The 144,179-nt window shown below is 37.4% G+C and overlaps 1 protein-coding gene and 2 long non-coding RNA genes across 10 annotated transcripts; 1 reads left to right on the top strand and 2 right to left on the bottom strand.

The window, feature by feature from the left end:
- Positions 1–60,133: 60,133 nt before the first annotated feature.
- On the bottom strand, positions 60,134–74,529 carry LOC134470492 (uncharacterized). The gene is made up of 3 exons (XR_010039421.1): positions 73,935–74,529; positions 71,492–71,624; positions 60,134–68,945 (listed from the first exon to the last, which is right to left on the bottom strand). It is a non-coding gene; the product is annotated as an uncharacterized LOC134470492 (long non-coding RNA).
- Positions 74,530–74,780: 251 nt separating this feature from the next.
- Positions 74,781–119,253, bottom strand: Cd200 (CD200 molecule). Of its 8 annotated transcripts, none has more exons than XM_013151775.3 (7): positions 119,141–119,253; positions 112,125–112,203; positions 108,768–109,088; positions 106,973–107,245; positions 104,858–104,965; positions 104,355–104,474; positions 95,544–96,800 (listed from the first exon to the last, which is right to left on the bottom strand). In XM_013151775.3, exons 1-6 carry the CDS (start codon positions 119,141–119,143, stop codon positions 104,398–104,400), a joined length of 861 nt encoding a protein of 286 aa, XP_013007229.1. In that variant the 5' UTR covers positions 119,144–119,253; the 3' UTR covers positions 95,544–96,800; positions 104,355–104,397. The 8 variants fall into 8 exon arrangements, with proteins under 8 accessions (XP_063081018.1, XP_013007229.1, XP_023420646.1 ...); XM_023564878.2 differs by lacking the exon at positions 119,141–119,253 and adding an exon at positions 118,828–119,082; XM_063224946.1 differs by lacking the exon at positions 119,141–119,253 and adding an exon at positions 114,971–118,782.
- On the top strand, positions 108,027–109,552 carry LOC134470491 (uncharacterized). The gene is made up of 2 exons (XR_010039420.1): positions 108,027–108,181; positions 108,733–109,552. It is a non-coding gene; the product is annotated as an uncharacterized LOC134470491 (long non-coding RNA).
- Positions 119,254–144,179: the final 24,926 nt, after the last annotated feature.

Genomic DNA, 144,179 nt, shown 5'->3' with positions numbered 1-144,179 from the left:
AGAGAGGATGACTGAAGATATTAAATAGGACTATGCCTTTCAGTGGCAGAGAAGTAATGTATATACTTGGATTCACCTATGGAAAAAGTTTTAAAAAGAAGTCATTTAACTAGAAAATAATTAAGACATTATTAGTTAAAAACTAAGATTATATAATCCTACCAATAGACAGGCTATGATAAATCTTAATAGCCATGCTTTTAAAGACAGAAAATACTTACTCTGCACTCTCAGTACTCTAAAAGTCTGAAGCAAGAGAATAAAAAATAGCAAGCATGAGTCTGGGCAATATAGTCATTTAGTGAGACACTGTCTCAAAATTTCTTAAAACCAATGGCAGGGGTGTAGCCCAGTGAAAAGTCTCCAAGTTCAATTCACAGTACTAAAAAAAGAAAAATATTAAGAAGTAGAAAGCCATTAAATGGCTTGGAGACCATGTAGTATGACCCTGAGTGAAGCAGTGCATGAAACTGAGTGTGAATCCAAAGGTACAGTGGAGACCCCGGAAGTTCAGAGAGATGGGACGTGAGGATCACCTGAAGAAAACTGCAAGGATGGAGCTGAACCAGCCCAAAAGAGAAGCCTGTGGGGGTTAACTTTGGGGTTAGCATCCTGCCACAGCTTTCCTCAGATGCTGAACATGGAACTGTAGGATTTAATGTGTGCCCTTTTGGATTTTGAACTTGCTTTGTTCTCATTCCTTACTTTGCACATTTTGGGATGGAAATTTTTATCTTGTGTCATTGTATGTTGGAAGTGTTTAACTTTCTTTTCATTTGTACAGAGGCTCACAGCTAGGAGTTTGCTGTAAATCTCAGAGAAGAGTTTCAACTTGGACTTTTCAGCAATGCTCAAGCTGTGAGGACTTTGGGAAGTCTTAGAGGTGTACTATATGCCTTTTGGACAAAAAAAAGTGCATGAGTGTGTAAGGATGTGGGGAAAGGATGTTATGGGTTATATCTAGATGTTCTCCTAAAGTCTCATGCAGTCATAGGTGGGGTTTTGGGGAAGTGGTCAGATCTAGTGGGGTATGTGATGCTGGGATCAAGAGTGATGCTAGGATTAAGGGTGTGGGTAAGATGCAAAGTCTGGGTAAATTGAAAGAGACGAAGGGTTGTTTCTTCTTTCTTGTCACTTGCTGCCCTTGATGCCTCTGCCTACCCTGCTTTTGTCATGTACTGTTTTCTTTTTTTAATTTCTTTTAAAAAGGGTAAGATTAAACAGAACAAAATAGAACAAAACAGATCATAAGGAAACAATATTAAAAATGCAGATTTCAAAGGAAGTCCACTGAGATCTTCACTGTCTATCTTATTGTCTCTAGTTTTCTTCCAAATAGCTATACCCATCTTCATACACATTGAATATATATTGAACATTATAGAACTAATCAAATCATTAGGCTTTTTAGGTCTCCAAGGCCTGACTTTGGGGAAGTCAATAATGACTACCATAATGTCTCTCATTCTCTTCATAATAGCTGTCCTTATCTTTACGTATGCTGAAATTGAACATAAGAGATTAAACTAATATCACTCTGAACAGTGAATAATAGTATTGATAGATTTTATATCATAATGCTACAGAATTAGCACTGGGTTTCTTAGTGTCTCTTCTTCAGAGTATCTGTTCATTACATCATGCATTATATAATCTGTTTCCATAAGCAGTTTAGAAATTCTCCCCATGTGTGAATCTCTACATGTACATCTATCCTTTCCATATTATAGGAAAAAAAAACAGATCATAACAAGACAACAAAACAAATTCCTAGAAAAACATGAAATGAAAAAGACATATAAAACCACAGTATTAGGTGATCTACAGTAGTTATTATGCTTTCTCTTGTTATTTTCAATAGAGTTCTCCATATCACCAGGCATAATATAATTGAACATAACATTACATAGCTATTTAATAAAAACACAACTTTGGAGACATTGTAGGACTTTGAAAGCATTAATAATCAAACTGGAATGGGTATCTTATTACATCTTGTCATCTTCAGAGTAGTTGCCTCTGCTCTTAGACTTGATACTATCAAGTATGCCAAGTTCAAATAAAATCAGTCAAGGCAAAACAGCAGTCTAACAAACCAGCTTCAAATAAGATCAGTCATAGTAAGACAATGTAAGTAATAGAGGGCTTCAGTTTAAGTTAACAGGAAATTAAGGATAGTTACCATGGTATAGCCTTCTATTTTGGGGATAGGTGTTTGTGCCCTCAAATCTAGTATGAGTAGACTGGAACAAAATAAAATCAAACTAAACAGAGCGATTAAACTACTGTGGATTTTAAATCCTAATACACCATTAACAATGTCTTCTGCCTTTCTTTTTTAGGCAATTCCTCACCTTTTCCCTGCTCAGGTTGCTTGTATATTTTGGGTCCCATTAGCTCTTTTAGTTTTTAGCTTAGGGGTCAACCCGTTATCTATCTGAGTGTTGCTGAAGTTTTTTACCCCTGAGCTTAATCTTGAGCTATACTCCTTTACTTACTAAAGCCACAAGGTTTTCCTTCCTTACAGCTGTGTAGTTCTACATTGCACAAAAGTATCATAACTTTCCAACCTGTCTGCGGCTGCTGGATGAGTTGTCCCTATTTCTGTCTGGTTCCCTATTACATAGAGCATCGTTTTCTCATCTTTGACTTTCAGTTTATTAACCTTCTTTCAGGTTGAGTATATTTCCTATTCAGAACATCTCCATGGATCCTGCCTCCTAATCTACTCTGCCTGTGTTTCTTTTAATTAGAGTATCAAGGCTATCTATACTAAAGATTATAGCCTACCTTCTCTGCCTCATCTCTGCTATTCTATTTTTGTGCTATTATTCGTCTACTTTTCTCCTTCATTCCACTGTCTGCCCCATTCACTGAGGCCTCTCTGCCACTGTTGCTGGAATCCTGGTTTTTTTTCCTCTCTCTCTCTCTCTAGAATGTCCTTCAGTATTTTTTGTAGGGTTGGATTGGTGGCCATGAACTCCCACAGTTCTTCCTTGTCTTGGAAACATCCTATTTCACCATTAATTTTGAGAGAGAGTTTTGCAGGACATCAATCTGGGTTGGAGATTATTTTCTTTCAGGGCTTGGACTATTCCCCCCACCCCCCCAGGCTCTTCTCGATTTGATAGTTTGTGTTGATAAGTCTGTCGTTATTTTGATGATTTTTCCTTTGTAGGTGATCTGCTTCTTTTCTCTGGCTGCTTTTAATATTCTGTTCTTGTGGTGAACTTCTGGGATCTTGATTATTATATGTCTGGGTGTAGATCTGTTTTGGTTGTAGTTGGTTGGAGTTCTGTATGCCTCATTTATCTGGATATCATTTCTTTTTCCTATGCTTGCAAATTATTATTTGGGAATAATAATTATTATTAATTATTTCTGTGAATAGTCTTTGTAATTCATTTATGGCTACTCCTGCTTCTTCATTCACATTTTTTATTCTTAAGTTATAGGTCCTCTTGTCGTCTTCTAGCCTTTGAATTATTTCTTCCTGGTTCCATGTTATTTTTAAGAGATCTTTTCTTTCATGATCACACACTACAAATCTCTCTTCAAGTTTTGAAAGGCTAACTTTAGTTTCTGTCAAGACATTTTGCCAGCTTTCAATGGAGTTTTTAGTTTTCTGGTAATCTTTTTGGATCTGTTTCATGTATTCTAGATTTTGTTTATATTCTTCACCAAAGGTTTCTCTTCCTTTTCTGGGTTCCTCCATTCTTCCATCTGTGTTTTCTTGGAAGGGGCTTAGCATTTTTTTAATTAATCTTTTTATATTTTACCTCACTTGGATTAGAATTTCAGATTTAAGTTCATCTATGAGGTCACGAAGGTATTTCTTTATGTCTGCTGATGTTGTGGCTAATATTGCATGATTGCTGCACTGGTTCTCTTCTGTATTTACCTCTCATGGGCTTATTTTCCCAGTGTCAGCAGCTGGAGGTTTTTTCTTATTTCTATCTCTTGTCATGTTTCTGCTTTCTTTCAGACAGGTGTGTAGTGGAGTCTCTGGCCCTCTCCTTATTGCCTACGGTGTTTCCAAAGTGTGCTGACTGGGGTTTTGCTGTCCTCTGCAATTTGCTGCTATCTGAGGTGCACACAGGGATGATGTGGGCTAGCCCCTCGCCTCTGAGCCAGTCAATCGTCAAGTGCCTTCAGCAAGTTAGGCTGTGCTGTGACAGACAGGGTTGGGAAAGTTTCATCCCTGGCTATTGGGTCCCAACCAGGGGTGTGCCACAGCCCAAGCAGGTCCCATCAGTCCTCTCTGAGCTGGGGGCGGCTGACTGATGCCACCATGGCACCGGGCTCTGCCCCACTCCAAGATGTCTTCCAGCCAGCAACACCCATGACAGGACTCAATTTCCAGCACTCACTGCAAACTATTACAGTTCTCCACCTTGGCTCCACTCCACATTGTACCGTGTCCTCCTGCCAAGGCCCAGGACTCACCAACTCCTGTTATTGGTGGCCATGGCTTCAGTGTGACCTTGAATCACCCGACTCCTTGGCGCTCCCAGCACAGCGTGAACTGGTCTCAGTGAGCGCGTTGGGCTCCAGACCTCTACTTGCATTTTTCCTTCCTCTTCCTATTTTTCTTTTTCCTTCAGTTCCCTCCTGGACTCCTGAGAGTCCCTCTCCACTCATCCGGCCAGCTCCATGTCATCAAATTCCAGCATCTGAGCTGTTTTTCCCAGAGAGGCTCTCCACATAGCTACCTATCAAGCCGCCATTTTCTCTAATCTCCACCATATACTGTTTTCCTCTGCAGTGTCTTTGTGTCTTAGAATCAGCTAATTATACTGAAGCCTCTACAAATTGTGATTAAATAATCCTTTTCTCCTTTAACTTTGGTTGTTGAGTATTTTGTGTCAGCAATAATAAAAGTAACTAAGACATCTGTCAGAATGTTCTGCCAGATGTGGTAAATGAAGGTGGCTTCATGTAATTAAAGTGTCATACATCTGCACCACAGTGTTCCTTTTATGATATAGTGAGCTAGCCTAAGTCTTATGGTTATATATGTCAGAGAGAGGTAGCATCAAGGTTTTTGATTCTAGGCAAATGTAATACCTAAATTTAAAGTAAGATTATTCTCAGAAGTTAATCTTGACCTCACCTGGTAAAAAATAATTGGAGTTACTTCATACTGCATGTCTGGGGGGTAAGCACTGCTGCTCTGTAATCCAAGCAGCCCATTGGGATCATAAACTAACCCACTAAAAAATTAGAGAGACAAATTTTAACAAAAGAAGACACTTTATTTGTGAAGAGGAAAAGGAAGGGAAAGGAGAAGATAGATAACTACCTTCATGAAAAAGAATAAGGGTTAGAGACTCCAGAAAGATGGAGGACTCATGAGCCTTTGTTCTCAGCTGTTTTTATAGGAGTGTGTGTGAACCCCTTTTCCTTTGGAACCTGCTATAACTGGACTGGCTTCTGGGTACCTGGGTACATTTGCAGCCATCATTTCTTCTGGTAGTCTAGGTGCAGCTTGTTTCTGCCTGTTTGCTTGCCTTTGACCTACTTGTGTGTCCTACTTGTAATCTTTGGAATGAGCAAGTTGGCGAGGGTACAACATATTCATTGTTGCCTTAGAGTAAATAAGTGGGTGTGTGGGTATCTAATATACTGCCTGGTGACTCTAGAGTGAATAATATACTCTACAGTGAATAATGCAGTAACTCTAGAATGAATATACATATACATATATATGCATATATTAGTGGATACCTATCAATACATACCACCTTAAGTTAGTTAGGCCCATGCCCTTTTCTTCCCCTATATTTTATTGGAGATGGGAGCAGCTTATAATTTGTCTACTTGGCTTTCTCTCTGTATCTTGCCTGTCAGCTTTTTCTGGTCTCTCAGTGAAAGTTCTAAGGCCACTTGGTGCCTTTATTTATCTGAGTTTTTCTCTCCTTTTCTGCCCCTGTCCTTGACCTGCTTCCCAGGAGAATCTTTCTAGCAAAGTTTATTTTTAACTCCTAGTCAAGATTAACTAGAAGATACAAGGAGGCCCCTATTCTATTTTCTCATATATGGACCCACGTCCCCGCAGTAATAGTTGTTCGTATATGGTGATGAACACCAGATTAGCTTGTCTTCAAGATACTTAGTTTCCAGGAGGGTCTTAAATCTTTTCCTGATTAGCATCTCCAAGAATAACAAAGAACATTCTTAACCTGGTAGATATCTCATTTAGAATGGATAGAACCATCCACATTTATATCCCACTGCACAGTTCTTTGGAGACAGTATACAAAAAAATTTCATCAGGGAAAATTATAGATTGTCTCAGGATTAATATAATGATTTCTGAGTTATTTACAACCACATTAAAAGTATTTAGTGTTCTTTAATGGATTTTTGTTTCTTTGCTTCACTGTATCTGCCTATTCCTGGATATTGTATGTTAGTTTCCTATTGGCTGAGACACAATGCCCAACATCCACAGCTGAAAGGAGACAAGACTTAATTTGGCTCACAGTCACAAAGGATTCACAACATGGTCAGCTGGCCCCATGGCAGAAATATTATGGCTGAAGGGCCTGGTGGAGCAATGATGCTTAGTTCATGGTGTTTGGGAAGCATAGCAAGTACTAGAACCAGAGAAGAAGTGGCTAGAGACTAGTATGGTTTGTTTAAATGTCCCCCCAAAGCCTCATGCTGTCATGGTGATTGCTGAATCTAGCATTTGTGATTGGTTTGTTGTCTAATGCTGGGATGGGCAGTGTGAGTGCTCCCCCTGCCCAGGGGTGGGGAGCCAGCATACAATATAAGGGAGGGAAGCTTTTCCCCTTTTTGCCCTTTTCACTCTTGTCCCTTGTGGCCACCATGAGTGCTTTCCCTTCAGCCAGGCCAACCTGCTTTGGAGCCAGCTGAGTATGGACTGACAACTCCAAAAATGACAAGCTAACTAACGTAACTGAAGATATGGACAAATGTATGTTTAAGTGTATAGGATTGATAACCATATTTCTAAGCTTTTGTTGAATAGTTGAACAGAACTGGTTGCAGTCTCACTGTTTGAATCCCCACTTTATAAGCTCCACTTCAGTATCTTGAATAACTATTTGTAAGAGGACAATCTGTAATCATCAACTAGTGATTTCTTACTGTTTATTTTTTTCTTTGAAAGTATGTATTATTTCCACTCGTTTTCTGTTTTGTTTAGTCTTTCTCTAAATTAATTTTTTTAAAAAAGGCACTACAGTACCCAGTGCTGATCCCAGAGTGTCATGATATGAAATACAGCAATACTATTATTCTTTGTTCAGAATGATTTTAGCCTGCTTTATTTTGTTTAATCCCAACATAAATGAAGATATGGATAACTGCATGTATGTTTAAGTGTATAGGATTGACAATCATATTACTAAGTTTTTGTTGGACAGTTGAACAAAACTCTTTGCAGTCTTGCTGTCTGAATTCCCTCTTTACATGCTCCACTTTTGTATCTTGAACAACTATTTGTAAAAGGACAGTATGTAAACATCAACTAGTGATTTCTTACTGTTTATTTTTTCTCTGAACGTAAGTATTATTTCTACCATTTTCTGTTTTGTTTAGTCTTTCTTTAAATAAAATTTTTTAAAAAATTATAAGCTAAGTAAACCTTTCCTTTCTTCATCTTGGGCATTTTGGCTCAATGATGAGAGAAAAGTAACAAAGACAGAAGCCTATATAGTACCATGCATAGTATGTGAAATCACACTTTCCTCACACACCCAGACTTTTGCTTTACTAATCCTCTGAGTTAACCCAGTCAAGATGACACAACAAGATTAATGGACATTAATACTGATTTAATTTTATTTCTCAAGCAGCTAGAAAACTTCTTTAAGCATTAATTTTTCTGGTAAGGTAAGTGAGTCATACATTTTTTAAAACCCTCCCAATATCTGAGAATACATTTTTTTCCTTTCTAGGTAGGCAGTAACTTGTCTGAATACAAAAGTTTTGACTAAGTTTTTCTCTTCCCTTTATAAAATGATGTAGATAATTATATTGGTTCTTAAGTGTAAGAAACATTAGAAACTAACTCTGGTATAAATTATTTTTGCATTCTAGATATTTTTTACTTTTCTGTTTATTTTTTTCCTAATTAGATACTCGTAAAATATTTCTTTTCTATGGAATATGGAATGTAAACAGTAGATATCCAAATATGTGTCTCTCTTGACAAGACTGTACATCTAGACTCTCAATTAAAAACATTATTTTGCTTTGTGCCGGGTGTTTAGCTCAGTGGCTTAAGTGCCTGCCTGACAAGTGCAAAGTCACAAGTTTGACCCCTGGTACCAAAACAAACAAACAAAAATGAAAAACAAAACACATTATTTTGCCTTTTGAATTTCTCTTCCATTGTCTTTTTCTTTTGTCTGGCAATATTCAGTTAATTACCTTTTTTATTTGAGTTAACAATAGATAGCTCTACATGTGTAAACTCATCAATTTGGAAATCTCTGGGATCTTGAAATCTACCATATGGCTTTACAAAAGAGAGTAAGTAGATTACATCTATATTTCCTACTTGTCATGGTTTATGTCAGTGGCCCCCATGCCTCAGGCAATTATGCATTTGTGATTGATTCATTACCTAGCACCTGGATTGGTGGTGTGTGTTTCACCCATCCGGGGTGGAACCAGGATATGATGTAAGCTGGGAAGAAGCTGTGTCTCTCTTGCTGATTTCCGCTTTGCTATTGGCAGCTGCCATGAACTGTGGCCCTGCCATGCCATGCTGTCTTGAAGCCAATTGAGTATGCACTGAAACCTCCAAGAATTGTAAGAAACAAACCTTTCCCTCCCTAACTTTGGGCATCAGGTATTTTGTATCAGCAGTGAATAAAAAGTAAGATACCTACCATGTCTCTTTGATTCTATTCATTTACATTTTGAGTTTCTCATAGAAGAGGAATTGTGCAATATAAACAATATAAACCCTGAAACATATAAATATTTTAGAAGCTTGGATAATAGGTGCTAATATGCTGATTCCAAATAATATTTTCACTGTTGAGTTTAGAGAAAATAAATTTCCCCATACAAATTCAGTTGCCCTATATAGATATTTAATATCATTTACATTTTTGTACATTTGTATAGAGATTTTTTTCTTTTCAAATCCATTGTTTTTGAAAGAAAAAAACTAAAACTAAATTTCAAATTGTATCAATCAGGGGTCTACAGTGGTACATAATTGCACACTGTCATCCCCATATAATTCACCCAGAGCACAAGACATCTGTTTACAATTGTTCAAACAATACCAGCACAAATCTTTCTCTTCACTGAACTCAGAAAAATAACTAGTATAACTATATTAACTATCTATATATATATATACATATATATAAACACACACACATGTACATATGTTGTTACTTTCAGTTTCTCACACTACTGTGACAATATAGTGTTTACATATGTATCTTATTTATTTCCCTGATGACTATGATCTCTAGTTGCATCCATTTAGCTATAAAAGTCTTCAGTTTATCCTTCTTTATGACTGAGTAGTATTCCACTGTATAAAAGTACCACATCTTTTTTTTAATCCATTCCTCAGTTGATGGACACTGAGGTTGTTTCCTAGATCTAACTATTACAAACTCTGCTGCTATAAACATGGGTGCACCTATACTGCTGTGATATGATGTTTTTAATTCTTTTGAGAAGATACCTAGAAGAGGTGGGTTCCATGGTACTTCTAGTCCTAGTTATTTGAAGACTCTCCACACAGATTTCCACAGTGGAGAAATGTTCCCCCACATCCCTGCCATCACTTGCTATTGTGGTTGATTTCTTGATGATAGTCACTGTTTCTGAGGTGAGATGGAATCTCAGTGTTTTTTTTTAATTTGTATTTCTCAAATGACCAATGATGTTGAACATTTTTATATAGTCATTTGCCATTTATATTTCTTCATCTGAGAAGTGTATATTCATCTCAGATACTCATTTTTGTATTGGAACTTTGAATTAGGGGGCCTGATTTTATTCAATTCTTTATGTTTTAGATAGAAGTTCTTTGAGGAACAGTTAGCTATAATGTTTTCCACTCTGTGGGTTGTCTTTTCACTCTGTTGGTGATTTTTTTCTTCAGTGAAAAGTTTTCAATAAGATGAAGTCCCAGGCATTCTTTCAGAACTTCCCGTGCAGTTTGGATTTTGTTCATGAACTCTCTGCTTAGCCTTACGTCTTCAAGATTTCTACCTTCTTCCTCTTCAAGTAGATTTAGTGTTTCCATCTTAGTATTTAGATCTTTGATCCACTTAACATTAGTTTAGTTCATGGTGCGAGACATTGCTCTGTTTTTAGTTTTTGACATGTTGGAAAGTCAGTTTTTCTGGCACCAGTAATTAAACAGGCTATTTTTCTTCCAGTGAAAATGTTTTGTCCTTTTGTCAAAGATAAGGTGGTTGAGTGTGTTTGTAGTTGTGTCTATATCTTTTAATTTGTTCCATTTATATTCAGGACTGAGGGGTTTTTTGCCCATACCATGCTGATTTTATCACAGTGACTTTGTAGTATAATTTTGAGTCAGGTGTTATTATGCCTCCTGCCTTTGCTTTGGTGCCGAGGATTGCATTTATTATTCTAGGTCTTTTCTATTTCCAAATGAATTTTAGGAGCATTTTCTATAGATCTGTGAGGGATGCTAGTGATATTTCCATCAAGATTGCATTAAATCTGTGTAACAGTTTTGGTAGTATGGCCATTTTCACAATGTTGGTTCTTCATATTCATCAACAAGCGATATCTTCCCATTTTCTAATATCCTCTTTAATCTCTTTATTCAGAGTACTGTAATTTTCAATGTATAGATTTTTTCTTTGTGAAATTTGTTCCTAAGTGTTTCATTTTTTTGAATTCTATCATGAAACATTTGGTTTCATTAATTTCTCTGAGTAAATTTGTTGTTCCTGTACAGGATCACTGTTGATTTTCCTGTGTTGACTTTGTATCCAGCTATGCTACTGAATTTGGTTATTAATTCTGGAAGTCTTTTGGTGGAGTTTTGGGGTCATCTGTGAATAATGATAGTTTAACTTCTTCCTTTTATATACTTATTTCTTTTATTTCTCTCTCTTCTCTAATTGCTTTAATGTTGCCAGGACAATATTGAGTTGGAGTGATAGTGAATATCTTTGAATTTTTCCTGATTTTAGAGTGAAAATTCTCAGATTTTGTGCATTTAGTATGATGATGGCTCTTGATTTGTCATAGCAGGTTTTTATCAGATTAAGGTAAAAACCATTTATTCTGACTTTCTATAGTTGTTTTAAACAGGAATGAATGTTGGATTTTTATCAGAAGCTTTTATGCATCTACTGAAATGATCATGTGGTTTTTGTCTTTGATTTTGTTGATATGGTATATTGCTTTTATTGATTTGTGTATATTGAACTGCAATCCTGTGATGAATCCCACTGGTCATTGTGTGTAATCTTCTTGATAGTTTGCTGCTTTCTGTTTGCTACAATTATATTGAGGACTTTTGCATCTATGTTAATTAGGGAGATTGACCTGTAGTTCCCTTTCTTGGTTGAGTCTTTCTCTGATTTTAGTATCAGTATAATATTTGCCTCCAGGAATGAGTTAGGGAAAATTGTTTGCCTTTCAATTTCATTAAGGAGTGTGAGAAGCATTGGTGTTAAACCTTCTTTAATTTTCTCATAGAACTCAGCAATGAATCCATTAGGCTATTATTTGTTGATAAGTTCTTAATTATATTTTCAGTTTCATTAACTGATACTTGATTATTCAGAATTCTTATACCTTCTTCATTCAGCTTTGGTAATTCATTCATAAGTAGAAATCTGTCAGTTTCTTCTGTGTTTTTCATCTTATGCAAGTAAAGATTTTCAAGATAGACATGGATGACCTTCTGAATTTCCACAGGATCTGTAGTGATTTCAAACTTTTCATTCCTTATTGAATGAATTTGAATTGTTTCTTTCCTTTTTAAAATAATATTAGTTAAATGTTTATCAATTTTATTAATTCTTTCAAATAATCAACTCTTTGATTCATAATGTATTATTTTTGTAATCTGATTTTTAATTTCTGCCCTAATCTGTATAATTTCCTCCCTTGTGGGACTTTGAGCTTGACTTACTCTTTTTTTTCTAGAAGCTTGGGATGCAGTATTAGATTATTTGGATTCATTCTGTTTTCCTGATATGAGAATTTACCACTGTAAATTTCCACATTAGGAATGTTTTCATTACACTCCACAGATTCTGGTAAGTGGTGTTTACATTTCTGTTTGGTTGTAGATGTTGCTTAATTGTTTAATTTTGTTTATGGCCCATTTGTTGTTAAGGAAGATGTTTAATTTCCATCTGTTTATGGAGCTTTTGCAGTTTCTACTGCCATTAATTTCCAATTTTATTGCATTATGACTAGATAATGTGCATTGGATAATTTTAATTCTTTTTGTATTTACTTAAGCATGTTCTATGGGCTAGTATATGTTCTATTTTAGTCATGCTCAGCTGAGAAGAATGTGTATTCTAATGGTGTTGTGTGGAAACCTCTGTGAATGTCTAAGTCCATTTGTTCACAAATTTTGTTCAGTTATTTTTTGTTGATTTTTTCTCTGGTTATTCTATCGCTTTGTGACAATGGGGTATTAAAGTCCCCTGTTACAATTATGTTATTATTGGATATCTCTTCTAATCTGTTTTAGGCATTCTATTTCTTTCCTATGTTGTTAATTCAAGGTTTTAATAATTTTCCTATGTTTCTATTTAAAAAAAACCCAATCTGTGTCATTTCTAAATATGCTGAGCAATTTCTTCATTAGGTTGTCATTTTTTTTTACCTGCAAAATTACTTATGATCTGATTTCCTCTATAGCCTCATAAATTTGTTTCTTTATTTTAGTTGCTGTCATTTCAGTCATTTCAAGGGTGTTTATTCCAACTTACTTTATGTTTATGTCTCCTGGAGTTGGTCTGGGTAGGCTGGAGGTCTGAGATTGCATTTTACTTCCATACCTTGTAATTTTTTATTTCAAAAAATGTTATTCTGTCTTCTGTGTTGATTCTTGTGAGTTTTTGTTGTAGGTAGCTATATCACTAATATGAAGGACTCTCTAGGAAAAGTCTGTTCTTTGGGGATGTTTTCATGCCACCTTGCCCTGCCTCAATCACTGCTTCCTGTTGCAAAGATTTGGGAAGTCATTTTCCCTCTGAACAAAAATCAGTGAACTCAAATAGCCTGATCACGTGGAACAACCATCCTATATCATCCTTCAAAGCTTTCTTCCTAGCACACCTCAGTCCTAAAGCATTTGTAGCTTTTTGTTGTAGAAATCACGTTGGATCCTCTTCTCTATTGCAATAGTTATTAAATGAAAGTCTATCTTTACCCCTTTAGTACCCAGCCTTTTTATGTTTCACGTAGCATCTTAATGGGATGAATTTTATGTAGATTCTCAGTTGATAAAGCTAGTTTTATATAACTCTTTGTTTACTTTTTTCTCTGTTTTTTAGTTTAGTGCTTTGACAGAAGGGATAGAATTTGACAGGTGGGAGTCCAGGCAAAGCGAGAGAATGAACCAAAGCTGTAAAGCAAGGGAGTTCTGAGTATTCTTATAATTGGTTATTTTTCTGCTTTGGGTGGACTGTTTGTTGGAATAGATGCACACCTTCTGAAATAATTTATTATCTTCATATTATTTCTTGAAGAATCCTCCAAACCTTTAATCTGATACAATCCATTCCAATCAAACTTCTGAGAGTTTAATTACTTTCTAAGGGGTTGTGCGATTTGCTATCTTGCTTAGTGATGTGTAGTTACCAGTTGTGTGCTGACATTGTCTTGTGAATCATATATGTGTAATTTCAGATGAGCTGATGACTGCTCATTCATTATTGTCTTTCATTACTAATATCCTAACCTCAAGATTCTTCAGTGGAAATGTGAAAAACCACTATGAAAACTGGGGGGTGAGATAAAAGTACACAATATTTACTTTTCAACTAATTCAGGGAACTATGTGATTAACATATAAAATTTACTAAAGCAACCAGGCAAATTTAAGAATATAATAAATTAAATAGGAAACTAATAAATAAAAATGCACAAGACTTAGAACAGGAGAAAATAGATTGTGAAATATGGAAGACAAAAAAGACAGAATATTTGGTAAATTTGCCAAAGATGGCAGCAATGTGATGGTTAGTTTAATGTGTCAGCTTTGCAGATACACAGAATCCAGATATTCAGTTAAATATTACCCCAGAATTTGTGTGATGCCATTTTTAAAAGTAAGATTAACATTTAAACCAGTAGGTTTTGAGTAAAGCACATTATTCTTTGTATAAGCTTCATTGAATGAGCTGAGGGTGTTAATTTTTTTTTAAGTGACCTTCCACAAGAAAGACAGAATTTGGCAGCAGACAACTTGTGGATTTGAACTGAGTTCTTTGAATTTATGGCCTGTAATCTGGCTTATAGATTTTGGACTTTCCAGCATTCTCAATCACATGAACATAGTCTTTAAAATAATCTTTTGCTTTTCCATCTTTTATCAGTTGTTTCTCTAAAGAATCTTGTCTTACAGAGGAAAATTATGAAAAAGCTGGCAAAACCACTCACCATTATAATAAATTTTCTACTTTATCTGAGAAAAATGTAGTTTGCTGTTACAAAGAAATATTCAACTCGACAGGCTCGGCAGGTCTTGGGCTTGCCTGCACCAACCTCCTGGCTTCCTGCCATGCTCAGCCAACTCTGGGGATCTTGGGCCTGCCTGCGCTCTCAGTTCTGGAGATTTGGATGCCAGAGGTGAGTGTCCCCACACCATTTTGAGCCCCGGGAGTTTGGGATCACTGCCTCCTCTTGTCAGGGAATTTCCCGACTTCCTGCCATACTCAGCCAGGCTCTGCAGGTCTTGAGCCTGCCTGCACCAATTTCCCAGCTTCCTGCCATGCTTGGCTGGCTCCAAGGATCTTGAGCCTGCCTGTGTCCTCAATTCTGGAATCTGGGCAGCTGGAGGTGGGTGTCCCCACACTGTCCAGAGCCCCGGGAGTTTAAGATCATTGCTCCCACTGGCCAAGGAATTTCACAGCTTCCTGTCACCTGACTGCAGGTCTTGGGCCTGCCTGCCCCACCCACAGTGACCCTCTTAGGGGAACTGGGTGGCCAGAGTCACAGGAGCTGAGGGCATAGAAAAGGATTTCCAACAGGCCCAGGGGAAGCCTTGGAATAACACTTGAAACACAGAAATATAGGAAAATGAAAAACGAAAGACCAAAATACAATCTCAAATCTTCAGCCCATCCCTAGAAACCTTAGGAGCTACGTACATGGAAGAAAATATATGCCATACACCTGAAATACCTGAAATAATAGCAATTGAAACAAAGAAGCAACTCTGGGAAGCTTTAAAGGAATTCAAACTAGAAATAATCTCCCAGGTAAAAGAAGAAATGATAAAAGTAATGAAAGAGATGAACATATCTAAAGAAGACATAGTTAAAAATTAGAGGAAAAAACCAAAAAGATAGAATCCGTACATGAACAATATAAGAAACAAACAGAATACATGCAATAGATTCAAAGAGATATACAGGAAATCAAAAATTCCATTGAAAGTTGTCAAAACTGCCTCAATGAAAGTGAAGATAGAATTTCAGACCTCGAACAAGATTGCAGCTAGTGAACAGGAAAGGAAAGATCTTTTAAAAGTAACAAGGAATCAGGAAATAACAATTCAACAGCTGCAATATGATGCAAAGAAAAATAACATACAATTGATATGATAAATGAAAAAGAAGGGGACAACATAAAGGATGTCTAGAGGATATTTAGAGAAGTAATAGCTGAAAATTTCCCAAACATGAGATCAGAAATTGATATCAGGATCAGTGAAACATATAGAACTCCAAATATTCATAACCAAAATAAAACTACACTCAGACATATAATAATCACCATCCTCAAAACCCAACAAAAGAATAGAATATTAAAAGCTGTCACAGAGAAAAGACAGATCATTTAAAAAGGAAAACCTATCAGAATCACAGCAAACTTCTCAGCACAAACAGTAAAGTGAAGAAGAGCATGGAGTGAAGTATTTTTAGATCATAAAGGAAAATGATTTCCAACCTAGACTGATGTACCCTGCAAAACTGTCCTTCAAAACCAATGGAAAAATAAGATACTTCTATGACAAAGAACAGCTGAAGAACTTCATGATCACCAATCCAACCCTGCAAAGAATATGGAAGCACAGTTTAGATACACTTAGGAAAAACCACTAAGCAAAGCAGACAATTAAACAGAATGGAAAGATAAAAATGCAACAGCAGACAGATAACATGTCAACAAAATACCAATATATAACAGTTATAACCATTAATGTAAATGGTCTCAGTGCACCAATTAAAAGAAACAGTCTGGCAGAATGGATCAAGAAACAACATCCAATGATATGCTGTCTACAAGAAACCCATCTAACCCAAAAGGAAATGCACAGACTGAAAGTCAAAGGATGGAAAACAATACATCATTCAACAGGAAACAAAACAAAAAAAAAGTGGGGGTAGCTATTCTGTTTGCAAACAATGTGAACTTCAAACCAAGAATGATCAGAAAAAATAAAGAAGGTCATTACATACTAGTTAGGGGAAAACTTCAAGAGGAAGAGATAACAATCTTAAATATATATGCACCAAATTTCAGAGCACCCAATTATATAAAACAAGTATTAATAGAAATGAAAAACCAAATTAACACTAACACAATTATAACAGGAGATGTTAACACATCATTAACACCAAGGGACAGATCAACCAGACAGAAAATCAGCAAAGAAATAACAGAACTGAATCATACCTGTGAACAAATGGACTTGATAGACGTATACAGAGTGGTCCACCCAACAACATCAGAATATACATTCTTCTCAGCAGTACATGGAACATGCTCTAAAATAGACCATATACTAGACAACATATTTAAATAAATTCAAAAGAGTTGAAATTATCCCATGAATGTTATCAGACCATAGCACCACGAAACTAGAAATAAATGATAAAATAAACTGCAAAAAACCCACAAACACGTGGAAATTGAATAATACACTCTTGAGCAATCAGTGGGTCACAGGGGAAATTAAAGAAGAAATTAAACAATACCTACAAGCAAATGAAAATACAAATACAACTTACCAGAATCTGTAGGATGCAATGAAAGCCATCCTCAGAGGAAATTTTATTGCACTGAGTTCCCACATCAGGACAACAGAATGAATACAGATAAATAACCTGATGCTACACCTCAAAAATGTAGAAAAAGAAGAGCAAGTCAAGCCCAAAGCCAAAAGAAGGGAGGAAATTATAAAAATCAGAGCAGAAATTAATGCAATAGATACTAAGAAAACAATCCAAAGAATCAATGAATCAAAGAGTTGTTTCTCTGAAAGAATAAATAAAATTGATAAGCCCCTAGCCAACTTTATTAACAAAAGGGAAGAAAAAGCTCAAATTATGCAGTAAGGAATGAAAAAGATGAAATCACTACACACTGTGAACATACAGAAGATCATCCACACTTATTTCAAAAACCTCTGCTCCCATAGGTTTGATAACACAAAAGAAATAGATTCCTAGAAACATGTGAAGTACCAAAGCTGGGTCAAGAAAATGTAAAACTGCTGAATAACCCAATTCCTATTAATGAAATAAAAAATATAATTAAGTCCTTACCTACAAAGCAGAGCCCAGGCCCAGATGAATTCACTGCAGAATTCTACAAGAAAAACAAAGAAGACTTAATGCTGACACTCCTCAAATCTTCAATGAAATTGAAAGGGAAGCAATCCTTCCTAAGTCATTCCTGGAAGCAAATATTGCTCTAGTACAAAATTGGAGAAAGACCCAACTAAAAAACAGAACTACAGGCCAATCTTCCTAATGAACATTGATGCAAAAATCCTCAATAAAATATTGGCAAATAGGATGCAGCAAATCATCAAGAAGATTATACACCATGACCAAATGGGATTCATCCCAGGTATGCAGGGATGGTACAACATATATAAAATCAAAAAATGTAACCTACCATATCAATAAAGCCAAAAGTAAGAATCACATGATCATTTCTATAGAGGCATAAAAACCTTTTGTTAAGGTCCAACATTCATTCATGATTAGAACTTTACAGAAAATTGGAATAGATGGTCTTTCCAGAATATGATAAAGGCCATCTAGAACAAACCAACAGCCATTATCGTACTAAATGGCCAAAAACTGAAGGCCTTTACCTTAAAATCAGGCACAAGACAAGGATGTCCCTTATCACCGCCCCTATTTAATATAGTAATGGAAATATTAGCCAGAGCAATTAGACAAGAGAGAGAATTAAAGATAAAGATAGGAAAGGTAAAGATAGGAAAAGAAGTTAAATTATCATTATTTGTGGATGACATGATACTCTACGTAGAAGACCCCCAAAACTCCATTGAAAGACTCCTAGATATAATAAATAAATTTAACAGTGTAACTGTATACAAAATCAATACTCAAAAACAGTAGTATTCCTATATACTAACAACAAAATCACAGAGAGAGAAATAAGAGAAGCCACACCCTTTACATTAGCAACCAAAAAAAATGAAATATTTAGGAATAATTCTCACAAGAGACGTGAAAGATCTATATGAGAAAATTATAATACACTGAAAAAAGAAATTGAAGAGGATCTCAGAAAATGGAAAGACATCCCTTGCTCATCGGAAGGAAGAATAAATATTGTGAAAATGGACATTTTTCCAAAACTGTTTTATACAGATTCATTGCAATCCCAATTAAAAAAATACCATCAACATGCCTCATAGATCTAGAGAAATCACTCCATAAATTCATCTGGAACCAGAAGAGACCTAGAATAGCAAAGACAGTTCTAAGTAGCAAAGGCAAGGCAGGAGACATCACAACCCCTGACCTGAAGTTATACTACAAAGCAACCATAGTAAAATCAACATGGTACTGGAATGAAAACAGAGACAAAGATCAATGGAATAGATTAGAAGATACAACCACAACTACAAACACTCAACCACCTTATCTTTGATAAAGGGGCCAAACATGTTCACTGGGAGAACAGTGGTCTCTTTTATAAATGGTGTTGGAAAAACTGGCTCTCCACATGCCAAAAACTAAAGCTAGACCCAAGCCTATCACCATGTACTAAATTATAATCTAACTGCACCAAAGATCTGAATATTAAAACAGAAACACTAAATCTATTGGAAGACAAATTGGGTAAAAACCGTAAAGACATAGGGGTAAGTAGAGAATTCATGGACAGGAATCAAACCGCATGGGAAATACTTCCCAGAATAAATAACTGGGATCACGTCTTATTAAGAAGTTTCTGCATGTCAAAAGAAACTTCCCGCAGAGTGAAAAGAAAACTCACAAACTGGGAAAAAAATCTTAGTGAACTGCCCCTCAGACAAAGGACTTCTGTCTAAAACATATAAAGAATTAAAAAAAAATCAGACCCCCAAAATTCAAAGATCTAATCCAAAAATGGGCATCTGAGATGTATACACAATTCTCAGATGCAGAAGTACAAATGACAAATAAATACATGAAAAAATGTTCATCATCATTACTCATTAGAAAAATGCAAATTAAAATCACACTGATATTCCATCTCACTCCTGAAAGAATGGTCAGGATCAAGAAAACTTCCAACAACAAATTTTGGAAAGGCTGTGAGGAAAAAGGAACTTTCCTGCACTGTTGGTGGGAGTGTAGACCGGTGCAACCATTGTAGAGGTCAGTCTGGAGATTTCTCATAAAGCTGGGATTGGAAGTCCCATTTGTTGTAGCTATTCCACTTCTAGGCATATTCCCAGAAGAACTGAAAACATCATACCACAGTGATATAGGTGCACCCATGTTTATAGCAGCACAATTTGCAATAGCCAGATCTTGGAAACAACTTAAGTGTCCATCAACTGAGGAATGGATTAAAAAGATGTGGTGTTTTTATACAATGGAGTACTACTCAGCTATAAAGAATGATCACATTGAGATATCTATAAATAAATAGGTGCAGCTTGAGACCATACTCTGTAGGGAGCGGCTCAGAATGGCAGCTGCTGCCCTGCCCCTCCCACCTGAGGGCATTTTGTGTGTCAGCCTACATTTCCCATGATCCTCCCCTTGCCTACAATGTGCATGACGTAAGCAACTTCCCACTTCAGCCTACATTTCCCATGATCCTCATCTCTGCCTACATTACCCATAATCCTCTCCTGCTTACGTCATATATCCGGATGTGACGATGACCTATCAGATAACACTCCGTGCCCTCTTCCTGCCCCATTGGCCCGCCTCCACCCTATATAAGTTGTAGCCATTTTAAAAACAAACGAGGCTTGAATGGAATCCCGCCAAGCCTCCCTCTCTCTTTTCTCTTGCCCAGCCCCCATCTCCGTCCCCTCTCCAGGTGAAGGCCCATGGACTGATCCGTGGGACAGATCAATACTCATAAGCAAAATAAATCAAACTCACATGTATAAATACTGTACAGTCTCCCTAGTGTAAGAAATGGTAAGAATACATAAAAGTATGTGGCAATCATGATTCCCCATTATATTGCTTTGAAGCCTTATAATGTTTTCATTCACTAGTTGGAATGGTTTTATTCTGGGTTGTTCGATTTTATTGTCTGTGATGGTGTGAACAGCTATTTTGAAGAAAACAAGACATTATAATAGCTAGTGCTGATTTAATATCATCTGATTGAAGTCCCACCAAGCTTTTGTTCTTCTGTCTCCACTGGTTTTATCATGTTGCATCTTATTGGATTTTATTATAGGTGATAGTATAAACAAAATAGACAATGGGATAATATAGTAACCATTGTTCATTTTCTGTTAGTTAATTCTGAATACCGTCTAATACTTTTATTCTCTTGAGTGATTTTACACTGTCTTGTTATGTTTGATATTAAGGAGTGTGAAGGTATACTCATATATTTCAAGGAAAGAGACACTATGCTAGCTACTGTTATGTCAGGTTGTCTTGTGGTGAAACATTATGTTGCTTAAATTGTTCTGTTCTGACCTGTTTTGTTATGTCCTCTTTTATTTTAATCTTTTTTTAAAATAAAAAAATACCCAATAGTATTATTTAATTACTGAAACTGATGAATTAGAATTCTTGATTTTTATATCCCATCCACCTATAATTAAATGTCAATAAATCTAAAAAATATTCTGTCATAATTACATAAATAGACTTGTTTTCATTTCCTAGTGCTTCCATCCCAAAAAGAAAGTGAGATTTGTTTTCCAAGGAATTTATTTCTGTCTGGGTTGAAAATTCTGTCTGGCGTTGTATTTCTCTTCGCATTTGAGAATCAAGTCAAAATTATAACTCATCCTTGCCCCAGTAAACCCAAAAGAAGTGAAAATGGGATGAGTCAAACAAACTTGAAACTTGAAACACCAAGAATTGTGAAGGATACTTACTGGAGAGAGAGGGACTCATTCCCTGAGAATCCTAAGACTATGATTCTTTTCCTGCAATGATGATGACTTCTCCACGTGAAACTGTGGATCCTTAGAATATTTCCTCAGGACTCTGTTCATTTCTTTTTTATGCAAAAAGTATATTGAGCTTCTGATGGAAATAAAATGGACACACTCTCTACCTTCAAAGAAGTTAAAGAGCAAAAGAAAAGAGACACAGCATAGGGACAAATTTATACAAGAGCATTTTAGGTGATGTAAATATATATAAAAGAAAGTTATATATTACAAATTAGTTTTCTCATCTTATATAGAAATAAACAAGTGTTAGACTCAGCTCTTATACTCTTATACATAATACTATTTCTGATCAGGACTGATTTTTCAGAAAAGGTGAATGGGGGAAAGTTCAAATTGTTTGCGTGCCTTGCAGTGATTTTTCTGAAACAAGAATTTGTAAATTCTTCTGTAACTGGTGAGCACCTAAGGTTATTAGTATGGTTAATCTTACTAAATCTGTGTGTGTCCACCTGTCTGGGGAGACCTAAACATAGGCAATTTTGCTTTCCAAAGAATAGCATCAAACCCCTGGTACACTTGTTGCTTTATCAACAAAATTTCTAAACTATTTTGTTTTCTCTTCCAGATAGTTTTGGGTTCTTAAGCCAATTCTGCATGTGATAGATAGGTAAACTATGACATATATGTCAGATGATGGTGCCAAACTGCTTTTACCAGCAGCCTGAACCCCAAGCTGTCGTCAGTGTTGCAGCTAATGATCACAGCTGTTTATTTACCCTTTGCCCTGGTATATTGCTGCTCTCACATGATGGTAGTTACCCCTTAGGGTGATTACCAACTCCTCCGCTACAGCCTACAGCCTATGACTGACTGACTGACATTAGAGCGTGATAAATCAACACCATACTTCAAAGGTCGAGGATCTTTGTGGTACAGTTGATGCTCTGCTACACTTGAGGTCATTCCATGTGCACTTGAGATCATATCCTGTTTATTTCCCCTTCACTTCTCCTCTGAGCAATATGTCCTGATGAGTGGGCATCTGCTCAATAAATCTTGTGCAGACATATCACTTTCTTAGGGTCCATTCCTAGACAATCTAACCTATCACAAGTGATAGTTGTGTGCTGTTTTTCAGATGAAAAACAGAGTGAGAGGGAGGACCAACATGTAATTATTAGAAGCATGAGAAAGAAATGGCTAAGAAGCAGACTGCAATCAGTTCGCTATTTTTACTGGTGTGACTCCAAGAATAAAAGAAGTAGGTTAAACAAATTTCCAATATGCAGGGTGAAAGAGTACACTAACAGGCCTGAACACAAAATGGGGAGGGCACAAAGATGCCTGGGGGAAGGGATCAAAGGTGATAGAAACTGCACATTGGAAATTGCAACAGGAGAGATTATTTGATTGGGCTTCACTTTAACCTAAGAGTACAGCTCATCCTTTGTTAGTTTTAGTTGCCTACACTGTAGAGAACATTTGAAATTACCTTACCTGTCCTTTCCAGTTGACATTAAGCAATTTAGGATTCTGGGAAGACATCAAGAGATAACTTCTCTGATAAAGAAGCTGACTGTTGTGGGAATTTTCATTCCTATCAGCTTATTTAAAAATCTTATCTGAGCACTGTACATAAGTACACAGACCCTAGTAAATACATAGTATATTGGAACATAGTCCTAGAGGTAATAGTAGATTATGGAGAACTAAAAATTTAGTTCCTCTCATATCTTTAGCTATACACTATAATAAAATTGATGTCAAAATGGTAAGAAGGACTAGTGTTCAGTTGTAAGCCTTTTAACATTCTTTTCACACTCAATTTAGAGTACAGAAAGCAGTTTTCATATTTATAGAATGAAACCCAATATACATTTACTATGTTACTGCAAAAACATTTGAATATGCTCATGTATTATCATAATTTAATGAAATTAGCCTTGATAAATATTAGGAACAAGTTGGCATATTATAATCCTGACATGAGAAATAGAAATTCCCAGAGGCTCTAGGGGCAATGGTCACCTTTATGATAAATAAAGAGAAACTGATAGTGTTAACAGCAACTTTATCTCAAATTCTATGACATAAATTATTTCTTAGAGACTGTGCCAAGTTAAGAGACTCAGAGTTGAGCAGGGCTGACTACTTAACTTTTTTCAAAGTAATAAAATAGCACCAATAAAAATGTTTTCCTCCCTGAAATATTCTGTTGGACCTAGTTCACATATCATCAGTAAGAATTCTGATTTATAACAGAACTTCAAGCATAAAGGGACAGTAAAAAAAAACTTGGTAAGATCAGTGTCACAGACAGTTACACAGAGGAATTTCTAACCACAATATATATAGATTGAAATGTCTAGAAGCAATCAAATATATTAGCTAAAGGATACTGCTCAAGTTTTAGAGTATAAAACATATAAAAGCAAAAACAATGGATAGATTTTAACTTAGCTTTGGTCAAAATTACCTTCACCATAAAAAGATACCAACTAGTATGAAGTCAATAAAATTGGCTACTCCTTGGGTAATATCAGCGAGTTAGTAAATGAGGAAAGAAGAAGCAACCCCATACTTGCATTTTTAAAGCAAAAGTAATATATTGGATTCAAGAGTCCACTAAGCACGGAACCTGAGGGTGTCCAGCAAATATAGCAGCATTTTGTGTTACTTCCTGTATGGACAGTGACGGAGGTCTCTGAGCCCTCCTTTGTCTCTAGGCAATAAGGCAAGGTCTGGTTCACTTCCTCGCTCATTGTTCACTGATTAGAGTTCCTGGACTGCAATTCTGGGTAGAATAAACAATACACTGAAAAGGATAAGCCTTAAATAAAGAAGTCAACATAAATCTGTGCAAAGAGCACTGGACTTCACATTAGAGGGGGAGTAGGCTTCCTATCCTTAGATAGTCGTATATTTACAGAGTGTTGGGCTTCAGCTAATGAACTTGCTGTATGTCAGATGGATGAGAGCTGGATGAGTGGACCTTAAAAAATCACGCTATGAAACACTAAATTTTAGAACTCTCTGCTGAAATTTAGAGAAAGCAGTTCATGTAAATGCCAGCTGCTGGCTCAGAAGGGTGCTGGCAGTCAGATCCTTAGTTAGCAGTTACCCAAGTTCCTGAAATAAATAGGCATTAAAAATTCCAGTCATACAAGGACAGTTTTAGAAATGACGTTACTACGTTTGCACTTGAAAACTAACATGGTGGGAAACTGCACCACTGCCTACAAGAAGAAAATCTCTACAAGAGGCTTGGGTAGGATTGCTTGAGGGCAAAGGCCAGAGCAGGCTACAATCTGGTTTTAACTGGGATCAAGACTAGATTATCTAGAAGAGCATTTCAGAGCAAACGGATAATATTCTTAGATTCCTCAGAACTAGCACTGATTGCGGTTGGGAAAATGTACAGATCCCTAGATTTAAAATGTAAAACTTTCCAAGCAGACAGTGTATGGAAATGCTTACAGCCCCTGAGCCCAAATAAGCAGCAAGGAAGTTAAAGGGATACAGCAGCATTCTTTAGCTGGGAGATTTGAAGAAAGACCAAGGGGGTTTAGGGGGTGGGAGTTTTTTTTTAAATTTTATTTATTTATTTATTTTTGATGGAGGTGGTTTTATCCCATCAACAGCATCTTCCCCTGGAGAGACAGAGACAGAGACAGACAGAGACAGAGAGAGAGAGAGAGAGAGAGAAAGAGAGAGAGAGATGTGGGCATGAAATTTACACTTTTGAAAGGTCCTTTTATTAAGAGGAACAATAAAAATCCAGAATTAGAGATAAGAAATCAGCAGACTTTCGCGTGAGGAGACGGAATGCAGGAGGAAGCACTGAAGAAGAAGTAATACATGTCGATGATATTGTGGAGATGTGCTCACCAGAACTTGGTCACTAGGTAGGGGAGACTAGGAAGAATATGAAATGTAGAGTGACTGTCAAGGTTCTAACCAAGTTTTGAGTTGATGCTAATGAAAAAGAAGGTTGAAAACAGGTTTGACTCATTTGATTTTTATGCCTAATTCCACTTATCTTTGATCTCTACCTTTGAATGCCCTTTTATTACTGTTTAACTAATTATCCTTATCTAAAATACAATGGGTCTAATGTAGATTTTAGAATTTACAAAAGTTGTAGTTACTTCTAGAATTCCTATTTTGAGTCCCCAACTTGCTACATCCCATTCATTTGGTGAGAACCAAATGAAATCATTAAGAGAAAAATTAAATGATGTAATAAAACTAATCACTAAGTTTGTAATGGAAAATTGAACTTTTGGAAAAGCAATCCACTCACATCCCTGACAAGCAGTTGTGGGTTGATCTGAAAGGGTTTTGGCCCAGACAGGACACTGTAGCTGGTGAAGCTTTTAGAGGCAGAACCAAGGAGCTCCTATCTCCTCCACCCCTAGGAATTTACCTGTGACTCCATCTTCCCCGCCCCTTGGAATTTGCCTATGGCGCCAAACCAAGACCAATGGGCTACCTGTGCATCCCTGATGGCCCTTTAGGTTCCAACCCAAACTGAGGCTACTTATATACCCCCCACGCCACATGTCGGCCAGAGAAAAAGCTGGACTCCAGCAGTAGGGGATTTTGGCTTTCTCTCTCCGTGTTCTCAGAATAAAGGCCTCTTTTATTTTATACTTCTCATCTTTTGGATATAATCTTATCATTTGGTGCCGTGACTCAATCAGCAGGCGATTGACTCCTGGGCCACACAGGTTGAGTCTCCAGCCGATTCATGAACTGGATTACATCCTGGATTAATTCTCCACTTTCCCTCTCCTGGGACCTGCTTGACTTGTCGCCAACCGCTCACACACAACATCAGCCCGATTAATCTCAGGTGAGCACACTCCGGAGAATTCTTGGTGCTGGGCTCGGCCCTAGGAGAGTTTTCTCCCCCTTCACGTGGGTTTGTGATGCTCTCATGTCCTTAACACAGCCCAGGGCAGGGTCTTTCTGGGAAACCTGCACCCACACTTGAAAATCTCTCACGTCCTTTGGGTTCAGGTAGCCCAAGGCAGAGTTTTCTGGACCACCCACCCTGTAAGACCCTCATGTCCCTCAGAGCTTCATGCTCTCACAGGCAGAACTGTTACTGACCCCATGTGGACTCCACTCATAAATCTCTCAGTGACAACTAGAATATATGAGTTTTTGGACCCTAACCACCTTTTGGTGCCATCAGACAAGTGACGGCTCACCCTCTGGACCATGGCTCATTTCTTGCCTGAATTAGTCATGGGAAACGTTTTTTCTAATTTCCAAAAGATGCCTCTACAATGCCTAATTTTCAATCTACGTACTCTTAAGATTAAAAGCCGCATAAAAACTAAACGATTAGCTTTTTACTGGCAGGAGGTTTGGCCAACCTACCCACTTATCGGCAGCCCTTGGCCCATAAAGGGGACGTTTGATCCCTGTATTCTCAAAAACCTCTATGATTTCTGTCAGTCTGGCAACCAGTTAACAGAGATTCCTTATGTACAGGCTTTCCTTGTTCTGAGAACATGCCCATCTCTCATTAAATCTTGTACCCTGCCCAGGTACTTTTCACTAACTCTGCTGTGTCAAAAACTCTCCCCTCCTGCCCTCATGATCTGCTTGATGAAGTAGCCTTGGTTTTTTACCAGCTGCCACCTGCCTACCCCCAAAATCGTTCTTCATCATTACCTCCCACCGTGTGATCATTTTTCCCTCCCTCTCCCGGATCCCATAACTCTCCCAGCAGCTCCAATCCCTCTGTTAGTGCTTCCTCACAGTCTCCAACCTCTTATTCTCTTGAGAATTCTCTATCCCCTTCAGCATTCTCACCTCCAGCCCACCATACTAGATCTCGGTTGCTGTTTCCTTCCAGCAAGCATGTGACTGTTCCAGCTTGTGCCAGGAACAGTTGCCATGTTGTGGCCCTCTGCCACATGAAAGGGCGCTGCCATCTTGGGATGGATCTCACGGTCAATGGCCGCCCCCTTCTGGCTCTTCTTGTGATCAGCAACAACCACCCTGTTGCAGACCACATGACGGTTCCCTGTGTTGCGGACAGCAATTTCATCACTGCAAGGCACACAGTCAGACGCCATTTGCCAGTGTTTCCTCATCCCAGGGTAACTGGCAGCCGCTTGATGACTGATCTACAGAAAATTGCTCACAGACGCCTACCAGGTGGATTGCTGCCCAATGGCCATCTACTCCGCAATCTTCTCCTCAATCTCCACTACCACTTTGGGAGCAAGCTGGCCCCGAGGGACTTGTTAATACACATGTGCCTTTCTTCCTTTCTGACTTATCTCAGAGTACCCATAAATTAGGTAGCTTCTCTGTTGACCCACAGAATTATATCAGGCAATTTGAATTTATAACCTAATGGTTATGATTTACATTTTAAGGATGTTTATGTGATTCTAAATATCTCTCTCAGCTCACAAGAGTGAAATCAGCTGTGGCAAGCAGCTTGAGAAGAAACTAATTACAGACATAAGGCAAACACCATTGATAATGACCCTGGGCCTGCAGCTGTGCCAGAACAAGATCCTAACTGGAACTATCAAAATGGTGAAGGTTCAAAAAATTACATAAAATGATTGAGTGTCTAATCATGGACCTTAATAAGATTGCTCACAAACATACTAACTGTAACAAACTTTTAGAACAGGTCCAGGAGGCTAATGAAAACCCAGCTGTGTTCCTAAATCAGCTTTGGGAAACCTTAATTAAGTTTACTAATGTGAACCCAGACTCTCATGAAGGGATAATTGTTGTTAACTCTTATTTTATTTCCCAGGCTGCTCCTGATATTCATGCAAAATTACAAAATGTTGAAAATGGCCCTCAAGCTCTGCAAGGGGATCTACTTAAATTAGCTTTCCACATCTTCAACAACAGAGAAAAAAATTCAAAAAGAAGAAAAACAAGCTCAAAAAATAAAGTTTGCTAAATATCAGTCTGATCTCTGAGCAGTGGCACTCGGGGCTCCCAGGATAAGAAATCCGAAACAAGATGTGGCTGCCCAAGTCCCGCCGAGACTGTGCTTCAAGTGCAGCAAACAAGGATACTGGGTAAAAGATTGCCCCAACCCTGGCATCCCATGTCCATACTGCAACCCTAAGGGTCATTGGAAGAGTGACTGTCCTAGCCACCAGCAAGTGGGTAAGCCATCCTCTAATCCCTCACCCTCACAGGAGACTCTGTCAATGCCAGATTTGTCCCTGACTGACCTGCTTGGACTTGCTGCAGAAGATTGATGGGGTTTGGGGCTCATAGCTCCCACTCCGGTAACCTTATCAGAGCCCCGAGTCTCACTGGAGGTCTCAGGTAAGATAATATCTCTGCTTGTAGATATGAGGGCAACTTATACTGTACTTCCTGAATTTTCAGGACCTTGTAGTAAGTCCTTGATTTCTGTTGAGGGCATTGATGGCTAACTTACCCAGCCTTTGCAAATTGGGCCTATCCCATGTCGATTTCAGACTCTTTCTTTACCCATAGCTTCCTAGTAATCCCAACATGTCCCACAACCTTTTTACGTAGAGACCTTTTTCAAAAGCTTAATTTTTCCTTTACTTTCTCTCTCCCCACAACCCTAATCCTCCAAACAGCTTCACAATGCATCACAAAGCCATTCCCTCCCCTTCCTCCTTCTCTGGTCCACCCCATAGTTTGGGACACATCCAATTCCACTCTGGCTACACATGCCATACCTGTTTTAATCTGTCTCAGAGATTCCTCAATTTTTCCATGGGTTCCCCAATACCCCATAGCTCCCCAACATTTAAGGGGACTTAAACCCATAATTAAGCACCTTTTGGACAATGGTTTTCTTACACCTACCCATTCATCCCACAGTACTCCCATTTTCCCAGTACTCAAGCCTGATGGGTCCTATTGCCTGGTACAGGACCTTGGGGTAATTAACAGTGCTGTTACCCCAACTCACCCAGTGGTGCCAAATCTATTAATTATCATTTTAAAGCAGGACTCTTGACAATCTTCCCTAAAGACTCCCACATTATGCGTAAGATAATCTTCATAATGTTCTATACGATGACTATGCAGTTCTTTCTACCCTCAGCTGTCTAGTTAAACGTGACATCCCTGAAAGCCTAAGCCCTTACCTTCCCTATACTGGTACAGCCACTGCCTTCCCTGCTCCCCCTATTTTTTCCAGTTCAACTCCTGGACCAGAGACAAGTTTTATACACCTGCCCTCCTAACTTTTATGCTTCCAGATGGGGGAGTAATCACCTCTCATAACTTCACTTCTCCTAACCCCACATTTAATTTTTCAGAATTCTACCTCACCGTGACAATGATCCTACCTCAAGGTTGTCCTCATATAATGACATGTCTAAATCAAAGGCATCTTTCCTTCTACCTCACCTGGGTCCTTAAATATGACAGTGCCATGTCTCCTCATAACATCTTGTCTCTTTGTTTTTCCAGTCTAACATACGTGCATTCACCAGTGAAGTTGTCCTGGCTAAAACACCTGGCACCAGTGTCTACCTGGGCATCAACCATCATCCAGTCAACTCCCCTAGACTCCAGTACAGTGCCCTCTGTCAGCAGGAAGCAGTTAAAGAGAGAAATCTTCACCCCTTTTAATAATAATAATCATAAGATGGGATATGAAAAGTTTTTTTGGCCCTGACAGGACACTGTAGCTGGTGAAGCCTTAGAGGTGGAACCAAGGAGCTCCTATCTCCCCCACCCCTAAGAATTTACCTGTGACTCCATCTTCCCTGCCCCCTAGGAATTTACCTATGGCTTGAAACCAAGACCAATGGGCTACCCATGCATTCCTGATGCCCCTTTAGGTTTCACCTCAAACCGAGGCTACTTACATATCCCCATGCCACGTGTCGGCTAGAGAGAAATCTGGACTCCAGGGTCAGGGGTTTTGGTTTTCTCTCTCCGTGTTCTCAGAATAAAGGCCTCTTTTGTTTTATACTTCTCATCTTTTGGATATAATCTTATCATGATCAAGCAGTGGTCACCCCAGGGAGGGAAGCAGTCCGCATCTCCCAAGATCCATGCCATGTTATAACTTAGGGTACTGTGAAACAAAGCAACCTTCCTGGTATTACCAGTAAGGTAATAGAGTTACCTTCCTGGTAAGCAGCTGTCAACCTACTGGGGTTCAGGCTGAGAATCAAACATCCCATCTCCATTCCCCATCCTCCCCCCACTTCCTTAGCAAATGAAAGCCAGAGGTCTGAACCTCTCTTGGGAGGTTGACCATATGCAATATAGCAAATATCTGGGGATTTACTTCTACCATGTCTTTGAAGGCAAATATTGCCATCACCATTTTGCTTTGTTCTGATTAATTATATTGCTCTATTCAATATTCTGTTTTGATAAGTTCTACAATATTCTGTATTTGGTGTGATTTAGCGATACCTGATTGAAAACACAACTATTGTGAAGATAATGAGATATACTATATCTATTACTGTTATGCCGGTAACCTGATGTGACATTCTGTACCAATTTCACTGCATTGACTCAATTGGCTTTGTTCTATCTTGTTCTGTTGTATTTTACTATCTTCAAAATAATAAAAAAATTTTTTTAATTTAAAGTTAAATTTTAAAAAAATTGAACTTTTGTTTTTGTTGTTATTGTACTTGCCTGGCAGCAGATAGGCCCTTCTGATCTGTTCTTCTGTGCCTTGGTAGTGGACAACTCTTGACCTGCTGTGTGTGCATGTGTATATGTGCATATATGTGAGTGCATGTGTATGCATGCATGTGTGTGAGTGCATGTGTATGCATGCATGCGTGTGTGTGTGTGTGTGTGTGTGTGTGTGTGTGTGTGTTTGTGTGTGTGTTTGACAGTTTTTATTTTCATGTTTCTGGGACAAAATGCATGACATTTATTTTTTCACAGTTTCAAATGCTTTAGTCCATGGTTGGCTGACTCCAAGGCGTAAATATCGTAGCAGACAGATGAGGAGGAGCACAGCTGCCTGTTTTATGGCAGTGGCAGGGTAGGAAGCAGAGCATAGGGGAGGAAAGAGGTCAGGAACCAAATAGAGTTCCCAAGGTCATGCTTTCCTGACTCATCCACACACAAAATGTATACTTTACCACTCTAGCTGTCTCTCAAGCAAAAAAACTTGACCGCCAATATTAACTCTCACAGGTGATTTTATTCTACTCTGCAAGTGTTAATCTTGTTTCACTATGTATTTAAATGTGTATTCTTCCTAATAGTACTTAACTTTAATTAGTAACGGTGTCCCCTGATTGAACTAGAACATGGGCATCTAAAACCCACTTTGTGACTTGTCAATCAGCCTGGGAAGTATCTGGAACACAGCAACAAACCCTGCTGGAGGAATCCAGGGCTCAGCAACTGACTCTGCTGGAGGAACCTAGATGATTGGCCCCTGCCTCTACATCAGTAACTGGGGGGGGGGTCACGGACACCAATCACGTAGTAGGACTCAAACTAGTGCACACACGATAGGCAGGCAAGACTAGCAGGATTGGAAAGTCTGAAATACCAGACAAGAAGTGGTAAGTTACTTGAACCAGCACTGTGCTTAGGGACAGAGACAAATGGAATAGAAGCGGGTGGGGTGGGGCCACCCCTTTTCTTACCTAAATTTAACTTAAATTAACTTTATTTCATATCTTTTTTATTATACTTTCCTTTTTTCTTTGAACTTTTCTTTCTATTTTTTTTTTTCTTTTTGTCTCTTTCTAAAATGGCTGGGGAGAACTCAGTGTGGACATCCATTATTCTTCCACATCCCAGTCACAGGTATCTGTCCGTTCTTCTTTCTCTCTAATCCACTTGCCCACTCTTATTTATTTTCACTGTAAGTAATCACTCTCATCATGTGACTAGTCAGTAGGGCAAGGGTTCATTAGCTTTCCTGCTAATCAGTTGTCTTGCTAATCAATCATAGTCTTTGCATTTTCTACTCATCATTTCCCAGGTATAGAGTGCTGATACTAAATTTTACATTTCAAATAGTTCAATCTCAAAAAGATTTTGGATTGTAGCATTTTATAAAATCAATTAGTCTCTATCATTTTTATCTTGTGAGAATTCCTTCTACTTCTAGGGTAAGAGGGAGGAGAGCAAATACATTTTTGCATGATTTTAGGTGCAGGTGTAGTTTTATTTACAAATATGTGTATGCATGCACACACACATGCCCATTTCTTTTAGGAAAGAAGTATATAACTTCTTTATCTTAGTATTGCTAGATTCTTCCAGAGAAGATCTTCAAAAGTTGCACGCAGATTTAGAATTGAGTATAACTTAGTGGGCCAATTAGTCTCTGTTATAGGAAATCAGAACATGAAAATGTTTGAATGGCAGCTTCCAAGTGGAATCTAAATGACTTTTTCTCTGCATGTGTCTACCTTTTGTCTTCCTGGTGACAACTAGGTTAATAATACAGGGATACTAAAAATCTTTGTCTGACTTAATAGTTGCGTTCCGATGCACATTTTCCTATTTGGTCTTTATAACAATCACTGGAAGCAGAAATCATTGACCACCATCTTGTAGTGGAGTTCAGTGAGTCTCAGAATAAAATGCTATAAAAACATATTCTTGAAAGCATCAGGTGGACTCAGGTCTAAGATGATATGCTCAACCATGTCATCTCCTACAAAAAAGTGTATACATGCCTCCCTGGTCATTTAGGCCACTGGTCTACAGCAGATAGTTAGCAAAAGTTTATTTACAACTTAAAAGCCAGGTTTTTTTTTTCAGTTTCATAGTAAACATCAGAGAAAGGAGAGGAAAGTGACAAAATGGAAATGAGCAAAATAAAGTACATGACATACAGAATTTCAGATTTTGGGGTTATTTTTATTGCAAATGTGGATTATATACTTCATGATTAAATCTCTCCAAACCGTTTGCTTTGCTATTGGATGGAAATTTGTTAATTTTAAATTTCCTGTGGAACATGGTTTGATTTTGTTGGTGTAGTAACCAATTATATCCTTGACTACCACTCTGTGATGTCAAAGGAAACTATTATGAAAAGGAATAAAAATTCTTTTCAATTAGTTGTGTTTCCATATTCCTCCCACATGTATCACAGAGTATTTTCGCTCTCAGAAAAAGTATAACAAACACATTGGAACCACTCCTAATCCGAATGCTTTATCAGAAGTCAGAACTCGAGAGACTTGTAAAAACTTTGAATTAAGCAGAGTGATTCTCCTACGCTTACAAACGCAAAATCATGTGTGGTCATTTTGTAATATCTTTAGTGTGGCTCAGTTGAATGATTCTTTTTGCTATAAACTATTAGATTACAAATAGTATTTTTGCTAACAACACCTATTTTATGCTTGTTTAATCTGTATTTTTATTAGTTAATTCTGCAAAAAATTGACTATCCAGTATGCCAAGATAACATGAACAAAACAGACACGTCTTAATTAAGGATTTTTTGTGTCTGTTGGAAAAGGAGATATTTCATGTATAGGAACAAATTTGCTATGATGAATGTTATCGTTATTTTATATCTAAAATGTACCAATAAAAATAAACTTTAAAAATATAGGAACAATCTAAATTTATTTGAAAACTCATTTGCAGATTTATATTTTCTCAATTTTTATTAGTATATGTTTGTAACAGATAATGAGTGTATTTATTGTAAGAGAATTGGTAAATATAAGTATCACAATCCTCTTTGTTTCTCCTTCCATTTGTGCTCTACCACCTGCTCCATCCCTAAATCTTTTCGATACACTTTCATGGAACCAATTCTTTGTTTCATTGATTGTTTGCAACTTTTTAAAATTTAAATTTATAATTTATTTCTTTATAATTTCCTTCGTTTAGTTTCAGATTTGGATTGTTTTTATCTTCATATGACCTTGAAATACATCATTAATTATTTACTTGGGATTGTGCTAGTCTTTTAATTATACATCTATGGCTATAAATTTCCCTCTTAAAAATACTTTAATTGGGTTCCATAGGTTATGGCATGCTGTGCTGTTATTGTCCTTTGATTCTAGTAATACTTTTGAATTTCTTCTCTGATTTCTTCTGTGATCTATTAATTATTCAGTAATGTATTATTTAATCTCTATATGTTTACATAGTACCTGTGACATCTTTCCATGTTGATTTCTAGCTACAATTACTATGATCCAACAGTATGCAGGGGGCTGGTCTTTTTTATTTATGAATGCATGTCTAATGGACTAAAATATAATATAGTTTGGAAAAAGTTTGATGTGCTATTAAGAAATGTGTATTCTGTTGTTGCTGAATAAAACACACTGTTGATATCTGATAAGTCCATTTATTCAATGGTGTGATTTAATGTTGCATTGTTGACTTTTTGTCTGGCTGCATTGTTGATTTTTGGTCTGATTGACTTGTCTAATTGTGAGAATGGAGTACTGACACCCCCACTGTGATTGTATTGTTGCCGTCACTTTAAGTTCAATAGTTTTTGTCTTTATGAATACCACCATGTGGTGCCCAGCTATTTACAACTCTTCTCTCTTTGTATTGAATTGTTTTCTTTACCAGTATGAAAGGGCCATCTATGGCTTGTCTGATCAATTTTGGTTTGAAATATTCTCTGAAAATAAACTAGTTTCTTCTTGATTTCATGCTCCGGTTAAGTGGAGTATTGTTTTCGATCCTTTTACTTCCAGAAACATTTTTGGCACTATGTTTTTAATTCTTTGGGGAAGATACCAAGAAGAGCAATACCTGGAACCTCTAGACCTAGTTTTTTGAGGAATCCCCACAATGATTTCTGCAGTGGTCATATCAGTCTATATTCTCACCAATACTTAAGCAAGTTCCTTTTTCCCCACAGCCCTATCAACATTTGTTATTGATTGATTTTTTGATAATAGCCATTCTTTCTGGTCTAAGCTGAAGTTTCAGTATTGTTTTAATTTGTACCTCCCAAATGACCAGTGATGTTGAACATTTTTTAATATATTAATTTGCCATTTCTACTTTCTACTTCTTTACTTGAGAATGTGTGTTCATCTCAGATGCCCATTTTTAAACTGAGTCTTTAAATTTGGGGGGGGGATCTTTTTTTAAAATCTTCGTATGTTCTAGATAATAGTTTTTTGCCCAAGGAACAGCTGGCAAATTTTTCCCCCACATTCTGGATTATATCTTCACTCTGTTTGTGGTTTCTCTTGCTGTGAAAAAGCTTTTTGATAAGGTAAGATCACAACTGTTGAATCCTTGTGATAATTCTCATATGATTGGAATTTTGTTCATATAGTCTTCTTGGTACATGTCTTAAAGACATACACCAATGTCCTCAAGAGTCCTACCTTCCAGTATTCTATCTTCCAGTAGATTTAGTGTTTCTGTTTTAAAATTTAGACCTTTAATCCATTTCTGCTTTAGTTTAGTACATAGTTACAGATATGGATCTAATTTAAATCTTTGAAATGTGGAAAGCCAGGTTTTCTAGCATCATATATTAAAAGAGCATGTCCTTCTTTCAGTGAAAGTGTTTGAATTCTTTGTCAAAGATCAAGTGTTTTTGTATGTTATAATCTGTTCCATTTTTGATCCTCAGGTCTGTTTTGTATTACTTTTTTTTTTGTTTTTTACCAGTGCTATGCTGTTTTCCTCACAGTAGCCTTGAGTATATTTCAAGTTAGGTGCTGTAATGTCTCCTGCTTTGCCTTTCTTGCCCAGAATTACGTTTGCTATTCTAGGTACTTTCTGGCTCCAAGTGAACTTTAGGATTGTTTTTCTCTAATTGTGTGAGATACATTTTTGGAATTTTGATTCAAGTTGCATTAAATCTGTATAAAAATTTTTAAAGTATGGCCATTTTCACTGTATTCATGTTTCCTATACAAGGACAAGGAATATCCTTTCATTTTCTGTCTGTTATCCTCTTTGATCTCTTTTTTCAAACAACTATAGCTTTCAGTATAGTGGTATTTTGCACTAGATTAATTCCTACGTATTTTCTTCTCTGGATGCTTTTGTGAAAGGTGTTATTTTCCTAATTTTTCTCTCATTAAGTTTATTACTTGTGTGCAGAAAGGCTATCAATTTTTGAGTGTTGATTTTGTATTCACCCATGCAACTGAATATGGTTATTAAATACACAAATCTTTTGTGGCCTTTTTTTGGGTCTTCTGTGTAGCGTATCATGTCATCTTAAAACAATGAAATTTACCTTCCTCCTTTCCATCTGTAATCTTTTCATTTCTTTCTTTTGTCTAATTGCTTTGGCTAATATTTCCAGAACTATATTGAATAAGACTGGTGAGAGTGGACATTCAGGCCTTGTTTCTAATTTTATAGTGAAAGCTTTCCATATTTGTCTTTTAGTATGAAGTTGGCTGGCTGTCATAGATAGCTTTTATCAGGTTGAGATAAAGATAATCTATTCCAGTTTTCTGTGGGGTTTTCCTTATGAATGGATGTTGCACTTTATCAAAAGTATTTTCTGCATTTATTGAGATGATCATATAATTTTTGTTCTTGGCTCTGTTAATATGATGTATTACATTTATTGATTTGAATGTGTTGAACCATCTTTGAGAGGAATCCTCCTGAGAGGAATCCTAGTTGGGCCTAGTGTATAATTTTTTTTGGTGATTTGGTACATTGTTTACTAGTATCTTATTGAGAATGTTTGCATCTATATTCATTTAGAGGACTGGCTTCTAGTTCTTGTTTTTGGCTGGATCCCTGGTTTTGATATCAGGGTCTTGCTTGCTTCCAGGAATGACTTTGGGAATATTGTTTCCCTTTCAATTTTATTAAAGAGCTTGAGAAGTAGCAGCATTAGTCTCCTCTAAAGTTCTAGTAGAATTGAGCAGTGAATCTATTAGAACTTGGGCTTTTCTTTGTTGGGAGGTTTTTAATTACATACTCAATTTCATTTACTGATACTGGTATATTTACATATTTTATGTGGTCTTGATTCAACTTTGGTAATTCCTATCTATAGACTTTTCCTGTATTGTCTATCTTCTTATAATATAGTTTCTCATAGTAGGTATATTAATCAGTGTTTTACTAGAGAAAAACATGTAACACAAAATATACAAATATATAAGAAAGTTCAAGATAGGCTTATGCTGGTCATCCACAGAGTTCAATAAGGAAGAATGCACATTGGAGGTTGAAGAATTCAGTGCAAGCTCTGGAGCTCTGCACCTCTGGTGTAATCTATATCAGGAGGATGATGGTTCCATGCTAGAAAACAGAAGAGCCTATGGCAGAAGCCTGAAGGATCTGTGCTGGAAGCTCAGGAGTCTGTGCTTGAAGCCAGGAGACGATGTCTAAACTAAAGGTGAAGACTGAAGCTCTTTCAAAGAATAGAGGTAAGAGCACCATTTCCCATTTTCCTTTTATACCATGCGGGTGATGAACTACCGTGGAGTGGGTCTTTTACTCCCTAAGTGTAGAATAGCTGAGCAGATTTCATTGATGTTCTCGTAACTAAACTTCTTAAGTAGACACAATCAGTCAATCATTACAGTACTTATTGTTGATCTTATGGTTTTTGCAGAATCTGTTTTGATTTTACCTTTATTTCAAATTGCATGGATTTGAGTCTTTTCTTTTTGATCAGGTTGGTTAAAGCTTTGTTAATTTCACTTAATATTTCAAAAAACCAACTCTTCCATTCACTGATGCTCTGTGTTTTTCTTAGTCTCAATTGCATTAATTTATCCTCTGATCTTTATGTCTTGCCTCATAACAACTTTGAACTCTTTGAACTTTGAACTCTACGTGCTCTTCTTTTACTAGAATTTGGGGTTCAACATAAGGTTATTCGTTTGAGCTTATTCTATTTTCCTGATTTGGATATTCACTGGTAAATTTCCCTTGTCAGATTGTTTTCATTGTGTCCCAATGTGTTGTGTTGACATTATCACTTAATTGCAGAAAATGTCCACTTTAAGGTATGTCTCTGCTGTCGCTGGTAGACAATGTGGACAGACAGAGTCTAGATATGAATCGATTAATCTCAGCAAGCCAGCAATAGCTTTAAAACAGTGCCGTGGATAACTCCAGCTACCTGCATCTTTAGTTTCACTGAAGTTCAGGATGGTTTCTGGTTCTGAGACTAGAACCAGATTTGTTCAGCCTGTAGCAGTTTATGTGCTTCCTGCTGGTTTGAACTTGGATCCCTGACAGCTTGAACTCAGCTCCCTGAATACTTGAAATCAGCAGCCTGACCCTGTGACTGGGAGCCACTTTCTTCTTTCTCATAATGCTGTATTCTGTTCTCTGGATTCCAAATATCACAGAGGCTCTTTCTCTGCTGCTTACCACTGTGCCATCTTCCAGGAAGTCCTGAGTCATCTATTTCTTTAGGACTTCTTTGTCATCAAGAGTATTTAATTCTCCAGCATTTAAAGGCTAATTTTGCAGGACATAAGTCTAAGTTAACATGTTATTGTTATGGTGTTTTTTGTCTGTTTTTTGTTTTGCTCAAAAAACTGTTCTCCTAATCTTTAAAACTTGTGCTGAGAAATCCAGTTATTCTTATGGGCTTGCATTCATAATTTTTTTGTTGTTGTTGTTTTTCTCTTTTAGTATTCTCTTCTGTAGCTGAATTTCTGGAATTTTGAATATGATGTGTCATGGCTAAATTCTTTCCTGGTGTGACAATTCGGAATTCTATGTTTCTCTTGTAGTTGAATATTAAATTATTTTCATAGACTTAGAAAATTTCTGTGAAAAAATATTTTAAGCGTTTTGTTTTGTCTTCTAATTTTTTGTTCATTCATATAATTGTTACATTAGTGGATTTTTTTGAGTTCTCTAGAAGCTGTTGGATGCAGCTTCTGTGGTGGCTTATCATTTCTAGGGTGTCGTTGAATTTATGATCTTCAATAAATACTTTTTTTCCTCTGTCCTCAAATTGGTCAAGTCTGCTACAAAAGATTTTCATTAATTTTTCATATTATGTGTTTTTGTTTGCTTTGTTTTTATACTTTGTAATTTATACATTCATTTATATCTTCTGGTCATTTATATCTTCTGTTGTTTTGCTTAATCCAATCAGTTGATTGCTTGTTATCTTTTTAAGGTTTCCAACATTTTATTTGTGAAATCCATTACCTGTTCTATTAAACCTTCTTTATGCTTGCTAAATATCTACTAAAACTAACAATTATATCACTATTAATGATAGCAAAGAATTCAGCCGTAGTGTCAGAGTTAACAAAATAATTAAAATTCAATAAAGCTTGCAAGGCTTGTATTGTTTTTGAAAAACAATATAATGAAGCCAGAGTTAACATTCCAGACTGCCTTCCCCCCTAATTTTCCTATAGGGTCTGTCTTGATTCCTGGAGCTCTATTTCATTTTAAAATTTTCACTAACATGATTTCAGGTCCTGGAGAAGCTGTTCAGAATCTAAAAGTTTTCCAGAGGGTCAGAAATCCCGGATCTTGACCTTTTAGAAATTGTGTGTAGAGAAATAGTGTTAAAATTGGAAGACCAATTGGGATAAGCTAGTCCTTGTCACTCATGCTAGAGACTTTATATTTTGAAACATTTGCCTATTTTAATTACTAAACAGATGATTGATATAAACATGTTTTAGCTTACTGTGTGTGACTCTTCCAATTATATAACCAAAATTAAAAAATAATTCTCCTCCTCTCCTCTGTTCATCTGTTCATGTTCACAAATTTATCTTTTTTATGGTTTTGGAAGTTGAACACAAGTCTTGTGCATGCAAGGCAATTTCTCTCCCACTGAACTAAGTCCCCAGGCAGTTCATTTACATTTGAAGATGGCTGGGAATAGTTGAATCTAGGTTGGAGAGTAGGTTTAGGATGGCAAATTGACTAAACAGTAAGTGGATTTAAGAGCCCACATAACCGGGAGTCCAGAAGGCATAATTTGTGGAGTAAATTGATGGGAAGCTTACGTATTCTTATTGTCGAGTTCTGATTTTTTTCCTCTGTTTTCTGGTTTTACTCACCACTATTTTGAACCCAGTGTTAGTTATGTTCTATCCTCATAGTTATATTATCTGGATCTGAAGCAGATCCAGAACATATATCTTTGAAACTTAAAGTTCAGGAGAAAATAGAAAGCACTGAAATTGTTATAGATGGCTAAATAAGATAGAAATTAATAATCAGAGACAAATTGGACATTTATAGAAGTCAGGACAAAAGATGAGATGCGCCAAGATTGTGACTGGATGTAATCTGAAGAGAGCCAGGCCTCTAATAGAGATGCAATAGCCAGGCCTGCAAGCCTCCTTAGAGATAAACATGAACTTGAGATTATAAATTATTAACAGTGCCATCTGTTCCTGCGAGCCCAGGAAGGCATCAGATGCATAGACGTGAGACCAGAACATTGGACCCATACTCTCATTCCTTTTTAGGAATACCTCAGTTCTTTCTATATATCCTTGTTTCATACCTTGTTTCCCTTATTGTATTGTTTCCTTTATTTGTTTTGTTTTGATTTGATTTTTTTGGTCTGGGGATTGAGTTCATAATCTCGTGCTTGCCAAGCAGGCACTTATGCCACTGAGCTAAATACTCCTACTGTATCAATATTAACTAAGCAACTGTACTTGTAATCTTATAGGTTTATTATAGTTTGACGGTGTTGTACCCAGGCTCTGATTTTGCTGTATAAAACACTCTTAATAAAGAGCCTCAGTGGCTGCCCACTTGGGACCCCTCCTAGAAACTTGAGGGCTTTTCTTATTTTCAATAAAACTCCTAACCTTTTTCTTTGGTTTGCAACTTCATTTCTCCATGTTGTGTGACCATGAATGTCACACATCTGACATCTAACAGGTTGGGAGTTATTTTCTTCATCACAATATTATGATTTAGACAAAGAAAGATCCCCAAAACTCTCATGTGCTCAGTGGAGAAGCTTTTGGAAGGTGGGCGGATCATCAGGGCTCTATTAGCAGAAACTTATGTTAGGAGGTGGTATCTGGTCAGAGACGGTGCATCACTAGGCGGTGACTGGAAAAGGTACGTCTCTCTCCTTGGCTCTTGCTTTCTCTGTCTGCTTCCTGACCACCATGATGTATGCAGGATTCCTCCTGGGCCCTTCTACTTTATGGTTTTTGAGTTGGAGCCTGCTAAACAGGGACTGCAAATTCTGAAATTGTGAATCAAAGTAAACATCTCTTCTTTTAAACTGTGGATGTCAAATATTGTGTCTCATTGTTGACAAAAGTGACTAAGCTACCTGGTCTCAGAAACTTAAAAGAGAAATCAAAACTTTCATTGATCTTGACTTCAAAAGCTTGATTTTGTGTCTACTCTTGAATCAAAATGTGACCAGACTAAATTGTGATGCATCAAATGTGTTGTTTTCATTGAAATTTGGCAACATATATACTTCTAGAATGAGCAGTGAAGTTAACTTTCTACTACACATATGGAGCGAAGAGTAGACAGTCATTCTCCAAAACAAAGTCAAGGTCCTGTAACCACCAGATGGAGTCCTAATTCCAGGTGGCAAAGTCAAAACTGTCCATTACTGATGTCTTGTTCTACTTTATAGCCTCTGTAGGGCTCATGAAATTCACTCTGGGGCTTTACCGAAAGAGGCAGTCATCCTCAAGCAGCAAGGAAAGTTTGGAAAGGTAACTGATTAAGAAAAAATCACTCACATTAATAGGCCGTTAACAGATATGAAAAAACCTAGCTTTCCATCTCAGTGAAAAAAAAATAATAAAGGCGGGTTTCTCAATCAGCAAGCATTGATCTATAACTGAACTGCTTCTGAAAAGAGTTGTCTTCTGGCTGAGAAAAATGAAACTTTTAATTTAATTTGAAAGTTGCTAATGTAATTCATAAAATTGTATTACATACTTGAAATTTGCCACGTGAGCAGGTCACCACATACAACAAAAGTAACTATGTGAGGTGAAGGAAGTTCTAACTTAACTGTGGAATTATTTCACAAAAGGTCATGCTGTATACCATTTACAGCTTTATTTTTTAGTATACATAAAGCTGGAAATACGTTGAAAAAGCCTCCAGCATTCTGAAAGCTTTCTGTGTTGTTCCAAGAATTCTATCAGGTTCTTGGTTATAAGAAAGAATACAATATTCTCTTTTTTGAGCATCCAGTGTAATAAGGAAGATTTTGAGACATTAAATAACCAATTATGATTTTAAGCATTACACAGAAGAAAATGTGCAAGATGCAATGAGACCTAGCTAACATGGGGGTTTAGTTTCATCTACAGGGTAGGGGAAATTTGAAGAAAATAATTGATACCAGCAATATAACCCAGTATGAGAAGTGGACAGATAGTATGAAGCTAATAAGAACACAGAAACTATATACAGTAATTTTTTTCATTTTTCCCCTTTTTAATTAAGATTATTGGCATTTTTTAGGTATTATAATGATAACATTCCTTATAGAGAATTTGATATAACTTGGTTCTGTCTTTTTACCATTTGTTTCCTCCCCACATGGAAAGGTAATCCAAAAGGTACTTTAGGGTTGGCACAGCATGCTAAGAAAGGATTGTCTTGAAAGTAAGGTTCAGAACTCACAGAAGGAAGTAGTTGAGACAGGATTTGTCATTCTAGAAGATGGAGAAGTTGTCTGGGCTGATTAGGGCAGAACAGGCAGAACAGGCCCCAGTTTCTGAGCAGTTAGGAGCAAGCTTTGGGGGAAGAGCTGAGCTTTGATTTGTAGGCAGCCAGCTGTGCAGTTGGGACATAGCTACACTCTCTTCAGCATCTTAGTGCCCTCCCACAGGTGACTCAGGGTAAGGCAGTTCTGGACCAACATTTTGTACATGTGGGGTTGAAGAGAGGTTATAAGATTAGAGACTTTATCTAGGTAATAGGCCCGCATGGTCTGCTGCCCTGGCTAAGAACTGAAGAAAATATGTAAGGCCCAAATGCTGGAGAAAGCTGTTCAGTGTGGGAACCTCTCCTTGGTGCAAAACTACAGGCCAAGCACAGAAATAAGTCAAGCTCTCCAGATGCCTGGGAAGTAGACTACCCAAACCAGGCAGAAGGCCATGTGTCTCAGCTGGGTGCCCTCACCTGACAAAAATTAGCATCTTGTCAGTTGCAGAGGAAAAATATTTAAAGGGCCCAGATCCAGTTTCATACATGAGGAATCGAAAGGTAAATATAGTGCTTAGAGGAAACAAGTTAATTGATACAGGCTGAAGAATGTCTCAAGCTGAAGGAGCAGTTCATAGGAAGTTCTTTGATAAGGAGATGCTTGCTGTGTTCAAGGAGTTGAGAGGTGCCCAGGGTGGTCTGGAATGTCTCACGCAGAGTGGCAGAAGGTTAAAGAGGTAGGAAGAAATACAAAAAAGGTATTCAAATGGCTTACAAGAGAAAACAAATTTATTGGCTTCATTCCAGTGGAAGAGTGAGCTTAGGCCAAGGTTTTATCCAGCAGCTCAAATACAAGTCAAAGAAATTATCACACTCTTCAGTTGCTTTCTGTAGATGCTTTACACTCTCTTCAAGGAAACTGAGGTTTCCTTTTTCTACATGAGAGCAACTAGGGGATTCCAGACTGTCTGTACTTCCTCATCACCTCCAGTAAAAGACCAAAAGGCAGAAAAATGAACAAATAACCTTTTGGAAGTGTAGAATGCTGATTTATCCTAAGAATATATAGGCATTTCCTCTAGTTTCTCTTCTCACTTGGTTACAATCCCTGAACTAGACCATGTGCTGATTGGCTGAAACCAGTCAGGACCCACCAATTGGGGCTATTTAGAAAAAGAAGGGGAATCTGCTTCTTCACAAACATAAGAGAGGTGATGTGTGAGGAAGGGAGAGAAAGTTAAAGTTTGATAAGCCAATAAACTGATTATTGTCTCATGTATGGATTCTAATGATCTAAAAGCTATAAAAGGCACAACAAATCATTAGTTCATGAATAGTTGATGAGTTGGGGATAGAGAGATATAAGTTAGGGAAAGAGAGATGCTTTTGAATTCATTCAAGTAGGAAAAGAGCCAACCACAGGAAGGAAGAGAAATAGATGGATTTAAAAATATTTGAAAGATAGAAAATTTGATTCTTGTTAACCAATTGATTATGGGGACTGAGTTCTCACTGCCCAGGATTTGAATGCCTAATGAGGCAGGGGCTGTTCCTTGTCCTGAAACTTCTGATGGAGAGGAAGGAGTTAAAGGATAACTATTATTTTGGTGATATTTTTAGACATGTCAAAACAGGTGAGCACAGTACTACCAGAACATCACAATGCCAATACTGAGAGACTTTTTTCCTAGCATTTTTAAGGTCCAGAGTTTTATTTTAAAATCTGATCAGAATTCAAACATTCAAATATATACATGTGTATATATATATATATATATATATATATATATATATATGACACATTTTGGGTGCTAAAATGTATACATGTATTACAAAACATCAAATGAAATGTAAACCTGTAAGTATTACAGAGTCACTAATGTGAATACTTGCAAATGGTTGCTTTCTGCAGCATCAATCCTTTGGCCCCGAAACATTCTCTGAACTTTGCCTCTGATGGAAGTGGTCTCTGGGCATCCATGTTATCATACTTTGCTTAACTCCCAGCGCTCTTTTGCCCTTAGCCTGTAATACAGGAATTTTTACCAGTTTATCAGTCTTCTTTTGAGCTTCATGGTGGCCCGAGTCTTCCCTTTCTTGGTGGAGAGAACTTTCCGCTTCAGATGGGTTTTCCTCAAGGTCCTTTCTGGGTGTTCTCACCTTAGTGGAGATGAGGTGGGGAGAACAGAAAGGAGGAGGATGCTTGGAGACTCTAATGCTGTCAAGAGGGCATGGTAGGATTTACAACAAGTTTGGGAGGGATGGCCAAGAAGTAGAGAGCAGAGGATTTGTCTCTAGAGAATCTGTCCCCCTTTTTTTGAAGACTTTGTTAGTCTTCACTATGTGATTTATATAATTTTGCGTTTTTGAATCAGTTTCTAAGTCAAAGTTTCTTTTTTTAATTCCTATTGAAAATGGAATCTAATGGCAGACAATGTGCTTCTTTCAGGAAATGAATAAAAAATATGTTTCTGGAAATTTCTCTTAAAATGTAACCCTGAGAGTTAAATTTTAACAGGAAATTATCTTTTATTCCTATCAAAGGCATCATTATTAACTTTGTTTTCAATGTGTTTTGTAATATTTTTTCCAGAAGAGGAATTCAATGAATTAAAGTAAGGAAATGCATGATCAAAATGATTATGCAAAGATGGCACAATACGTATTTCATATAAAAATCAGACTGTTGTACAAGATCCAAAGGGAAATTTAAGAGCATTGCCCTGAAAATACAATTTAGTGAGGCACAAAGCAAGAGTCAGAAGGAGTAGCAGAGAGAGTGAGAGGATGTGATCTTAGACTAAGCATGTGTGTTTCCTAGACATTTGAATCTAAAGACAGTCCTTGGTGTGAGAAGAACCTGTGTTCTAAATGTCCACTTTTTACTTTAACTCTTAGAATAGTAGTAGTTGGGGTGGTAATGTCATCATCCACAAGTATTAATCTATTTAACATGCAATATTCCTAAAATTTTGAAATAGCAAGTAAATCTGCAACAGCAGTACATCGTCAGCTGATGTAATTATGGTAGTGAATTAAAATGCAGTCATTGTGTTGGATTTCAAGAGTAAATCTCTGAGTCAGGACAGGGAGTTATGTCCAGGGAGGTCATGGAACTGGTATTAGAGGGTAAGCACAAGACCACAACATTGGTCATAGGGGAAGGCACGTGCGCTGGTGAAGCCACCAGGGAGTTAGAACATGGGGGCAGCTGTGCTCAGAAGTACAAAGGCCTGAGTTAGGGTGTGGCCTAGCTCTCCGTGGCAGCTGACCTAGTCCCTGGAGCATAAACACATTCGTATTGTAATATCCCACACGTCTGAGACATAGCAGGTGTAGGCAGCCATAAAGTCCAATTCTAGGATGTGGGTACTGCTGCGGTAGTCCTGATTCAGGGGTCAGGGCACATGTGGGCCTGAGTAATGTGGGGGCTCAGTGTGAAGCAACTCAATAGCAGCTGCTTTGGGCGTGGGGAGGTGTTTAGCCACACTTCACTCTCTGCAATTCCAGGGGAAGATGCTGTTGTTTATCTTACAGGGTCTTCTGTGAAGAGCCCACCGTGAGCCCCAGAGGTTCCCACCACGTGGTGACAATGTTAGCTTATACTTCCCTTTGTTGTTAGCTGTGTTTTGACATTTTAGATGTAATAATCTCATTGGTAACTTTTTTTTTTTTTTACCATTTTCATTTTTATCGGTACCGGGGATCGAACTCACAACCTCCTGCTTGCAAGTCAGGTGCTTATGCCGCTGAGCTAAATCCCCAGCCCTCTCATTGGTAACTTTTACTGTGGGGAATTCTCTACTTATTGTGCTGCTGCAAATTCTTTAAATGATCCTCAAACTCTATCAGGGCTATTTTGATTTATAAATAGCTGCTTCTTCCCATTCATAGATAGGTAGATAGATATAGATCTATTATTTCATTATGTTATTATATCTGAAAGCATTTAAAACCTAAAAGAACCAAGTGAGAATAGCTACTTGATTTTCTGTGGTGTTCAGTAAGCAGTGCCTCATTCTTACTAAGCTTCCTGTCACTCTTATGTAATAACAGTACAATGAAGAAAGAAAAAAGACAGGGAAATTCTCTGAAGGTGTGACATCATGTTACAGATGCTGTGCTTGTTACAAAGTGATGAGTGATATGCAAATGAAAATTTACATATCAGTGACTTTCTCGAGTGGTTAAGTTGTATTTCTCATTTATGTAACATTCATAGTAATAAGACTAATCAGAATGTCACACCAACAGCCTGAGATTATGCTCTAATGTGATACAGGAAAATAAAAAGATTAGTCCAAGGACCAGTTGCTATGATTTGAACATGTTTGGCCCCTACAAAACCCATTATGAAATTTGACTTATCATTGTGGCAATGTTGGGAAGTGGAATCTTTAAGAAATACTAAAATATATTAAAACTTTTGTCCTGCAACTGGAGTATGATTATTTGTTGCTATAAGTAGCTATAAAGCAAAGCTACATATCCTTTAGTTTTGCTTTAGCTATACTGCTAGACTGTCTGGCCTCCAGCACTGTGAGATGAAACAAACTTTCCATATAAACTCCCCAATCTCAGGTATTTTGCTATAACATCAGAAAATTAAGGCATTCACTTGTGAGTTATTGCAGACCTCTATATTTGTTGTCAAGTCAACAATAATGAAATAGTAAAAATTTGACATAAGACGTTGAAAAATGTGGACTGACTTAGTATTGTGCAGTTCCTCCAAAAGTATACAAAATGCAGTACCCAAAATGTGATTGCTAGAGCAGACAAGTTGATGTCATTTAGGGATTGTCAGTCACAGACCCCACAGAAGATTCAAATGAATTCTCATCTGTAAAACTTGTATTTTAATAAATCTCCAGATGATTAATATACACAGCAGAGTTTGAAAAACATTTTTTAGAAAAATTAAAGGACAGTGCTTTTCTGAGTAATTTCCTTTCTGTCTTTGTTTTTGAGTATATACAATAGAAATGTTTTTATGTGCTCCATTATCAAGAACACTTAGGAATACAAAGGAACTAAACTATCCCGCATGAACAAAGTCATTCAGAAAGAACAGAAAAATCATAGCATGGCAGGAGATAGTGGAATAGATTCTTCACAACTCCATTTGAAGGCAATCATTCTGTTATTTTTAATGTTTTTAGGACACAGAACCTCACATCTAATAATTTAGTCCTTGTGGATGGATTTAAAACACGAAAACATTTTCTGAAGAACTTTGAAGGCACAAAGAGCAATCAGACATTCACATTTAGTTTATTACTACAACTAACTCCAGTCACAAATGTGTAATTTTCTTTTGGAAAGTCTTTTTTTTAAAAAAATGTACCACAAAAATCTTTCAGTCACATATGTTGAGTCCTCTAAATCTAAGCAAGTATGCTATTAATCTCATTATATATTGTTACTTTTTTTTAAAAAGAACTAAACCTAGTAGGGAACTTTGTTGTTTGATTTCCTTGGAAGTCAAAAGCATTGTGGTTTGAAAAAAATAGTTTCCTAATCAAGTTTCCATGCCGCCAAAGTTATATAATCTTTTGTTGCCAACAATGTAGTTGTTAGTAGAAAAAAAGGCCATGTCTTTGTGATAAATGATCCTTTTTATTACCACCTCTTGGCTTCTCACAATGATTACATCGTTCAATCACTCGTTTATTTGTCAAACATTTGTTAAGCACCTAGTGTGCATCAGTTTATGTGTTAAGTGTTAGGAATTCAATGAATGAAGAACAGCTGTGTCCATACTTGAAGGGGTAATTTCTCAGATGTAAACCACACAAAAATGAGGTAAGTGACTTCTCCACTTACTACTTTTCAAATGTCACATCAATTTACAGACAAATTAAAAACATTCAGTAGATTTAGCAAGAGACCTGAAATTTAATGTGATTTTTAATGTTATTAATATTTTTACTAATATTATTCCTTTTCTAATGGTTTCTTAATTTTTCATAACATTTGAAATGAATGACTTATAAGTAACTAAGAATAAAGCCACAGAAAGGGGCTTACAATGACAGATTTCTCTGTCAGCCCGTTTATCTCCTATTAAAGTCCTTCTGTCTTCTAATCATTCAATCAACAACTTAGTACCTCTTTGATACTAAATTGAAGAAAAACGTAAAATGATGTTTTCATATGTGTGCTGTTCTTTTAAGTAGTTAGATACACTGGAGGGGGGGCACTGTACTAATCAGTGAGAGAATGGGGTAGGGTCCTGGGTAAGCCAGGAATGAACTGCACAATACTAAGTCAGTCCAGCCACATCTCTGACCTCGGCTTCCTAATATGTAAAATGGGATAAATGTAATAGAATTCATTAAAGTGACTTGACACAAAGATAATTAGGCATAGAAGAAAGAACAATTTTCTTCCTCAATCTTGCTTAATTTCAGAAATAATACTCATTCAAAGTTCTTACTCTGAAATGAGAAAGTGAGCTGCAGAGAATGACATTCTAAATAATAGAGCAGTTGCCCATAAACCACATTCCTGAGTTGGTTTTCAGTGACCTTTTGAAGACCTAGATTTATTTTTGTCCAATCCTAAGTGGAATTTCCAATAGCCTTTTCTCAATCTTTTGAAAATATTTATTCATTTGAATTTATCAGTTGACCTTAACAGATGTCCGTCATTTTAAGCCCAATTGAAATTTGTGAAAAAGAAAGAGTTCATTTCTTTTAATCCTTATTGGGTGCTTTTTGTGACAGTTTTCTATGTTAGTCCTCCTTAACCCATAGGAGATATATTCTGTGCTCTACAAGAGATGTCTAAACTGGTGGCTGTCACCAAGCCCTATATACGCATACTATATTGCATTTTTTTCTTATATAAACTTACCTATGTTAGAGTTTAATTTATAAACCGGGACAAGAGATTAACAAGAACACCTAGTAATAGAACAGTTTCAACCATATATTGTCATAAATGTAATGTAGACGTAGTGTTTTTTCCTCTCAAAACATCATACTGTACTACTACATATGTAAGATCTGATACAATCTTGCAGCTGATGGTAAGTAATTCAAATAAAGGAAAGCAAAGCTCTGATACAGAGTGGCTACTACTGTTAGCATGACAGATGAGTGAGTGATTGGCCAAAATAAAGAATCAAAAATACAAGTAAACATTCTTTCTTGAACAAGCAAAATAAAACTTCCTTATTTACTGATTTTTGTCAACTGGAAAAGTTTCATTATATATACAATAGTATCTTGGTTTATGAATGTTTCTGTTTGAGAACAATTCAACTTGCAAACATAAACATATGATGAAATTTTGCTTCCACTTGTGAACTATTCATGCTGTGACAAACACAGCCCTGGTCATCTTCCTTACATGAACATGAAATGTGGCCATCTCTCCACAATCATGCAATAAATTAAGCCCATGAACCGAGGTGCTGCTGTATTGGAACGCAGCTAGGCACAGCCTTACCTTCCCTCTTGTAGTTCTGGGGAAGCAAGTGTTTGGTCCTGCTCACACTGTGTCTGTAAAGCAGCTAGGTAGCTCATTCTGTGCAGCCTGAGTCACTTGTGAGATACTGGGCAATGACTGGCCCTTTTCTGACCCCAAGTACAGCCTGACTCTTGCTCAGCCCTCAGACACTGGACAGTGTGCCACACTCACAGTTAGGATACTCCATGTACCCATTTGGTCTCCAAAAGTAACTTAGACTCCCTCAGATACTGAAGGGCATCCTGCCTCCACTGCAATGCCAGCATTTTGATTTTCTGACTCCACCACAACATCTTCATCCTGAAATGATCCATAGAAACTGGAAAAGACCTTATATCTGTAGCTATACATGCAAAGCTTTCACCTGCTAGTGAACCAAACTCATCTAAGAGAGATACTCCTCAGCTGGCAGAGAAATGCCATTAACCCCTGGAACCTAGGTCAGTCAGTGATCTGCAGGCATCACCTATGTTGTTTATAGTTGAAGCTACATGACGACTACACTACTGTACCAAACTGGAACCAAAATCAAGTGGTCTACCCAACTCGACAGCTTAAAACACATCACCAGGAGATTGTTTTTCCACTGTGAAACCTATTCTATCAAATTATGGAAAGAACTTATCCACTAGATGTACAAACCTCAATTTAGGGAAAGAAGTAACAGGGAAAATCAAAGTAACATGATGTTTCCAAAGGAGCACAATAACTCTTAATGACAGACACTCAAAGAAAGAAAATTGATGAATTGCTTGGAAAAATGTCAAACTAATGATTTTAAGGAAACTCAGTGAGATAGTAGAGGATACAGACACACAATTAAATAAAATTAGGAAAACAATTCACAATTGGAATAAAATATTCAGCAGACAGAGATCATGCAAGAACCAAAAATAAATCTTAGAGCTGTGAATTTCAATAAAGAAAATTAAGAAATATAGTCAAGACATCAACAATAGATTAGATCAAGATGAAAGAATTTAGGAGATTGAAAGCAGGGCTTTTGACACAAAAAATGAAAAGAAAAAGAAAAGAATTAAGAAGAAAACAAAAAAGGAGAGAAATAAGCAAAATGAATAGAGAACATCCATAAGATTTATAAGATAGTATTAAATGATGAGTATGAAAATTCCACAAAAAGAAAAGGGAAAAGAGCCATGAGCCAAAGGCCTGCACAATGAACCCCATCCAACTGTGCAAACTCGTCACCTCGCTCAGGACCTGATAGGGCCCCACTCAGTGCCCCAATCAGGCTTGGACCTTCAGGTAGGCCCCCTGGGGCCTGATTGGGTCCCACCAGCAACCCTGAGTGGCGAGGAAATCACCTGCACTCAGTGGCACTAGCTGAAAGTCTGCACAGTGAAGCGCATCCAGCCATGCAAACTTAGCACCTCACTTGGAGCTGGTAGGGCCCCACCTAGTGACCCCAAGCAGCTGTGGAGCTTTGATGTGCCATGTGGCATGAGCTGAAGGCTGGCACAGCATACTCCATCTAACTGTTCAGCCTTGATATACCACTCAGCAACCTGAAGCAGCCAGGAGCTTCACAGTACCACGTGGGGTGTTCTCAAGGCCCACCCAGTGTACTCCCCACATTTGAGGAACCTTTGAGTGCCACTAGGGACTGGGTAAGGCCTGACTAATGAGCTCCACTCAACTGGGGAAACTCCCTGCCATACAGATAGATATCCTCAACCCAGGAAGCAACTGAGACCTTGCATTCAGCTTCTCAAGGAGAACACAGGAAAATGACAAAACGAACAAGCAAAATGCAATCTCAAACTGACAGTCCATACCAAACTAGCCTAGGAGACACAGGCATAGAAGAAAATGTAAGCCATATGCCTGAAAATTCTGAAATGATAGCAACTGGAGTAAAGAAGCAACTCTATGAAGGTATAAAGGAACTCAAATCAGAAATAATCTGCCAGGTAAAAGAAGAAATGATAAATGTAATAAAAGAAATGCTAAGAAAAACTAAAGAAGACATAGTTTTAAAAATTGAGGAGCACCCCAAGAAGATGGAAACTGAATGAACAGTATAAGAAAGAAACAGAATGCATGCAACAGATTCAAAGAGATACCCAGGAAATCAAAACTTCCATCAAAAGCTGATGAAACCACCAGAATGAAAGTGAAGATAGACTTTCAGACCTTGAAGACAAGATTGCAGCTAGTGAACAGGAAATGAAAGATCTTTTAAAAATTACAAGAAATCAGGAAGTAACAATTCAACAGTTGCAAGATGATGCAAAGAAAAACATAAAGTTGATAGATATAAACAAAAAAAGGTGACAACATAAATGATATCAAGAGGCTATTTATAGAAGAGCCAAAAGTTTCCCAAACATGGGAGAGGAAACTGACATACAGATAAGTGACTCATATAGACTTCAACTAGCCATAACCAAAGTAAATCTACATCCAGACATAATAATCAACATCCTAGAAATTCAACATGAGAACAGAATATTAAAAGCTATTAGAATAGACAGATCAACTTAAAAGAAAGCCCATCAGAATCACAGCAGACTTCTCAACACAAACAATGAACTCAAGAAGAGTATGGAGTGAAGTATTTCAAATCCAAAAGGATAATAACTTCCAACCTGGATTTATGTACCCTGCAAAACTGTCCTTCAGAATTGATGGAGTAATAAGATACTTCTACAAGAAAGAACAGGTGAAGAACTTCAAGACCACCAATCTTCAAGACCACCAAGCCAACCTTGCAAAGAATACTGAAAGATATTCTAGATAGACTTACAACTTGAAGAACACCAACAGAAAAAAGCCACCAAGGAAGAAAACAATTAAACAGAGGGAAAAGGTAAAGAACCAACAGCAGAAACATAATATGACAAAAATAAGCCAATATATATGTTATAACCATTAATGTAAACAGCCTCAATTTACCAATTAAAAGAAACAGACAGAATGGATCAGGAAACAACATTCAACCATGTGTTGTATGCAAAAACCCATCTAACCCAAAAGGAAATTCATAAATTGAAAGTCAAAGGATAGAAAAAATACTTCATGAAAAAGGAACCCCCTAAAAGATCAGGGGTAGCTATTCTGTCTGTAGATAATGTGAACTTCAAACCAAGAATGATCAAAAGAGATAAAGAAGGTCACTACATACTAATTAGGGGAAAACTTCAAAAGGAAGAGATAAAAATCTTAAATATATATACACCAAATATGCACGCACCCAGCTATATAAAACAAATATTAATATAAATTAAATCTCAAATAAGCAATAACACAATTATAATGGGAAACCATAACACCCCAGTAACACAGAGACAGATAAACTAGACAAAAAATCAGCAAATAACAGAACTGAATCAAACTTGTGAACAAATGGACCTAGTATAAATGTACAGAGTGTTCCACCCAACAACATCAGAATACACATTCTTCTCAACTGCACATGGAACATTCTCTAAAATGGACAATATACTAGCCCATAGAACATGCCTAAGAAAATGTAAAAGAATCAAAATTCCATGCATATTATCTGATCACAGTGCCATGAAACTAGAAATTAATGACAAAAGAAACTGCAAAAACTCCACACATGTAAATTAAATAATACACTCCTGGACAATCAGTGGGTCACAGAGGGAATTAAAGAAATTAAACAATATCTACAAGAAAATGAAAATACAAGCACAACTTTGTGGAATCTGTGGGATGAAATGAAAACAGTCCTCAAAGGGAAATTTATTGTGGTGAATTTCCACATCAGGAAAACAAAACAAACACAAATAAACAACCTGATGCTACACCTGGGACATCTAGAACAAGAAGAGCAAATCAAGCCCAAAGCCAAAAGAAGGGGGGGGGAATGATAAAGATCAGAGCAGAAATTAATGCAATAGCAACTATGAAAACAATACAAAGAATCAATGAATCAAATAGTTCTTTGAAAGAATAAATAAAATTGATAAGCCCTAGCCAACCTTGTTTAAAAAAGGAAAGAAAAAACTCAGATTCATGCAATAAGAAATTAAAAGGGCAAAATCATTACAGACCCTGTAGAAATTCATAAGATCATCAATAGCGACTATGAAAATCTTTACTCTCATAGGTTTGATAACACAGAAGAAATGGACAGATTCCTAGAAACATGCATTACCAAAGCTGCATCAAGTATACGCAAAATTGCTAAAAACCCAATTTCAACAATGAAATTGAAAATGTAATTAAAACCTTACCAACAAAGAAAAGCCCAGGCCCTGATGGATTCACTGATGAATTCTACAAAAAATTCAAGGAAGACTTAATTCCAACACTCCTTAAACTTTTCAATGAATTTGAAAGGGAAGCAATTCTCCCTAACATTCCTGGAAGCAAGTTTTATCCTAATACCAAAACCAGACAAAGACCCAACCAAATAAGAGAACTACAGGCCAATGTCCCTAATGAGCATAGATGCAAAAATTTTCAATAAGACATTGGCAAGCAGAATGCAGCAGATTATCAAGATTGTACACCATGACCAAATGGGATTCATCCCAGGCATGCAGGGATGGTTCAACATATACAAATCAATAAATGTAATATACCATATCAATAGAGCAAAAGATAAGAATCACATGATCATTTCAATAGATGCAGAAAAGGCTTTTGATAAAGTCCAACACTATTCATGATAAGAACCATACAAAAAATTGAAAATTTACCTCCATATGATAAAAGCCAACTATGATAAACCAACAGCCAACATCATATTAAATGGTCAAAAACTGAAAGCTTTTACTCTAAAAATCAGGAACAAGACAAGGATGTTCATTTTCACCACTATTATTCAATATAGTGCTGGAAATATTAGCCAAAGCATTATTTCAAGAAAAGAGAGAGAAATAAAAGGGAAAAAGTTAGGAAAAGAAGTTGAATTATCATTATTTGCAGATGCCATGATACTCTACCTAGAAGATCCTCAAAACTCCACTGAAAGACTCCTAGGTATAATAGCTAAATTCTGTAATGTAGCTGGATACAAAGTCAACACTCAAAAATTAATAGCATTCCTCTACATGAACACCAAACTCATTGAAAGAGAAATGAGAGACACCACACCCTTCACAATAACATTCAAAACAACCAAATACTTGGACTCAATCTAACAAAGGAAGTAATAAGATCTATTCAGTGAAAATTACAATACTCTGAAAAAATAAATTGAAGAAGATCTCAGAAAATGGAAAGACACTCCTTGGTCATGAATAGGAAGAACAAATATTGTGAAAATGGCCATTCTCCCAAAATTGTTACACAGATTTAATGCACTCCCAATCAAACTACCACTACCATACCTCACAGACTTAGAGAAATCATTCTTAAAATTCATCTGGAACCAGAAAAGGCCTAGAATCGCAAAGGCAACACTAGGCAACAAAGGCAAGGCATGAGGTATCACAATCTCTGACTTGAAGTTATACTACAAAGCCACTGTAATAAAATCAGCATGGTAGTGGAATAAAAACAGATCTGAAGATCAATGGGATAGATTAGAAGATAAAACCACAAGTACAAACACACTCAGCCACCTTATCTTTGAAAAAGGAGCCAAACATGTTCACTGGAAGAAAGACAGCCTTTTTAATAAGTGGTGTTGAAAAAAATTGGCTTTCCATATGCCAAAAAAGTAAAACTAGACCCATGCTTATCACCATGCACTAAACTGAAGTCAAAATGGATCAAAGATCTAAATATTAAAACAGAAACACTAAATCTACTGAAAGACAAAGTAGCTAGAAATCTTGAAGACACAGGGGTAGGCAGAGAATTCATAAACAAAAATCAAACCACACGGGAAAAGCTCCCCAGAATCAATAACAAAGATCTCATCTTATTAAACAGTTTTTTCATGTCAAAAGAAATCTTCAAGATAGTGAAAAGAAGCCCACAAATTGGGGAAAAATCTTAGCTGACTGTCCCTCAAACAACAGACTTCTTTCTACAACATATAAAGAATCAAAAACAACCAGCCCCCTGTTGTACTAAAATACTAAAAACCTAAAATAGTTCATTAAAAAGGTTGTTATTAGCAAAAATAGTTAGTTAAAAAGATAGTTATTAGCAGTATTGTCATTCTGTGCTGTACTCCTTACCTTAGTAACCACACACTAACCACATAGTTATAGATTAACCGACCGCATCATCATGCTGTTCTGTATGCATTGTCCTCCGAGTAACCTGTTTGCTGTGTCAACCTTTGTTCCCTTTGTAAGAGACAAATGATGTTGTGTCAACCATTGTTCCTTTTGCAAGAGACAAACGTTCCTGGAATTGGCAGACCAAGGCTATGAATTGGCTAACCACCCACTGTGAAGTGCCTCTGATCTCAGGCAAAAGGGAACAAAGGCCCACCTTGTTTCTGTTTCTCATCACTATGTACTTGAGTGGTCAATGAGCTAATAAATATCTGTCATAATTCTAACCCAGTTGCACAGCTTTTCAAACTCCATCTGCACTGTGCCGCTATGTACTAGCTTAAAATAAAGCACTCTTTTAAAGACGTCTTGCCCCCCATTTTATCTTGGGGCCTTGTTTGGTTCAAAGACCCAATCCAAAAATGGGCATCTGAGATGAATACACACTTCTCATCTGAAGAAATACAAATGGCAAATAAATGCATGAAAGAATGTTCAGACACATTGGTCATTAGAGAAACACAAATTAAAACCACACCAACATTCCATCTCACTCCAGAAAAAATGGCCAGGATCAAGAAAACTATGAATAACAAATGCTGGAGAGGCTGTAGGGGAAAAGGAACTCTACTGCACTGTTGGTGGGAGTGTAGACTTGTGCAACTACTGTGGAACTCAGTGTAGAGTTTCCTCAAAGAGCTGGGATTGGAAGTCTCATTTGACTCAGTCATTCTACTTCTGGACATATTCCCAGAGGAAATGAAAACATCGTACCACAATGATATATGTGTACCCATGTTCATAGCAGCACAATTTGTAATAGTCAAATCTTGGAAACAAAGTAAATGCCCATAAACTGAGGGATGAATAAAACATATGTGGTATTTTTATACAATGGAGTACAACTCAGCTATAAAGCAGGATCACCTTGAGGCTTTTATAGGTAAATGGATGAGTCTTGTGACCATATTGACAAGTGAAACATATCAAACTCACATGTGTAAATATTCATTTTCTCCCTAGAGTGTAGGAAATTGAAAGAATAAATAAGATACAAAATCTGAAATAAATATTGTGAAAGGATAAAAAACTGCTCAAAGGGGAAAAATAACTCAGAGAAAAGGAGAAAAGAAAGAAGGGAAAAGAAAAATATATATGTGTGTATATACACACTTAAGATAGCTAAGATGATGGTGCTACTAATTCTATTAGTTCTTAGAACAAAACAGCATTCATAGAATTAGATCAATTTTCCAAGTTTATATGTGGTAATCTAAGTAACTTCTAAGGATAACTTAGTTATGTTTATTATATCACCTTGTTTTAAAAGCCTATATTGTCATTGTTTTAGTCTTATGTTTCTTGTTTTCTAGTAATTTGTTTTATTTTGTTTTTCATTCTAATATAGAAAGGATAGATGTACATATACAGGCTTGTACATGCTTAGAACTTCTAAGGAGTTTACAAGAATTGATTTTATTACATATGATGGTATGAACAGCTACTCTGAAGAAAACAAGACATTATGGTATCCATTGATGATCTCCTGTCATCTTGCTGTGAAGCCCAGTTTACTCTTTGTTTTGATTGGCTTTAGTCTGTTTTGTACTACTTAATTTCATATGTGTGAAAGTATGGACAGCTATTTTGAAGACAGCAAGAGACATGGTAGCCATTGTTGAATTTCCTATTGTCTGGTTTTGAAGACCTGGAATGCTTTCATTCTTTTGTTTTGGTAATTTTTATACTATTTTGTCTTTTTGAATTCATTGTGTGTGAAGATATGGACAAATATTTTGAAGAAAACAAGGGGACATTATGGTGGCCACTGTTGATTTCCTGTTGTTTTGTTTTCAAATTCTGTGTTGCTTGCATTGTTTTGTTATGACCTGCTTTGTGCTGTTTTGTTTGGTTTATTCTCTTTAAAACAAAAACAATTTTAAAAAGAAAAGGGAAAAGGCATTGAAAATCTAGTTAATTAAATAATTGCTGAAAGCATTCTATATTTTTGGAGGAAGAGTTTATGTTTATATTTTGATGCTTCCCCAAAACTTCAGAGTGTCCTAGGTGGGACTTTTAGGAGGTGATTGGAGTGACATTCATCAATGGATTGATGAGTTTAAAATTAACTCATGCTGAGAGGTGAAGTCTGGTCAAGAAGGGCATCCCTGCTCCCTTGATTTCTCTGCTTCTTGACGGCCATGCCATGAGCTGTCTCCCTTCTGGAATGCCTGTCTGCCATGTCACCATACCTTATAATTGGCTCAGTACAGGCTGAAACCTCTACAAATTGTAAGCCAAGTAAATCTTTTCTTCTTGGCGTTGTGGGTGTTGGATATTTTCTTTCAGCAATGAAGAAAGTAACTAAGACAAGAGAAAAGATACGGACATCCAAACCTATAAATTTGAAGAATCTCAATTAGATTTGATTCAAGATTGTTTTTGAGGGATATAGTAGTCAAACTCCAAATTCCAGGGTGAAGATAGAATTTTTAAAATATTAGGAGAAAAATCACGGATAAAGGGGTCTCCATTAGCCAACAGATTTCTCACTGGAAATCTTATAGGCCAGGAGAAATTGGAGTGATATATTCAAAGTCCTAAAACAAAACCAAAATAAATTTGTCAGCTGAGAATACTAGACATAGCAAAGCTTCCTTTCAGAAAGAAAGGTGAAATAAATTTTTTCTAGACAAACAAAAACTGAGACAATATATCATTACCATACCAGTCTCCCATTCCCCCCAAAAAAGAAAGTTTAAGGGAGTCCTACATCTACAGCCAAAGAATGGTAACATGTGGAAGTATAAAACTCACTAATAGAGTAGAAACAAAAAAGAGAAAAAAATTAAAGCTTACCAGTACAGAAAGCAATCAAACCACAAAGATGGACAATAGAGGAATAAAAGAATATACTTTGAACAAAATGATTAAAACAAAATTAAGAAAAGTAAAAAGAATAAGTATTCACATATCAATAAAAACTTGGAGTTTAACATGTATTTAAATAAATATTTCTAGATCTAAATGCAAAGCTATATCTCAATAAAATCATAGCTCAGGACTTTAATGCTCCACTTTTATCAGTGACCAGATAATTTAGACCACAAAAAAATCAACAAAGATGCAGTGGTGTTTAATGATATAATGCAGAAATCACAGAATATGTCATCCAAAAGCTGGAGTATACATATTCTTTATTTCACTACGTGGAATATTCTTTGAAATAGATTGCATATTGAGACAGAAAACAAATCTCAACAAATTTTAAAAACTCATGTATCTTCTGTGACCACAATAGAAAAAAAGTAGAAATAAACAAGAATTTTGGAAATTGTATATACATGAAAATTAATCAACATGTTCTTAAGTGACCAATGGGTTAATAAAAAAAACAAAATGGAAATTAAAAATTAAAACAAACTAAAAAGGAAGTGCAACATACAAAAGTCTATGGGGTACAACAAAAGCAGTACCAAAGGGAAAATTACAGCAATGTTTCCTCATCAAAAAATTAAAAGATTTCAAGAAACGGATCAAAAGGAAATTATATTGTTTGATCAGTCTTGCATACCTGTATCTGGTAGCCTGAACAATTACTTTAAGGATAATATTATACAATATAATAACCACGGTTAAATTGCGATCATCTTGTTTTGAAATCCTGTCTCACTATTGTATTGTTGCTGTTGTGGCTTTGCTTTTGGTGCTGTTTTTTAATTATTTGTTTGCTTCTTCATTCTTGATTTCTTCTCTTCAAAATAAAAAAATTAAAAGATTTCAAATAAAAAACTTAATTATTCAATTCAGTGAAATAGAAAAATAATAAATCACCAAATAGAAAATCAGTGTTAGGAAATAACTGAGTTCAGGATAGAAAGAGATAACAGCCGAAAAATCAATAAAATTCACTTTCCTAAAAAACACATTAAATTAAAAAAAAACTTTATCTAAATTACCACCAAAAAGCAAAAAGCTCAAATAAATGAACTCAGAGATTTAAAAAAGGAAGCATTAAAATTGATACCCCACAAATACAAGGGATTACTAAACAGTATTATAAACCACAGTACATCACCAAGCTGGAAATCTAAAAGAAATGGATAAATTTCTGAACACAGTAAATTTATTCAACTATTAAGACATACAAAACCTTACTAGGCTAGTAGCATGTAAAAAGACTAAGTCAGTAATAAAAATTTCCCAGGAGAGAAAAGTCTAGGACAGATAGCTTCACTGCTGAATTTATCGAGTTTTTAAGGAAGAACTAACAATTCTCAAATTATTCCAAAAAGTTGTGAAAAAAAAGAAAGTTTCCCAAACTCATTTTTTAAAGCTAATCTTACTCGGATACCAAAACCAGTCAAGGACAATACAAAAAAGAAAAGAAAATTAAAAACCAATGTCCCTGATGAATAAAGGAAAAATTCAACATAATACTAGCAAACTGAATCTTATAGCACATGACCTCTACAATAAAAAGCCACAAGTCTTTGATTTAAAAAGTATTGAAAAGAATAAATATCACAAAAGGAAAGGTATCTCATATTTATACATTGAAAGAATTGATATTGTTAAGACATCCAAAGTGTTTTACGCAATTTCAAGCAAAATACAGTGGCCTTCTTCCTCAAAAAGAAAAAAAAAATTCTGTTCCAAATGGAAGAAATAGGGAGACAAGAATCTTCCAAAGCAAGACTGAAATCCAACAAAGCAAGCCTTAAATCCTGTTGTTACATAGACAGAACTGCAACAAGTTCCAGAGAGATAGAACCCCAAAGGATTTGAATGACCACGTCCATTTGACACGCATGGCTAGTTTCAGCTCTCGTGACCTCTCTCTTGAGTTGGCTTTCCTCACTGCTGGCAGCCTTTCTGTTACATTGCTAATTCCTGACCAAGTTTTCTTTGCTTTTTCTCTAACAGTTACATTTCTTTATCACATTTCTCTACATGTCTATGCAGGCAAATCCCAGACAAAGTAGATAGTTCATGGCTCTAAACAGAATATCCTTCTACCTCATTTAAAGACAAACATTTCTTTTTGATATAATCTTATTGCATTTCCTACCAGAATTCATATTTTCAAAGTTTTATACTTGAACGAAAGAAATATGGGAGAAAGAAAGTAGAGAAAGAAATTAAATAATGAAAAGTAAAGTGGGGAAAATGGAAATTTTTCAATACATTGCATAATTTCTTTTTACCTTTTTATGACATAAATTTTTAAACAACCACAAGAGAGTAAATAATAATGACAATAAACTAAATAATCAAAGATGATCTTTAGCTTTCAGTGTTATGCCTCTTTGACTAAGTTTAGTTATCATAAGTCTGTGAACATTTTCCTTTCCTGTGCAGTTAGATTTGACTTTGCGGTTTGAAGGACAGACGAAGCAATTAGGAGAAGCATAATTTTGTGTACTGTAGCATAAAGTTTTTCAGGCATACAGTTTTTTATTTTTAGCATCTGAGAATAAGTAAGGATTTTATAAGAAGTCCATTTATTAAAAAACAAACTTCAATCTTATTGTACATCTGAATTTTTAGAAACAGAATTACCTTGGAAATGACCTCAGAGATGGTGCCACTGATGTTTCCAATAAACCTCCCATATGATAACAATCTAGTCTTCTATTGCTGTCTGCAAACCCAGAGGTCCAAATATTGTCTTTTAAGTGCATTGTAAATATTTCATTTTTACACATTCTGTATTCACACACAAACACACACAAATGATATCTGAGCATTATGCTCATTCCTTATAAAACATGCATGCATGACAAAGCATATACATCTAAGGGCTGGGGGTTTAGCTCAGCGGCATAAGCGCCTGCCTTGAAAGCAGGCAGTCATGAGTTCGATCCCCGGTACCGATAAAAAGGAAAAAGACGAAAAAAAAAAAAAAAAAAAAAAAAAAAGACAGAGCATATACATGTTTTGGCACATACACATGTGTTATCAGGCGGCCTTCTCTTAAATGTGGCTCACCAATTAAATGTGACCAGGTTCCTGGTTGCTCACCTGTCCATCTGGAGTTAGATTCTAGATTCTTCTTATCTCAAACAAAGAATTGAACAAAGTAAGCAAAAAGCAGGGGCTTAGCTTATTTGAGAAAGTAAAAGTGAAAAGCAGGGGAGAAACCTGCTCTGCAGAGCGAGCTGGGGCTCAGAAAAAGTGGGAAAAAACAAGACTGATGAGCACCTTGAAGAAGGGAGGGCAAGCATCCTGACGCAAAGCCGTAATAGCCACCTCTGCTATTTTGCTTAACAATACTATGAGATAAATATTTGTATATCACCTCATTTTTAAAAATTTGGACGACAGAGATTAGGATGATGGCAAAATTTTGGAAGATGGTATGGTGATGTGGTGCCAAAATGTAAACCTGGGTCTACTGTGCTATATTCAGTGTTTCATTGAAGAAACACATTTAGCCTTGTTTCTTGGGGATGAAGAATCAAAGAAAAGAGTAAAAAAGAATAATATGTAGGCAAGATTTCTGATCTTTTATTAATAACCACAGTTCCTTTTTTCACTTCCTTTCTATTCTGCAGCGAAGACAGTCATTTATTTTCACATTGGCAGATGTTTGGACTTTCTTATCATAGAGATATGCTGTCCTGACCCTTCTCTTTCTAGATTCATTTATTAAACAGTTAAAGCCCAATCAATACATCTGCAGAGTGGATACAAGAACCTCTCTGCTCCCCAGTGAACTGACTTAGGCTTAATGTTAAATATTTAGCCCTGCTAGCTACCATCAGTGCCAAAGTGGGGAATGCTGTCTGTCTGCTTTTCCATGAGTGTCTGAGCTCTTGCTCTGCTCAGGTTAACCTTTCATCTGTTTCTTCAGGTTGCTTGCATAATCACCATGTTGAAATTCCTTTCCTCATAGTAAACTTGTGATCTGTGGGATTTGCTCTTGGCTAGGGCAATGAAACTTGACATTGAGTCTCTTAGCAACATGAAATTTTTCAAAGAACAGATTGTTAAGGCAAAGGGGAAACCAAAACCAGAATTCTGGGGAAAAAGCAGTTAGTAGTCAAGGAGTCCCAAAAAGGTTGCTTTCAAAATGCACAGGACAAGTCACAGGAGTAACATAGCTCCAAGGGACAAGATAAGGAGAAGGGTAAGGGCTAGATAAGGAAAATGCTTACCAAGATAGTAAGGAGGCAGAGAGCTGATTCCTTTTTTAAAAGCTAGGAGCATAAACTTTGTTTTAATTCCTTGATTCCTTACCAGAGAATCTCAGTTCTAAGTGGGTTGAAAGGCCTGACTAGGCTAGTTCATTTAGAAACTTGGGGGTTAGCCAAAAGCCATTTTGGAACATTTGAGTAGTGTGACTAAAACTTACTTACTGAGTTTTAGCTAAACTAAACGGGTATCTCAGTGGTACAATTACTTCTTATTTTCCAACATCTAGTGCCTTATATTAAGCTTTTAAGTTCCTAAAACCTCCTTTAAGTTCAACTATTTGTTGTAATTATCTTTCCTATCTTTTTCAGGTATACAAAATTATAGCTCTAACTCCAAAGGTATAAACAATTTTTATTTCCATTCTTCCCTTTTACTTAAGAATCTCAATTCCAATGTCTCAAAATTTACATTGACTTCAAAGTAATTCTGTCCTTTTATCAACATTCCTAGGGACTGTATTTAGATCTTTCTATATCTCTTAACCAGAAAACTATTAAATCACTCTGCAGTCATTAAATAAAATGGCATAAATTATCTTATGAAGCAGAACACTATCAATTTCAAAATGTGTATTCAATATTAAAAGGACAGTGAAGTTACAAATGACTGATTTTTAAAAAGGGAAACCATAAAGATCTTTTATCTTGGGTATCTTTAGTAACCTAAAATCACATTGTTTAAACAGTTAAAGCCCAATCAGTACATCTGCAGAGTGGATACAGGAACCTCTTTGCTCCCCAGTGAACTGACTTAGGCTTTCACTTAGGGGAAACAAACTCTTTTATATAACACTTTGCTTGCTTACTGAAATGATTTGGTTTGGAATTTTTAAGAGATATACTTATCTAAAATATAGAGAGGAAAAGAGTCCACTTCCTGTAATGACCGCATCATACTTTCCCTTTGAAAAAGTTAGTAAACAGCTGATTGTCAACTTGTTTGGATTAAGACATTCTTGGGGAGGTGATTGGGTTGCAAAGGCAATAATCTCATCAATGGTTTCATCCACTGATGAGTTTATAACTGAATGGTCTATCATGAAGTGGGGTCTAGTTGATAAAAATGGGTCATGGGAATGTGAATCAGGAGATTTTATCTGTTCCTGACTCCTCCCTTTTAGGCTCATTATTCTGCTCTCTGCTTCCCGGATGCCATGAAATAGGAAGTTCTTTTCCTTACATCACAGTGTTCCTGCCTTGGAGCTTACTGACCATGGACTGAAACCTTAGAAACCATGAGCAAAAACAAGCCTCTCCTCTTGTAAACTGTATGTGTCATAGCAGCAAGGCATTTGACTGATTCAAAGACAAACTGAAAGCCTGGAGAAAATGATTTGAATACTTCTCTTTTTAACCCAAAGTCTTTATAGGTTGTCTTAGTCACTTTCTTGATGCTAAAATAAAAATTCCAACACCCATAACTTACTTATTTTGGCTCATGCTTTCAATCCACCATTGGCAGGCTCCCGTGCATAAAGGCATTAAAGATGGTCTTACACAGAGGAGAGCTGCTCACCTTATGGTAGCCAGAAAGCACAGAATAAAGAAGGATTTCAAGGAGGGAGACATCTTCCAGTCATACCCCTAGTGACCCACTGCCAGCTAGCAAGACAACTAAATGTCCTCATAACCCAGTCACTTTGTGAACACATGAGTCTTTGGAGGCACCTTAGGTCCAAATCATAACCTGTCAGGTGATGGCTAAAGGAATAATAGAAACTGCTCTGGAGGAATATTTTTCAGGTGAGACGATTTTAACAGAGGGGGATATTTACATAAGTGAAGTACATAAATGGAGAGAGACTTTATCCAAGTCAGAAAAGTGTACGTAATTCAAAAACACAGCAAAGACTGTACAAGAGACTTTTGAGCCACAGGAGAAAACCAAGTTTGAGTTGATAAGGACCTTATTTATTGTCTAAAAATGCTCCACTCTGTTTTTTCCTTTAATAAATTCTACCACCAATCAAAACATTTATCAATTTACTGAAGAAATATTCATCACATCTCCACTTATGAGACAAATATTCAATACATGCTATTTTAAAAGATAAGGGTATAGAAGTCACTTCATACATAACTATAATCACCATGTTTCATGAAATCAAAACTCAAAAACACAAATGCCTTGTAAATCAAAGGCAGAGGATTACTATAAGCAAAATAGGTAGTTTCACTTAAAAATAAAGAGATTCATTTATGTCAGCAAGAAACCAAAAGTACATCTGATTCCTCAGAGGGAGGTCTTGAAGGAATCCTCAGACTTACTTTTTGGTGCAAAAAATAAAGTTACAGAAAGTATCTCACTTCAGATCAGGAATGCAATTATTCAGGGTTAAGTAAAACTTGAACATCTGGTATATTATAGCAATTCAATAAATGTTCATTAAATAATGAATCAAAGTGATTATCACATATGTTAAAAGTATATTGATTATTAGTCAATAGATGCAATGTTTGATGGCAGTACAAACAAGTATCTGACTTTTACATAGAATATTATTATCTTTAAAAGGTACTAAGAAAAAAACTTTAACAAAATAAGTAAATATTAAATTCCAAGAATTTAAACACGGCTGTAGTTGGTAGTGATCTATTTTTAAAACTTTAGGGGATCAGTACACACTTATTATAATATTCTGTGTTCCTTACAAAAGGTTTGTGGACTTCGGGGAATGATGGAGTAGAATGCAACAGAGAAACACCTCCAGAGATGTGGTGTCCAGATACTGGAATGCAGCAATGTCAGGAAGACAAGAAAAAAGAAAGCGGGTCTTTGGGACCCAGCAACGATCTAAAGCCAGAACTGAAGCCCACAGGGAGAGGAGAAAGAGAGATCTCAACACAGAAGGAGGAGGTGGCAAACAGCACTTGCTCCCTGAGCCCTGGTTCATGGTGAAAGAGGGGGAACTCAAAACTGCAGATGCGTGGTGACTGCTGGCACCCCCAGAGGCCTCCACAGAGAAATGCACCCGTGGAATGGAGCAGTGGATGCAGTGGACTGCAATAGCTGTGAGTCATTCACAGGCTCATGTCCCGCTAGAAGAGAGCAATGAGCTGGTAGCCATCTTAGAGAGGGGACAACTGAGCTCAGACCTCAGAGAAGCTGTGGGCTGACTCCATCCAGCAGCTCTCAGTGTCAGGGTGGGATGAAACCGAGTTCAGGTCAACAGGGGGTCAAGAAGCAAAGTTCAAGTCAGCAAGAGAGCCCATTTCAAGCTGGCAGGAGGCACATGTGTATCGCCAGCTGAACAACTTTGATTCTAGCCTCACAACCAGAAAACAGTGGAACTAAAGGTTCAGCCTTGCTGGGAGAGTTCACTATGCTGCTGTAAATCTACTACTGGCATTTGTCAACAGGATCTGAACTCTGTTGCCCAACTCTACCAGTGACAGCAGTCCATGCCTGATGTGGACATACCCTGAAGTAGGCATTTTATTTCTCTTTTATTTTTCACTTTTTTCTTGATAGTTTGTTCTTATTTTTATAAGTGTGAAAATTGTTTCTGGGGGTTTTTGTTGTTCTTTTGTTATGATATTGTTTTTATTTCATCCTCTTTCCCGCCTCTCTTCATCACTTCCCCAAGTGTGTGTGATCTTCCTTGGTCCTTCAACTTGCTTCTAATCTCTTTCTCTTCTTTTATTTCTCTATTTTTCTCGAACCCCTTTTAAATTTTCCCCACTGAGAGTAACATCAGTATATTAAGGGCATATTTACTGTAGACAGTTTTTTGGTTTATTTTAAATTTTGCTATATAACCACAAATCTAGTTCATGGAGTTAAAGGTGGCAAATTAAACAATTACCATAGTTTGCCATGTTTTAGACTGTTTGATAATAATATTACTTACTGTACAACTAGCCAACATAATGTAACTGTTCTAATCAATTGTTCTTATGTCAAGGCTGAGATTACCAGATGACCAGTGCCAAAGAACCAGAGGATAGTCCAAATAGGCAGCACCTTTTCCTTTCTGACAAACTGAAGAGGAAGGATCTTGCAAAGACTCAAAACCCAAAAGTCAGCTATATCTGGAAGACATGCATGAGAAACAGTCATTTCTGAATGGTTCTTAATAGTAGCAATAAAGCTCTAACAAAGTTAGGAGATGGACATCACCTGACTTTAAAAGCTATGGCAATTAAGATAAGGAGTATTGACGAAAGAACAGGCAAATAAATCAATGGATAACATAGCCCAGAAGGAATCTGTATGAAACACAGTCAACTGATGGTTGTCAAAGGAGCAAAATCAATGCAATGAAAAAAGGTATTTTTGTTCTACAAATGGTGCTGTAACAAGCAGACATCCATGCACAATAATCAGTCTAAATACAAAACTTACAAATTTAACAAAAATTAAGAGTATTATCATAGACCTATACACAATATTCAAAACTGTAAAAAGTTTTAGAAGATAATATAGAGTAAATCTAGGTAGGATTGGGTATAGCGATGGCTTTTTATGAAAAATTATAATGGCACAATTCATGAAATTGATAGGATTATATCCAGAAGATGAGAAGTATAAAACAAAAGAGACCTTTATTCTGAGAACACGGAGAGAGAGAACCGACACGCCCTGACCACTGGAGTCCAGCTTTCTCTCTGGCGGACATGTGGTGTCAGGGGTATGTAAGTAAGCTTGGTTTGGGGTGGAACCTTAGGGGGCATCAGGGATGCATAGGTAGCCCATTGGTCCTAGGTTTGGTGCCATAGGTAAGTTTCCAGGAGCGAGGAAGATGGCGTCACAGGTAAATTCCTAGGGGTGGGGGATTTAGGAGCTCTTTGGTTCCGCCTTCAAGCCTTCACCAGCTACGGTGTTCTGTCTGGGCCAAAAGCCTTTCATATCCCATCTTATGACTATTATGAAAAGGGGCGAAGATTTCTCTCTTTAACTACTTCCTACTGGCAGAGGGTACTGTACTAGAGCCTAGGGGAGTCAACAGGATGATGGTTGATGCCCAGGTAGACGCTGGTGCCAGGTGTTTTAGCCAGGACAATTTCACTGGTGAATGCACGTACTTTTGACTGGAAAACCAAAGAGACAAGATGTTATGAGGAGACATGGCACTGTCATATTTAAGGATCCAGGTGAGGTAGAAGGAAAAGTGCCTTTGATTTAGACATGTAATTATATCAGGACAATGTTGAAGTAGGATCATTGTCACAGTGAGGTAGAATTCTGAAAAGTAAGTGTGGGGTTAGGAGAAGTGAAGTTATGAGAGGTGATTACTCCCCCATCTGAAAGCATAAAAGTTAGGAGGGTAGGTGTATAAAACTTGTCTCTGGTCCAGGAGTTGAACTGGAAAAAATAGGGGGAACAGGGAAGGTGGTGGCTGTGCCAGTATAGGGAAGGTAAGGGCTTAGGCTTTCAGGGATGTCACATTTAACCAGATAGCTGAGGGTAGAAAGAACTGCGACAGTCATCGCATAGAACAATATGAAGATTATCTTACACATGATGTGGGGTCTTTAGGAAAGACTGTCAAGAGTCCTGTGGTAAAAATGATCATTAATAGAATGTAAGAAATTAGGAACCAAAGTGGATAACAAAACAGACTTAGCCTGTTAACTGTGGCTGCGAGGCCTTTGTGAAACGGAGATGGGTGGGCAACAGAAGATGAGATGACCACTCAGAATGATCAGATTTAGGGCTGGGAGGGCACCTCTTAGCCTGAGTGATGTGAAACCAGGATGGGAGTCCAGCAACTTTGACCACTCTAGGGATTTGGTTGTCTGTGTTTGTTGAACTGCCATCTATGAACCATGCCATCATGTGTCAAAAGGCTGAAGAGAGAGGTGTGCTACTAATGTGAGGAAAAGGGGTGGGAGTCATCTGTAGAAACTCAATACAGTCATGGTGAGGATGGCCCTCTGAGGTGGGAAGTAAGGTTGCCACATTAAGAGGACCACTATTTGCAACAAAGAATCAAGGGTCTTGAGAGAGAGCTAAGTGTACCTGTTGAAGGCGAGAAGGGGTCATTAGGGCAGGGAACACCTTATGTGAGATAAGCTCACATAGGTGATGAGGTGAGTGTATTGTAATAGATTGCCCTAATGTAAACTTTTTAGTTTCCTGTGTCAGGAGGGATGCAGCTGCAAGAGCTCAGAGACAAGGAGCCCATCCTTTTACTGTGTGATCTAACTGTTTTGACAAGTAAGCTACTGCTTGAAAAGAAGGTCCTTTTTTGTGTACTAGTACACCTACAGTGTTGTGGCCCTGACAAGTAGTGTATAGGATGAAAGGTTGGGTGGGATCAAGAAGGGTAAGAGCTGGAGCTTTTAGGAGAGCCTCTTTTAATTTTTGAAAGGAGGCATATATGGGCCTACTAGGGTCCAGGAGTTCTGATAAGGGACCCTTAGTGACCTTGTAGAGGGGTTGAGCTAGGGCTGCAAAGTTAAGAATCCAGAGATGAATGAAATTAGCTAAACTTAGGAAAGATGTAACCTGTTGCTTAGTTGTGGGCACCTGGAGATCACAAAGAATTGCCTTATGCTCTGAGGTGATGGAGTGAGTGGTGGGGGTGAGAGTGAGACCTAGGTATTTGACTTTTCGGGAGGCTATTTAGGCTTTAGCAGGAGAGACCCTGTATCCACGACTAGCAAGGAAATTAAGAAGACTGGCTGAATGGTGTATGGCTAACATGGGATGGAGAACAAAATAGGAGGTCATCTATGTATTGAAGAAGAACACTAGGTTTGAGATCAAGTTCTGTGAGGTCAGTAGCGAGAGCTAGACTAAAGAAGCGGGGACTATCTCTGAACCCTTGGGGGAGCACTGTCCAAGTAAGTTGTTGAGACCTGAGAGTGTGTGGGTCAGCCCATGTAAATGCAAAAAGGTTTTGGCAATCAGGGTGTAGGGGGATAGTAAAGAAGGCATCTTTAAGATAAAGTGAGTGGTGGAGGGAGGGATATGCGAGAGCATGGTATATGGATTTGGCACCACTGGGTGAGTTGGGGTAACAGCACTGTTAATTACCCTAAGGTCCTGTACCAGGCGATAGGACCCATCAGGCTTGAGTACCAGGAAAATGGGAGTATTTTGGGGTGAATGGGTAGGTTTAAGAAAACCGTTGTCCAAAAGGCACTTAAATATGGGTTTAATGTTAAACTTAAATGTTGGGGAGCTATGGGGTATTGGGGAATGCAGGGAAAAATTGAGGGATCCCTGAGACAGATCAAAACAGGCATGGCATGTGTAGCCTGAGTGGGATTGGATGTGTCCCAAACTATTGGGTAGGCCAGAGAAGGAGGAAGGGGAAGGAATGGTTTTGCGATGCATTGTGAGGCTGTTTGGAGGATTAGGGCTGTGGAGAGAGAGAAGGTGAAGGAAAAATTAAGCTTTTGAAGAAGGTCTCTACCTAAAAAGGGTGTGGGACATGTTGGGATTACTAGGAAGCTATGGGTAAAGAAAAGAGTCTGGAATAGACATGGGATAGGCCCAGTTTGCAAAGGCTGGGTAGGCTTGCCATCAATGCCCACAACAGAAATCAAGGACTTACTACAAGGTCCTGAAAATTCAGGAAGTACACTATACATTGCCCCTGTATCCACAAGCAGAGATATTATCTTACCTGAAACCTCCAGTGAGACGCAGGGCTCTGACAAGGTTACCGGAGTGGGGACCGTGAGCCCCGAGCCCCATCAATTTTCTGCAGCAAGTCCGAGCAGGTCAGTCAGTGACGAATTTGGCATTGACGGAATCTCCTATGAGGGCAAGGGATTAGAGGATGATTTACCCACTCACTGGCAGCTAGGACAGTCACTCTTCCAATGGCCCTTAACGTTGCAGTATGGACATGGTCCTAGAGGAATGCCAGGGTTAGGGCAATCTTTTGCCCAGTGTCCTTGTTTGCTGCATTTGAAGCACGGTCCAGGCAGGACTCGGGCAGCCACACCTTGTTGTGGATTTCTTGTCTTGGGAGCTCTGAGTGCCACTGCTAAAAGGTCAGACTGATATTTAGCAAACTTTAATTTTTGAGCTTGCTTCTCCTCTTTTTGAATCTTATCTCTGTTGTTGAAGACACAGAAAGCTAATTTAAGTAGATCCCCTTATGGAGTTTGAGGGCCATATTCAACCTTTTGTAATTTTGCATGAATATCAGGAGCAGACTGGGAAATAAAATAAGAGTTAACAACAATCATCCCTTCATGAGAGTCTGGGTTCACATTAGTAAACTTAATTAAGGTTTCCTGAAGCTGATTTAGGAGCACAGCTGGGTTTTCATTAGCCTCCTGGACGTGTTCTAAAAGTTTGTTATAGTTAGTATGTTTGTGAGCAATCTTATTAAGGCCCACAATCAGACACTCAATCATTTTATGTAATTTTGTTGAACCTTGTCCATTCTGATAGTTCCAGTTAGGATCTTGTTCTGGCACAGCTGCAGGCCCAGGGTCATTATCAGTGGTGTTTGCCTTACACCTGAGGTCAGCTTCTTCTCGAGCTGCTTGCCACAGCTGATTTCGCTCTTGTGAGCTGAGAGTGGTATTTAGAATCACATAAAAATCCTTAAAATATAAATCATAACAATTAGTAATAAATTCAAATTGCGCAATATAATTCTGTGGGTCAACAGAGAAGCTAACTAGTTTATGGATAGTCTGAGATAAATCAGAAAGGGAGAAAGGCACTTGTATATTAACAAGTCCCTCGGGGCCAGCTTGCTCCTGAAGTGGTAGCAGAGATTGAGGAGAAGATTGCAGAGTAAATGGCCATTGGGCAGCCATCCATCTGGTAGGCGGGTGTGAGCAATTATCTGTAGAACAGCTATAGAGCAGCTGCCAGTCACCCTTGGAAGAGGAAACACAGGCAGATGGTGTCTCACTGTGTGCCTTGCAGTGATGAAATTGCTGTCAGCAGCACAATGAACCATCATGTGGACTGCAACAGGGTGGCTGTTGCTGTTCACAAGAGGAGCCACAAGGGGCGCCCATTGACCGTGAGATCCGTCCCAAGATGGCAGCGCCCTGTCACGTGGTGGAGCGTTGCAACATAGTGACTGCTCCCAGCACAAGCTGGAACAATCACATGGCTTGCCAGAAGGGCACAACGATTGAGACCGAGTATGGTGAACAGGCGGTGAGAATGCTGTAGAAGACGGAGAATTATCAGGAGAATAAGAAGTTGGAGACTTTGAGGAAGCCCTAACAGAGGGATTAGAGCTGCTGGGAGAATCAGGTGTCAAGGGAGGGAAAGATGATTGCACGGTGGGAGGTAATGGCGAGAAACAATTTTGGGGGTAGGCAGGCAGCGGCCGAGAAAAAACTGGTGGTACATCAAGCAAATCCTGAGGGCAGGAGGGAACAATTTGTGTCGCGGCAGAGTTAGCTAAAAGTATCTGGGTGGGAGTACAAGACTTAATGAAAGATGGGTGTGTTCTCAGAACAAAGAAAGCCTTTCCTGGCCTGACAGAAATTATACAGGTTTTTAAGAATGCAGGGGTCAAACGTCCCCTCTCTGGGCCAAAGGTCACCGATAAGTGGATAGGTCAGCCAGACCTCCTGGCAGTAAAAAGTTAATCATTTAGTTTTTATGGTACTTTTAATCTTAAGAGTACGTAGATTGGAAATTAGGCATTGTAAAGATGTCTTTTGGGAATTAGGAAACACGTTTCCCATGACTAATTCAGGTAAGAAATAAGCCCTGGTCCAGAGAGTGAGCCGTCACTTGTTCCGAGGCACCACAGGGCGGCTAAGGTTCAAAAAACTCGTATATTCCAGTCGTCACTGAGAGATTTACGAGTGGAGTCCACGTGGGGTCAGTAACAGTTCTGCCATGAGAGCGTGAAGCTCTAAGGGAGGTGAGAGTCTTTCAGTGGGGGTGATCCAGAAAACTCTGCCTTGGGCTATCTGAACCCAAAGGACATGAGAGACTTTTGAGTGTGGACACAGGTTGCCCAGAAAGACCCTGCGCTGGGCTGTCTTAAGGATGTGAGAGCATCACGAACCCATGCGAACGGGGAGAAAAACTCGCCTGGGGCTGATCCCAGCGCCAAGAATTTTCCAGAGCGTGCTCACCTGAAATTAATTGGGCCGGTGTTGAGTGCAGGTGGCTGGCAACAGGTCAAGTGGATCCCAGGAGAGGAAAAGTGAATGTAATCTGGTTCGTGAATCGGCTGGGGACTCGACAGGGAACTGGCTGTGTCCCAGGAGTCAATCGTCTGCCAACCAAATCATGGTCCCAAATGACAGGATTATATCCAGAAGATGAGAAGTATAAAACAAAAGAGGCCTTTATTTTGAGAACACGGAGAGAGAGAACCGACACTCCCTGACCACTGGAGTCTGGCTTTCTCTCTGGTGGACACGTGGCGTCGGGGGTATGTAAGTAGCCTCGGTTTGGGGTGGAACCTTAGGGGGCATCAAGGATGCATGGGTAGCCCATTGGTCCTAGGTTTGGTGCCATAGGTAAGTTCCCAGGAGTGGGGAAGATGGCATCACAGGTAAATTCCTAGGGGTGGGGGAGATAGGAGCTCTTTGGTTCCGCCTTTAAGGCTTCACCAGCTACAATGTCCTGTCTGGGCCAAAACCCTTTCAGAAATAAATAATTTAGGCTTTATGATAATGAAAAGCTTTTGTTATATGAAGGCCACTATCAAAAAAAGGAAGATAAGCCACAGACTGGAAGAAAACATTTGTAAAGGACATCTTTGATAAAGGAATGTTACCCAAAAAATATATTTAAAAATATGCTCCAGATTCAACAACAATAAAACAAATGGCCATTTTTAAAAAATAAGTGAAAGATTTAAGGAGACACTTCAGAAAGAAGACAGATGGAAATTAAGAAAAATGAAACTGTTTTCAGCATCATATTTTGTTAGAAAAATATAAATTGAAATAATTAGATACTATTGCACACCATTAAAAAGACCAAAATTTAATACACCAACAACATCAAACATTGGTGAGCACATGAAACAACAAAATCTCTTCTTATAGTGGGAATGCAAAAGGTTTAGCCACTCTTACAGATAGTTTTATAGTTTTTACAAAGTGAAACTCTTTCCATAATAGAGAAATCCCACACCTGTGTATTTACCCAAGTGAGTTAAAAATTTTTATCCATGCAAACATTTGCAGACAAATTTAATAATTGTCCAAACTTGGAAGTGCTCCAGTAGTTGAATGAATCAATAATCTGTGGTATATTCAGATAATAGAATACTGTATTATTCATCACTAAACAGAAATGCGTCAGTAAGCCATGAACAGACATGAGGTAACCTTAAATGTGCATTACTACACGGAGTAGTCCAATCTGAGTACGACTATTGCTTTGGTCCATTTTTTGTTACTGCACTGGATACCTGGGAGTGGAGAGTATGGAAAGAAAAGTTGTTTACTGAGCTCACTGTTTTAAAAGCTTAAGAGCTATGATGGTATTGTCTTGGCTCTGCTAAGGACATCATGGTAGAATATAGTATCACCATGGTGACAAGATCTGTGGGAGGAAGGAGCAAACCGGAAGGATTTTGCCCTAGATAGGACATTCCCGGCAGTGGGAGGCGGGCTATTTCCTTGAGGTCACTTTCCCCTCCCCTAAGACAACTTACCTGTGGCGTGAAAAAAGTCCCAATCAGCTGCCAGCACATCAGCAATGCCACCCTAAACACCACGTGGTTAGGTACTACATGTATGTCCTACACCACGTTTCCCGCAGAAAAAGCCAGGCCCTTGTGGTCATGGAATTCTCTCCACGTTCTTAGAATGAAGGCCATTTTTACTTTATTTTCTCCCTTTACTGCACGGAAAACCCTATCACACACCACACAACTGCATTTTGCTTTCCCTTTCTCACATGTTGCCCTCAAAGCAAATGGAGGCCCTTGTGGTTGGGAGGTGGAGGAGGGGAAGAGAAAGGGCCTTTCTGCCTATCAGGAAATGAGCGTATAAAGTCAGAGGGAGGGAAGAGAGAGAGAAAACAATTACTGCTCTTTTTCTCTGAGCCACAGAGCTAACACCAGGCTGTGGGGAAGGAAAAACAAACAAAAGCTTTATTTGTTTCCCAAAAGCACTGCCCACCAAGGCCTCTTCAGGGAAAAGAGGCCCAGAAGAGGTTACTTTTTCCACAGTAAGTGTGTGTGTGTGTGTGTGTGTGTGTGTGTGTGTGTGTGTGTGTGTGAAGTATGTGGGAGAGTTTTATTTTTACCCACCTCTTGGATACATTTCCAGTTAAGGAATTTTGGCCTTTACCTCCTGTTTTTGTCTAGGTTTCCAGGCTGAAATTCCAAATATTTCTCTTCTCTCTCTGTCCTCCTCAGGCTCTCCCTATCCTGCCGGCTCCTTCACCCTTTTTTAGCTTCATTTTCATCAAAAAGATTTTTTGGATATGTCCCAAGCTGACTTCAGTCAGGTTTTTTATTTTCATGGAGGTTTTTGTGTGCACTGTGCAACCCTTCCCACTCCAGCTCCTTGTTATAGTTGATACATTGGGTCAATTTGAACAGGTTAGAAGTTTAACTGAGAGACTCAGCAGGGAGCCAGGGTTCTTACTTTGTAAATATTCTCATCCTATGCAAAGGAGGGCAAGGAGATTTTGTGAGTGCTATGGCAGCCCTGGGAGGCTGGAGGTGTTTTCTGAATATAAGCCAGGAGAAGAGACTTTTCTTTCTTTTGCTCTGGCTGCTACCTTGAAGTGTTGCCCCTGTGCCATGTCACCCTGCTTTGTTGCCAGCTAATTATGGACTAAAAGCTCTACAAACACTGAGCTATGTAAACCCTTCCTTCCTTCATTATAAGTGTTTTGTCCCATCAATGAGAGAAAAGTGACCAAGACACTCCTACAACTACAAATGGATGACCTTGCTTTTCAGTTACAAATGGAAGAACTTGTATTTCAGAACTTTTCTTAAGCTTTAAAACACAAGTGAAAAGAATTAGTGAATTAATTTATAAGTCAAAGAATTTTTAGGTTAAAATTGAGTAATTTGAACATTGTATTTATTAGTTTGCACATTTACAAATAAACTGTACATAGACCTCTAGATTACTGTGAACTTAAATTGTTTTATATTGTACGGTGAGTGAAATTTAGCAAATAGATATTTAAATCCTTTATTGTGGTTGTTCTGAAATGCTCAAATATATTTAACATATCTGGTTAACTACATTTCAATAAATATTTCCATCTTCAGTCACAATGTCAGTGTAGTAGACATCCTTAAAACCTCAAAAACCTAATTAAAAAAACAGAATATAGAAATTCTAAAAATTAAATCTCAAACACATGTATAATTATAACAAAGCTAATAATGAAATTCACTTATTTCCACGTCATACTTTGAAACATTTCAACATCTTCAGACTCAAACTCGTGAACTTAGTGAATGAGATTAACTTGACCATTTAAAATGATTTACTAACAAAAGGGCAAAATGTCATATTTCAGTAAAAATCATTTGTCTTACTGTGTGAGTTCTTATCAAACATGCTTATTACAGAGCTATGTAAAGCACTGTAAATTATCTCTTTTTTGTTTGTTTGTTTGTTTTGATCTTTTTGAGACAGGGACTCCATATGCAGTTCAAGGTGGCCTTGAGTTTACTTTTTAGCACATGCTGGTCTCAGATTTACAACAGTCCTCCTGCCTCAGCCTCCAGAGTGCTGGGAATAGAAGAGTGTACCATCACACCCAGCTTTGTAAATTCTTTAATCTTGTTGTATTTGCATAAAACTAAAATGAAACATTAAATTTAGTTTTTCATCATCTTTTTTGGTATGGTCTCATATTTGCATTTACTTAACTAGTGTAGAATAATCATTGGTATTGTGTTCTTTTAAGACCTATCATACTCTAGGATTTTAAATTAATTACATCTGCAATGACCTTATCTTCAAATAATACCATATCCTGTGGAATTGTTGAAACACGAACACATCTTATTGTCAAAGACCCAATTTCACGTATAACATTAAGGCAGAATCCTACTAGTGTTAAGCAGACTTTTTTCAACCTTGGAGTGCCACAAACTTGATGAGGTAATTCTTTGTTGTGCAGGGTTGTGTTGTGCATTGTGAGATATTTGCCAGCATCTTTGGCTTCTACAGATTTGATGCCAGTAGTGACAACCCTTTCGTTGTGACAACCATAACTCTCTCCAGACCCTCTCAAATGTTTCCTGGAGAAGCAGGATTATTAGCACTTTCAGTTGAAAACCACAGATAATAGATAATGAAATGAATGAAACGGAGTGAAATGAAATGAAAACCACAGATAATATAATGAGAACTACAAAGAAAGCATTGCTAGCGGAGTATTTGAGACAGTGGACAGGAAAAACAGGAAGTTATTTTATGGCAGTACAAAGTCCAGGAAACACAATGCTAGCATGCTAGTGAGCTTCCTATCCCCCACCAGCTACACCATGGTGGTGACGTGGAACGGGAGATGACCACATGCATAAAGGCCAAGTGAATGAACCTCACTTTACAAAAACCTGCCTTTGGCAAAAATGCATTAGTCTGTTCATGAGAGTGGTGCCCCCCTCCCCTGACTTAATTACCTTCCACTGAACTTCACTTCTTAAAGGTCTCATCACCCCAGATCCATCTTACTGGGAACCAAGTGCCAGAGCATGTGAATCTTTAGGGGACAAACTAAAATCACATCCATGGTCCCCATAGCTCACATGCACCTCAATACTACATGCATTCACTCCATGGCAATATTCCCAAAGTCTTAGTTAATTTCAGCCTCACCCAAAGTCCAAGTTCAGAATCTCATCTGAGATTCAGGGAAAATTCTTTTCAGTTGTTAACATTTAAGATAAAGAACAAGTTACACATTTCCAGGGTTAATGGTGGAACAGGCACAGCGTAAACTTTCTTTTTACGAAAAGAATTAAGTTACAGGTCTCAACGAGTCCAAAAACCTGTAAGGCTGTCTTTAAACTTTATAGCTCCCAGTTTTATATCTGTGCACCCTGGGGCTTAGGGTGGGGGTGGGGGCTTGAGGGGACAACTTTTGGCTGCTCTCATGGGTTGTTGGTGCACAGTGGTGCCTACAGCTTCCCCAGGACGGTGTTTCACACTGCTAATGGCTCTACTGGCTCAGCTCTACTCCAGTAGCTCGACTAGACACTACCCCATCAGGGCTCTCTGTGGCAGTTTTGCACCTTCCCAGGGTTTCCCCTGAAACTTCTGTGGAAACTGCAGTGACCACAGAGCTCCTGAATAGTGTGTGCTTGCAGATTAAGCACCATACGCAGGCTACCAAGGTCTGCTGCTTGTTTTCCTCAGGGTGCTGGCATGAGCTGGAATGACGGCAGAACACACCACTGGAAATAGGGAAGCTGAACTCTAGGTAGCCTTGGGCAGGGAGCATGTGGGAGGTCACTGCTTGCCTATTTTCTGAAATCACTCTGTCTCAGACTTCTCTGGACCTGCGGTGGGAGGGTTAGTCATGCAGATGTCTGAGATGCCCTCAATGCCTCTTCTCAGTTGTCCCAATGCACAGTATGTGCACGCCAATTTACCCATGCCAGGTTTTTAAATGAGTTGTCTCTTTTTTGCTTTCTCCTTACCCAGACAGCATATGCTGTTTCTTTTTTTAACTATAAATGCTGCCTATAGATAATCTTTATCCTTTTCCTACTCAACATAAGTAGTTAAAAGCACTCTCCATGCTTGTCTATATTTTGTGTAGAAATGACTTGCCACATACCTGAGGTCAAAATTTTCAATAATGGAATTCCATAAAGCCCTAGACCTTGGCGTCAATGCAGACACATTCTTTTCAGTGATGTGACAAGGATGGGCTTTAATTTCTAACTGGTGCATGTTCATTTCCAGCTGAGACCCCACCCACTTGTCCTTTGCTCTCCACATTTGCATCTGGTCATGAACCTTTAACCAGACTCAAGCTTTAGCTCTTTTCTAATCTCCTTGTCTTCTGAGAGTTCACCAAAATCACCTACGATGCTGTTTACAGCAATACAGACTTTTGCAGTCTGTTCCTCCAAATTTATTACTCAATTCTGAAGCAGTTTTTTTCATTTTCAGGCATCTGTATAGAAACAGCTCCACTTGGTACCAGTTCCTTATCTTAGTCCATTTGTATTGCTGTAACTCAAGGGTGGGTACTTCATAAGAAAAGGGTGTTGGGAGTCACTGAAGCTGAAAATTGACCATATGGGCAAGGCTGGAGCATGACCATTCCAGAACAAAGAGCACCCATGGCAAGACACATGAAGAGGCTGCTTCAACCCAGAGAACACCTACCCCCAAGACAATCTGAATAGTGGTTGGCTAGAACAATATATGACACTAAGTTGCTAAAAGGTATAAATAAACACTCCCACAGTGAAAAGCCAGTTCCTTGCTTCCCACCAGGAGGGTAAGGGCTCCACCTGACCCCAGCTTTGTCTCCACTTTCTCATCCTCTTGTGGTCCTTCACCCAAGAAACCTAAAGGGCTGCATGGGTCATGGCAACAGAGTTTTATTTCCTTTAGTATTTTAGTGGCTAGAGGACCCAGAAAACCGGATCAGCATCCTGACAAGGGCCTTCTGCTGTGTCACATGGTGGAAAGATAGGAATGAAGATATCTACTACTTTGCTTTATAATGATCTGAGGGTGGGTCCCCATGATCTAGTTACCTTTCACTAAGCCCCACACCTCTAAGATTCTACAGCTTCAACTTCAGCATGTGGGAGACCAGGCTTCCAGAACATGCATATTTAAGGATAATCCATAGTCAAATCATAATAGCTTCCAAGGAAGAAGGGTGGATTTTTATGTTCCGTGACTGTCAGCCATCCTGTGTTTGTTTATCAAAAGTGATTGTGGCAATGTAAGCACCCAGTCATAGGAGGATCTCTGCACAATGTTTGAAAATTTCCTGGCAGAAAAATAGGCTGCAATGTGCCAGAAGCATAACATTTGAGTTTTTAATAAAATCCACTGAAACACTTGAAAGCATCTTTTGAGTTGTGTAGTGTTTTCAATTCTTTTGCATATTCTGTAGAGATGCAAATTATCTATGATGAAAGTCATTACTATATATATATCAAAAGTGTACTAATAAAATTAATTTTAAAATTCACATAACCATAGGATAAAGTATATTTTATGTCATGATGCAGAGTATATACTTGTGAGAATTTGGTTTAAAAAAAAATGCCCGTATCACTGTGTGCATTTCAATAGTTTCCATTTTTTCCATAGCATAAAATAGAAACAATTGAAGTTCTTCAGGATTCCAAAGTTGAAATAGTCGTAGTCTACAAATATTCACTGAGTATCTTCTGTTTGCCTGATTATAACAGATGGAGACAAAAAAAATAGGATGTAGATGACGTGTCACAGGTCACTAGGGAAAATAAGACATAAACACTACAGAGTAACATTAAAATGTGAGTCTATGAATGTGCTATGGGATCTTAGTCTAAAAAATCTGAAAACATACTTTAAGAGCGGAAGACATGTAACCAATGTTTGATGGACAGCGGTAGGAATTTTGTAAACAAGGAGCATGTGCTGTGAAGGTGTATATTCTGTTTCTCATGCTGATATCTTAGGAGGAACCACATAGCGAATTTGGTTTACACAAATAGTGTTTTATAATCATTCTTCTCTGGAATTTAAACCATCTCATCTATCTTCCCTCTTGGATTTTAGGAAAAATATTTTGGTTATGTGGAACTGTTGCACTGTTGCCTGCCTAATGATACAACTATAGCATCAGATCAGTCTTTCAAAGGAAATCACAAAACAAGATAGAATTCTCCAAAGAAATGACACTTTAAATAATTTCCTAAAAGTAAGTTCCATAGATCTATCAGGAAATGCTCCCTACTGAGCTGGATGGGACCCAATGTGCCTGCCAGGAATTTTCAACCTTTTGACTGTGCCGGAATTACAGAAAACACCAAAATTGGCTGCACTGGAGATGCTTCAGGGTTCTGGGAAGGAAGGGGGAGCAGCAGCAATGTGTTATAAAAGAAAACAAACTCCAGAAAAGGGTGGAGCTGGTCTCAGAGGAAGCTCCCTTAGAGGAGGGACACCTGAAATCCAGATACGTGTTCGTCAAATTTAGATAACCAGCTGGTAATTCCAGTTCCATAAAGAGTTAGGCGACCATAGTAAGTAATGACTTTCCTATACATAAAACAAGATGTGATGAGATTAGTGGCAAACCCAGAGTCATGGCCAATCTAAAGGAAGTCATAGGCCAGGGATGGGAGGATCTGTGTGTGTGTGTGTGTGTGTGTGTGTGTGTGTGTGTGTGTGTGTGTGTGTTTAAAACAAATCAGGGAACTCAACTTTATAGAAAATTCCCAGATTTTGCTAAACTATTTTGTATGCCAAGTAAAATACATCTGTTGGTAGCTGAGATCATTTGTGACCAATTTTTAGCTTACTCAGTTAATACGCCTTTTCAACAATTCCTTACTGCAGCGTGAAAGCATTTTTTTCACAGAACAAATTAAGTCACACATTACTGCGAATTAGTATAGTAGACCATCTTCTTAATGGAGTAATGGAAACTAGGGTTTTAAAAGTCTCTTTTCTGATATTGGTACCAGGAAAATAACCGATAACATCTTAGAAACTGTGTTTTAGAAGGAAAAGGATAAAGTCTGTGAGCTGTTGTGCCAGTTTTGATTGAAACATGGTGAAGGGAAGGCATTGAGCAAGAAATTCCAGTAGAAATGATCATCTTTTTTTTCTTCATATTTCACTTTTTTGGCAGAATTGGGGAAAGGTAAGAGTCTTTAGCAAGGGTAAGTTCTGGTTACTATTTTAAGTCAGTAATAAATTGGTAGTCCTTCTGTTTTCATTAAGGAACTCCTAATTTGTCACTCACCTAAGATCCCTGTTGTGTGTTTCCAGGATTTCTGCCTCCCTCTGAACCTGTGCTGGCTTCAGTGTGGGTGGATGATACAAGAAAGGATGTAATGCAAAAGGAGCCTCGGAGAATGGCTGAAATGGAAGGTGACGTGGGGCACAGGAGCAGACTTTTTCCATAAAGAAGCAGGCTCTCCACTGGAGCTCATGGGAAGGTGAACCATAGAAGCTTCTTTCTTTGCATCTCTCCACATGTTATGCTTTCCTCTTCTTAAAGGAGCCAGATAGCTGGATTCACAGGGCTTGGAGAGATCAGAAGAGGCAAGCAGTGAGGACTACCATGTACCAGACTGCCAGTAGAAATGTGCACATTCTAGCAGAACAAAGCACCAAGGAAAGGCTTGCCAGACATTCCCAGACAGCCAAGGATCCTGCTATACAAAGACAGTCAAAAGGCCCATGTGATGCAATGCATGTCAATGTTTACAAAGCCTTTAAAAACTTTCCTCTGTGAGTACTAGTAAGATTACATACTCGGACTTTTATTTGTAATGAAAGAACTGGGAGCCTTCTTCCAATGAGGAGTTAAAAGGAATCTGTACATGAGTTAACTTGTGAGTAAATGCTGCCATTTCTAGGCTGCATTAGTGCTACTGGGAGAACCAGATAAATTAATGGGAAGGGAGAAGCAGGATGACTTCATGCAGGATGAGCCGCACTACCTAATGCCATGAACATGAGGAGATCGTATTCTCCAAACACCATTTGGAACTCTTCCAGCTGCTAGGTTCTTGCCTGCTTAGATTGGGAGCTCTAAAGCATGGATATCAACAATTTATGCTTACACTTCTGGACCTAATACTTAGAAGTAGAAAATGGAAACATCCTGAAAGGTGAAACGCAGTACAGGGGGAACAAATATTTATGTAGGACCTACACCACAGACCATATACATCATCTGCTTATTTAAGGCAGTGGTAGACAACTATTGCTTCAATGCCTCAAACGGGTACTTGTAGTTATGCTTGTGGTTTCTTTTGAAATTCAGTTTTCTCATAAACTCACAGGGCATCTATAGTATTTTTCTTCTAGTAAATTCAGAAATATCCAGAGCTCTGCTAAAGTTTTATAGCCTACCATATTCATTGGCTTTTCTGCCTTCATTCTTCTGCTTGCTCCTCTCAATCTAATTGAAACTAACTTGAATGCTTCTACACGAAAGCACTGACGCTTCACATTTCTTTTGTTTCCCTACAGTAAAGAATTAAGCCTAAACAAGGTAAGAAATGTTTTCAAAGTTACTAGACTAATAATGGGCAAAGTTGAGATTCTATTTCACATTCTTCAGATTCCAACATCCAGTGTATCTTATCTTTTGGAAAGTTAGGTAGAGAATCTCAGCATTTCTAAAATACTTTAGAAGATAGCTAAGGCACTAGCGTCCTCCAAAATGCCTGAGAGACCTGTGATACAAAGTGGAGTCTGGACAGAAAAATGAGGAGGACGTTTGGATAAGAAGAGAAAATAAAAATCATGCCAAAGAGAAGGAGAATGGAGAGGAGAGGGGAAATGGGGGAGGAGAAAGAGGAGAGGAGAATAGAGAAGGGGAGAAGAGGGGAAAGGAAACAGTGCATCTGTTGGGGAATGGTGACCTTGGTTCCCAGTCATATGAGAAAACCTAACAAAAATCTGTAGAATTTCTTGGGCAGATATCATGGACATATGAGCAAAGCGTCTCAATTTAATGGTGGTTTATAAAATATTTTTAGTATTAATAAAGTACACGTCAGAGGAAATGGTGTAACATGCAATATGTGAAGGGCAGACTGCTCACCTTGTCATAGACCTCATATTTAAGAGTACTAGAAGATATGAATCAAGGGAATAGCATCTGCATTTAGAAAATTTATTTTGTTATATTGGAGAGAATCAGTGTCTTTCCAATGTCTAAAGTAATCTCTAAAATAAAATAATAACAGTGAGTATGCAGAGATGTATATTTTATATTACCAATGTAGCAGTACTAGGACTTTGATTAATTGGATATGGAAATTGATGGGCAGGGTATTATTAAGTGTGTCTGCCAGATTTTTTATCTTGTATGCTGAATGGTTAATAATACTGTCCCTTATCATAGGGAAAAATTGAAAGAAGACCAGTTACAGGGCTGGGAAAGGTCAAGAGCTCATCTTTGAACCTTTTCTCTTTTAGTTGCTTTTGAGACTTTAGGTAAGACTGTTTGGCAGACAGTTGGATATATGTACATTTCCTTGTAAGAGAGGTCTGGGCTAGAAGTCATAGTTTTAGAGTTATGAATATATATTTGTTTATGAAAACCACAAATGTGAATGAGATCATACGGAGAAAGACTATGCAAAGAGAAAGTAGGAGACTTATACCCAAGCTTTCAAGAACCAAAAAAGGTAAACATACACACACCTGGGCTGGAAAGATGAATAGTAAGTCAAGAGTATAGATTATCATAGAAAACAATGAGGAAGAAACTTCAGTAGAGATTCCAGTATAGGATATACAGAGAAAAGAAAAATATATCCATTGGACTTGATACAGAGGTCACTGGACTTTTCCAAAAAGCATACTTGTGTCTGCAATCTCACGAGGATCATGGAGTTGTCCCTTTCATACTACTGAAGTCCAAATTAAAATCTACCTATGGTTTCTTAATAAGATAATATAACTAGATTCAATTGTTATTTATTGTCATAAAGAAAAGGAAAATAATTTAGTTGTCTTTAAGGTCAACTGAAATTACACAACGTTTTTGTCCCCACGTAGGCTTCTGATACAAAGGAAAAGGAAATATTAATATAAACAAGACAGTTCCTTTATTTGTCCACAGGAAAGTTCATTCCTCTGCAAGCACTGAAACATCTGATATATCGACTGTGCGGAGGTCTGTGCGGCTGCACAGACTGCTAGTCCCTGTCTGGTTATCAGGCATGACCAACGGTGACGTCTTCCTTTTCTGGGAACTCATCTTCCCGTTTGGACCTAGCTGGGTTATTCTTAACTCAATAAGAAACAGTAGGCAACAACATGAATAAAATCTGGGAATTCTGGAGAAGTTATTCCAGAAAACTATTCTCAGAAACATGTAAATCCGGCAGAAGCAGATGGAAAAGTGTCAGTAGACCTCCACCTCGTGCGGTGGACTCTCTCCTTCTTGACTCCTCAGGCATGCAGTCACCTTTCTAATGACTAGAGCCAATTATTGCACTTGACTCTTCACCCTCTCGAGCAGCTCCGATTATTAGAAAGTCTGCCCTTTCAGTTTTTCCCTGCTGTCCTAGTTCTGTCTCTGGATCTTTGTTTTCATTTCCTAGGGCTGCCACAAATTTGGTGATCTGAAACAAGAACATATTCTCTAGTATTTCTTGAGGCTAGAAATTCAAAAGCAAGTATCTGGGAGAGCTGAACTCATTCAAAGTCTACAGGGAAATTTGTTTGTTTGCTTCTTCCAGCTCTTGGTGAAGCTAGACACTCTTGGTTGGTGACACACTGTTCCAATTTCTGCTTCCATGGGCACACAGCCTTCTGTTTTCTGTATGTCCATTAGGATACTTTTCACTGGATTTAAAGCATGCCCGGATAATCCAAGATGATATCATCTCATGACATTTAAACCTCAAATTGCATCCACACAGATACAAATAAAGTCACATCGATGCTGGGTATAAGGACATAGACTTATATTTGTTGATCACAATTCAGTCCCATAAAACCATCAAGCAACTCATCTATTTCTCATTTTCCACAGAACTCTACTTCCATTGTTTGAAGGCAGCTATTTGGTTTTCTTGTTTAAACTAAGGGAAAACAATGATTTGTATTTTCTGAAGATCTGCTATGCTCCTGGCATGAAATGAAGCTACATATTCTATGTAGTTTCTATTTTCTTGCATCTCTTTTATTAAATTTCCTTTTTTGTGAATTATTACAGATAGTGATCTTTTTGCTTCTTGGTTCAGGAAAAGGCAGAGGGAATTAATAGCTATAGTTTAGATTTAAAATGTTCCCCCATAAATGTCATGTATTTGGGAGGTAAATGGATCATAAGAGCATTACACATAAATCTCTGATGAATTTGCAGCTGAATGTGATGTTAGGCGGTGAAGCCTCCTGAAGAGGCAGATCCTGGTGGTTCCTGGTTTCTCCCTTATCTCTCTGCTTCCTGGCTGACAGGAGTTAACCACCATTTCCTTCTGCCATTCTGTTTCTGCCTTGGAGGCAGTCAACCTAAATATAAATCTAAATCCTTATCCCCAGAATCTATTAACGTGACCATATTTGCAAAATGGAGCCACGTGAGTGCAATTTGAGGCTTGCTATGCTGAGTCACATCATCTTGGATTATCTGGGTGTGCTCTAAATCCAGGTTCTTTGTTTGCCTGTAGGGAAACTCTTTCCTCTGTAAGCACTGAAAGCATCTGATACTGTAGGGAGATGGCTATGAAGCTTGTTCTGGTATTTCCAATCTACTTTTCGGGCATGGCCAACAAAGACTTCCTTTTTCTCTGGAAACTAACCTTCCTGCTTGAACCTAGCTGTATTATTTTGAACTTAGTAAGAAACACTAGGCAAAAATGTGAGTAGAAAGGCTTGCCGTAAGCACTAGGGAAACAAGGTCTAGGAAATATATACAAAATTCCCAAGGTCACACCCCCATGAATCACCACATGCAATGTGTTTCACGAATCCCCTAGGCATCTTTAGAGCCAATCAATCTAACCTAACTGTCACAAGATCAAAAATAATAAATCCTGAAGCTCTTGATGCAGTGACTGTACTATTATCTCATAGGTGCCCATGTTCTACCCAACGTGAAAATAATAATATTGACTGGATACAGTAACCACTTCCTCTGTTCCTTTGTTCCCTACAACACGAACAAGATCAAGAAATGTTTTTCATTTGATATAAACTGGCACCAGGAAGAGTAAAATACATCAAATTCTTGGCTTTCGGATAAGTCCAAACTTATGGAATCAGATATGACTGAGAGAAATATTCACCAAATCAAATGAGTTTATCTAATATTAATTCTCACATCTTTTTAGTTTCAAAGTCTAGATGAAAATCAAACTCTCTACTTCAAAATGGTCTTGAGTGTGGCAGCAGACCACTCTCCTACTGTCTTCAGGATCCTGTCCCTATTGGCCCCCCTCAGCCTTCCCACCCTTCACCTCACCTGGTGTCCAGCTCCTGCCTGTTCTGTGTATGCTGGGCACACAGGAGTGTGACCACCTGCAGTATTTACCAGTCTATATTTCACCACTGTTCACGTTTATATGATCATTTTCATACGCATCTCTAGAAGAAATATTTTCTCTTATGTTGCATCATTAGAGCCAAGCAGAAAACTTTTCTCATGATTGATGCTTAAAAATACACTAGCTAAAATAAAATGACCAGTGCTTATGCCAGCACTCCTGTTTTTACACCAAGGGAAAAGAGATTCTCTTTTTATCCCGTCCCACCCTTCCTCAGTTCCCTGGAGCTGATTCCTCTTTTATTCTATTTCATTGATCTTCAGTGAAATCATTTTAAATTATGTGAACTAAGGGTCAGATTGCTTTCATTTGTTTCTTCTGGTAGAAGAGTGGTTTTTACATGGCTACACTCACCCTAAAATGTAACCTCAACCTACTGGTCCATTACCTTACAAAACAGCAAAGTAGACTATTAATAACCAAAGGGTAGGAATTAGGCGTTATTGAAAAACTTTAAACACATATTTTGTTTATCATCCTTAAACAATAGGTATTATTTCAGGGTGAAATTTTCAAAAAATTTTAACAAAAACAACTACAAAATTTCTAACACATCAAAATTCTTTCCATTTAATAGCTAGCTTTACCAGCTGATAAGTGGGAAAAAATACTTGGCCTTCCCAAGCTTCTTTTGAAGTTTTGATTTTTTTAAAAAGGAAATAATGGTATCTCTCGTGGGGTTTTTGGGAATAATAGGCATAACCAAAACGGTGAATATTATTTCAAGAAACCGAGATGTGGCAAGACTTGTCTCTTGTTACCATCATATCAGCTTAAGGATTAAATTTTTCTTTGCCTTTTCTTCTCCCAAAAGTGTCCTAAAGTGGTTTTAAAATATATACATTTTAGGGGCTGGGGATTTAGCTCAGCAGCATAAGGGCCTGCCTTGCAAGCAGGCAGTCGTGAGTTAGATCCCCGGTACTGATAAAAAAGGAAAAAGACCAAATATATATATATGCATATATATATGCATTTTAAAAGTAGTAAGTTGGGGGAAATTTTAAGCAAATAGAAAATTTATCTTCCTATATTAAATATAATGTGAAATACAGTTTCATCAATTGAGTAACATATTTGGTTTTTGCAAAAGATGTTTTAAAAAGTAACTTTCTGGACAGTGAAATAATAGATTAAAGTTTGGTACTTTTCTTTTTTTTTTTTTTTTTTTTTTGGTGCTGGCCATTGAACTCAGGACTTCATATTTGCCAGGCAGGTGCTGAACCAGTTAACTAAATCCTTGGAATCCCTTGTTTTCCCTTTCTTGTACTTTACAATTTTTTTAGAATGAGTTTATATTATTTTCATGGTCAGAAGGTAATTTAATTTGGCCTTGATAGTCAAGATAAGAAAGGAAAATTAGCCATTTACATAGGTAGAAGGAAGTCCATCATTTCCTTCAAGAGCATAATAGTCTTTCTAGTTCTGGGTTTCCCCTGGATGGCTGAACAGTAGAATGTACTTTGATTTCAACATAGTGTCTTATTAGAATAGGCTAACAATATGATATTATGCTTAGCATAATGTGCTAAAAGTGCTTCCTGTGCCATTGCCCCCAAAAGGCAGGATGTGCAAATGACTCTGTAATGGGCTAAGGTTGTGTGACTCAAGAATGGATATTAAGTGGGTGTATTTTATGTCCCTGGTCAATAACTCCCGAGAATCACTGACATAAGTTTAGGGGAAGATAAAGACTCTGAAACTGGGACTGGTGTGACCACAATGAGATGGAAAAAGTGCCCAGAACTGGATCTAACCTCTTGGAGTATCTGCAGATGATAAAATACATGTTTAAAGTTTTCTAATAATATTGTATACACCTCCAGAGTTGCTGAGGTATCTGGCCCAGATGGTTGATTTTCCATTTTTACCCAGTTTCAAATGTAGACACATTGTGGTTATAGAGGGAGATAGGGATCTAGTAGAAGACATGAAAAGAATATCACTCTGACTTTGTCATGTGCAATAGTACTCACTGATAAAGTAACAAAGTGTTACTAGTCAAGAGAGTTCCTCAAATTGTTGCAAAGCTCTCTGCCATATATTGTGACCACCCAGTGAGGTGCCTACCAAGAGATCATCTGATGAATGCTGCTCATTTTAGACTCACGCTGCTCTTTTGATTGCCATAAACACTACCGGCAGAAACATGTGTAATAAACAAATGCAATGTTACCTTCTAACAATGGTATGTTCAGACAATTATATATTTATTCAGAAAAAAAAGATACCTAGCGACATCCGGAACTCTAAATCTATTTTTTTGTTTAATAAATCAAGCCATGCATGGGCCCCAAACTTATGAAGTCATTTGTGTTCTTTCTTTTCATATACATTTTTGTTTACCACTGTTGAGATGCTCTCTGTGTTGTTTAGCTTTTGAAGCTAGATGAGAATGAATGGAAATTCATTCAACCTGGTTTAAGAAGTATTCATTTCATGAGTAGGTCTTGCTTTTTGTCACTAGTCTGAAATCTCTAGACACTTAACAATTCTAGCCGAGCACGCACTCACACACTTAGTTGTGTGATCTCTTTTTCTTTTCATACGGGGAGATGCGTGTGTGTGTGTGGGGGGGGGGGGTTCCTTGCTGAAAACAATCAAAATAACTCTAGCCAGGAAAAGTCCATGCACCAGAAAAGGTATTCTCTAGAACTACATGTAATGTCATAACTGAACACGTTATCTATGAAACCAGATGTGTACTTTTTCTATGCCAAGAATTCTAAAGCTAAGTCAAAAAACAACGATGGGAAACACTTTGAACCTCCCACATGGGAAAGTGGTTTAGGAAAATTTTGGGTTTCTGAAAGCTAAAGTCCTGATGCTATATATAAACTTAGGAAATGCTTTTTCAGCTGTACCAGGGCCCCAAACCACACTTCATCAAACTGCATGAGTCTTTGTAACAACATTAGGAGATTTTACTGCTTTTTTATCCTGTGACAATAACATGATTGAAAGTTGATCTTGTTACTGTTTTCTGACTTAGCTCCAGCATTCTTGATGGTAAAAAGGTACATATTTAATTTGTGATGTCATCTACCTGTGATGATAGTGTGATCCTAGTAGTGGTTTATTTCTAGACTTGAAATCTACAAAAGAAATCCCTTCTAAAACTGACTTCCTATGACCCAGGCTCTTCCACAGAGACTCAGGGAGCACTGTGCTGTATGGTTTACGGCAGGAAGTCACTTTGGCCAGGGGCACTGCATTGGTCAATTCCTAAAATAAGAGTCCAAGACTCTAGATCTCAAATCGTCACTGCTTTGTTTATATAAAATATTTTTGATATGGTTTCTGATAACATCTATGATGGAGGATCTGGCCAAATCAAAAGCAATGTCAACTTGATAGGCCTAAGTTCTCCGCGGGAATAATTCTCTCTTTTGAAGAAGTTTATAAACTAAAGTTAGCTCTAAGATGAACCAGAGAACTTGCTTTCCTCACGTGCTTCCAACCACGTCTGAGCTATTCCTGATTTGGTTTTGGACTCTCAAGAACCCTCTCAGGGAAGCAGAGAAGGGAATACATCCTGTAATAACTTTGGGGTATGTGTCACATGAATTGGGGGTCAGTCCTACAGTGTAATCAGTGTGCTTCTACCAGAAGGCTTTGCTTTCTATTGATTTAATTAGTTGCTGAAATTTTAGTGTCCCTTGAGGCTTATTAACTAAGAGTCATCTTGTATCTTAGTCAATTGTTAAAGATATTTAATTAAAGCCATCACTCGATCTATTTTTAAATGAGAGATACATGATGTTATCTCTGATTTATAAGAGAAGAAGCAAACAGGAGTAAAAGTTAAGGACATTCCTACATGCGGACCTAAACGTATCTCTGATCCAGAATCATGTGATATCTGAATTGTGTGACCAGTAAAGCCAGGCTTTACTGCCTATCTGCAGTGGAAAGTGAAAGGTAATCTCAGAGAAATACAGCTTTTCTGAGTTCCAACACTTTTTTTTTTCTCAGATTTTTTTACTTTAAAGAGAACAATACAGAAAAGAAAAATAAAAAAACAAGAGACATACAAACAAGAGCAACAAAAACCCCAAAACAATAACAATATAGGCTTTCAAAACAAGATGATAGGAATTTAACAATAGTTATAATATTGCATATTGCTATCTTCAAAAGAGTTGCTTTAGATTACCAGATACCATTTTTTTTTAATTTTAGAGAGGATAAACCCAAGCAAAATAAAATAGAATAAAGCCAATCAAAACGAGACAGTGTGACACAGGATTTCAAAACAAGGTAATAAGAAATCAACAGTGACTACCATAATGCCTCTTATTGTCTTCAGAATAGCTGCCTGTACATTCAGACACAGTAAAATCAAACAGAACACAAACAGAATAGAACCAATAAAAACAAAACAATGAATGCAATACAGGACTTCGAAACAATTTTAAATCCAAAATGGGTACCACAATATGTCTTGTTATCTTTGAAACAGCTGCCCATGCCATCGGATACAACTAAATCAAACAAGATAAAACAGAATAAAACCCAACCAAACAACACAATGAGAATGATATAGGATTTTCAAAACAAGGTAGCAGGGAATTATCAAATGGCCACCACCTTCAGAAGGAGATCCCCCATAGATGCCACATTATATGTTGTTGTCCTCTGAATAGATGATCAGACTACCAAGCTTTAGGCCTGCAAAGTCAGTGAAACATTAAACACTACAAGCATTAAGTTGTATTTTACTTTATTAGCTATTGTCACAGCCTATGTTTCTCCAGATCAGCTGGTGTCCTGTGCAGGGGGTTGGAAGGGCATTGGCTCTTCTTGTCTCTTGGCCTGTGCTGGCAGGGATTGGTGTCTGGCCCGCTCCCAGTCAGCCCATACATGGTGTTCAAGTACCAGAGATTTAGAACACTGGTGGAAGAATTGTTGGGGGTGGTGGCTATTGATCGAAGAACAGTAAAAGTTGATTTCAGAGTATCAGGGAGGGGATGGGGATTACTAGTAGTAGATGACTTGCTTAGCAGGTAAGATGTTCTAAATTTAATTCCAGAATCAGAAAAAAAAAAAAAAAGAAGAAGAAGGAAGGGAGAAATAAAGAACACAGGAAGACAAATGGAGAAAGAAAGAAAAGAAGAAAGAGAATGAAAAGGAAAAAACAAATAGTATCAAGAGCCTCTTCATGGCCCAAATAAAGACTGGTTACTAATGTATGTGAATTAGGAAGCACTTGGACAGGAAGAAGAGGGAAAGTTACAAAAAAAAAAAAAAAAAAAAAACTTATGATGCAATATGTCTGGGTACCATTTCCCTAAAATTAATGTAATCATTATGTATCAAAAACATCTACCAACAAAAAGAATGACATAATTTGTTTTGACATATTTTGCAACAGCTAGGCTAGGACAAACTAAAAGAAGAAAAAGCAGCAGCAGCAGATTGATCAGAAAGCCATTGCAACAACCTAGAAGGATGATAGTTCGGACAGGAGATAGGACTGGAGGTAGAAAGTGGACTCTGAATATACTGACAGAGCAAAGAGAACGAAAGATGGGTCACAGAGGTGGGTGGAGCACAGAACAGGATGGACAGGATACCTGGGATTCTGAGCTGGAGTTTCAGTCCCATCAAACATTTATAGCTACCTGAGGAAAGTCACAGAGAAGCCTGAGAACTCATTTTTCACACCAGGATAAATGGGATTAAATAATACCCCCCCCACAAGGCTCAAATAAGTATGGTGTCTCTGCAAATGGTGTGCTTGCTTTGGGTGGGGAGATCTTGTGCAAGTTAAATCAACCAAAGAGGAAGGAGGTACTGAGATCGAATTTGGAATATTTAGAGAAAAAATAAAAATTTTAAAAATACAAAAACATTATAGCTGTGAGGAAGTAACTTCGAAAGCTTTATTTGAAAAGATTAAAAAAATTTTTTTGATTAGTAAGAACCATAGAACAATACAAACAAAAAAGACTAAAACTCTCAGTATTCAGGTTAAATAAACAAGCAGGTTGGGGTTGCAGTTTGGCACTCTCTTGCATCACTGCCACAAAAGCAACTTGACTCAAGAAAAATGTTTTAACCAAAGCTGATAATTTCTAGTAGTAATTTATGGATTTAGTTCTCTTTGAATCTAGATTTGTGAATTATCTTGTTAGTGGTAGATGAATATCCACCTAAAAAAAATAAGTTCTTATATTGTTTCAGTTTCACTTTTAGGTAAGCATAAAAGGCTTGTTTTGTTTTCCTATCTGAGGAGGTTTCCCATCACCCTGGAATTTTTCTGAAATTTTACAAAGAAATGTGATTGCATTACTTGAAGTGTCTCAAAAGTTTACAACTTTCCCATTTGTACGTGTGCAGTCTGAATCTCTTTCTAATTCACAAGTACAAAAAAGCACTCATAATTGAAAGTTCATGATGGGGGGGCTTGCTGAGCACCTCTGAGGGGGTTTGAGGGAGGGGGCAACAGGGCAGCAGGTGACTGTGGCACTGCAGGCTGGCTCCCTTCTCAGCAGAGGTGCACGCTGGATCACGCTCTTCTCTGGAAGCCTCCCAAGTCCCCATCCAACACAGCAGCCCTAAATCCAAGTGTCTCAATGTTCTGAAAACTAACCGATAAGCCATTTAATAGGCTATTTTAAGTTAAATTATTAGTCATCAGTAAGAATTAGTCTTGGGGCTTTCAGAGCTTCTGAACTTTGAAAGGAGTTCCAGAAAGGCAATGGCCTTTAAAAAAAAAATACTGACTGAGCAGTCAAATGCTTAGGCATTGTGAAGACAGTAGTCTAGAAAGAAACTTTGAGAAAGGATCATCAAATCTCACAAAGCAGTCTCTTTTGCCATCAGTGTTTAATACTGTCTCCAAAACTGTTTCAGGGAATCTTATACTAAAATCATTCTCATAATAGCACCAATATATGATATACTCTTTTCATTCTCATTCTCTTTAAAAAATGACATGGAGTTTTCTAGATGCTATATGATCTATGATGTTGACTATATTCTGCCAGCAAAGAGAATGCAGGTTGATCTATTTTCATTTTTAAAATTTATCAGTTTTTATTCCAAATGTGGCATTTATCTACAGATATAGTTCTCTTTGCAAAAATGCTGAGGGTCTTTGATATTTTACATGCATAAAGGGATCCTGAGATCACCACGTTTAAAAATTGCTGCACACAGTTATCTTGGCTGACTTAGCACTAGTTCAGCTGAAATAGCAGAAATATAGCAAATACAGAGTGATGATTTCTTGTATACGCAAAACTGTGTGAACCAACCCTTTTGCAAAAGTTGATATCTGAAAGCAGAGCCAAACAAAAGCAGACAGAGGAAAGTGTCCAATGGATGCTGTCAGGTGAAAAGGTGAAACACACAGAGCATAAGAAGCTCGCCCTGCCCAGAGCAGGGACTTGCGGCAATTTGTGACTAATCAGAAATACCATCTGCAACTTTCAGAGAGCAGGAATAGAATGAGAATGGAGGGAACGGTTTCATATGCAGAGAGAAAAATACAAGAATTACAGTTCATTTCTACATTTTCCAAGAGAATACCATAAATCAGATATTGAGAATTGATACTTTTAATTGTTCAGTATTTTAATACAAATGTAAGAAATAATACAGAATTAAATAATATTAAAAGTTTAAATATTCAACTTAACAGCAAAAATGAAAATATGTAACATTTTAATTCTTAGGTCATTGTATAAAGACAGAAGCAAAATATACAGAAAAAAACATTAATTTGGTCTTACGATTATTTATGAAATCCAAATTGGTCCATTAGTTAAAAGATACTTTTAAAACAAAGGGAATGTATGTTTACACGTGCTTGATCCTCTTTGGTGGAAAGTTAACGCATGTGAAAAGAATCCAGGAGACACAAACCAATTGGCTGACAGTTATGTAGTAAATCTCTGAAATGTTTTCATAATATACTTTCATTATATTAGGCTGACTTCAGAATGACCTAAAACAGAGGTGAGGTCATATTATGAGACAAAAAGACAAGGAAGCATGCTTCTTTTAAGTTGAGTTATTGTCTAACACTGACAATATTTATCCTTCTATAAAAATAAGTTAAATAGATAAGATTGTTGATGTTATTTCATGATACATTCTGTCCTTGACATAATAAACCTTACAGAAGCACATGAAAAATAACAAGAAAACCAAAGGTTCTAGCAAGGTCAACAATTAGCAAAACCGTGAGCATGAGTGGATTAAACAACAAATCATAGAGAAACTCACAGACCTAAGAACAAAGAAGAGACATACAAAGAGATAGCACAACAGCAGAAGGCAAAAGATATTCTCAGGAGAGTTCTTTAGACCTTATTATTGTATTCTTTTCTTTTCATGTTTTCCTTGGCTTATTGTTTTCCTGTAATTATATCAATTCTGAGAGCTGCATCGTACATTATTTGATCCAACTTCTTTCAATGCTAGGTAAGAACATGCAAGCTCATTGAGGTAAGTCACTAGCAAGGTTCGCACTTATAGGAGCTTCAGGCAGTCTGTGAGCTCAACACTCCAAATTCTAAATCCAGGGCCCTTTCGATTATCAGTGCTGTACTGCTTTACAAAATCCAGTCCTACCACAGACCTCACAGACAAAAGACTTCATGCTGGAGTTCAAACACTGTGTAGTTTCAACAGCAATGAAAAGTCGTACATTTCTTAAAACACCTCCTTCTGCCTTGTTTGCACCTCTAGACCCTTTTCAGAATGACCTGTTTTCTTCCATCAAATTTCTCCTCTTCCACCAATTCAAGTAGACCAGGGCAAACCTTTCATGGTTCTGTGTATGTCCTCTAGGGCTCTGGATAAAAGAAAAACCAATATATTAACTTTTCTGGATTTTTTTCTTTCATTTTGCTTTTATTTGCTTATTCTTTTTTCTTGGAATTACATCAGTTCTTAAAGCCTCATAAAATTTTTTTTGGTCCAACTTATTTCTAAATTGGATGAGGATGTTGAATATTTATAATTTTTATCTTAGTGTATTTTAAATCAAGGGATTAAGAAAACTAGAAATCTCCTAGAATATATTTCATTGGGAAAGGTAAGGAGGTAGACGATTCTAATTCAGTGTGATGCAAGTGGGCTACCATTTTCTTTACAATAGCATGGCAACTGCCAGGAAATAATGGTTTGAAAACTCACCTAATCCGCAAGTAAAGAGATATGTTCAACAGTGCCAGAATATCTAAATGAACTCTCCTGATAACACCTTGAGCTTTGTTTCTTATGGATAATAATTTGTTGGACAGCAGGAAAGGCAATAAAGAGTATTGCTTTTATAACACAGAAACTCGAAAGATCCAGGCCTTTCTTAAGGACAATATGTTCTTCCTTTTCTTAGATGAAGTTTATATACTAAATATATCTATACATTTACCTCCCCTGAAAGGGAGTATTTATGCCCAGAGAGTCTGTTTTTGTGCATGTGTATGGTCTATAAACATTCTCTCCCTCTTTAAAACTGAGTCATCTATGAACCACCGTTGTTATGAGGGGAAAGAAACCATGAGGTGTGTTTAAGGTATGTAGAATACAAGAAGGAACTGTTAATGGAGAGAAGAGTACAGCTAAGTCACAGAAAGGACAGCAGGAACCAGACGGAAGGTACACGAGACAGTGTTGCTGGCCATCCTCTGGATCCACACCCAGCCAGATATTTTCCTGACACCTGGCAGTTCTGGTTTCCTGAAAACCCATTCACACTACTTTCCCACGGTAACAATTTCCTTCTTTCTACCCTCTGACTTGTGCTGACTTTGGTAAGTGACTGTTTTTCACATCCTAACACTAAAACTCCCAAAACCCAAAGGTCTAACCAAAATAGTTCCCTTTCTTCAGAAAGAAATAAATAACATTACAATTGTAGGTCTTACAAGTTATTTCAGTACACTGAGGTTTTTGGCACATGTATTTTCTGATCCTGACCCCCACGTAAGTTTACTTGCATTCTAAACTCCACTCAAAACTACTGCTGAGATGACTCTCCAGATACTCCTGCCCACATGTCCAAAAACATTTGGATTAGTTCTGAGTTCTTCTGTCTCAAAGCCTGCATGCTAACATTCCATTATCCTCCATTTACCTCTTTAATCTTGCCTCTCCTTTGTTATTTTTATCATTTCTGAAAATATATATGATAAGTCCAAAAGGGACCTTAGATTTAGTAATAATAGAAACTAACATTTATGGAGACTTAGTATGCTATATATGGCTATGCTGGAGATCTACTGGCTTACATTGACGGTTAAATTGTTGGTAACCTGAAATTAACCATGGTGGAAATATTTGTACCACAAAGTGTAGCAAAAGAAACCTCATCAGCTTTCCCTCAAGCTGATTCCCAGCATATACTGGTGTTAAGCATTATATGACTGTACATATTCTCTTTTTAATCTTCACAACATTATTATGAGATAGCTTCCCATCTTCCAAAAGCAAAGAAGCATAGGTTAAATGGCTTTGCCAAAGCTACTCTGTGAATTTTCAAAGACAGAATTTGGTCAAAATCATTGAGTAATTGATCATAATTGTAAATAAAAATGACTGAAAAGAAAATAACTAATCCTGCATGTCATTTATAATCATCCTTGCTGAGACTGACAGTTAAGTAGAAATCAAATATTATATTGAATTTTTCATTTATTTCATCAAGTTTTGGTTAAAAGAATTTTACTTAGACAAGAGAAATAAGTTCCAAAGATTTAATACACAATGTGCTAACTGTAGTAAAAATGTCTTTTTTATGTGAAAATTACTGACAGCATAGATTTTTAAACTATTTTTTACTGCAAAAAAATAAGTATGTGAGAAACTGAGGTATTTATTAGCTTCGTTTGGCCATTCCACTATATAGACAAACATCATGCTGTATGTCATAAATTTTATAAATTTTTATTTGGCAATTTAAAAAATAATAAAAACTAATGATTAAAGATTAAAACAAAATATTTATAGTATTTAATGCAAAATCTTTAAAAGACCTTTCTCTTTGTTGTACAACTATGAAAAAAAATCGGAGAATTCACAAGGCAATGACCACAGACACTCTTTATGAACCCAACATATTTAGCAGTCATAGTTAAATTCTGTCTTGTTTAGTAAGAAAAAACCAAGACGCTTTCTTATAGTTGCATCTTCTCCATAAGAGAATCACGCATTAGTATTGGTCATAAAATGCAAGATTTAACTCTGAAGTGATTTTTGAAAACCTTGTCTTTCAAGTTTGTACAGCAAAACCTCAATTGTTCATTATTTTCTGGGGGAAATTGTATTTTTAATATGATTATTGGGAGAAAACTAAATTCATCATTTAAATAATATTGAACACTGAGGGTTTAATTCTTAATTTTCTTACAATTTTTGTACTTAGGGGATGGGGATTTAGCTCAGCAGTACAAGCGCCTCCATGGTAAGTGCGAGGTCGTGAGTTCATTTGTGAGTTCATTCTCTGGTACAAAACAATTTTCGTACTTGATATATTCAGTTAAATCTATGTATTTTGTTACTTTTTTAAAAAAAGAACTGTAATGAGAGAATGGTTCTAATGTGTATTGGCTGTTAAGAGTCAATTTAGTTGTATAGGTAGAAATTTTTTTAAAATTGTAAGGATTATACAGAAAATACTGAGAACCCCAAAATCAATAACAGCTTCATAACATGATTCTATAAGCACTAGAGATATAGAAATCTTCATTTCAATGAGTTATGAGAAAGGCAGAAAAATCAATTTGGTAATACCTAACATCACTATATACAATGATAAATATAATTTTTATACCTTGATCTTCCTTAGCTAATTCAGTGGACTGCCCTATGACTAAGATATTAAAAGAAGTCAGAATTACTTGCCTCTGGGAAAGGATGCAATTAGAGAGAAGCGGGAAATATGCAAGAACTGAAATCCAAGCTAACATAAATAGGTTTTGCAAATTTACAGTTAGTGATGACTAGTGAAAGGGGGAAACCAGAAGTAGTACTTTGGAATTACAGATTTGAGACAAGATATAATATTGAAAGATCTTTTTAAAAATGAAGTATTCCCATATTGGAAGAAGATGGGAAATGAACATGAAAGCCAAAGTAATGTATTCAGAGGTTGCGCGAGCAGGTTCTAATGTTCTTTGATATAGTGTTACTATGAACAAACCTAAGGCCATGAAACTATAGAAATCAAATGCTTGCATGGGGAGGGGCAGGGTGAGTTAACAGCAGTCTCTCTATGCAGCTCACGTCCACCCTTTTGTAGCATTTATGGTAGCATATTAATGATCCCTCCAAATGCAGACGTCTTAACTCCAGAAATCTGTGAATGTGTCACTTTACGTAGAGTAAATTTAAAAATTTTGAAAGGGAAAGGTTACCTTGGATTATACAATAGGCCATTGTAACCACTTGAGTCTTTATAATGGAATGAAGGAGGCAGGAAAACCAGAGATTGATTCAGTACAAAACAGACCTAACTAGCCAGTGGTAGCTTTGCAGATAGAAGGGGAAAAAACACAAGGAGCGTGGGCATCTCTAGAAGTTGGATAAAGAAAGGAAAAGATTCTCCCTTCATCTCTCCGGAAAGGCATGTGGTCTTGCAGATACCTTGAATTGAACTCAGTGAGATTCATTTTGGACTTGACTTCCAGAAGTACAAGATAATAAATTTGTGTTGTACATCACTAAGTTTGAAATATGGTAAAGATGCAATAAAATATTTTTTTTGTCTTTTTCCAGTACCAGGGATCGAACTCACGACCGCATACTTGCAAGGAAGGCGCTTATGCCACTGAGCTAAATCCCCAGCCCCAAGATGCAATAAAATATTAATACAGCATCTATTATGTTTCCTCCTCAATTCCATCACATTGAGTGTTTTCATGAAGAAACCCAGTTAAAAAACCACTAAGTTTGTTTCTCCTTCTAGTGGAGATGAAAGTTTGTATCTGTCCAGAGCCAATTTTCCAACCTAAGTCTTAAATCAACCAAAAGAAAACATCTACTCAAAATATTAAGTTGATTATCTATGACGATCTTTTCCAAAGTGAGACATTTTAAATGTTTCTGAGAAACTTGTAATCATTGGTGAGCTGTCTAATGAGAAATGAAGGGTTATTTCAATCCCAAATTTAACTTCACAGTTTCATATGGGTAAGGTAGAAATTTATGACACCACTCAGTTTTAAAAGAAAGAACTATTATGAGATGGTAGAAAATTTCCCTAGGAAATTTTAATTCCTCCTCACTTTCTATTTCAGTACTAAAGTACTGGATTCAGGAAGGAAAAAGCATATTATTTTGAAAGCTTGTCAGTCTTATTGGGACAGTCTCCGAGGAAATAATTCTGACGATTCCTATCAGGAATGGTGCAGAAAAGACCTATTAACTCATTTAACATTCCCCCAGAGGGTAGCTTTACAGAAAAGAAAAAAAAAAAAAAAAAAAAAAGGAATCATGCTCTGTTATTATACTGCATAAGAAGAGTAAAAGAGGGGCTGGAGATTTAGCTCAGCAGCATAAGCGCCTGCCTTGCAAGCAGGCAGTTGTGAGTTCGATCCCCGGTACCGATAGAAAGGAAAAAGACAAAAAAAAAAAAAAAAAAAAAGTAAAACAAGACGAACTTCCATACAAAGACAAGGCTAGTCATTAGAGATTATTCCTCTAGGCAGAGTGTATAAATTTGCTTATACTTTTATGGGTAATGAATAGTGACTATGATCTATAATAGGCTTTGTTTTGATCATTTAGCAAACAAAAAGTTGATCTTACTTAACAAATTTTTTTACTGGCTACTGAGGAGCTCCACCAAGATGATTCTTTTTCATACTCGATAAATTCAAGTACAAATTCATCTGCTCCTTCTCCCTTACTTCACCCCAGCTAATTCATCTTTCTCCTTTGTTATTTCTGTCTCTCTGTCTCTGTCTCTATCTCTGTCTCTGTCTGTCTCTCTCCATTTGGTCACGTCATCATTTCTCAGGTCGTTGGGTTCAGAACCCTGGTGTCAGTTGTGGTAATCATGCTTCCTTGCCCATCAAAAAATTTCCAAAGATGATGGAAAGAAAAAGAGAAAGAAAACAAAAGTAAAGGTAAGGAAAATAGAAGGTAAATTATTAAGACTAGTCACCTTTCTCAGAAATGACTCATCAGAATTTATTAGTTGAAGAAATAAAAGTGTCACTATTTCATATCTTTTCTTCTTTCTCACAATTTTCTGTGTAACTTAAGGTTTTATCTTAATGAGATGCTATTTCCTTAACTTGGAGCATTTAAGCTTTCAGCATAACTGACACTTGGTTTTGTGAGCTACAAGAATACAGAATAATATTTGCTGGCTATTAAGATTTTTGAAATTAGTAAAAAATTAACTCTTTCAAATACGCTGCTGAACAGAGAAATTGACTCAACTGGCCATGTATTATGAAGACATCATCTGTGAATGGTAATCCTAGCATTTACAAGATTCAACACAAGTTTGAATATTTGTTTATAAATGAGGAAAAATTATGGCAGGGAGAGAAACTGTTGGTGAGCACTACAAAGCGGCTCTGAGCAGGATTTAAACTTTACTGATTGGCTTTCTGTCTTTATCTGCGAGTCTGTCCTAAGCCTAGGCCCCTTGCCTGGCGATGGGAGCTGATTCATAGTGAACCTCTATGAATCACTGGTCCTGGCTGAGGCCTGTAGTGACCTGTGAGGCCAGAGATACCTCAAAGGGCGAGATAAGGCCACAGCTGCGGACACTCTGCCTCCAACCCCAATTAACAAGGTAGAGACTGCAGCTGCAAAGATTACTCCTACAGTCTCACTTCTACCATGTCTTCATGGTAAGACAGTGCTACTGAATTGACTTGATTCATGAGTTGGAAATGTCCTTGAAGTGACTCCAAAGGTCCTGCTCATTGCCTGCACTTTCCTTAGTCTCTCTCTGCCCTTTGTCCTTGTGGTCCTAATATAAGTGGACTGACCCAGACAATCCTTTATCTTTACCCTCGAAGTCTCAAACTTAGTTAAAGGGTTTTGATCCTTCTGGAGCCCTAAAAATAATACAATTTGTCTCTTGTTATTTATCCTCCGCTGTACACTTGTTTGGGAGATCGAGGATCTAGGACAGAACCCGATAAAAGACTAGCTCTTTTTGCTTCAAGAATTAGATAAGGCACAGAATAATTATATGTCCCAGAAAACCCAAGACTTGCTTATTGAATTAAAGGGCAATAATATTTTGCAAGTATCCTAATCTAGTGGAATTCACCTTGTGCTTGAATAGATTGTATTATAAGACTTGTCCAAGAAAGATTTTTCAATATGAATTATTATATACTTTTCTGCCTATATTTTCCAAAAGAACAGGACAATAAGTACAGATTAAAATGGGTGCACCTGATAACAACAGTTTCTTTCAGGTCAACATACCAGGAAATCAGTAATGATAGAAAAAACCACCCTGGCAGAGGTCAGGAGACCAGGGTTGTAGACCTAGTCTTCTTTAAGGATCTAAAGACCCCTAGGAAAGTGGACTTCTTTTTAGGCATCTGTGTCCTAATTGGAAAAGTGAAATGTTTGAGTAAATAGTATAAAATGGACTTCTGCCTTTGATATTCCATGGAGTGATTATGAGTTCTAGCAGCTTAGGTTTACATATAATAAGATTATCTGATCTGTGATTGCTTCTCTCAAAACAGAACAAGTTCCTTTGTCTTATTTTTGCAAAAGGGCTACTGGCACTGAAGAACTATTCTTATTTTGTAAATTCACAAGAATTAATCAGTGTTTACATAAGGCTTATGCAAAATCAAATAGTAAAAAAAACTAGAAAATGAAAGATATAGTCTATGAAATGAAACATACTCTATAAAATAAAAAGACCATATAGTCTCTAAAATGAAAATAACATAGTGCTTAAGGGATATTGTTAACTAAAGCCGAAATAACATTAAAAATAAACATTGTTTTCTACCCTGATCTCTGACCTTCAGTCATCTGAGATGGAGGGGACTCCCATGTTACCCCTTAACCCTAGGAAATTCCCATTTCATATACCATAAACTTCACATTTGCATTCGATACTTGTGCATGGTCCTTAGAAACCCAAGAAATTTGTTTCTTTCTATGTAGGTCACATCTCTTGTATTATATTTTGTAATATCTTAGAGTTGCCACTGATAAGGTACTGAATTTACAATAGAAAGGGAACTGAAAAATCTTTTAAAAAATGAATCCATTTTCCCTTTCAGTCATTTATTAGTTCATTCAATAAATTAACATTTACAGAACATCTCCTGTGATAGATGCTGTGGGGATAAAGCGACATTTACAGTCTGGAAGGGTGGTATGACATGACACAAGTACTGTAAGTGTGGATCACCTGTATGCTGCCGATAGTGTTTGAGGCATCATAGCAGTGTAACTTAGGAAGTGCTATTTAATGAGTGATCATACTGAACAATTTCACAGTCTCTTAAATGGGCATCTGGCTTGTGGAATGCTGTAAAAAGAAAAAAGATTGTCCTTATTAACAAATAGTGAGCACCCTGAATGGGTGCCAGACTTTTCTTTGTTTCTGCCATCAAATGACCCATTGTGACCAAGTAAACATTCTCTTCATTTCTTCTCATGAACACTTACTTTCAACTTATTAAATAACTAACATTTAAACTGTCTTAATGAAAGGAGAGAAGAAATGTCCACTTGCCAGAAAATTGCCACGAAGCATTTTAAAAAGGGCACCAACATTTACGTACTTTGGAAACAACAAACAAAGTGTAGTACACTATTGCCATCCCCTTATTTATACTCAGGTAACCCTCAAATTGTCTTTAAAAGATCTTTTAACTTGGTTTATGTTTCCTATTTCCTGGGGTGACTCACCTCGGCCCTGATTCCGACGACGTTTCCAGTAAAATAAGATGGAGATTAAGACCAGGAGAATCGCCAGGGAAACAAAGCTTAACAATAATGGAATTGAAAACCAAACGCCTGTGAACAGTGAAAGGAGAAAGCAAATGGAGTCACAGGAGAACGTGGTTGAGGCAAAAAATGATAAAATAACAGTTCTGATGACTTTTTACTGGAGTTGAGCTTTCAGTTGAAGTTACCCTAAAAAACATACCTCGCAAAGTCTACATTTACGATTCTATATGGTTTTAATAACCATAATAGCTGACATCTTTTAGTTACTGAATCATAAGTCTTCACATTTAATCCTCAAAATATTCCAATAGTTAGATGTTGTTATCTTTCATCCAAGTACTAACTAACCAGTCCAGACCCTGCTTAGTGTTATTCCAGCACAATAGAGAAGCAAAAGCACCAAATGAACAGGTTTATTGAGTTGGGGACGTGGAAAGGAGCACACAACCTATGGCTGGACTGTCTCCTTCACCAGGTACAGAGAGGCTGAGGGTTATACGACCTCTGATTGGATGGCGCATGGGGTGGATATTGATGACATGTGAGGAACCGATTGAAATTCTTTGTGCGTGCAAACAGGAAGGCGAGTTGCAATTAGGGCTGAAGAAGAAGCAGGAAGTGGTAAGCATTCCCACTTTGGCCTTCTGCCACGTTAGTCCATCGCCCTAACTGTACAGTAATTTATTCTAGGGGAAAACTCTTTCACTTAGTTTCCACAGCTTCAGAGATCAGATGAGGTCTGACACACTCACAGTGATAGTGAAGTATACCAGACCATCACAACAGTTTCTGCAGGTAGACAGCTGTTATCTAACAGACAACAATAAAGTAAAACTGAGCCACAGCCAAGGTAAGTGAGCTCAAAAGTCAGTGTAGTAAGTTGGGCCAAGGGAGGAGCATTGCTGTGGACTCCAGACCAGCCTAAAAGGAAACACAGGGAGTAAAAGGGGTTGGAATGGGAGATGGCTTGTTTTAGAAGGAGTGACAGGATATGTCAGAGCAGCCCTTTTCTAATGTGGGTTACACAGATTTCATCACATACGTGTGTCTTCCAGGAACCTCTACTCCCCTCAGATTGGGCAGGAAGTCTCCCCCTCCTGCCTTCAGACCTGCTGCTGTATACACACAGCTTTTATATGAAAGCAATTTACATGCGGTTTTACAAGGGCCAGATACTTTTCTCTATTCCCTAGGAGACTGGACGTTCTCTGAATGCAGGAAACTAAGTCTTTTTCATTTCTGTATTTTTTGTGCTGAACCCAAAGTCTGGTATACAACAGACAGTAAATCTTATCAGAACAAAAGAACAAACATGAATGGATATTGACAAAAGCATTTCACATTTACCAAGGTAAATCTTACCTGTGATTAGTCTCCCTTCCCTGTGATTTCGCTTCCCATGATTTTGGTTACTCATGGCATCTCTGGTCCAAAAGTATATCATAGAAAATCGCACCACATATTTTAAATTGCACACTATTGTGAATAACACAGTAACATCTCACAGCTCACACCACATTATTCCATCCTATCTTTGTCCAGTGTATTGACATGTTCTAAGCAACCTTCCTGTTAGTCACTTAATAGCATACTTGGTATCAGACTAACAGTCACAGCATCACAGTGTTTATGTTCAAGTAACCTTTATTTTACTTAAAAATGAACCCAAAGCACAAATATTTATGAAGGAATATTATTGTATTGTTCTACTTTATAATTGTAGTTGTTAATCTCTTATTGTGCCACATTTAGAAATTATGCTTTATTATATGTATGTATATATGTACAGGATGAAGTATCATGTGTGAGGGTTAGTCTTATCTGGCTTCAGGCATTGACAGGGTAATGGTGGGGGACTTGGAACGATAGTATCCCCTATGAATAAGAGGAGACTCCTGTAAAATTTGATTTATTCGCTTTCTTAGCTCTTTTTTCTTTTTCATACTAACCGCTTCCTTTCCCCAGTGATCTCCTTTGCTGAGGAGATGAAAAACCTGAGAAACATTTACCACCTTCCTTATGGGTGGGTATCCATAGGTACAATCACATCCGTCTCTGACCAACTTCTCTTACCTTTGTGCAGAGTTTCCTTGTAGTCAGCCACATCTCCCAAGTGCAGGACCTGGCAGATCACCTCCTTCCCAACCTGACTCTTGGCATCTTTGACGTGGAGAATGCTAGTGACAGATGTGGTGCCATTAGGATGCAAAACACTCTCAGTGGTATTCTCAATCCCTGACCCAGCAACCTTCCAGGAGATCACAGGGGCCGGGCGGGCAGTGGCAGAGCAAGTGATGTTTAGCTGATCTTCGAAGAAATTGTGGTGAAGGAATACTATGGGCTGTACTGGGACCAAAAAAAAATATGTTTATATGACCTACACTCAGTAAATCACTTAGCTAAACTTTAAATTCTGCTCACAGAACTGAAAAAAAGTCATCACAAAAAGATGTGGTGGTTATGCATATTCCACTTAACTATGACTTAGTTTCTGTCCCATTATCTAACCTGCAGGGTGCAGGAGAGCCTGGTCCAAACCTGTGATGGGAAAAGCACTACAAGCTATTTTTCTCTAGCACAGCTGACTGGATGGATAGAAGATACTGAGAAGTCCTATGCCACTCTTCTTTCACAAATAGGCCGGAGGATAATTATTCTGTTCTCCTTTCACAGGACCATTGAAGCATCTCTGGATTCTTCAAATAGTTAGCTAATAACTCCACGCCAGCATCTCCATATATGTAAATGTACCTACCAGAAACATGAGAGTAGGTACCAGAACAGAGTCCAAAGAGGGCTTCTGCTTAGTGAGAGTCATTTTATGCTTGAAGCTGGACCAGTGAGTGAACCATGAAGGGGAAAAAAAAAAGTTGCCTGCTTGGATTTTGCAGCTCAAAACCAGAACAATCAAGCAGTTAGAAGCACCTTGGACACCACCTGATACAGTTAAGGGAAAGTAACTTGCTTAGGAGAAAATATAACTTTCAGGCCAGCTGTAGCTTGTTCCCTTTTAAAAGTTCACTAGCTAAAGAGTTCATCTTCACTGGAGTGTATAATTTATTTCTGCCAAGCAGTGCATGCTGTTCTTTTGTGTTTGGCTTTGGAGGCCACATGATAATTACAGGGGAATGCTGAATGAAAGCTGGTCTGTGCTTTTAGGCTTAAGAGGTGGGTGGGAGTATGCAGGGGTCAGAGGGAGTGGGGCTATGGAACTCCAGCTGGGCATAGAGAGGGCGAGATCGCGAATGATCACTGGCAGAAGACAGTCGAAAGTGAAATCAGGTAAGTAAGATGATGTGGCCAGACTAAGTGTCAGGATCCTCTAGGGATTCAGAGCACAGTAGATGGAACCCACAAGGTGTGGTTAGAAAGAGTGAATGTGCAAGGGAACAAGATTGCTAGCTAAAAGCTTCAGAGGAGTGTGGTTTTCTGAGACAAATTCAAAAGATTGTAAGTAAGGAAGAAGAGTAGAAAAAGGATAAGAAAAAAAGAGAAAGAGAAAAAGGCACAGAAATGAGCAAAATAAGACTTAAGAAAAAGGCAGGAAGAAAGAGGAGATGATGAAATGGAGGACAGGGAGAAATGAACAGGCAGAGAACGGAAGGTGGAAACCTGGAGAAAGACTGACAATACTCTGCAGGGTCCTCAACACAGGCAAAATAAGTGGAAAAACCCTGGATTTGGTGTGGGCATAACTCCCTTGTGTTCTTACCTACTTAATTCCCTTTGCTTCCATGACAATATTCTTAGAATGCTCAAAGCCTCAGTATTAAGATTTAATATTAAATATTAACATTCCTAATAATGCTGTATGTTTGTCTTCTAATTTCCAGCAGAAAAAAAACAATGGATTCTCAGAGATTCTCACCGTAGAGGGTAAGGCAGGTTGTTCCTGAGATCTTCCCAGCGCCAAAGGTATTGAAGAGACACATGTAACACCCTTCATCCTCCAGTGTTGCATTCCAGAAGGTGATGGCTGACTTCTGCAATCCCACCTCGGTGATGTTCATCCTATCCATATAGGGAGGCTGGACCACAACCCCATGTTTCTTACTGTAGGTGGCCATGTTTTCTGGGCTTATATCCTTCTTTTTTTGCCATGTCACAATTAAGGCTTCTAAGGAAGATTGCAAAGAACATCTCAAGGATGCAGGTGTGTTCAGCGGCTTGCTTTCATCCTGGGTCACCACTTCCACAATGGTACCATAAAAGAACACAATTATTAAGGTTGATACATTATGTCAACTTTAGAAGTCTAAAATTCAACTAAGTATCTCAGCAGTTCTACATCCCAGGATACAGAGGACCTGCCCTTTCCACTCTACGGTGTAGTTCATCATGTCAACTTGAGAATGTAACTAAGTGACTCAAAAGACAGCCAAGGTCCTCACTTTGTAAACACTCTGAGCCTGTGTAAGAGGGCATGGAGATGGTGTGAGTGCCACACCTATCCTAGAGGGTGTAGCCTGCTTACAATATAAGTGGAAAAGGGATCTGGTCCCCCACCACCACCTCTTTTTGCTTTTGCTTCTTTTGTTGTCTTCTGTCATCTTGATATGTTGCCCCTGTGCTGTGTCACCTTGCCTTGGAGACAGCTGATTACAGACTAAAACCTCAACAAACCACGAGCTAAATAAACCTTTCCTTCCTTAATTTTGGGTGCAGGTATTTTCTCTCAGTAACGAGAGCAAAGTAACCAAGACAAACGCTTATATTTTAAAACTGTAATACATACGTACATACATACATACACACACACACACATATTTTCCTGATAACAACATAATGTATGTTGAAAGTCAAAAATAAAAAAAAATTGCAAAGCAAAAAAACAAAAAAGGATTTACATACCTATAGTAAATAAATATATATTTGTTCAATCTTTAAAAGCAGAATAGCAGAACATAATAATAAGAAAGAAAATGCTCAGGGTCGAGAAAATTTGAAGACTCTTGTAGGCTGGAAAAGAAGTAGAATAAGATTAAAGATGAAAACTGCCAGACAGGATAGGAAATGAGTTAGAAACAAGAAGCAAGAAAGAGCCAAAAGATAACAAGTGGAGTGATTAGTTTAAGTAAAGAAGATGTAGCAACTCTGTATATCACACACACACACACCTTACAAAGGAAAGAAGCACAGAAGTGTCTGCCTCTGGACAGTAGAAGTGAACACAGGCGCATAAAATACAAAGATAAACTGCACAGTGCTCTGGGAGGCTTGTTAGTTCACAGCAAGGCTCTAAAGCTTTCGTGCCCAAATGGCAAGTCACACATGCGCCATTTTCATTAAATGGTCTAGCACTAGTTTCCTGTCTTTTGCCATTGTAGCCATTATGGCAGACAACATACTGGGAAATCTTACTATAATAACAAATAGCCATTAGCTGAAGAGATACCATTAATGAATAAATTAGGCAGGCAGTCTGTTCAACCGAATTCTTCCAGAACGTACCACAAAGGGTAAATATATGACAGATTAAAAAAGTAATGAGTAGGTTTCACTGTTCCAACATCAGCCCAACAGGACTTGTAAAAAGGAGAGAAAAGGAAGAATGAAAAATAAAAACACTATAAGAATGAAAAATTACTTTTTCAAAATGAAGAAAAGAGCACTCTAAAATAGGCTATACTGACCATGAAACTTCATATACTCCAAAACCTTACTCAGAAATTTATAAAGCAAAAACAAATAAAATCATAAAATACAATTTAAATGTATACAATCATCATTGGAGAGCTTTCTATATATCTTTCACAATCTTCAGTTTCTTATATTTTAAAATCATTTAATCAACTATGTATATGCTATTCAGAGAGAAGGCATATTTTCAGAATATACATAAAGTATTTCCCAAAACTGAACTTGAAATTAGCTACAAACGTTTGCTACCATGTGACCTGGAAACTACCTACAGTGTAATAAAATCAGAAATTTGCACACTGCTTTTAAACCCTTAGTCATAGTAGAAATAAATTAGTAAAACAAGGTGACATGATGTTGAAAATCTGTGTAAATGAAAAAGCAGCTCATAGAGGGACAAACATCATCTCCATTTCATTTACTGGAAAACAAGAGAGACTGAAAAACAAACACAAAACTTTCATCTAAACCTCTTACTCTCCATCCAAAACACAGGAGGGAATTCATGAAGATAAATGTGCCAATTAATGAAATGACACACAAGGGAAATTTGATCAAAAAACACCAACGCTTGTTTTTTAACAGAAATAAAGCATAAATGTTGGCAAACAGTAGAAAGCAAGAAGGCTGCCCAAACAATTCCCCAACAACACAAGGACAAAAAGCAAGCCCAGCAACAAACTCCAGGCCTCCCGTGTGGTGCCCGACGGGAGATTTAATGATGTAAACTGTTGACATTTTTCAGGGCCAAGATTTGAAAAAACTATTGCTGTAGAATGTGGAGTAGACAGGACATCAAGACAAGTGCTCAACTTTTGGGGGATTTCTTTTCTATTTTTGCATCACCATGGAAGAACTTTAGAGGAACATTTACAACTCTTTGCTGCTTTGGGGGCTCCTTCCCGTTTTGCCAGTCAGTTGGTAAATCCTGTGATAGATGCTATAAACCAGGGCTGTTGCTAGGCTGGAAGCCTGCCCACCCTTCTTTAGCAAGGTCCTCTCTAGTTGCTGGGCAACATTAAAGTGAAAGTGATTTTTAATAAAAGGCCAGAAGAACAGGAAAATGATCTCTCTTAGAACACAGCAGGAAAAACTAGAAAATTTAGCAGATAAACAGATGACACAGGCACGTTTTGGTGTGTGGGAGAGCATGGTAAATATCCATATATCCTCTATATTTCATAATTTTCTGTTTTTCTGAAAAAGGACAACAAACCATATTTTAAGGCTTATTCCCATATTATCTTCCAAAGAGACTATCCAAACTGACGCACCCCTAAGAATACCCTTATCCTTATAAAGGCAGGGAATTCTTATTTCTAGATTTTTAAATTTGGTGAGTAAATGACACTACATTTTAATTTTCAGAGGATATTTTGCTCAGTCTGACTCATCTATGGACACAGCTTCTAAATATCACATTGTTATTCTGCCTCGAAAACACAGAAAATGTGAGGCACGGCAGAGGCACTCCACCCTTCCAAGCAAATTACATGCTTCAGCAGCTCATGCAAACCAAACAGCAGCAGCCACCACAGACTCCCCGTGTGCTGGACCGGGGCTGGAGGGGTTAAGCATCTTTTACCTTGTGCTGTGCACACCACTGTCGCCATGCCCCAAAGCAGGCTGTAGGTAGACAGATGACAGAATGACCTCCTCAACACCTGAAGACAGAAAGGAAAGTACAGAAATGGGGTTTGCATTTGGATAAAGGCAAGGCAGCTTCAGTGTAATTGCTACTTCAGGGAATGTGGCAGTTAAGTTTTTACCCACCAGAGAATTTTGGTTTTGTGGAGGCAACAGGCACGGTATGGTTCTTTCATAACAGCAAAAAACCCCTTTAAATTTGAGGCCTGTCTCTAAAGCCACTTGTCAAGGGAAAGGTCTCGAAGACCACTGGGGAAGTAACTGCCTTAAAGAAACACAGAGCACCCAGGGAGTACAAATGTCAGAGAGCACTCAACAGTTCACATCTGCGGATATTAAGAATACAATGCAAAGGTAAAATGCAAGAAATCGTGACTGCTTGAGCTTTGCTGAGGTACATTTCCCTGCAAAGTATACATGATTTGCACAATTTAAAAAAAACCAGTATTGGCTTTGATTTGATGTTTTTCCTTTGTTGCCTCATGGATCTCTTCACTTTTTCTACGTGCATATCATTCTAAGGAAGACATGCTTTCTCCATTTTTCTGTTTTTTTCTATAATAAAGATGTATATGAAATGTAAGTTTCTCTGTACTTTTCCTTACACTTCATTTTAATACCAGGTTGCCAATCTGTTCCACGTAGAGGTAGAAATTTAATGTCATATCATCTGTCATTTCAGTCTCCTTCCAGCCAACATTCCATGAATGCCCCAGTCTCTTTACATTTAATCTACCTTTCTGGAAGCTTCCATAATGCCAGACTGTGGAGCAGAGATACTAATATTGTTTACCACCATGTATCCAGCTGGCCTTTACTAAAATGACTGTTTGCCCTCAATTATCACCGTCAGTGGTTTATATTTATAGGGGAAAGTGAAGTTCTCTAATGTTCTAAATGTTGTCTTGGTTTCTCCCTGTAGTCTGCAAAGTGAAATTTTAAAAGTTTCTGCCAAGATGTGTATGTATGCATCTATCTGCATTTTACTGTTCCTTTGTCGTGGTGGACAGGCACAGGCTTCCCCAATCCCACCCAATCCCAATGACACAGATACTTTCTCTTCTTGGATCTCGACACCTATTTGCAGGGTCTATTTTCCACTCTCCTATTTTACCTCAGCTCTCTACTTCTGCAGGTCAGGCACAGGGCTTCTTTTTCAGAATGCAAACTGGTATCTAGCCACAGTCATGAAACAGTCCTTCCTTCCTCTCCCATTCTGCAAAACACTTATCTCCTCTTGGATCAGAGAAGCTACTTCTTCCAGCATTTTGAATTCTTTCAGTGATTCTTTTAGTAAAGAACTTTCTGTCCTTGGTGTTTCAAAATTTGGCTTTTTGGGATTCAAACAATTCAGCTCATGTTATCATAAAAGTCTGGCTTCTGAAACTTATTTTCTGCTTTTCTGGGTAGTATTTCTCTTCTGAGACAGTAGGTATTTAACTATATGATTTAAAGATCAAGAACAAAAAATAAATGTCAGGAATCAAAACACATACAAGGTAATATATCAGAATTACACTCCTAACTTATCTCCCATAAGGTGACTAAACTACTAATGGAAACGGTATTAGCATTTATTGAATTATATATTCACAAGACTATTCTTAGAGGTTAAGCTATTTCTTTTAAAACTTCTTATGAACTTATTAAAGACACACTATAATTATTATTTCCAAAATGAAGAACTGAGACACATATTCCCAAAGTCAGACAGGCAGGAAGCAACGTAGCCAAGATTTAAACTCCAGAGCTCATAACTATAAATGCTACAACATTTGCCCTCCTCTATGCATAAGGGATCACTGATTTTAAGAATCAGACACACAAATAAATCCAAATTATGAAATGATGCTGTTGCTGCGTACTACCAAATCATTATTATAAGTGGTTATCAAACTCTCATTCAGAAAGTAGTTCCTGCTTCATTGTCCTAGAAAAATACGTTGAATGCATTTGGAAACTAATATTTGATAAATGTTGCACTAGGTTTCACAAAGCCAAGCTCTCTTGGACAGTTACTGCGTAATTATCTAGAACATTTACTGATTAAAAAAAAAAAAGTATCTGCTGTCCACATCTCAGTTGATTCTTGGCTCCCAGCTCCCACCACCTGCCACTGCATCCCTATATGCATGTCCTCCGGTCTGGGTCACTCTGTTCTCTTTGCATACAAAAGAGAACACTGTGGTGCCTTGATGTCACTGAGCTCTCCCCTGCTTAAGTGCTTTTATGTTTTCCTTCTGTCCCAAATTTTCTCAGCTGAATAACAGCAAAGGAGTGAATGAACGAGTTTACAAATGATACCAAACTAATCACTGTACCCAACGCACCTTCACTTCTAGACTTTTCTTTCCCAGGCACTTTCCTGGACTTCTTATTCTCCCTCTTATTAATTATGAGTAATTAGTCACTACACAGCCAGTGGTCCACATGCAGTCCTGCTTCTTACCTTTACTGCCCTACCTTGGCTTGTAAGAGTAGGTACCCTGGCAATTGTCTTCTGCTTATCTTCCACCAATATTTGTTTACTTAATCACAGACCATCTGTATTGAGTTGAATGTCATCCAAGGCACTCTGCCTGGTGCTTTGGAGACAACCATGAATAAGACAGATGTATAACAGCCATTAAATCGACTAGCTAGCTTACGTACACATTTACATTTTAGACAAATTAGTTTTCCTTAAATTTGTCTTTGTACAAGTTTTCATGCCATAAAAACCTCCTATAGTGCCTTGCTTTATTGAGAAAATAATTGAAATTTTCCAGCCTGATATTTCTTTACCTGCAAATTCATCTTCTGCTGCAATATGCACATTTTCTCCTTGAAAGCCAGCCTGGTCTGCTTCCAAAGGCACCACCCAATTTCCTGCCTTGCCATTTTTGCTTAAATCATTCCCCGTCATGAAATGCCTTCCCCTTGGCTTTTATCTAGATCTCTTTTTACAAGCTTGATCTCATCCATTTTGGTAAACGTGATCTTTTTCCTTTCAAATGCTTTTTGCTTAGATTTGTTAGAACCTAAGCAGATTTGAGCCTCTGCCCATGCATCTAAGGGGGACTTAACTTCCCTTTGTCCACCATCCTACCTCCTAGATCTTGTCTGAAGTCTCCTTTGACCCACTATCAGAGTTGAGAGAAGATGACCTCTTTCAAAGCACACCCCACAATATGCCCAGGTCCTCTGCACACTCTCCCCAACACCTTCACAACCTGTCAGCCCCCACAAACCCCAATCTGTCATTCTGTTCACTCTCTCTTGCATTGAGGAAAAAAATCTCATACTAAAACATGACCTGACAGTTTTGAAATACACTGCACTAAATTCTTAGGGTTGGAACACTGGCCGTTTGTTTAGCAGCTGATAGTCTCTAATTTGACTGTGTCTGCTTTTCCTTCCACCCGAGAACCTCAAACTGTCATTCACGAAGTAGTTCCTGCTTCACCTTCCTCAAATCCTGTTGTTTACCAGGATATCTTGATCATTTTCTCCTTGTTTAAGTCTGCTGCCAACAACAAAGCCAGCCCGGGTTTCCCATTCTTCATATATATGTTGTTAACAGCTCTGCTTAGTTCTGGCTTCTGATACTATAACTCATTTCTAAATTACTGGAAATAACCACTTATATGGCCTTGCTGGAGTGTCAGGATTATTGTGGAAGGATGGAATTCCATCTGGGGGATCCCATTAGCTCATTTCTATTAGGTAAATAACTTCTCAGCTATAAAGTTCATTTTTCCCGGTATTCTAACCTCTATGATTGCTCTGAAATTTCTCTGGGATTTCTATTTTCTTATGACATCTTTTTGTTTTGTGAGTTTAGGATCAGAGAATAAAGGCAGAATCTTTGAGTATCTGAACATCTCTAATGCCACAGGATTCCTCTTTCTTTTTCCTGTCCCGTGGAAGAACCCTGATTTTTAATATCCTCCTTCCTTCTCACTGTATATACTTGTTAGTTCCAGTTAATACATGCTCTTTTGTAAAAATCCCTTGAGTAACAGCTATGACCCAAAACTTAAGAAGGGAAAGGTTACAAAAGAAGTATCAAACCAGTGTAGGTCAACTGATGATTAATGACCACTAATCTCATAATGTAACCCTGGTTTTTCATGTAAGAAACATTACTAAGCAAGTACCTTCACAGACCAGAGTAGAGGTTTATTGGTGAGTATTGACACTCATCTTCCCTTAGGGTATATCATAAGCAGATGAGCCCCACGGTCCTGTCTAGCAAGATCAGTGAGGAATCTTGGAAACAGGCTTCAGCTGTGTCTCAGCTCCACTGGGGCCTTCTCATACACTGCAGGTGGTTATGTTTTTGGAGACTAGTGAGCTGTCATGGTCTGGGCACGGGCTTGATTCTTCTCCATAGACTCTCCATCACAGTCCCTCACTCAGTATTCCTCTACATCTTTGGGGACAAATATGTTAGAAGGGATGAGGTCTCATTTCCCCATGACCCGCCTCCAGTGCCATCCCTCATGTTAGTGCCCTCTCGTCTTCACCCAAAGATGCCCAATCATTTCGACTTTCTCCCTAGATTCCACAGAGTGTCATCACTATGCACACTGATATTCATCTGTATGGCGTAAGCTGCTTGTTTCTTATATTCTTAAACACTACAGGGAATTAAAATTACATCATTTCAGTGTGACACTAGGACTAATTACAGCTTGCATGTATATTTTTATTATTTGATACTAAGCATACTATGAGCATGTGACGCTCACCTTGTGACTTTTCTTGTCTTCATAGTTCTAAGGCCAACAACAAAGCCATTGTCCTTTAGGAAGTCAAAGATTATGCTGTCTGAAAGATACATCCTATGCCACACTTTTCCACCATGCCCCCTGTATCACATTCACTTCAAAGACTTGGGGGGGGGGGCTAGATCAATCAAAGGCTTTAATGTTGAAGTGGGCCAGATGGTACTTGAAATTTCCGAGTCTTCCTGAGACCGTTCCACCCTATCTTATTGTTTAGGAAAGCTGGAAAAAAAATCCAATCAAATGCTTCCTCTGACCCTGCTGCCAGGACCCAACATACGGTATATTCTCAGCTAAGGCTGCTATCAACAGATATACTGACATCACAGTACCACGTCAATGCAGACTGGATTGTCTTTCATTGTGAAAAATCTGTGTTTAGGACAAGAGATAAAAAGCAGACACACACTGAAACACAAGGCTGTGGACGTGGAGCCAGCAGTATTAACAAACGAAGCAGTTTAGGTCAAAGGAATCAGAAGGAAAGCCTCACTATGCAACACACACACATTTTACTTAATACACATTTTTCCATCATCTAGTCAACATAGAACTGAAAATACTACTGTGTTGAAAACCAGAGGATTTACATTTTTAAGGGCGGTAACCAAGAAGCTACTGCTTTATGGCAGCCAGGAGGACAAACTGACTGAATTGAGTTTTGTCTAAAACAAATGCTAGATGTGTGAGGTAAGACACATTATTTACCTTTCTGAAACTAGAAGAAAATAACAGTATCAACTTCATGGCTTAAAAGACTAAATGAAGTAATCTGAAATTTATAGCTACAAAACGTTAAACTTTTGAGAGCCAGTATGATATTACAGTGCAAAATCCCACACCTGACCTCATGTGAAGGGTTGTAGTTGTAAAGTAGGTACACTAAGAATATGAAATTATCTCCAGGTGATGTGTATAAGGTCTATATGGAACATCCATGAATTTCATGGTCATACTTGGGTTTTGTTACTTCACTTTGTGTATGCAAATATTCCAAAAAAAAAAAAAAAACCTGAAAACACGTCTGGTTACAAGCATTTTGACCACTTCTACACTGATTTCTGACACAGACAAGCACCAGTTCAATGCTGCTCTTATCCAATATGCGAGGACATGATGTCAGCACTTAAAGGACTTAATACAGTGCCCCGGATTTAACAAATACTAAAATGCATTAGATGGAGAAAAAATTAATACAGAAACGAAGAGTCACTCATGAAAAAGAAAAAGAAATCCACTTATAATGCTTTCCAAGACCACCAAGGTTGACAAAAGTTTAGGTCTTGCTTAACAACTGCCTAACCGGCAGATACATAAACCTCTTTCTCTGAAAGTTTTTAAATTGAAATCCTGACCCACCACATGTAGCCACATGAGCTTAGCAAAGATTAACCTCTGAACTACTTTGTCATTTGCAAAATGGGGCAGGTATTCCTTGTTGGTGAGGATTAAGCTTGTCTACCCTGTCAGCACTAGGCACTAGCTCCGAGACCACCATTCTCCTTTGTTAAGAAAGATAATGAAATACAGTGACTAGTTGTGTGGTCTTTCCAGTCAGCTGTAGGTAAAAATACCTTTATCTCAGTAAGCCAACAGGATGTATGATTGACTTTTAAAAATATAAACAGATCCTGAATAAACAATGCGCCTTCTCCCTGGATATTCTTAAACAACGCTTTGATGAAACAGGATGGTCAGAGCTTTCAACCCTCTCCGAAGTGCTGCTGCAGCTCTGCGGGATCCTTGGTGGCTCCCCAAGGCAAGCCCAGGAGGCAAGAGCAGGCTGGGCAGCTCCAGGGAAGGGCTTCTCCGGGGCAAAGCGCACAAAGCCAGTGCGCGCTCCACGCTCCATCTCCTTCTTAGGGTATTTACCTGCGCTGGCCTCCAGCCTCTGGCCTCCGGAGCTCAAGCTAGGGGGTGCCACCGCCTGGGGGCCTCGGGCCGACGGCGATGCAAGCCCCGGCCCGCAGCCCACAGCCATGCAAGCCCCCACCCGCGAGCATCCCTCCTCCAGGGAGCCGGGCGGAGGCCAGCCGGAGAACCGGGAACCGCCAGCCAGCTACCCTTCGGAAGCTCCGCTTCCCTGCACGGAAGGCGCCGAGAGGAAAGCTGCGAGCCACGGAGGACGCCGCCGTCCCCGTCCCACCCCCTCCCCGCAGCCCGCAGCCCGCGCCGCTCAGCTCACCATGCTCCCCCGCCTGGCGCAGGCAGCCGCGCAGATCTGGAAAAGCCTCGGTTGGTGCAGCAGAGCCAGCTCCGGGGGCGTGTATCAGAAGCTCCGCCCAGCTCCTGCCCCCTAACCAAGAGAGGCTCTTTAAAAAAATCGACATTTAAACTCAAAATTATATATTCAAGAAGTCAGTTTTGTCATGATTTAATCATTTTTTCTCTTTACTGAGGAGTTCCTTCTACTTGCATTAATGATGATTTTTTTTTTTTTTTTTTTGAGGGAGGCCAGGTTCCACAGTTCTTGGGTCTTAAGCCAAAGAGAAAGACAGGTTAATGAATGAATGCTCACCTCCTAAAGCCTTGTATGTTCACTCCACCGCTCTCTCCAGGCGCTGTTCAAAGCCTCTGGTGCTTTGATCCTTTGAGCTGCCTCCTGTGCACGGTGCTGTGCTTGTTCACCGTAAGTGTGCACCCCTACCTGTAATTTCATAGACAAAGCTCATCTGTTTTTAAATTTGATGTCACTGCCTCAGTGACCCAAGAGAGGCCTTCACTTGTCTCTGCAGCCTTCCATCGAAGCGTAGATTTGAAAATTTCATCTGTCATTTTATGTGTAGTAGTTGTACTTCTCACTGTGGTGTGGTATTCTATTTTACAACTTTGTATACATCGCAACCATTTGCCTATTCTTTTTTTGAGATTATTTTCTTTATTAGTACATGTTTGCACTACATAATGCTTGCATTCCCTGCATGAGGTTGGAACATGTATGTAATACATCTAATTCCTTTATTCATTCCCTCCCCTCCCCTCCCCTTAATAGGCATTTGTTTTCCAATTTGAAAATACTCTTGATAGAAATTTTATAAACATTCTTATACTTGACTTTTCATAAGCATATGTACACCATTCTACTGGATTACCTTTGATTCTTGCCATATATTTTCCTATTGGTTTATTTTTAAGTTTTCTCTGTACCTTTTTTACTTAATAAAGCCAGGTTACAAAAATTGTATCTAAAATAAACAACTCAGATCTATGTGGAAAGGGATATAGATTAGAAAATGAGGTCATAAGGGAAAGGGAGAATTATGTTAAGATATACATGTTGGAAAATTTAAGAAATTAGCATTAAAATTATGAGCATATGTGTCATACTTAGTAATAGGAGAAAACAGCAGAATAATAGCCCTAGGAAGTACTCTTTAAAGCTAGCAAAAGAACAATACTCAAAAAGATTTAAAACTGAAAAAGCAGACATTTGAGACACAGAAGAGGGGAGAAAATCCCTCCCATCATGAAGCTAAATGATAGTTTTAAAATTCTTTATAAAAGATGACAATGCTATAAATATGATAAAAATTTGAAAACATACAAAATAAATAAATTTTTGAAGGTGACAAACTGGTTCTAAATTTCTTTTGAAAATCAATAGGTTGATAACTTTAAAAGGAATTCAGTTAAAATTAAAGGTTTTCTATACCAAATAAAGAGCAACTCCAAAGATGGTAAAGAATAGAAATCATTATCTTGAATACCTGTTTCCAAAAGGAGAAATATATAATCATTTATTTTACTTATGTTACATTAATTTCAAAGCCAGGAAATGATAATAGCAAAAAAAAAAAAAAAAAGAAAGAAAAGAAACTATCGTCTAATTTTACTTACAGATATATAGCAGAAAAATTCTGGAATGATTTAACATTAGAAAAATCTGTCAATATATTTTCTTATTCTAACTACTATGGAAAATGCTAATGACTATCTCAATAGAAAAATTACTTCATAAATTTAATAACCTAATTATAATAAAACCAAAGAAAACAGAAATAATAAATATTTCCTAACCTTGGCGATATGCTTAATGTCCAAATCCATCAAGTATTAAAGATAATACTTAGCGAACTTTTAAACATTGTCTTTAAATTCAAAATAAGCAAAAGATCATTATTATTTCTAACATTTAAAAAGAGATGTAAAGATTGAAAATGAGAAAGTCAAGCCACTGTTTTCTTGTAAGAGAGATGAGCATCACCGTGGAAAACTGGCAGACTCTAAAGAAAACTGAATTAAACAGTTTAGCATGGTTTCCAAACACAAGCAAACTTGCAAAATTCAGAAATTTTCATGAACCACTAACAACCAGTCAGATTTCATTTGAAGACACAAAGATATTATTCATTATTGTGAACTAGTAAAAAGTACCAAAGAATTAGTTCAGCAAAAACTACACAAGTCTACAGAAAGAAATTTTTACAACTTCTCTAAAGATTCTCAGAAAGACTTTAACAAATGCATGGCATACATGTGTGGCAAGATGTAAATTACACTAGCAAGATATCAGTGCTCCCAAAGATCTCTACAAGTAAATCACAAAACACTGATAAATAGAAAAAGAAAATTACATCATATTCAAGGGTTGAAATAGTATTGCTAAAATGACCATACTAACCAAAATCATCTGAAGATTCAATACAATTTCTATCAAAATACCAATGACATTCTTCACAGAATTGAGTAAAGAAATTCTAAAATTTGTATGGAACTGTAAACAATACCAAACAGTCAAAACCATCTTGAGCAAGAAGGAAAAGCAAGAAATGTTATATTCCTTGACTGCAAAATATACTATAAAGGTGTAGTAATCTAAACAGTATGATATTTGCATGAAAGAGCCACATAGACCAATGAAACAGAGTAGGGATGATAAACCTGCATATATACAACCAGCTGATTTTCAACAAAAATGTTAAGGACATAGCCTGCAAAGAGGATAGGGTTTCCAAGAAACAGTGCTGGGAAAAGTGTATATCTACATGGAATACAATGATATCAGATCCCCATTTCACACGTTACAAAAATAAACTCAAAATTGACTGAGACTTGATAGCATCAAGTCTCAAAATGTGAGACTTGATGCTATGGAGGTACTAGAGAAAAAACAGAAAATTATCAGGACTTTGGAGTGGACAAGGAAGTTTGAGACAAGACCCTAGAAGCACAAGAAACAAAAATGAATAAATGGAATGATATCAAACTAGAACATTCTGGTCATCAAAAGACATAATTAACTTAGTGAAGAGACTTTTACAGAACAGGAAAAATATTTGCAAAATCCACCTGATAAGTTAATATTCAGAATAAATTTTGATATTTTTGTGTGATTCACAGCACAAAACAGATAATCTGTTTAAAGGTGGAAAATACAGTGTCTTCAAGATCCAGCCATGTTGGAACTTGGGGGACCAAACAAGAAAGCAATGCACCTTCCTTCCTAGTAAGCAGTGGTGCCAGTGAGCAGCCAGGGAGAAAACATGTCAGTGTCTCCTGTGAGCCTACCAGTGCGTGGTAGCCCCACCTCATGGTTAGCCCCACCCCATGGTTAGCAGCTGGATGGTCTAGAGGACAGCCGGAAGTTGATAGCAACTAAGGTACATAAAGCAACTAAATGCTTATATTTTTGGGTTGATTATGCTGACCTGGTGCCAGAGGTCTGAGCATCTCTTGGGAGGATGACTATATACAATATAGCAAATATGGGAGGTTTGCTTCTATCTCGTCTTTGAAGGTAAATATTGCTTTCACTGTTTTGCTTTGTTCTGATTAATTGTTTTGTTCTATTCAGTATTGTTTTCATAGGTTTTATAATGTTCTGTTTTTGGTTTGATTTGGCTAGACCTGATGGAATGGACAACTATTGTGAAGGTAACAAGATATACTATGGTACCCATTACTGTTATCCCAGTATTCTGCTCTGAAGTTTTATACCAGTTTCAGTGTAGTGTCTTGACTGGCTTTGTTCTGTCTTATTTTGTTGTATTTAATGATCTTCAAAATAAAGTATAATAATAAAAGTGGAGAATAGATCTAATTAGACATTTCTCAAAAGAAGACATAAATGACTAACAAGTATATGAAAAAATAGTCAACATCACTATCAGGACAATACAAATCAAAATCACAATGACATATCATCTTACTTCAAGTAAGGATGCTTATTATCAAAATACAAACAATAACAAGGGTTAGCAAGGATGTGGAGAAAAGGGAATATACACACACTTTTGGTAGGGATGTAAATTAGTACAACCATTATGTAAAACATCCTGAAGTTTCCTCAAAAAATTAAACATAGAACTACAATATGATCCAGTTATACTGATATAGGGGAATGAAACTCCCAACATACTATATGTCCAGAATGAGTTTGTGTTCTCAAAAATCAAAGAATGAACTTTAGGAACAATGGAGGTTAAGAGCAGAAATATTTATTGAGAGAAAGAAAGCTTCTGTCTGAGAGACAGACAGAAGGGGTCCCACGTGGGTTGCCAAAGATTCTGTATTTTCTAAGGATTTTTATAGAGTAAAACCATGAGGTAGATGGGTCTAAAATTGGGAGCTCATGAGGTAGATGGACATGAGGTGGACAGAGCTATGTTTAGCCAATAAGCTTAATAGCTCAGGTAAAACTGATTAAATTGGAAACCCATGGAAAAGTGGGTCACATAGCAAGCGGGCATTCTCAGAGAGCAGTGACTCTTCCTTAGGGATTGGAATGGTGACTCCTGACTTGTCAAGGTGATACAGATTTAATCCCTAAGGATTATATTTAAAGGTGTGGTTGCATTTGTTTTGCCTTCTGTCTTGAGACCTGGCCAACAGCAAGAGGCATGTGTCTCCTCCAGGGTCATCAGACATTTGGATCTCTGTACCAGCTTCTTTGAGGGCCTACCCCTGTCTGACTGCCTATATTACTTCTAACTAGCTCAGCTGCTTGTAACAATACCACCATTTCAAATAAAATGAAAATAAGAGAAACATCTGCACTCCCACATTCACTGCATTATTTACAGTAGCTAAGCAATGGAAACAACTTAAGCATCAGCTGCATTATTTACAGTAGCTAAGCAATGGAAACAACTTAAGCATCAGCTGACTGTTGAGTAAGCAAAAACTATGTTATGCATTTACAAAAATGGAATGCTGCTTAGCCATAAAAAAGAATGAAATCTTATAGTTTGCGATAATGTGGTCAGAACTGGAGGTCATTATGTTGGGTCAAATGAGCCAGATACATAAGGGCATGTACTACGTGATCTCACCCATATATCAAGTCTAAAAACATTATTGCATAGAAGTTGTGAACAGAATGGTGGTTACTAGAGGCTGGGGAGAGAAGTGGGAAGGAAGGGATGAGGAGAGGTTTGATCAAAGAAGATAAGCTCACAGTTAGATAGTGGCAAGAACTTCTGGTTTGTTTTAACAGTAAAGTGACTATATATAAAATTAATGTACTTCAAAAGGCTAATATCTTAGCTACTTTTCTTCTTGCTGGAACAAAATACCCAATGTCCAAAGTTCAGGGAGGAAAGATTTATAAATTTAGCTCACAGTTTGTAGTGGTTTCAGTCCATAGTTGTCTGGCTCCAAGCAGGGTGGATTGTCAGAGAGGCATCGCAGAGAACAGTGCATGGTGCTCACTGTTGTACCCCAAAACAAGGCCCCAAGATATTAATCAAAGTGGGGGCAAGATGTCTTTTAAAAGAGCACTTTATTTAAGCTGGTACTCAGTGGCACAGTGCAGATGGAGTTTGCAAAGCTGTGCAACTGGGTTAGAATTTTGACATATTTTTATAGTTCATTTATGATTAGCTCATTGATCATTAAGTACATAGCAATGAGAAACAGAAACAAGGTGGGCCTTTGTTCCCCTTTGCTTGAGGTCAGAGGCATTTCACAGTGGGTGGTTAGCCAATTCATAGCCCTTGGTCTGCCAATTACAGGAATATTTGTCTCTCACAAAGTGAACAATGGTTGATACAGCATCAGTTGTCTCTTACAAAGGGAACAAAGGTTGACACAGCAAACAGGTTATTCAGGGGATGCATAGAGAACAGCATGATGAAGTGGTCAGTTAATCTATAGCTATGTGGTTGGTGCTTCGTGGTTACTAGGGTAACAAGCACAGCACAAAATGACCATACTGCTAATAACTTATCTTTTTAACTTTGCATTTTAGTTTTTTAGCATTTTAGTACAACACCCACAAGGTAGTAACCCACCCCAGGCTACCCACCCTACAATGGGGATAGCACTGTCACTCTTAATTCTAGCCACAACTAGGCCAAACCTGGCAGTGGACTGATACACTATTCACAAACCTTTAATCCTAGAACCCACATGCTAGATTCAGCTACCTCTGAAAAGCCTGCCTTCCATGACTGCTTGAGAGTTTGGTGGGGACACTGATACCAGGAAAGAAAACTCCCAACATATTAGATGTCCCAGTATGAGTTCATGATCTCTAAAATCAAAGAATTAATTTTAGAAACAACAGATGTTAAGAGTAGAATATATTTATTGGGAGAAAAAAGCTTGTCTGAGAGACAGAAGAGGTCCCAAGTGGGTTGCTAAAGACTCTGTCTTTTCTAGGGGCTTTTATAGAGCAAAACCATGAGGTGAGAGGAGTCCAAGATGGGGAAAACCTGGGAACTTGCAAGGTGGGCATAAGGTGGGACAGGACTGTGGTCAACCAATGAGATTAGTTGCTCAGATAAAATTGAGTATATTGGGGACAAATGGGAGAGTGAGTCATGTAGCAAGCCTGCATGCTTAAGGAGAAGTGACTCTTCCCTAAGGGGTTTGGGATAGTGACTCCTGACTTCCTCAGGGTGATAGGGAGCTATGTAGAAAATCAGTCCTTAAGATATGGGTGCATTTGTTTGATCCTTTGTCTTGAGGCCTGGCCCACAGCAGGAGGTGTCTCTCTCCCCCACAGTTGCAAGGTATCTGGGCTTCTGCACTGGCTCTTTCAAGACCTAGCCCTGTCTGACTGCCTATAATATTTTTATGTAACTCAGTTACCTGTAACAACATCTAGACACAAACCATAAGAACTAGCAAAAGGGATTTTTAAACATTTCACCTTAAAGAAATGATAAATTTTTGCATAGGTGGATATGATTAGTGATTTACATTATATGGTGTATACAGGTATAAAAACAACATGGTACTTCACAAAGAGGTACAACTTTCATGTTTTTATATATCAATTAAAGTAATTTTAATTTTTAAGTTTTAAAGTCAAATTTAAAATTAATATGAAAGAAAGAAGAAAAATATAGAAATAAGCGATTTGAAAGCCTGCATGCTACTCTAAGTAGCTTGACGACATCCTGTGGCAAGGATTCACTCCATCCTGCCTACGATGACGACTCATCTTTTGTCCATTTTATCCACATTGTAAATGCTGCCTGTTCTTAACTATTTTGCTGATGTCTGGGTTATCAGATTGTGGCAGTATCATTTCATTTGAACATATATTCACTAGTATATTGCAGAATCATTTCAATAGAATTTGAAAACACACAAGAAAAAATTGCAAAAGATGGAAACATTTTACATTCCAGATAACTTTTTTTAAAAACAGCACCTCATTTATCATCTTTAGAGGATTCTAGAGAACCACTCTCTTATTTTAAAATCATAGAGCCAGAGGTAATTCTAGTAGAGCACTTGCCTAGCATGTGGTGAGCCCCCGGCTTCATTCCCCAGCACAGAAAAATAAGAAATAAAAACAAAACCAACTAATTAATCAAACACAAAAACAAAAAAGTATTCAGTATACATTTTAATTTGCAAAATGTACTTCAATGTAACTGAATTGTAATTCAAGTAGTTGATGAGTGGAAGATCTCTTTTTCTCCTAATCTTGGGTACTATTTTTATTTCTTTATTTTAAAAAACAAAACAGGAAAAAAATACAAATGACACAGAATTTCAAAAATGAAAAAAGTAGGAAATTACAATTAATATATTGCATATTTTTATCTTGAAATTAATTGTTCGGGTTACAAAATCTAGACACAAAAGTGATCAAACAATGCCAGCAAAACTGTTCTTTTTTGATGACTAACAGAGATTAGTAGGACAGTTATCTATCTAGCACACATATGCATATATAAATTTATATACGTTTTCCAACATACGTATAATCTTTTCCTTTCTTCCTTTTTTCCTTTCCTGTATCCCAATAGTTTTGTCCTTTTGAGCACTTTCTTTCCTTTTCATTATTGCAATAACTATTGTATATTTTGGATCTTATTACTCTTTCAGATTTTTAAAATTTCAAATTAGGGACACAATATGATATTTATAAAGGTGTTTGATTTATTTTAATTATGAGTATGTCTCAAGTTGCCTCCATTTACCTACAAAAGCCTCAAGAATATCCTTTTTATAGCTTAGTAATATTCCACGTATTAAAAATACCACATCTTTTTTTATGTATTCTGTGGTTGATGGGCATTTTGTTTGCTTCCAATATTTATTTATTATAAATCGTGTTGCTATAAACATGAATGTACATATATCGCTGTGACATAACATTTTCAATTTTTCTGGGAAAATATCCAGAAAGGGAATAGCTAGATTAAATGGGACTTCCAATCCTAGTTTTTTGTGGAATCTCCACTCTGATTTCCACAGTGGTTGCACCAGAAAGGGAGAGATATTTAATCAGCAATTGAATGAAACTGAAATAACTTTAGTATCATTTTTTTCCATTTTCTAATGAACATATTTAAGCAATGATTATCAGCGACTGTCCACATTCCAGAGAGGCATCCACCCATTATGGAACTGCTCTTCCCCAAAACTTTGAATTTAATACCCTATGCATTCACTTCCATGGCTACTGAGGACTTGAAATGTTGCAAGTCTGAGGTAAGATATACTTAATATAAAATACACAATTGTGAGGGTTCAGTGAGAAAAAGATATTTTATAGCAAACATTTGAAATAATTTGTGTGTGCTTTATTGTGCATTATTTTCCAAATAATACTAGAAATATTTCATCTGTTAAAAAATAAATATAATCCCACGTGAATCTACTAATTCATGGAATTAGATTACATACTTTTTTTTGAAACACAGTTTCACTATGCAGTCCAGGCTGGCCTAGAACTCACTATGTAGCCTCGCTTGATCTTGAACTCACAATGATCTACCTGTGTCAGCCTCTGGGTTATGCCACCATTCTAGACTAGATTACATATTTACACCTTTCTTTCCATTTATTTCTAAAATGATCATTACTGCTACCAAATGCATGATCTAATTTGAAAAGTTCTTTTAAACTTGAAGAAAACACAATGGCAACAAAAAATTGCCAATTACCAATTACCTATGTGTCCGATGAAAAGAGCTCAATAAGTGGTTCTTGAGACTGCTACCAGGATGAAGACTCAGACACATTCTCTGACTTAGAGGAACAATGAAATTGGTGTTTCCTTAAAATGAATTCAGGCCAAACACTCCCCCTTATGGCAGGACATTTTAAAAGTATGGTGTGAATAAAACATTGGGAGATTCAGGTTCAAAATTTTGAGAAATTGACCAAAGTTTATTCTCAAAATTTTGATTGTGCATAAAAAGTTATAGTACTAGCATATTATTTTTATTCTATAATATTAAGAGTAATAACTTATGATTCATTCCTTTAAAGAATATATTCATTATACTCCCCAAAGTACTGCTAATCCTTATCTGCTTCACAATTTCAGATTTATTTATGTAAATACTTAACATATTCCTTTTGGGTTGACTACTTTTTTCTTATTAGTGAGACAAAATACCTGATACCCAAGCTGAAGGAAGGAAAGATTTAGCTCATAGTTTGTGGAGATTTCAGTCCAATCACAAACACTAGATTCAGTCACTTTTGAAATACCCACCCAACATGACTGCGTGAGGCTTTGGGGGACTTCCAAAAACAAACCACAACACCCTTCAATGAAAAACAAGTACTTCAAAATGAACATGTTCAAAATAGAATTTTCAATCCTCCCTCCAAAAGTTGTTCTTCCCATATTCTTTCTCATATTTGTACAAGTTTTCTTTAATGCCAAAAAACATACAGCAATCAAGATAATCCTTCCATTTTGCTGTTTTTCCACATCTGATCCACCAACAGAACTTGTCATCTAAATTTACCCACAATTTTCCACCCACATTTCTAGACTACCATCATCTCTCATTTTGATGACTATAAAAGTGTCTCTAAAAATTTCCTTCTTTGTATTATTGACTTCTAAGAAACCATGTCCATAGTCTAGCAAAAGAGTTTTCTAAAGTGTAAGCAAGATGTGTAGGGCCTCTTATTTTGTACAATTCCATAAGTTGATTTTAAAGACATTAAAAAGCCTAAATGTAAGCCAGTGTGAGCAGGGAGACACAGCCAGATCTGCCCCTGTGCATTACTACTGCCATCAGAAGGCTTGTGCGCAGCCAGCAGCCACCTGGAGAATCAAACAAACATACCTTTGTGTGTCTGCGTCCATCAGGGGAAGCCTGGTGTAGACACACAGGCTGAAAGAAGAAGCAGCCCTGCCACCATACACCCCTGGCCATCAAAGAAGCCTCAGTGTATCTTCATGAGTCTTGAGAAGTCCATTCCGTGATCCATTACCTCCCTGGGAACCTGAGTTCATAGACACTCAGGCGACTGCCCCATTCTCTAACATGATGGAGACACAGCCACTATGGGAAGCTTTTGGGACCCTACAACTGGCTTATTGGGAAGAATCCAGGGCAATGTCAAGATGAAGGAGCAAAAGGCAATCTCAGATCTCCAACCCACATAGAACAGGTCTGGGAGATACAGACATGAGAGAAAATGGAAGTCACATACTTGAAGTCTCTGAGAGGATAACAACTAAAATAAAGAAACAACTTCATGAGACTGTAAAAGTAATAAAATAAGGAATAATATCTCAGGTAAAAGAAGAAATCACAAACATGAAAGAATTTCTGAGCACATCTAAAGAAGACACAGGTTAAAAAGAGGAGCGTAGGAAAACGGTAGAAACCTTGAATGAACAATATATAAAGGAATTACAATTCATGAAGCACATTCAAAGAGATATCCAGAAAATTTAAAAGTTGATCCAAAGCTGGCAAAACTGCTTGAAGGAGACTGAGGATAGACTTTCAGACCTTGAAGGCAGCTGTGCAGTTACTGTGATCATGAATGGAAAGATCTCTTAAAAATAACAAGGAACCAGGAAATAACAATTCAACAGCTGCAAGGTGGTGTGAGGAAAATTAAGAGTGATAATATATCAGTGAAGAAGCAGGGGTCAACACAAATGAAATAAAAAGGCTGTTTACAGAAGTTATAGCAGAAAATTTCCCAAACATGGGAAAAGGATCTGTCATAGATAAGTGAAGCATATAGAATCCAACTAGCCATACTCAAAGTAAATCTACACCTAGACATAAAATAATCAAGATCCCAGAAATTCAGAAGAAGAGCAGAATACTGAAAGCTATTAGAGAAAAGAAACAGATCTAAATGAAGACCAATCAGAATTGTGGCAGACACAAACCAAATCAAAAAGAGTTTGGAGCGAAGTGTTTCAAAACCTGAAAGAAAGCAACTTCCAATCCAGATTGATGTACCTTGCAAAGCTATCTTTCAAAATTGATGGAAAAATGATATATTTCCATGATAAAGACCAAATGAAGCAATTCATGATCATCAAATAAATTTGACACAGTGCTGAAGGATATTCTTTTTTTTAGAAGTTTTTTTATTTTAAAGAGATTAAGATAAAAGAGGACATAACAAAGCAGATCAGAACAGAACAATTTAAAAAACACAGTATTTCACCACAAGACAGCCGAATATAACAGTAGTTACCATAGTGTCTCTTTCCTTGAAATAGTTGAGCATACCTTCATACACAATAATATCAAACATAACAAAATAGTATAAACCATTAAAAAGAATGAAAGTATTTCAGGACATTAAGACCCAAAAACAGAAAATGAACAACGGTTGCTATATTATCTCACTGCCCATAAAAAATTTGTTTATACTGGGGGCTGGGGATTTAGCTCAGCGGCATAAGCACCTGCCTTGCAAGCAGGCGGTCGTGAGTTCGATTCCCGGTACCGATAAAAATGAAAAAGACAAAAAAAAAAATTGATAAAAAAAAATTTGTTTATACTAACATACATGATAAAATCCGGTAAGATAACATGATAGAAACAACTTGGAAATAGAAGAACAAAAGTATGGTAGAACTTCAAAACAAGATGATATTAAATCAGCACTGGCTGTTATAATGTCTCATTTTCTTCAAACAACAGCTGTTCATACTATCACAGATAATAAAATCAAACAACCCAGGATAAAACCACTCCAACTAATGAATGGAAACATTATAATGCTTCAAAGCAAGGTAATGGGGAATCATGACTACCATAAACTTTATCTACTCTCACTACTTCTTATACTAAGGAGACTATATGATATTTATACGTGTGAGTTTGATTTATTTTGCTTATGAGTATGGACACAAGTTGCATCCATTTATTATAACTATCTCAATGTGACCATTCTTTATAGCTGAGTAGTACTCCATTATATAAAAACACCGCAACTTCTTTTTATCCATTCCTCAGTTGACGGACACTTCTTCAAAGATCTGGCTATTTCCAATTGTGCTGCAATAAACATGGGTGCACATATATCACTGTGGTATGATGTTTTCAGTTCTCCTGGGAATATGCCTAGAAGTGGAATAGCTGGATCAAATGGGACTTCCAATCCTAGATTTTTGAGAAATCTCCAGACTGACCTCCACAGTGCTTGCACCAGTCTACACTCCCACCAACAGTGCAGGAGAGTTCCTTTTTCCCCACAGCATCTCCAGCAATTCTTGTTGGTAATTTTATTGATCCTGGCCATTCTTTCTGGAGTGAGATGGAATCTCAGTGTGGTTTTAATTTGCATTTCTCTAATGACCAATGATTATGAACATGTTTTCACGTATTTATTTGACATTTGTACTTCTTCATCCGAGAACTGTGTATTCATCTCAGATGTCCATTTTTGGATTTGGTCTTTGAATTTCAGGGGTTTGGTTTTTTTTAACTCTGCATATGTTTTAAGACAGAAGTCCTTTGTCTGAGGGACAGTTCACTAAGATTTTTTTCCCAGTTTGTGGGTTTTCTTTTCACTATGCTGGAGTTTTGTTTTTTTTTTTTTGTTTGTTTGCTTGTTTTGTTTTTTTTTTGTCTTTTCCCTTTTTATCGGTAACGGGGATCAAACTCATGACTGCCTGCTTGCAAGGCAGGCGCTTATGCCTCTGAGCTAAATCCCCAGCCCCTATGCTGGAGATTTCTTTTGACATGTTGAAACTTTTTAATAAGATGTGATCCCAGTTATTGATTCTGGGAAGTATTTCTCATGCAGTTTGATTCCTGTTCATGAATTCTCTACTTACCCCTATGTCTTCCAGGTTTTTACCCAATTTGTCTTCCAACACACTTAGTGTTTCTATTTTAATATTCAGATCTTTGACCCATTTACATTTTAGTTTGGTACATGGTAATAGGCATGGGTCTAGTTTTAGTTTTGGCATATGGAGAGCCAGTTTTTCCAGCACCATTTATTAAAGAGACTGTCGTTCTTCCAGTGAACATGTTTGGCCCCTTTATCAAAGACAAGTGGTTGAGTGTGTTTGTGATTGTGGTTGTATATTTTAATCTATTCCACTGACTTTCAAATCTGTTTTTATTCCAGTACCATGTTAATTTTATTACAGTTGCTTTGTAGTATAACTTCAAGTCAGGGATTCTGATGCCTCCTGCTTTGCCTTTGCGGCTTAGAATTGTCTTTGCTATTCTAGGTCTCTTCTGGTTCCAGATGAATTTTAGGAGTGATTTCTCTAGATCTATAAGGTATGTTGATGGTATTGGGATTTCATTGAATCTGTATAACAGTTTTGGGAGAATGGCCATTTTCACAATATTTATTTTTCCTATCCATGAACAAGGGATGTGTTTCCATTTTCTGAGATCCTCTTAGATTTCTTTTTCCAGTGTATTATAATTTTGCCTTATAGATCTTTTAGGTCTTTCATGAGATTAATTCCTAAGTATTTCATTTTTTTCGATGCTAGTGTGAAGGGTATGGCTTGTCTTATTTCTCTCTCAGTGATTTCGTTGTTAGTGTATAAGAAAACTATTGATTTTTGAGTATTGATTTTGTATCCAGCTACATTGCTGAATTTATTTATTATATCTGGGAGACTTTCAATGGAGTTTTGGGGGGTCTTCTATGTAGAGTACCATGTCTTCTGCAAATAATGATAATTTAAGTTCCTCTTTTCCTATCTTTACCCCTTTTATTTCTCTCTCTTGTCTAATTGCTCTGGCTAGTATTTCCAGTACTATGTTGAATAGGAGCCATGATAAGGGGTATTCTTGTCTTGTGCCTGATTTTAAGGTAAAGGCCTTCAGTTTATGGCCATTTAGTATGATACTGGCTGTTGGTTTGTCACAGATAGCCTTTATTATATTGAGGTTAAAACCATCTATCTCAATTTTCTGTAAGATTCTTATCATGAATGAATGCTGGATCTTATCAAAAGCTTTTTCTGCATCTATAGAGATGATCATGTGATTCTTATTTTTGGCTTTATTGATATGGTGGATTACATTTATTGATTTACGTATGTTGAACCATTCCTGCATGCCTGGGATGAATCCCATTTGGTTGTGAGGTATAATCTTCTTGAGGATTTGCTGCATCCTGTTTGCTAATATTTTACTAACGATTTTTGTATATGTGTTCATTAAGGAGATTTGCCTGTAGTTCTCTTTTTTAGATGGGTCTTTCTCAGGTTTTGGTACTAGAGTAATATTTGCTTCCAGAAATGACTTAGGAAGAATTGTTTCCCTTTTGATTTCATTGAAGAGATTGAGGAGTGTCGGCATTAAGTCTTCTTTAATTCCGCAATAAATCCATCTGGGCCTGAACTCTTCTTTGTAGGTAAGGACTTAATTACATTGCAATTTCATTAATAGAAATTGGGATATTCAGCAGTTTTACATCTTCTTGACCTAGCTTTGGTACTTCATGTATTTCTAGGAATCTGTCCATTTCTTCTGTGTTATCAAACCTATAAGAGTAGAGGTTTTTAAAATAGGTGTTGATGATCTTCTGTATTTCCACAGAGTCTGTAGTGATTTTGCCTTTTTCATTCCTTATTGCATGAACTTGAACTTTTTCTTTGCTTTTTAAAATAAGGTTGGCTAGGGGCTTATCAATTTTATTTATTCTTTCAAAGAACCAACTCTTTGATTCATTGATTATTTGGATTGTTTACTTAGTCTCTTTTGCATTAATTTCTGCTCTAATTTTTATAATTTCCTCCCTTCTTTTGACTTTGGGCTTGATTTGCTCTTCTTTTTCTAGATGTTTGAGGTGTAGCATCAGGTTGTTTATTTGTATTTATTCTGTTTTCCTGATATGGGAACTCAGTGCAATAAATTTTCTTCTGAGAATTGCTTTCCTTGCATCCCACAGATTCTGGTAGGTTGTATTTGTATTTTCATTTGCTTGTAGGCATTGTTTAATTTCTTCTTTAATTTTCCCTGTGACCCACTGATTGCTCAAGAGTGTGTTATTCAGTTTCCATGTATTTGTGGGTCTTTTGCAGTTTATCATTTATTTCTAGTTTCATGGTGCTATGGTCTGATAACATGCATGGGATAATTTCAATTCTTTTGCATTTATTTAAATGTGTTCTGTGGGCTAGAATATGGTCCATTTTAGAGAATGTCCCATGGACTGCTGAGAAAAATGTATATTCTGGGGTTGTTGGATGAAACACTCTATATATGTCTATCAAGTCCATTTTTCACAGGTGTGATTCAGTTCTGTTATTTCTTTGCTGATTTTCTGTCTGGTTGATCTGTCCCTTGGTATCAATGGTGTGTTAAGGTCCCCTGTTATAATTATGTTATTGCTAATTTGATTTTTCATTTCTATTAATACTTGCTTTGTATAACTGTGTGATCTGGAATTTGGTGCATATATATTTAAGATTGTTATCTCGTCTTCTTGAACTTTTCCTCTAACCAATATGTAGTGACCTTCTTTATCTCTTAGGATCATTCTTCGTTTAAAGTTAACATTGTCTGCAAACAGAATAGCTATCCCCACTTTTTTTGTGGGTAGGCAGTTCCTGTTGCATGAAGTATTGTTTTCCATCCTTTGACTTTCAGTATGTGAGTTTCCTTTTGGGTTAGATGGGTTTCTTATAAACAGCATATGGTTGGATGTTGTTTCTTGATCCATTCTGCCAGTCTGTTTCTTTTAATTGGTGCATTGAGACCATTTACATTAATGGTTATAACTGTTATATATTGGTTTATTGTTGACATGCTATCTTTCTGCTATTGCATCTTTATCTTTCTATTCTGTTTGTCCACCTTGCTTAGTGTTTTTTTTTTCCTATGTGTATCTAAACTGGGTTTCAGTATTCTTTGCAGGGTTGGCTTGGTGATCATGAAGTTCTTCAGCTGTTCTTTGTCATTGAAATATCTTATTTCTCCATCCATTTTGCAGAACAGTTTTGTAGAGTACATAGTCTAAGTTGGAAATCATTCTCTTTTAGGATCTGAAATACCTCACTCCATGCTCTTCTTGACTTCATTGTTTTTGTTGAGAAGTCTGCTGTGATGCTGATAGCTTTTCCTTTATAGGTGATCTGTCTTTTCTCTCTAACAGTTTTTAATATTCTGTTCTTATGGTCGATTTCTGTGATGGTGATTATTATATGTCTGTGTTATAGTTTTATTTTGGTTATGGCTATTTGGAGTTCTATATGCTTCATTAATCCATACGTCAGTTTCCATTTTCATGTTTGGGAAATTTTTAGCTATTACCTCTGTAAATAGCCTCTTGATATCATTTTGGGTTATCCTCTTCTTTTTCATTTATCCCTATCAATCTTATGTTACTTTTCTTTGCATCATCTTACAGCTGTTGAATTGTTAATTTGTGATTCCTTGCTATTTTTAAAAGATCTTTCCTTTCCTGTTTACTAGCTGCAATCTTGTCTTTGAAGTCTGAAATTCTATCTTCACTTTCATTGAGGCAGTTTTGACAACTTTCAATGGAATTTTTGATTTCCTGTATTTGTCTTTGAATGTGCTTCATGTATTCTCTTTGTTTCTTATATTGTTCACTTAGGGATTCTATCTTTTTGTTTTGTTCCATTAATTTTTTTAACTGTGTCTTCGTTAGATGTGTTCAGCATCTCTTTCATTACTTTTATCATTTCTTCTTTTACCTGGGAGATTATTTCTAGTTTGAATTCCTATATAGCTTCCTGGAGTTTCTTCATTATTTAAGTTGCTATTATTTCAGGGGTATGGCATATATTTTCTTCTATATACATGGCTCCTATGCTTTCTTGGGATGGGCTGTAGGTTTGAGGTTGCATTTTGGTCTTTCATTTTGTCATTTTCCTATATTTCCATGTTTCAAGTGTTGTTCCAAAGCTTCCCCTGGGCATGTTGGAAATCATCTCCTATGCCCTTGGCTCCAGGGACAGAATGGAGGCCCAGACAGGTCCACAAGACCTCCCATGCCACCTCCAATGTTCCAGGAAGCTGGGCAGGCACCTAACCACTGTGAATGATGGTCCAAAGCTCTCCCTGGGTAAGGACCAAAGTGCTGGAACTCACTTCATGTGCCCTCAATCCCCTGTTTGAAGAAGGTTGCTTGGCATAATCTAGTTAGGCTGCAAAACCTCCCAAGCCTAGTCTATTGTGGCTGGTAGCTGGGCGGGTCCTTGACCACTGGGAGCGGTGATTTTAAACTCTCCAGGGCCCCTGCCTCCTCTGGCATCCAATTCCCCAGATTGAAAGAAGGTCACTGCATGGCCCAGGCAGGCCCAAAACCTGCAGAGCCCAGTCTAGTGTGGTTGGAAGCTGGGTGGGTCCTTGACCACTGGAAGCGATGATCTTAAACTCTCTCAGGGTTTGGGATATAGAGAAACTCACCTCCTCTGGCAGTGCTGAAGGGTATTCTAGAGAGAGACAAAGATGACTATGGTCCCAGGAACAGCAGCAGAAGACAATCACTAAACGGGATGGCAATTGAATGAAGAGAAAAAATGGAGGGCCAACAGCAGGATGATAGCATGACAGAGATGAACCAATGCATGCTGGTTGTAACTACTAATGTAGATGACCTCAGCTCACCAATAAAAAGAAACACAGGGAGAATGGATCAAGAAACAGGATCCATTGATATACTGTATACAAGAAACACATTTAACTTGAAAGGAAATTCATAGATTGAAAATCAAAGGAGAGATAACAATTGTTCCAAGCAACAGGAGACCAGAAAAAAGCAAGGATAACTTGCTCATCAATCACAGAAGGGAAAGGAAAAGTGTGGCATTTTCATACAATGGAAAGGTACCCAGCTTTTAAGTAGGATAATCTCGAGGCTCTTGTAGATAAATGGATGCACATCAGTCCATCAACAGATGAATAGATAAAAAAAATGATTTGTACACAATGGAATACTACTTTGCCATGGAGAAAGATATTCTTGAAATATTCATATGTAATAGATACAATTTGTATACGTAATGTTTGAGTTTTTGTCTACACACACACAAATAAAGAGCAAAATAGAAAATAGATAAATAGGAAGTAAGGACAAGTTCCAATAATTCCCAAATTACCTATACCATTGCTTCAAAAACATTTTAGTATATGTGCTGAAATTCATTACATTTACATGACTGGCTTCTCTTAGTTCACTGCAAAGAAAGTCTAGTGCTGTAATCAGTTGTTTCTTCTTTATAAAAGAGAAGCTTTTGTCTGTCTTGTACTTCAAGTAACTACTTTGAAGCTAATGAAACACAGGGTTTTAGCTATTGATATTCTCTTATTTTGTTATGAAATTTTGTATTATTTTTCAGAAAATAAAAAACTGCAAAAAAAGACAACATAAATATTTATGTTTAAACTTGACTCCATTAAATTATAGTAAGAAAAAATAAAAGATTCAAATATTAAAAAAAAGTCCTGAAGAGTGACTTTCAATGATGAGAAATCATGAAGGAAAAACCTTTGAAAAGAGGTTAAGGAGACAGAGGAAAGAGTTATGAGGTTGCAGGAGTAAAGAGCCTACAGCTTCGTGGATCCCCAAAGTAGATTCCACCTGTAGAACTCTCTGAGCAATCTGAAGACAAGTGAAGGAAGCTAAGGCTGTAATGAAGAGCCTTCATTTCTGTATTTTAACACACAACTATGGACAGCCAGATGCTTACTCCTCAGCCAAAATATGTGGAGTGTACCTACAGTAATGGTTTGAACATGCTAGGAATGACTAGGCAGTAGAGGTCAGCGTTCCTTCACATTGTGGTCATTAGATTTTTTTGTGTATTTGCTGCCTGCTGTCTGGAAAAAACAAACAAACAAAATAAAAGACCTCTACACAAACTGTAGACTTCCATAAATCCCAGTAAAGACTCACCAAACACTAAAGAAAGATCATAATGCAAATGCAAAGCCTGAGTAAGAGAAACCTAATACTAAAATGGGGAAAAGGGAGATAATTTAAAAAAGAAAGTAATTATATTGTTTCCAAATTATTATTCCTAGGCATATGTTAGAGTATGTATATTACTTCCCTAAAATAGGAGATATCTATGAAAAATTCAATTTTAAGTTCAAACTGTAAAAACAGCTTTAACTTTAAGACGTTCTTCTAAAAACAATGAATATTGAATGAAAGAATTGAAAATAATTTTCACAAAATCTTTTGTCATAAGAAGAAAAGATTTTATTATTTCCCTAGTATAAAAAAGTGAAAGTAAATAAGATCCAAATTGTACAATAGATTTTAGAAGAGTGAGGGATAGGAGATTGCTCAAAAGGAAAGGGCAACTGGAATAAGGGAAAGAAGGGAAGAAAAAAATATATATATATATATATTGGAGACCACTATGAAGTGTCTCTGGTGTTTATCTGTGAGTCTGGCTTAGGCCTAGGCCCCTTGCCTGGCGACGGGAGCTGATCCATAGTAAGTGGACCTCTATGAGTCACTGGTCCTGGCTGAGGCCTGTAGTGGCCTTGAGGCCAGAGATACCTTAAAAGGCAAGATAAGACCACAGCTGTGGACACTTAGCTCAAACATCATCTAAGTAGATAGAGACTGCAGCTGCAGGAATTACTCCTACAGTCTCACTCCTACCATGCCTTCATGATAAGACAGTTCTCCTAAACTGACATGATTCATTATTTTGAAATGTTCTTAAAGTGACCCCCAAGATCCTGTTCATTGTGTGCATTTTCCTCAGTTTCCCTCCCCTTTGTTGTGGACTTAATAAAAATGGGTGGTCCAGAGAAGTCTTTGTCTTAGCCCTCAGAGTCTCAAACTCAGCTAAAGAGTTTTGATCCTCTTGGAGCTCTAAAATCACACCACTTGTCTCATTTTATTTAAGCCTTCACCATACACTCATTTGGGAGATTGAAAAATCTAGGTCAGGACCCGATATACATACAAGATAGATAATTATATTAGTAATCTTTGTTAGTTCATCAAAACGAATGGTTTATGTTTTTATTTGGTTAATTTTTCATGCTGATGTTTTATAATCTGAGCAACTACTTTGAAGATAACAATGCAATATATTAACTACTATTGATCTATTATTTTGCTTTAAAATTCTATCACTAGAATGAAAAACTACATGCTTATTGTCAGTCACAAATTTCAATAAGCATAAGTGAATGATTTTCTCATCTTCTAGTAACTATTGGTCTTTTGTTTTGTTTGTTTGTTTTTATAAGACAGGGTCTCACTATGTGGTTCAGGCTAACCTTGAAGCCACTATGTAGCCCCAAACTCATGGTGCTCTTCCTGTCTCAACCTCCCTAGGGCTGAGCTTGTAGGTATGCACCATCATACTTGGAAATCTACTTTCTAGTTTTATGTATTTATTTATTCTGGTTGTATCATATAAATAGAATAATAATATAAATGACCTTCGTTTGCAGCTTCCTTCATATAGCATGTTTTCAAGATTCATCCAGATTATAATATGTTTCAGTATTTCATTGTCTTATATATGGGTACAAAATATTCTACTGTATGAATGGATCTAGATATAGACTTAAAACATCCTCATGTCAGTACAGAACATCTCATCGACTGAATTAAATATTCTGTGATATCAAATAAATAAAGGTCTGAATGATGGCTAACACAAAATGAGACCATTGTGAAAAACCAAAATGGGCCTGCAAAACTGCCCTTTCATTGTCAGCCTCTGCAAGCTGGCACAACTGGGTTCAGTTATATGATTTTTTCTCAATAAAAAATTTCACCCAGGCCCTTCCACTCCCAGACCCCCAAGCGCCACCCAGGAGGGCAGCTGCCTCTCCACGTTCCCTCCCACCCATGGACCCCAGAGCTCCACCTCAGAAGGTGACCACTTCCACACCTCAGAGGTGGCTACTTCCATCCCTGCCCTCCTACCCCTGGACACCCCAACCTCTACTTTGGAGAGCAGCTGCTTCTGCGCATGCCCTCCCACCCTCAGGAAGTCCCCCCACAGGCTGGTCTCCGTATTGCTGTTGATCTTCAGCTGCTCCTCTTCCTCACAGAACCTTGGACTGCAGTGGATTAACCTTGCTGGGTTGAGAGATTCAGTAATCCTTCATCGAAACAGAGGACCTTAGCAGGCTTCCATCTGTGTGATGAGTTTGCCCCTAAAATAAAGGTCTTCAGTGGGTAAGCAGGAGCAGTAATGAAGTCCGCTCCAGCTGCAGGATCTTGGTAAGTCTGATAAGAGAGTAGGCGAGTCCTTCCTCCATAGAGGAAATATCAGGTTGATTGAGGAGTGTGCTGATAAAGCCTCCCCCAACTTGGAGAAAATTAAAAGGGCTTATGAGACACCCAATGACCCACTAGGGTCCCAGCCAAAACAAACACTACAGACAGGGAGATCTGGTGGACTGAAACAACCTGAAGCTATAGTAACAGTGGAAACTAAAGGTTGACGTACATCAATACTCCTAGGCTAGTCAGCCTAGCAAGACTATAGGACTCACCCAGCAGGCCATGCAGGAGGAATTCATGACTGGCCCTTCTCTTCATTATGATACTCAATAATTAGGCAAACATCAACCACACAGTAGGACACTAAAATACACACTTCTGATAGTTGAGACTAGTGGGATTGAAAGATCAAATATTAGCCTAGAAGGTGAAAATGACAAAACAAAAAAGCAAAATGCAATCTCAAACATCTACTCTATCAGGAGCAAGTACAGGAGACATTGAAATAGAGGACTTTAAAAGTCATACACCTGAAATCTCTGGAAAGATAGCAAATGAAATAAAGAAACAAATCCATGAGGCTATAGAGGAAATCAATTTAGAAATTGTTTCTCACATAAAGACAGAAATGACAGTCCTAATAATGGAGTTGCCCAGCATAGCAAGAGAAAGACAGAGATTAAAAAGAAAAATACAGGAGCATGCGAAAGTAATTGAAACCTTGAATGAACAATATAGAAGACAAGTAGAATGCATGAAACAAATTCATCTCAATAGATGCAGAAAAATCTTCTGACAAAATCCAACACTCATTCATGATAAAAACCCTAAAGAAACTCAGAATAGAGAGTCTTTACCTCAATCTGATAAAAACCATCTATGACAAATCAACAACCAACAATATATCAAATGGAGAAAAACAAAGCTTTCATTCTAAAAATCAGGAACAAGACAAGGATGTACACTATCAGCATTCCTATTCAATATAGTTCTGTAAATATTAGCCAGAGTAATCAGACAAATGAGAGAAATAAAAGGAATAAAGATAGGAAAGGAAGAAGTTAAATTATCACTATTTGCAGCTGACAGGATATTCTATTAAAAGACTACTAGAGTTAATAAACAAATTCAGCTGTGTAGCTGTATACAAAGTCATCATTCAAAAATAAATAGCATTCCTGTGCATAAACAAAATCTCACTAAGAGAGAAATTATAGAAATATTGCCTTTCACAATAGCATCTAAAAAATGAAATAATTAGGAATCAACTTAACCAAGAATGTAAAAGACCTATATGCTGAAAATTGTACTAGTTTTAAAAAGGAGATTGAAAAGAATATTAGAAAATGGAAGGATATTCCTTGTTTTTGATTAGGAAGAACCAACATTGTGAAAATGGCCATACTCCCAAAACTGTTACACAGATTTAATGCAATCCTAATCAAAATACCATTAACATACCTTACAGATCTAGAGAAAATATGTCTAAAACTCATTTGGAAACAGAAAAAACCTAGAATAGCAAAGACAATTCTGGGCAAAAAGGCAAGGCAGGAGACATTTCAATTCCTTACTTGAAATTATACTATAAAACTACAATGATAAAATCAGCATGGTACTGGCAAAGAAATAGACCTGAGGATCAATGGAACACATTAGAAGATGTAAACATGACTACAAGACACTTAGCCACCTGATATTTGACAAAGAGACTAAACATGTTCACTGGAAGCATAGCTTCTTTAATAAATGATGTTGGAAAAATTGGCTTTCCACATGCTGAAGACTGAAACCAGATGCATGTCTACCACCACACACTAAACTAAAGTCAAAATGGGTCAAAGATCTAAATATTAAAACAGAAACACTAAATCTACTGGATGACAAGGTAGGGAAAAATCTTGGAGAAATAGCGATAGGTAAAGAATTCATGAACAAAACACAAACTGCATAGGAAGTATTTCAAAGCATCAACAACTAGGATCTCATATTATTAAAAAAAACTTTTGCACTTCAAAAGAAATCACCAGCAAAGTGAAATGGAAACCCACAGTATGGGCAAGAATTTTATCCATCAGTCCCTCTTACAAAGGACTTATATCCAGATCATACAAAGAATTGAAAAACATCAAACTCCTCAAATTCAAAAACTCTCTCTAAAAATGGGCATCTGAGATAAACACACATTTCTCAGATGAAGATATACAAATGGAAAATAAATACATGAAGAATGTTCACCATCACTGGTCATTCAAGAGATGCAAATTAAAACAGCATTGAGATTTCATCTCACTCCAGAAAGAATGGCTGCCATCAAGAAATCAACTGATAACAAATGTTATCGAGGCTGCGGAGAAAAAGGAACACTTCTCAACTGTTGGTGGGAACACAGACTGGTGCAGCTACTGTGGAAATCAGTATGGAGATTCCTTTAAAAACTAGGATTGGAAATTCCATTCAATCCAGCTATCCCCCTCCTAGGTGTTTTTCCAGAAAAAAATTGAAAAGGTCATGTCTCAGTGATACATGTGCACCCTTGTTATAGCAGTGCAATTTGTAATAGCTAAATCTTGGAAACAACCAAAATGCCCATCAACCATAGAACTGATGAAAAAGATGTGCTATTTTTATACAATGGAATATTACTCAGCTATAAGAAAGGATGATCTTGAGGCTTTTATAGGAAAATAGAGACAACTTGAGACTATCCTCATAAGTGAAATAAATCAGACTCACATTTATAAATATTGTATTATGTCTCCAGTATTAAAATAATAAAAAACTGAAAGAGTAATAAGATCCAAAATGTATAATAGACATTTTAATAATGAAAGGGGAAGTGCCCCCCAAAAATATAACTGTATATATGTTTAAATGTGCAAGATAGATAACCATACTACTAAGTTTTTGTTAGATCATCAAACAAAATATTTTGTACTGTCATTGTTTGATTATCTACTTTTTATGCTTTAATTTTGTGGCCTGAGGAACTACTTCTAATATAACAATATGTAATTTATCAACTAGTGGTTTCTCACTGGTTTTTAAAATTCTGTATTATTTCTGCCTTTTTTTCTGTTTTTCTCTTTAAAAAAAGACCAGAAAAAATAGACCTTAACACTAAAGAGCAAGATTTATAAAAACCAGCCTAACAGAGTATAAGAGCAAGTTCTGTGAGAGGCCATGGTGAAGACTGACTTCAGATATCAATTTTTTCCAAGTTAGACTGTCTTGGAAAAGACTACTTAGTGACCCAGTCAAAGCATAAACCAAACCTTAAAAATTTCATATGAGCTGATAAGTTGTTTCCTACAACAAAAACCAAAAATTTTTAGAAAAAGATAAAACAATCTGGAATCTCTATGCATCACCAATAATTATGAATTACT

This window comes from Cavia porcellus, unplaced genomic scaffold (assembly GCF_034190915.1).
Source record: "Cavia porcellus strain 051 isolate PalLab524CR breed Dunkin Hartley unplaced genomic scaffold, mCavPor4.1 scaffold_15, whole genome shotgun sequence".
Lineage (NCBI taxonomy): Eukaryota > Metazoa > Chordata > Mammalia > Rodentia > Caviidae > Cavia > Cavia porcellus.
The sequence above is the reverse complement of the archived record's forward strand: the minus strand, read 5'-3'. Positions and strand labels throughout refer to the sequence as shown.

Excerpts from the sequence above, each read along its gene's own strand:
- Cd200 (XM_063224946.1), bottom strand. The coding sequence starts at position 115,066 with ATGGCAAGGCAGGAAATTGGGTGGTGCCTTTGGAAGCAGACCAGGCTG. Across the intron at positions 107,246-108,767 it reads AACCTGCCTTACCCTCTACG|TACAGCCCATAGTATTCCTT; the intron begins GTGAGAATCTCT and ends TTTTGGTCCCAG. Across the intron at positions 104,475-104,857 it reads TCGTCGGAATCAGGGCCGAG|CATTCCACAAGCCAGATGCC; the intron begins GTGAGTCACCCC and ends TTCTTTTTACAG.